General features: G+C 46.4%; 2 protein-coding genes and 1 long non-coding RNA gene across 12 annotated transcripts; all 3 read right to left on the bottom strand.

Annotated features, from left to right (window-relative positions):
• Positions 1 to 269: 269 nt before the first annotated feature.
• On the bottom strand, positions 270 to 9,719 carry TCEANC (transcription elongation factor A N-terminal and central domain containing). Of its 5 annotated transcripts, none has more exons than XM_047716440.1 (3): positions 9,673 to 9,719; positions 7,229 to 7,355; positions 270 to 1,512 (listed from the first exon to the last, which is right to left on the bottom strand). In XM_047716440.1, exons 2-3 carry the CDS (start codon positions 7,284 to 7,286, stop codon positions 491 to 493), a joined length of 1,080 nt encoding a protein of 359 aa, XP_047572396.1. In that variant the 5' UTR covers positions 7,287 to 7,355; positions 9,673 to 9,719; the 3' UTR covers positions 270 to 490. The 5 variants fall into 5 exon arrangements, with proteins under 5 accessions (XP_047572396.1, XP_047572397.1, XP_047572399.1 ...); XM_047716441.1 differs by having other exon boundaries at positions 9,592 to 9,710; XM_047716443.1 differs by lacking the exon at positions 9,673 to 9,719 and adding an exon at positions 9,581 to 9,664.
• A 7,718-nt stretch (positions 9,720 to 17,437) lies between these two features.
• On the bottom strand, positions 17,438 to 75,827 carry EGFL6 (EGF like domain multiple 6). 5 transcript variants are annotated; one of them, XM_047716436.1, is made up of 12 exons: positions 75,570 to 75,827; positions 55,241 to 55,353; positions 51,135 to 51,227; positions 46,705 to 46,824; positions 43,633 to 43,752; positions 40,815 to 40,949; positions 38,940 to 39,062; positions 29,444 to 29,770; positions 28,278 to 28,355; positions 26,365 to 26,466; positions 24,111 to 24,373; positions 17,438 to 18,073 (listed from the first exon to the last, which is right to left on the bottom strand). In XM_047716436.1, the coding sequence occupies exons 1-12, from the start codon at positions 75,641 to 75,643 to the stop codon at positions 17,963 to 17,965; spliced, it is 1,659 nt and encodes a 552-aa protein (XP_047572392.1). In that variant the 5' UTR covers positions 75,644 to 75,827; the 3' UTR covers positions 17,438 to 17,962. The 5 variants fall into 5 exon arrangements, with proteins under 5 accessions (XP_047572392.1, XP_047572391.1, XP_047572394.1 ...); XM_047716435.1 differs by having other exon boundaries at positions 26,365 to 26,469; XM_047716438.1 differs by lacking the exon at positions 46,705 to 46,824 and having other exon boundaries at positions 26,365 to 26,469.
• A 1,288-nt stretch (positions 75,828 to 77,115) lies between these two features.
• LOC125092115 (uncharacterized) lies at positions 77,116 to 117,779 on the bottom strand. Of its 2 annotated transcripts, none has more exons than XR_007124825.1 (4): positions 117,649 to 117,779; positions 106,093 to 106,236; positions 97,495 to 97,652; positions 77,116 to 77,309 (listed from the first exon to the last, which is right to left on the bottom strand). It is a non-coding gene; the product is annotated as an uncharacterized LOC125092115 (long non-coding RNA). The 2 variants fall into 2 exon arrangements; XR_007124824.1 differs by lacking the exon at positions 77,116 to 77,309 and adding an exon at positions 78,011 to 78,239.
• Between the last annotated feature and the right edge of the window lie 25,657 nt (positions 117,780 to 143,436).

A 143,436-nucleotide genomic window follows, 5' to 3' on the forward strand; every position in this document is an offset into this window, starting at 1 on the left:
TTCAATGAATGACTTTCCCTCCTTAAGAATACAGTGTTGGAAGGGCACCTGGATGGCAGTTGGGTAAGCGTCTGTGGGAAGCCTGCTTCTCCTTCTCCCCACCTTCTGCTCGTGTTCTCTCTTGCTATCTTCCTCTCTCTCCAATAAATACATTAAAATCTTTTTTTTTAAAGATTTTAATGTATTTATTGGAGAGAGAGCAAAAGTTAGAGAGACTACAGAGGCAGAGGGAGAAGCAGACTCCCCGCCAAGCAGGAAGCCTGATCTGGGGCTCCATCCCAGGACCCTGGGACCGCGACCTGAGCCGAAGGCAGACGCTTCACTGACTGAGCGATCCAAGGTGCCCCTCAAATAAACTTAAAAAAAAAAAAAAAAGATTACACACAAAAGACTATAGTGCGTGTAAGATTTTAAAGACCAAGCATAAAAGGGTGGTGCCCAGAGAAAGGGACCCGCTCCGGTTCTTGGTTACGAGAACACTCGTTGGCAGTCACAGGCACACCCACTTGCTATGGTACCACTGCTCCCCGCATTCGTTACAGATCACGTAGGTCATCATCTCTTCATCTGGATTTGAATTCCGCACCCAGCTTGGCAGGAAGAGCGTTCCTCGGGCGATTACGGTGACCTCGCAGTTGAACTTCTCACAGCGCCTGCACTTTATTTTCCCGGTCGGCGTGCCCCCGGCAGCTTGGGGAAGGTGGTGCTCCCGTATGCCAGACTTCGTGTAGGAGGCTCTCAACTGCTTCAGCTCCTCGCTTGCCATCTCCATCGCCGTCATTTCAGCAAATTCTCTCGGAGACGTGGTCCCAGAGAGCAAGTTCTGTTGCAGGTGAGAATTCTGGGGGTTCTTCAGGTTGGCAACTTTGCTTCGAACGCAAGTTTTGTACTTTCTGAGGTTCTTCGAGTGAAGGGTAAAAAGGTGCCCTTCAATTTCTCTCGCCAAGTCTTGCCACACATCAGCCTTGGGCCGATCCGTGCAAGCACTTGTTAGGGCTTCATAGAGGAGCTCTGTGCATCTGGCTCTCACAGGAGCGGCGGGATCCGGCGGCTCCCCGAGATGCTCGTCCCTGGGCTCCATGTGACTCGTGCTATTTTCAGGCACAAGCATTTCCAGGGCTCCCGCCACACTGTGGGACGATGAATTAGAACTGGAGCCGCCTGACAGCTCATCCTGACTTGGGTCACGAGGAAGTCCGGGCTTTTCTTCCATTCTGCCCGGAGGGAGAGATGGAGGGCTGTCCCTCGGTGAGAAGCGGAGGTCCTTATGAAGCGCTCTCCATTCTGACAGCAAACGCTTGGCTTTCTTTTTCAACGCCACCGTAGGGCAGTTTCTGAGGACGCTGTACACCGCCCTGACCACGGCCGTCTCCTGGAGATGCTCTTTGGTCACCGGAAGAGCCTCCAGCTCGGCAAGGTGGTTGCCAAGATCCTCAAAATTCCTCTTAGACATCAGTTGCTCAATAAGGGAGGCTCTGGCAGCCACCTGCCTCGGCTCAGACATCCTTGCAGCTGCAAAGAAAAGAGAAAAGACGTTTCTGGGTTTCTGGTTTTTTTTAAGCTTGGGCTTGCCAACTGCAGCCTCCTGATGGGAGCAGAGCGCTTTCTGCCCATCACCTACGTGGCATTTTCTGCAAGAGTTATGTAACACAAGCGGGAGGGACCTGTTAGCAAATGGAATCTGCGCTGTGGTCTGGTTCAGTTTCAAAAGGCTGAGTCTGGGTCATTGGAAAAAAGAAAAAAAAAAGGCAGAACCGCCACCAGGTTCTGCATTAACGGTTGCTTGTGAGAAGCTCACGGGAAGAGCCCTAGAACTTCTTCCGTCCCAAATTTTACAAATCAATGATCTTTCCGGATCCGGATCGGTCGGTTGCTTTGGATCGACTCTGGTGGTCATGCTGAGCATGCTATCATACCAGGGTCAGCAACAATGGGGTAAGTCAGAGCAAGGCTGTACTGTTCCCCCCACACTCAGCTATAGAGCTGAACTCCTTGCTGATTTTATCATCTTTAAGTGGTACTTTTTTGAATAACAGATTGAGAAACAGGGCAGTAAGGGGATGCTGTTTAATGTCCCAAGGAATGTGAAGAAATTGTAAGGCAGTAAGGTGGCAAGGCGGCCGGAAGCAGACCTGATGGGCCCCAGGAGTCCACGGGCACTGTGCTGACATCGGAGCCTTCTGAAAAGCAGGATGAGGGTTCAGACTAAGTGACAAGTTATGGACAAGTTATGACTTTGGACCAGCTGGTCGCTAGGCCAGTTTGGTTCCATTAACTTTTTTGTTTAATTTTGAGATGCAAAACGTTGCTTGATGATTATATCTGTGGGAATCCCATCCTGGACAGGTAAATGTTTACTTTATCTAACCAGGCTATTTTTCTCCCCACATAATGTACACAACCTTGCTACCTAATACCCCTGGATCTACACCTGCCCATCTCGCCTAAATATGGACTTATGCATCTTTTTTTTTTTAAACATTTTATTTATTTATTTGACACAGAGAGAGAGAGATCACAAGTAGGCAGAGAGGCAGGAAGAGAGAGAGGGGGAAGCAGGCTCCCTGCTGGGCAGAAAGCCGGATGTGGGGCTCGATCTCAGGACCCTGAGATCATAACCTGAGCTGAAGGCAGAGGCTTAACCCACTGAGCCACCCAGGTGCCCCTGGACTTATGCATCTTAATGGCAGGGACCCTGTCTTTTCAAAAACTCACGGGCTTCCATTTCATAGCATTTGATATTAAATGCTCATCGCTGGGGTGCCTAGGTGGCTCAGTAGGTTGAGTGTCTGACTCTTGGTTTTGGCTCAGGTCCTAACCTCAGGGTCCTGGGATCGAGCCCCCCGTGACAGGCTCTGCACTCAGCAGGGAGTCAGCTTGAGAGTCTCCCTCTCCCTCCCCCACTGCCCCACCCCCTGCTCATATTCTCTCTCTCTAAATAAGTAAAAGCTTAAAAAATGTCCACCACTGAGCACACAGTCTAATAACACCAAAGCGAGCACAGAGAGGATCAATGCAGTCTCCCTAGAAACCATCTGACAAGTTCCACAAAATGCAGTGTGCTTTTCTTTTAGTGGGTGACTCGACTTTTATAAATTTACTTTAGGGAAACGAGAGATGTAGAAGCTGTCTGGGTAAGAATCTTCTTCCAACTCCGAAGAAACTGTGAGGTCCCAAATGGTTAAACTTGCACAGAAATGTTCAGAGAAGCATTATTCTTAATAGCCAAAAAGTGGAAACAACCCAAATGCCAGTCAACTGATGGAGAAACATGTAGCTTACCCACGCGATCGGACAGTATTTAGCAAAACAGAAAGGACCCAGGAGATTCTGATATATACGACAGGGATGAATCTTGAAAGCAGGAAGCTAGTTAAAAACACAGAAGACCCCCTATTGTAAGATTCCATTCGTATGAAATGTCCAGAATAGGCAAATTTACAGGGACAGGGAACAGACTGGTGGTTGACTAGGGTTGGGGTGGAGGGATGGGGGGAACCAGTGGTGTGGAATGAAAGGGGGGCGGCTGCCCACGGGTGCGGAGTTTTTCTTGGGGAAAGTGAACAACGTTCGCTAAAGCTGACTGTGGTCATGAACTGCACAACTGTTTTTTTCAAACTAAACATCACTGAAGTGTACGCTTTGAGGATGTGAGTTGGTATGGTATATAAATTGTATCTGAATAAAGTTGTTATTTAAAAACAGCATATAGAGTCTGATCCAAATTTCATTTAAGAATCCCACGTGAAGAGAAAAGGTCAAAAACAAATATGCAAAATTTTAGACAGTGACGTTTTCTGAATGGCAAGATTTTAAAGATTATTTATTTATTTATTTGAGAGAGAGAGAGAGAGCGAGCAAGCATGAGAGGGGAGAAGCTCAGAGGAAGAAGCAGACTTCCCGTGGAGCTGGGAGCCCGATGTGGGACTCGATCCTGGGACTCCAGGATCATGACCTGAGCCGAAGGCAGCGGCTTAACCAACTGAGCCACCCAGGCGCCCCTGAATGGCAAGATTTTAGATGGTTTTTTGTTTGTTCTTTTATTCCTCCCCATATTTTGCGTAATGAGCATGTGTTATTTTCCTAACCAGAAAAGTGATTCGTCCGATATCATTTCCCAATAAACTCCGGATATTTACAACGTTTGCCTATTGGAAAATGGCACGGTAAATGCTCTTCTACTTTCCCTCTGGAATCAGAGCATCATTAACGGTGCTACGTGACCTGTGGCTTCACCTCCAGATTAGCATCAACAATTTCCTACCAGGTCTACTGCTGAATCTAAACCAGCTGATTCTCCCCTGGGACAGACACACCCTCGGTCACAACTGTGAGGTTCCTACCCATGTTTCCCTGCTGGACCAGCTCAAGGATGACCAAGATTGCGAGTCTGGCATTTTTGCCACCAGAGGGAGCTGGCATGTAGACAACCTGGGCAGTCCGTCGGTGAGCCAGCAATTCAGGATCGGAAGAGGCTTTTTGTTGTTGCTGTTAAGATTTTACTTATTTATTTGAGAGAGAGAGGGCGAGCGAGCTTGAGAACGGGCTGAGGGGTGGAGGGAGAAGCAGACTCCCCGCTGAGCAGGGAGCCGGAAGCAGGCCCCGATCCCAGGACCCTGGGATCATGACCGGAGCCGAAGGCAGACGCTTAACTGCCCGAGCCGCCCAGGCGCCCTTAAGAGGCTATTTTTATCATTATCAAGTATCAGTACTTCAAGATCATTGTTTTAGCTTTTTACAATTCCAGACTGCAAACAGTGAAGGAGGTCTTCCTAAGACTCAAAGGCTCAGCAAACAAAGAACAGGCAAGGTAAAAATGCTGAAAAATTAAAAATACACGGCCTCGGGGCTGCCTGGGTGGCTCAGTGGGTTAGGCCTCTGCCTTCGGCTCAGGTCCTGATCTCAGGGTTCTGGGATCGAGTCCCACATCAGGCTCTCTGCTAGGCAGGGAGCCTGCTTCCTCCTCTCTCTCTCTCTCTCTCTGCTTGTGATCTCTCTCTCTGTTAAATAAATCAAAATAAAAAAAAAATACACGGCCTCCCTTACTGAACATTTCTCTCACAACTGTCTGCCTGACATCCCGGGATCTGGAAGTCAGGCAGCCAAGTCATCGTGATAAGGTTTCAAGCTGCTTAATACGCTTGAACCCTGCCCAGCTTGCTGTGAAGTTTCCTAACGAAGAAAAAACAGTCCTCTCGCCTGCACTCTGTATTCATTCTAGAGTTATCACTACCGAAGAAATCAGGCTGGAAGTTTGCCAGGTGTTGGCAAGGTGGTTAATAAGAGACAGGTCTCGAGTGCCCACAAAGAGGTTAGGCAATATTTAACTCAGGTCAGAATTTCCCACCAAATGGGCAGAGTCTCAAGGAGATCCTGAAGGGGACCCTGTAGCTTCGGGGCTTCAGTGCAGTGAGCACGGCAGTCTGTCTCACCAGCGAAACTTCTCCTTCACGTCTGTAAATCTACAGACATTCACGTATGCAGGCATAAGCACTCTGCTCTTTATTTCCTATGTCCTTTTAGTTACCTCTCCTTCGTATTCCTTTTTCATTTCTAGTTGTGGTAAAACACACGTACCATAAGACTTAGCATCTTAAACATTTGTAAGCATATGGTTCAGTAGTGTTCAGTACATTCGCGTTGTCGTGCCACCAACTCCCAGAACTCCTCTCCTCTTGCAAACCAAACTTTGTACCCATTAAACAGCGGCTCCCCACTCCTTTCTCCCCCACAACCCCTGGCAACCGTCATTCCACCTTCTGCCTTGAAACTGACTACGTGCTGCACGTGAGTGGACTCATACAGCATTTGGACTTCTGGGTCTAGCTTATGTCACTCAGCATAACGCCCTCAAAGGTCACCCGTGTTGGAGCCTGTGTCCTGGATCATTTATATTCCACTGTAGGTACAGACCACGTGTTCCTTATCCATTCATAATAAACGTGTGGGTTCCTTCCACCTTTTGGCCACTGTGACTAATGCTGCTATGAACATGGGTACACAAATATTTCTTCAGGACCCTCCTTTTCAACGCTTCTGGGTAAATATCCAGGAGTGGCATTGCTGGGTCACACGGTAGTTCTATTTGTAATTTTCTGAGGAACCGCCATACTGTTTTCCATCCTCCTCCATACGTTTAACAGCATTTAACTGCTGTCAAACTTTCTGCTCCCCCTGTGGAAGAATGATGTGGATATAAAGCATTTATTGCTCTAGGAGGGTATACTGTAAAAGCAACTGAGATACAAAATTTTGAGCATTGCCATAAGAAGACTAAGTTGCATCTCCAGTTTATAGCTCTACAGAGTTCATTCAATAAACATTTATCATGTATGTAGGACGTATGAATAGCTGAGCCTAAAGAGACCCTCTCTGCCTTGAGGGAGCTGACAGCCCAGTGGAAGGAATACGGACAAAAAACGGGCCGTGTCTCCGAAGGACAGACACGGCTGCTAGAGGCCACTCGGGGGGAATCCAGAAGCTAGGCTGGGCTCCTTATCATCTGGCAGGTGCTAACTGCTTCTTCCCTGCATTTGCCCTGACTCACGCCTCTTTTTTGGAGGGATCATCCTCTAGTACAGACCTCAGCAAGACATCCCCTCATCTTCCCACTTAAAGCCCTTCGGAGGCTCCCTCTGCTCTCAGGATGGAGTCCCGAGACCCTCGGCCAAGTGATAAAAAGCCACCTTCCAGCCTCCTCCGTGACCTCGCTGATCCGCGACAGGCACTGCCCACTTTGAGGCTCTCCCTCTGTGTCAGCAACTCCCTGGGCCAAGCCTACTTCTCGCCGCCAGCGGCTGTCAGTCCTGACTCTAAGCCTCAATCAGCTGGAGAAATTAAACAGCAAACACAGAAACAATGCCAGCGCCTCGTCCGAGACAGGGATCAGAATCCCTGATGGGAGGCCTGGGTATTGTCCCAGCTGTTGAGGTGACTGATTTTAACCAGAATTGCCATCACTGCCCTGTACACACAGGCACGAGGCCTTCCCATGGCAGGACTGTCTCAGTTACACTGCCATCAGCCCAAAGATGGCTCTGGACCTGCTCCTAGACTGAATGTATGGAACTTCTGTTTTTGGATTTCTCTGATGAGCTCCATTGGGAGAGATTAAAACCACCTGCTATGCACAGCTCACCTGAGAAGCTTCTCTACAATTACAGCCGGTGGGTGCAGTGTTTTAAGTGTCATGAGGCACCCAATTCCCTGTACCCACGCTCTCCCTTACCTCTTAACAGCAGGAGACAACGTGCATTTCTTGAACTCCACTTGCCATCCACATTCATGTCCTCTTCATCCTTACCATGAGCCCAAGTCAGGTAGATGACTTATCTCCATCTTACAGATGAGGAAACCTGTTTTAAAAAAAAAAAAAAATCAAATATTTGCAGTGGCTTTTTTCATGGCATGTATCAGATTAAAATTTTTTTATTGTCTGCCTTCCCCACAAGACCACAGAAGAATGGTGTGTTTCTTTTGCCTGGCAAACACCTGGTCAGTGCTTCCTATTATTCAACAAGTAGGTTTTTTTGTTGTTGTTGTTAAATGAGAAAAGAGTGCTCCCTCTCCTCTCTGCTCGTGGGCTTCATTCTTTTCACTCCATACCAGCTTGCTTGTACCCCGAAGCCCAGTGTCCCTCAGCTTCTTCCACGGGAGCCAACCTCATCTTAATTCTAGTTCAAAAAGTCATTCAAAAGGAGGGAGGGGCACCTGGGTGGCTCAGTGGGTTAACCCTCTGCCTTCGGCTCAGGTCATGATCTCAGGGTCCTGGGATCGAGCCCCACATCGGGCTCTCTGCTCAGCGGGGGAGCCTGCTTCCTCCTCTCTCTCTGCCTGCCTCTCTGCCTACTTGTGATCTCTGTCAAATAAATAAATAAAAATCTTTAAAAAAAAAAAAAGGAGGGAAAAAAGGGAAGCAGCAGCCGCATGGTGCCCACTGCGGGCTAACCGAGCAGACTCCAGAAATCAAGCGTTCGGGGGGATAAGGAGGGTCAAGGCGGTATAGCTCACGGAAGTGAGGGGTGTTAAGCATGTTTGGTAAGTTTCTTGCCCATTCTGTGCCTCAATTTCCTCATCTACAAAATCAGGGAAATTCCACATCCTCGAATTCATACGGGAAATAAATGAGATAGTCCTTATAAACTCCTTAGAGCCATGCCTGTCACACAGTTGAGTCTGACCGACAATGACACAGGGCTATCATTAAAAGATTTACGTGACGTGTATCCACCATTCCAGGCACTGTTCTAGAGCAAGGCGCCAGCAAACTTTTTGCGTAAAAGGGCAGACAGTAAATATTTTCAGCTGTTGCAGGCCATCGGACCCCTGCACGGACTGTTCAGCTCTACTGCTCTTGCAGCAGGAACAGCGGCCATAGACGATACATGAAAGAATGGGGATGGCTTTGCTCCAGTGAATCTTTTTTCAAAGACAGGCAGTCTGGATTTGGCGCAGGCCCTCATCTGATGATCCCTTTCTAAAGCAGTGCTATCCAAAAGAAATATTACACAAGCCACAGGTACAATTTAAAGTTTTCTAGTAACCACATTAAAAAATAAACAGGGGAAATTCATGACACTTTACCTAAACAGTGTGTCCCAAATCCTGCCATTACAACATGGAATCGATAAGAACAAATTAGTGATCTCTTACATTCTCTTTTTCATACTAATTCTCCAAAATTCCCTGTTTGACACTACCACACATCTCAGGACTAGGCACACTTCCAATGTTCGCTAGCCTGTGTAGCTTGTGGCTACCTATTGGACAACACAGTTCTAGAGCATCTGCTAATACGGGTAATGTTTACATACACACTTGTACCCCTAGGTTCTAAATGCATATCAAAAAGAGTTTACACGGGGGCACTGGGTGGCTCAGTGGTTAAAGCCTCTGCCTTCGGCTCAGGTCATGATCTCAGGGTCCTGGGATCGAGCCCCGCATCGGGCTCTCTGCTCACAGCAGGGAGCCTGCCTCCTCCTCCTCTCTCTCTCTGCCTGCCTCTCTGCCTGCTCATGATCTGTCAAATAAAATAAAAAAAAAAAATCTTAAAAAAAAAAAAAGAGTTTACACGTGGCAAGAGCAGGTCGTATGGATCTGTTGACTGAATGCATATAAAAGCTTGTAAATATTAACTAAGACGGGTAGGTTGCACCCATCTGCCCACACCTGGCTTAAACCCCGGGGAGAGGGGAGATCAAAGAGAAATTCTGTTTCTAGTCATAAGTCACGTACACCTCTCCAGCCACACAGGGAGGCCCTTCCCCAAATGGAGAACTGATGCCAAATGTTGGGACGCCGCCGTTTCAGAACAGCCCCTCAACACTGCGCTACTGCCCTTTCAGGTTGGAATGATCCCTGGCACAGGTGCATTGAGTGGAAGGAACCAGCCCAAGGGCCCGCTGTGGCCCGGGTTCGGGTTCCGGAGGGTGGGGCGCGGCGACAAGCGAAGCCTGCTGCATGCCGTCCCGGGGTGCCAGCCTGGCACCCAGCACAGAAGCGGCGGCGGTCCCAAGACAGCTGCCCACCCAGCGACTTCAGGGGGAGAAGAGGGGCGAGGGCACGATCGGGCCTACCCGACCCAGGACGCACCGAGGGCACCCCCCGGGGCAGCGGTGGGCTTTCCCGAGCACCGGTGGTCTGAGACAACGGAGAACCCGCGGCGCCGCTAACCGAGAAGCGCAGAAGCCCGGGAGTCTCGGGAGACCTCGGCGTCGGGGGCGAGTTTCCGGTACGCGGGGCGGGACCACCAAGGTTCAACCAATCCAAGCCCGCAGACTAGAGAAGGCGGGCCTCGGGCGCTAGCGCATGCGTACTAGGTAAATGGTGTCTGCGCACAGCTACTATCTGCGGTGAATCCTCTCGCAACGGTGGCTGTTGGTGGCCCCCGGGGCCTCGCTGACAATCTGGGCGCAGGGCGTGCGTGGGAAGAAAGTACCCCCAGTAATGCCTTTCAGCTGCAGAGTTTGTTGAACTACTCTACGACATACGCGTTCTGCTTTCATTCAAGACATTGCTTAGCGAAATGTTGACAAAACCTTGGCCAAAAATGCCATTTAATGTAGCAATTAATCCGACAAGTATTTCTTGCACTCCTAGCACACATCAATTGATATGGAAGTAGTAATCATTCATTAAGTAGCCACGTACGTCCTGCACTTCTCACCTGTACGCATTCTTTCCCTGCAAGGGTCCAATAAAATCAAAGCGATGGTAAAACTAGAGACTTTATTTTCGAAAGGCTATTGTTTTAAGACTGTTTCTAACACAAGAACGAGAGGTGAGACACCTATAAATCTAATTTATTGAATAGGCTCTTGGGGGCCCTTGGGTAGCCTCAGCGGTTAAGCAAAGGCTTTGGGCTGGGGTCCTGATCTCTGGGTCCTGGAATCAAAGCTCTTGTCCGGCTTCCTGGTCTGCGGGGAGTCTGTTTCTCCTCTCCCTCTGCCCCTCCTCACTGCTCATTCTCTCTCTCTTAAATAAATAACATCTTTGGGGGACAAAAAGTAAATTTAATTGAATTGGTAGGCGGGCTGGAGCAATTACATGTACTCGAGACCAGCTTTTATGAAATGGGGTCCAAGTGGCGGACTTTGGTGGGTTTGGGCCGCCCAGCTTTCAGCCTACCTTCTGAACAGCCATTTGGGCCTGCCATTTACCCTAGCCAGGTAATACCCCTAGCCGCTGCATACCCCTCCCTGGAATATGAATTTTGAGCAGAGTAATGTGGAGACTAGTATGGTAAGAGATCATTCTAGTAACATTGGCATGCTGATCAGCAATGGCTTCTTTCCACAGCTCGGCTTCCAGCCCTGGAGCCCATTTCCAAGGCTGGATTGCTGGTCTTCCCATGCATCTGCACGCTCCTGTTTCCTTACCATAACCTCCCTTTGCTGTAAGTTAGCGGAGGTCTGGTTCTGGTGCTTGCTACCAGCAAGCGCTGCCACGGTCCGCATCTTAATGTAGCTGTGTGATTTGACAGCCATCCGAAGAGCATCCCTGATCATAGATGGTGCTGAAACTGCCTTCTTACTTGTTCCTTCGTAGTAAAGCATTGGAAGCTACTATTCTAAAAGAACAAATATCTGAAATATTACACTTGGAACTCTTTATCCCCTACACCCACGTTATCTTAGAAGGGTAGCCTCTCTTCACTTGATGGAGACCAGCAGAATGGGACAGAGGACAAGTAAATGTTGACGGGGGGACATGGGAAAGAAAGAAAGGTCCACAAGATTAGATTCTTCGAGATCTCAGGGGTCACTGAATTGGAAGGTTCTAGGTATCCAGAAAGAGGCATGAGTTCACAAGACATGGGGAAGGGAGAAATGGAGGAAAGCAGGAGCAGGAGATGCTGCAGACAGCCATCTCTGCTGTTTGCCAGGTGGCAGCCACACATGGGCACACAGGCCATCACAAGAGGGCACCGTTGGAACTCTGAGAAGGATCCAGAAACTGAATGCGAGCACCCAGTGCCTCACCTTCCGGAGGAGAGCTGTGTTACTGCAGCTTGGACCCATGAGGAAAAAGATTTTTTTTTTAAATTAACACATAATGTATTATTTGCCCCAGGGGTACAGGTCTGTGAATCATCACGCTTACACACTTCACAGCGCTCACCATAGCACATACCCTCCCAATGTCCATAACCCCACCCCCTTCTCCCTACCTCCCCACTCCCCAGCAACCCTGTTTGTTTCATGAAATTAAGAGTCTCTAATGGTTTGTCTCCCTCCTGATCCCATGAGGAAAAAGATTTTTAAAGGGAAAGTGACAGGGATAAGAAAGGGGGATGTAGAAGTTTCTGTGGGTCTCCAGGAAGACTAATGGATGTGGGCAAGTTGAGGGTTCCAGGTTTTCTGAGCAGCAGGCACATTTCCTCAGGCCTCAGCCCCATCAAAATTCCAATGCTGTTGACCTCCCGCAACCCACTTGATGTCCAGAGTCCTTTGGTATCCTGGAGGGCAAGCCAGGGGACATCCCCAGTGTCGGAGTCATTGGTGGCTGGGTTATACATGAGTCTATGCAACTTTAGTTCCAACTTGCCTGGTATTTATTGAGAGCTGAATTCACTCAAGGTGTCCCAAGTTAATTGGCACAGTCAGATAGATGAAGCTCAGCTTTGGGGGGGTGGGGAGTAATACTCTTACTTTCTAAATTTTCATTGAGGTATAGCCCATATGTAGAAATGCTGGTGCACAAATTGTAAGCATATTGCTCAATGATTCTCATAAAGTGAACACGTCCATCCAAAAAGCATCGAGAAACAGAATGACCACAACCCCACGTCCCCACTCGTGCTTCCTCCTAGCACCCCCTTAGAGGGTAAACACAACCCTGACTTCTCCAGCACAGATTAATCCTGCCTCATCTTGAAACTTAGGTAAGCAGAGCCACACAGTATGTCCTTTCTAGTTTCTTTTGATCAATGCCATATTTTAAAATTCACCCGCGATGTTGTGGGCAACGTTGGTTTCTTCATGCTCACTGCCTGATAGTATTTCATTGGATGGATATACCACGGTTTATTTTTCTATTCTACTCACGAGGGACATCATGGATTTTTGAGTGGTCCCACTGTGACTATTATAAATCGTGCTTCCGGACATTTCTATTGAGGGTATAACTGGGAGTGGAATTCTGGGTCGGTCATACTGTTTGAGGCCATAAATGACTGATACAAAGTCTCTTGCATGATTTTTCTACCTGAAAAAGGCAATTCCAAATGTGTTTCAAGCAACATCGTCAGCAAAATAAATATATAGGCTTTGAAAAAAAAAATACTAGGACAGAAAGAGGAATTAGTTCTTACCTAATTTCATTGGCTCCAGCATTCTTCATGCTGTAGAAGGTGGCCACAGGGTGGGGGAAACCGTGACCCCCAGGGCCCACCTCTGCACTGCACCCCTGCTCTGAGGCCTGTGGCAGAGAGGTTGGGGCAGCCGTGTGGACATGAGGCTCAGGCTGCCTGCTATCCCGTGAGTAATAAAGCCCAGCTCTCTGATCCAGGAGTCTTGTGTTTTGTACTGGTCCGTATGAAACCAGAATAGGCCAACTTGTTAGCTTTCAAGAACAGTTCTTAACATCTGAAAACGACCTCAGGTGAAACCATTCCATAGTCATCCCTCGAGCATTCTGTGCCTCCAAGGAGAAGAGTACAAAACCTATAGGCTACCTCAGGTCTGGCTGAAGATTGGTGGAGTCGCCGAGAGATATCGAATGCCCAAGCAGAAGGGCTCTGGGTGTTGCCCAAGTCCCAACTGCCATCTTAGAGACGAGGGAAATGGTACACTTCCCACAGGGGACCTGAAGTCTCCCGAGGTCAGTAAGGGAGGGACACATCTTCCTGGCCACAAGGAGGCTTTTCCCACACCTGAGAGCAGAAAACTCCAGTGTCATTCAGTACCCCTCCCTGCTTATGACAAAGGCCCAGATGTGCTCTGAAAGTCAGCTTGGTGCTTTAGTCAGCCGCTGACATTCAGCCCCAGAGGGGAGGCAAAAATGGGGACTCGTGTCATTGTTATTTCAATGTGTTCATGTAAACTCATGAGGCCAAAGGATGTGGGACATCCTGGTGAATGTTGCTAGTCTGTGCCAGTGAAGAGGCAAGCACCATTCAGTGGTAATTTGGGCAGCACGTGGGGTCTGTGAAAGGTTGAAGATCATGGTTTTGTTGAAGAATCTATCTGCACAATGTATCATTTTCTGTAACGCTGCTTGGCAGTCTGGTGATGGGAGAGGGAAAGAAGTCAGTGGGGTGATCAAGATTGGGGCTCTGTATGGTGGCCTTGGTGGAAGAACACAAGGGCATGGGTCTTGGGGGGCAATGGCAAGAGTGTCTTTGAAGGGATGGGGGCCTTAGACTCTATGTTGTTTTATTATAGAGTCAAGATAGGAAGCCAAGAGATGGGAAGAAAATGAAAATGTCAAGGGAATGGGGCTTCAAAAAGTCCAAAGGAGAAGTATGAGGTTAAGAGAAAGCCAGATAAACTAGGTAGTTTGATGTTGGAGTTCACGTTCAGAGCTGATGATTAAGTCCAAGGTGGTGGCCATGGTGCAGGGACCAGGAAGATGATGGTAACTGGAACAGAGGTCAAAGAACAGTGAAGCTAGGATGTCAGATGGGTCATTTGCATAGATGTCACCACACTGGTTGATGACAATGGAAAGGAAGGGCCAAGAGGACTATGGAGCTGTTTCACTGTACCCTCAAGGAACAGTGGCCTTTACAGGGAGAGAGAAATAGGAGATTGTGAACAAGAGTGGAGCAACAAGGGTGTCCCCTTCAAGTGGACCCGGCATGTGCGCAGGGAGGAAGGACAAGCAGCTTTCATTTGCTAAGGCCGCAAGGACAGAGGTTGCCCAGGAGAGAGCTCAGCTAAACTGAGGGAGATGTCATTGGCAGAATTAAGATGGAGGAGAGTTTTTTGGTTGTTTTTTTTACCAGTGTCGTGTGTGTGATGGAGGGCAGAAACAGTGGAAGTTAGTATCCAGAGGAAGCAGTGCGTAACAGTGTGGGCAGGACAGTTGAAGGGGGTGAATGACAAGGGGGTTTCAAGTTGGGCGGTGGCCAGGGACAACAGATATGGATCCTGGCTAAATTATCTGCCCTTAGGTTCCCCAAAGGAACCCAAGTATGACTCAGGGCTAGTGCAGGCTAGGGCTCCATGACATGATAGCCCATTGACTAGAGTTCAAAACAATATGTTGGTATTTAAGGGCCCAAAGAGTTAGTCCCCCAAGACTATGGTCTTGTGGTATCATTGGTAGGGGAAGCCCCCGGGGTCAGGGAAGAGTAGTCACTTGAGTCTGGATTGTGATTTGTTTGAAATCCTACATAGGCCAAGAGAGGGTTTATTTTTATCTCACTTAACAAAACGTTGAACAGTGAATGATTTGGAACAGGGACAGAGATACCAAAATGTCATCAGGCACCCAGGTTTCTTCCAGCTATGCACCCCTCCATAAGGTATGGTCTTTGACCTCATGATCACAAGGTAGCTCAAAGAGCTCCTGCCTTCACAACCAACTACATTGCAGGAAGGAAGAAGGAGGAAGAGAAATGGGAAGAGAGGCTGCTAACTGACAACCCTCTTTAATGATCCTTCCTGGAAGCCCCACCAATGACTTCAGTAGGCTCTCCATCTGAAAGAGGGGTTGGGAAATGCAGCCTTCTAATTCAGCACATTCCACTCCCTGCCCACAAAAAACCAAAACAAAACAAGTAACACACACACATTTATATGGTTATACTAGTAAGGAAAAAATCTAAGAGACCATGGAAAATCGTCTCTTGATGTATCAGTTAACTGATAACTAACTGATACCACCTGTATCAGTTAGTCCTTGCTGCATAACAAGGCAACTAGAAATCTCTGCTACAGATATTAGAGAAACATGAAATACTATTATTCAACTTGACTCAGCCTTGAGCAATAATTCTTTACCCATGTATAACATGATTTCCAGGCTTCCCTATTTCATTTCTGGTTCAACATCTCTTTCTTTAACCTGGATCACTGGGGCACTGGTCCTTCATTGCAAGTTCTCCCTTCTATCTTCCTTTATTCTTTTTTTTTTTTAAGATTTTATTTATTTATTTGACAGAGAGAGATCACAAGCAGGCAGAGAGGCAGGTAGAGAGAGAGGAGGAAGCAGGCTCCCTGCTGAGCAGAGAGCCCGATGCGGGGCTCGATCCCAGGACCCTGAGATCATGACCTGAGCCGAAGGCAGCGGCTTAACCCACTGAGCCACCCAGGCGCCCCTATCTTCCTTTATTCTAAGCCATAACTGAGCTCCCAAATTTCCTTGGTCACTGAAGAAACAGAGGGTTCTTCTTCAAGTTCTGTCACAGTCTTAGAAACCACCTGTATCGGGGTGCCTGGGTGGCTCAGTGTGTTAAAGCTGCTGCCTTCGGCTCAGGTCATGGTCTCAGGGTCCTGGGATCAAACCCCGCATCAGGCTCTCTGCTCAGCAGGGAACCTGCTTCCTCCTCTCTCTCTGCCTGCTTCTCTGACTACTTGTAATCTCTGTCTATCAAATAAATAAGTAAAATCTTAAAAAAAAAAAAAAGAAAGAAAGAAACCACCTGTATCAGTTAGTCCTTGCTGCATAACAAACCGCTCCAAAGCTTAGTGTCTTAAAATGACCATTTTATTCTCTCTCACAATTCTGCAGGCCGATTGGACTTAACTAGGTACCTCTTCATCTAGTCTCACTAGAAACACTATTTTTCGGGTTTCTGTAACTGGCAGTTTTCCTAACAGATACAACTACAGCCATTGAAGACAAGGCACTGTATGCCAAAGTTACTTTACACTAAAGGAAAACAATGTTTTTGCCCTACCATCATAAAACATTGTATGTGTTGGTTGTATTAAAGAGAACATTGATAGAAAAAAGGTTACTAAATTTTTTTTTAAAAGGATTATTAAGAGTTTCAGTTTAAAAAAAAACTTTAAGAGTGCGGTTACACATATGAAAGGTTAGTAAGTGGACTACCTTCTCTCCTTCCTTCCACCTACAGCTCAAGGCCTTTGTTGCTTCAAGGGACAACAGGAAAATACTTGGGGAACCTTCTCTTTATGACCCAGAATCTTAAAACATAATATATGTTTATCCACAGGGAATATACTCAAGATTCATTACCATACAAAGCTGTTGCTGAATTTGAAAGAGAGAAACAGAGAAAAGAAGGCGTTGGTCTTTCTTCTGAACCCTATACTTGCCTGATTTAGTTTTAGATATTTCTCTGAGGCCTTAAGCTCAACAACTTAAGCTAATTTGCATTGCACTTATGAGGCCTAATAAAGCAGTCCTATGCTCCCGTAAAAGGAAGTAATTTTACGAAGTTTTAAGTATATAGAGTGTTTCCAAAGAAAAAGAAGAAAACCCATATTTTCCAGTAGAGCAAATAATTCTACATATAATGAAACAGAGCATTAACAACACATTTTCTTACTTAGAAAAACTTAAACCATGACACAAGGTGATAAGTTGAATATTATTACAAAGAATTTAAATATACAACTTTGGCTATAAAAGATCAGGCTCAGCCGCTTAGATAAAAATCTATCTGCTATGTCAGTTTCCAAGAAGTGCCAGAAAAGTTAGAGAAACAATTCCCTGTGGGGTTTTGTTGTTGTTGTTTATTTTTAGTTTTTTTTTTTTTTTAAGATTTTATTTATTTATTTGTCATAGAGAGAGAAGTGAGAGTGAGCACAGGCAGACAGAGTGGCAGGCAGAGGCAGAGGGAGAAGCAGGCTCCCCACCAAGCAAGGAGCCCGATGTGGGACTCGATCCCAGGACGCTGGGATCATGACCTGAGCCGAAGGCAGCTGCCTAACCAACTGAGCCACCCAGGCGTCCCTATTTTTAGTTTTTTTTGAAATTTTAAACTTTTTAAAGTTTTTATTTATTTATTTGACAGAGACAGAGAGAGTCAGCAACAGAGGGAACATAAGCAGGGGGAGTGGGAGAGGGAGAAGGCTTCCTGCTGAGCAGGGAGCCCAATGCTGGGCTTGATCCCAGGACCCCGGGATCATGACCTGAGCTGAAGATCACTTCGGCTTAACGGCTTAACGACTAAGTCACCCAGGTGCCCGTATTTGTTTTTTTTTTTTTTTTTTATAATTCTAAAAATGTTTTATAGAGGTCCATCAATTCATGGAGACAAATCAGATACACTGGAGGATGGGGTGCTGGGGAGAGAGGGGAGGAAAGCTGAGCTTTTTCCACACTTCCACATTTTATAAATTCAGAAATGAATGAGTGCTACTACACTGAAAGGCACCTATTGGCATATCTTCCACAAGAAAGACATCTTACAATAATGTTTCTGTTGGTAGGTTATGATTTTTCATTTTGTTATTTCTACAGTGGGGCGATCTATGATGTTGTATCAGAAAACAGAGAACGGACATTAAGAAGCCAAACATAAAGACACAGAAGACCAGAGTAACATTCAGCCAGTCGCAGATAAAAGGTCATCTGGACACAAGCCTGAGAGCAGCACAACGCCGTCCACTGCAATTTCTCCGCGTTTGCCCTTGCCACGTTCTGCTTCAAAAATGATCTAATAATGGAGAAGATAAAAAAAAATTACTTCAAACCATTCAAGTCAATGATATAATCAAACTCTTTAATAGCAATTAAACAGAACTGAACTCAGGGCACCTGGCCAACTCAGTGGAGCATGAGACTCTTGAACTTGGGTGGTGAGTTTGAGCCCCATGATGCATAAAGATTACTTAAAAAAAAAAAAAAAAGGAACTGAACTTATCAGCCCCTATGGCGAAGGGACAGGCATTGACATTGCATATATAATAATGTATTTTCCAGATGTCAGTATCTGCACTGAGAGGACTATATTCAGAGAAAACAGGGTCACTGCCACTCCTAAAAGCATCTGCACAGCTCCAAAAGGCTAAGAAAGGTGTGGCAGAAGGAGGATAGAGCCCGATGTGGGGCTCGATCCCAGGACCCTGAGATCATGACTTGAGCTGAAGGCAGAGGCTTAACCCACTAAGCCACCCAGGCACCCCATAAGTACTTTTTTAAAGATTTTATTTGACACACAGAGAGAGGGCACAAGTAGGAGTAGTAACCAAGGGAGAGGAAGTAGTAGAGCAGGGAGCCCAATGTGGGGCTTAATCCTAGGACCCTGGGATTGTAACCTGAGCCAAAGGCAGAAGGTTAACCGACTGAGCCACCTAGGTGCCCCAAGTTGCATAAGTTCTTTATTTATTTTGGATGCTAACACTGTATCAGTTGTCATTTGCAAATATTTTCTCCCACTCAGTAGGTTGTCTTTTAACTTTTTGTTAATTGTTTCTTTTGCTATGCAGAAGCTTTTTATTCTGATGTAGCCCCAACAGTTTTTTATTTTGTTTCCTTTGCCTTAGAAGACATCTAGAAAACTGTTGCTGGGACCGATGTCAGAGAAATTACTGCTTTTCTCTCTTCTAGGATTTTTATGTTTTCAGGTCTAACATTTAGGTCTTTCTTTAATCCAATTCGGGTTTATTTTTGTGTGCGGTATAAGGAAGGGGTCTAGTTTAATTCTTTTACATGTAGCTGTCCAGTTTTCCCAACACCATTTGTTGAAGAGACTGTCTTTTCCCCATTGTGTATTTTTGCCTCTGTAGTAAATGAACTGACCATATAAGTGTGGGTTTATTTCTGGTTCTCTATTCTGTTTCATTGATATATTTGTCTATTTTCTGGACAGTTCCATACTGTTTTGATTCCTATAGCTTTGTAGTATATCTTGAAATCTGGGATTATAATACCACCAGCTTTGTTCTTTTTTCTCAAGATTGCTTAGGCTATTTGGGGTGTTCTGTGGTTCCATACAAATTTTAAGATTATTTGTTCTTGGGGCGCCTGGGTGGTTCAGTGGGTTAAGCCCCTGCCTTTGGCTCAGGTCATGATCTCAGGGTCCTGGGATCGAGCCCTGCATCAGGCTTTCTGCTCCACGGGGAGCCTGCTTCCCCCCCCCCCCACAACCTGCCTCTCTGCCTACTTGTGATCTCTCTCTCTCTGTCAAATAAATAAAATCTTAAAAAATATTATTTGTTCTAGTTCTGTGGAAAATGTTGATGGTATTTTGGTAAGGATTGCATTAAATCTGTAGATTGTTTTGGGTAGTATGGATATTTTAACAATATTTGTTTTCCAAATCCATGAGAATGGAATATCGTTCCATCTGTTTATATCATTTTCCATTTATTTCATCAGTATTTTATAGTTTTCAGAGTAGTTTTTCACCTCTTTGGTTACGTTTCTTTCTGGTATTTTATTATTATTATTATTTTTTTTTTTTTGAGATTTTTATTTATTTGACAGAGAGAGATCACAAGTAGACAGAGAGGCAGGCAGAGAGAGAGAGGGAAGCAGGCTCCCTGCTGAGCAGAGAGCCCGATGCGGGACTCAATCCCAGGACCCTGAGATCATGACCTGAGCCGAAGGCAGAGGCTTAACCCACTGAGCCACCCAGGCGCCCTGGTATTTTATTATTTTTGATGCAATTATAAATGGGTCAGTTTTCTTAATTTCTCTTTCTGCTCCCTCATTAGTGTAGAGAAATACAATAGATTTCTGCACATTGATTTTGTATCCTGTGAACTCACTGAATTCATTTGTCAGTTTTAATAGATTTTTGGTGGAATCTTTATGGTTTTCTACATGTAGTATCATGTCATCTGCCAATACTGAAAGTTTAACTTCCTCCTTACCAATTTGGGTGCCTTTTATTTTTCTTGTCTGATTGCTGTGGCTAGGACTTCCAGTACTATGTTGAATAGAAGTGGTGAGAGTGGACATCCTTGTCTTGTTCCCAACTTTAGGGGAAAGGCTCTTCCCCACTGAGGATGATGTTAGCTGTGGGTTTCCATATATGGCCTTTATTATGTTGAGGTCTTCTCTCTAAACCTACTGTGTTGATCATTTTTATCATGAATGGATCTTGTACCTTGTCAAATACATCCGTTGAAATTATCCTATGGTTTTTATCCTTTCTCTTTTTGATATGGTGGATCCTGTTGACTGATCTGTGAATACTGAACCACTCTTGCATCATGAATCACACTTGATCATAGTAAATGATTTTTTAAAGGTATTGTTGGATTTGGTTTGCTAATATTTTATTGAGGATTTTTGCATCTATGTTCATCAGAGATATTGGGCTGAAGTTTTCTTTTTTTTGTGGTATCTTCATCTGGTTTTGGTGTCAGGGCAATGTTGGCCTCATAGAATGAATTTGGATGTTTTCCTTTCTCTTCTTTTTTTTTTGAAATAGTTTGAGAAGAAGAGGTATTAACTCTTCTTTGAATGTTTGGTAGAATTCACCTGTCGAGCTGTCTGATCCTGGACTTGTGTTTCTTGAGAGATTCTTGATTACTGATTCAATTTCATCATGGGTAATCAGTTTCTTCCAATAGTTGTCTGAGGTATCTATTGACGCTAGATTCTTAGCAACAAGACTCCAGCCTTAGTAAAGATTTCTGTGTCCTGGCCAGGCATGGAAGTTGAAGAGATGGGTGACTTTACACACTGGATGGGTACAAAGAATATTCATGGCCCCCAGGATGAAGTGAAAATGTGCTGTCCTCTCTTAATATCCGGGCTGCTTTTAGCCCTTCAGGAGTGCAGGGCACCCTAGGGAGGGGCACCCTCCCTCAAGCCTGCGTGAGCAAATAACCGAGAATGAATCCCATCCCGCTCCCCCCTTATTCAGCATCCCCATCCTCCAGTACGCCCCAGTAAGGGTGCCCTTCATACTGGAAGAGTTCAGGGCATAGGTGCCTGCGTCAGGGCCTGGCTGGGCCCGAGCGTCCCTCTTGACAGAGCAGTGTTGTGTTACAGTGTCCCTGCTCGCTGGGCTCTTTGGCAGCATATTTGCAAAAATGTGTACTAAAAAAAAAAAAACAACAAACCACTGTTTTGATGGCACATGCTACTACTCGCCCCCAAGCTACCGTGTTCTAGAAAGCATTTCTCAGTATAAAAATTCGGTCATGGAAGTCATGATGAATGCTATGTGGAGGCGTATTTCAATTCTCCAACAGGATGTCAACTATGCATAGCACAGCCCAGTGTCACAGTCCCCAAACCACGCTATAGCCACAACTACGTAAATATGTGGGTTGGGTTTGTATCAATGCAAATATGTTGCATAAACTAGAACCAATGTGTGCATCAGCACTAAGCAAGCATGGGAAAGAGGGAAAGAATGGTGAGAAAATTCACCTATAGCCCAACGTGTATTTTATCTATAGTCAGATCTCAGGACGTATTTTATTTTATTTTATTTTATTTTTTTTAAAGATTTTATTTATTTATTTGACAGACAGAGATCACAAGCAGGCAGAGAGGCAGGCAGAGAGAGAGGAGGAAGCAGGCTCCCTGCTGAGCAGAGAGCCCGATGCGGGGCTCGATCCCAGGACCCTGAGATCATGACCTGAGCCGAAGGCAGCGGCTCAACCCACGGAGCCACCCAGGCGCCTCTCAGGACGTATTTTAAATAAGATGCTCTGCTTCAGTGTGACACATAGATAAAAAGATATTGAATATAACGTCTGACCCTAGACCCCAGGTTTCCTACTACTGTGTATTATCAAAAAACAGGATTTTCCTTATATTTATGAATCATTCTTCTTTCACAAGCAAAGTGTCAATAGAATCCCGATTCATGGATCCACTAATCGCTCTTCTTCTGCAAACCCTTAGTTGGTACTCAGCTGTTCGTGTATCTCCTTCTAGCTTCCACCCTACCTCTTCCCTTCTCACCTCAACCGAGCCTTACACAAGGGTCCACAGTGGCTGCCTCCCAAGCTCTACTCCCTTCCTTCCTCATGTCTCTGTAGGGTGGCCTCCTGCTCCCCTCCAGACAAGCCCTGCAAGAGGCACCAGCCACCTCCTGATAGTCCAACCTGATAGACACTTGTCATTTTTACCCTATGTTCTTCCTGTTTCAACTCACTGACCAACTTCCTCTCGCATGCTGTTCCCATTTCCTTTCTTAAACCCACTGGACAGTAAAGGATTGATCCGGGAGGTCTGGGTTGTCTAAACTGTCTAAACCCTGAACATTCTAAAGAAAGGGTTGGCTCTTGACTGGTTCCTGGGAGATAACCTCTATGTCCTTGGAATATCTTGTCCCTTAAGAGTGTTTTTGGGGGTGCCTGGGTGGCTCAGTTGTTAAGCATCTGCCTTCGGCTTGGGTCATGATCCCAGGATCTTGGGATCAAGCCCCGCATTTGGCTCCCTGCTCTGCCGGGAGCCTGCTTCTCCCTCTCCCACTCCCTCTGCTTGTGTTCCCTCTCTCACTATCTGTCAAATAAATAAATAAATAAAATCTTAAAAAAAAAAAAAGAGTGCTTTTGCCCGTGCCAGATAATGTACGCTAACAGTATGACTTCTAGCAGGGGCCCTGGGTCACAAAGAAAAAATCTGACCTTCGGAGAGGCTGCAGACTGAGTAACAAAGGTCAGCTGTGCAGGCTGTCACGTGGGCAGACTGACTCCCCCCCCCCAACAAAAACCCAGAACACCAAGGCTTGGGTGAGCTTTGCTGGTGGGCCACATTTTGAGAGTGTTGTCACACATCACTGCTGGGAGAACCAAGGACTGTACGTACAATTCTCCTAAAGGAGGATTACCACGAGCTTGTGCCCACTCTCTCCTGGACTCTGCCTTAAGCACCTTTTCCCTCTGCTGACTTTATTTCACTATAATAAACTGTAATCATGAATACAGCAGGTTCTCTGAATTCTGTGAGTCCTTCTAGGGAACCACAGAACCTGAATGGTCCTGGGACCCCAGACAACAGCCACAATCTCAGTTTAATCTAAAAAACATTTTAAAAATGACCTTCTAGGGGCGCCTGGGTGGCTCAGTGGGTTAAAGCCTCTGCCTTCGGCTCAGGTCATGATCCCGGGGTCCTGGGATCGAGCCCCACATCAGGCTCTCTCCTCGGCGGGGAGTCTGCTTCCCCCTCTCTCTGCCTGCCTCTCTGCCTACTTGTGATCTCTCTCTGTCAAATGAATAAATAAAATCTTTAAAAAAAAATGACTTTCTAGGGCGCCTGGGTGGCTAAGTCGGTTGGGTGCCTGTCTTCGGCTCAGGTCATAGACTCAGGGTTTTGGGATCGAGTCCTACATCAGGTTTCCTGCTCAGCAGGGAGCCTGCTTCTCCCTCTCCCTCTATCTCCTACTCCAGCGTTCTCTCAGATCAATAAATAAAATCTTAGCAAAGAAATGACCTTCTAGCTTCCATTCATTGGGGTAAGTGCTGGGCACTGAATAAATGAGCAAGACATTCTTTTACGTATTAAGGATTTTGCAGTCTGGAGTGAGAGGCTGCTGGGGAGGAGCCAGACTCCCGGACAGACCTTGTCTCTAGGGCACGCGATGCGCATGCGCCTGACACGCCAGCAGGGCTTACCCACTGTCTTGCTCATTTTGCTCCAGAATGCAAACTCTTGTAACTGTAGGGAAAAAGTCTTATCTTTGTGGCCCCAGTGCCTGGGTACTTGAGTGTTTTGCTTTGTTTGCTGAATCATGGAAAAACAACGTTAGTATCTCATTTAACACTGGCTTTCTTTCCGCTTACACTCTTGGTAGTGCCGATCCCTTGATACAACGGAACTGTCCCAGTCTTCCACCTCTCGTCCTCACTTCCACTCTCCTCCCAGGCCAGGATATTGTTACTGTTTTTCACAAACACTCGAAGCTTCCCGACTTTTTCTCCGGCCAGCCGGTAATCGAAGAGCAAACAGAAGATGCTTTGGGGCTGCAGGTCTCGGAGGAGGAGTTGCAAGCGGCCGATATCCCTCCGGCCCGCCACGGCCGGAACTGCCATATAGTAGCCAACAGCTGCGAGAGGAAAAGCACCCAGTTAATGGATCCATTGTATAGGGTCTGCCTGTAGTGTCTAAACAGCATAGAAAAGGAATGATAATTGGAATTAAAAATTTTAAAAACCGTTAAAAAAAAAAAAAAAGAACATGAATGATAGTGCCCTCGAAGGGAAGCTGAAATCCTTTTCATTTCAAACACAGGAACAAAGTTCACATGCGAAAATGGCTCTTAGGGATCACAAAGATGAAATCCTTTATGGTACAGAAAAGGAAACAGGGTCAGAGAAACTGAGGAATTTGTCTGCATTCACAAAGTGTGGTGGTAGCAGATACGCAGTAGGAATCTAATGAAATAGTCTTTTAGCACTGCAGGTAATTTGCAGCTGATGGAGAACTTGTGTTCCAGAACTTTCCACCTTGGTTGCGGGAATGTACTTTCCCCCAGAGTCAATGATATGTATGACGGCCAGCTCATTAGGTAGTGTGGCATTTAGTCCACAACATACATGAATTTGTCCTAATGGTTTCATGGAGCTCAACCACTTGTAGCGTACCAGTCTGAGTTCTGACTTAGGATGACAGGAGCACATCTATTTCTACAATCCATCTCCTAAGTATCTCTTAACCCATGGTAGCAGTCATGGCTCATCTCTGATACTCGGGTTGTGGCTTTGATGAAACTGGGCAAAAATTCTCATAGAATGGGGTCTCACAGAATGGGGTCTCAATGAAAAGAAGGAATTCCTGCGGAAGCCAGGACTGTCCAGTCTTCTCTCCCAGCTGGTCAAGTTGCCAGATTCAGCAACTAAAGATAAGCACACTCAGGAGAGTCTGCATTTCAGTTAAGGAGCATGTCTGAGATATACTGAAAAATATTTCCTGCTTATCTGAAATGTAGGCATCGTGCATTTACCTAGCCACTCTGCCAGTGACACCCTCTCTTCGGTGACCCATGGTGGCAGATTTCCCCTTCTCTCTCAGCTAAAGCCCATGTTGACCTGTCCTTGAGATTTCATCCTTCTAAAAATGCTGATTCATCCTGTGTTTCTTCTATTTAACTATGTAGGGAAAGGCAAGCCCACTTAGAGATCTGAAGGGGACACAGGAGGGAAGAAAGTACGTTTTGAGTGACACAAAGGCTGAGAACTTTGGGGCCATTTGTGAATTGTCTTTGTAAACAGGGGACTTCCCATTGTTATCTCTAACACGTCGTTAGCCTCAGGAGACAGGTATTCCATTTATGCTCCAAATGGGAGCTGCGAGCTAAATGCTCTACCCAAGGGAAAAGACAGGGCCCATCAGTAGCGTTCAATCAAGTGGAAAGGTCTGGGATGCCACAGCTCAGAGCTGAAGTTGAGAAAAATCCAAGTGGCCAGCAAGAAATCTGTAAGCAGTTGCTCCTTATGGTATTGATACTTTGAGGGGTGACTCTGCTAAAACTTCAGGTACAGGTAGAGGTCATATTTCCTTTCCAGATTTTTCCCACAAAAAGCAAAAATAGAAGCTACAGCACACCATTAGCTGGCAAACTGGGGAAAAGGAACAATTTCTTTTTATCTTTCCCACAATACTCTTAAAATGCACATGAACTTGGGGCTCCTGGCTGGCCCAGTTGGTAGAGTATGCGACTCTGGACCTTGGGGTCAGGAGTTTGAGCCCCACATTGGCATAGAGATTACTTTAAAAAAATAGTTTTCCTTTAAAAATCTTTAAAAAAAAAATGTACATGAATTCCAGCATCTCTCTCTCTCAGCAGCAGGAACTACTATGGAAGTTTTGCTGGAACATCCTGGGTGTGGGTGGGTGGGGGTAGGAGGGATAAGGCAGAGTATTCCTGCTGAACCAACTTAGCCACTCCTCAGGGGCGATTTCAGGAAGGTCTAAAAGTTTCCAAACATGACAAACAACCCTGACCTAACGAGAGATAAGAGTAATAACCCTACATCACTGGAGAGCCTTCTTTACCTGTGTCCTACCACAGAGCACAAAAGAGTAAAATCTAAATACCATTATCTCGGTCAGCAGGATTCCAGTCAAAGTCATCCTCTACATCCTGTTTCCAGTCACAAACCCCATGGTCAAAGCTGCAGTCAACTGAGATATTTAAATCTGCTAAGAAAAAGGGTACATTTCATAATCATTAAGAATATTAGAAACATGTCTAACATTTGGAGCTTGGGAAGGCCACGCCACGTTTTCAGTTGCTGTGGAGCACTGAGCTAAGCTACTCCATGGTGCTGCTGCCTTGGTAGCCATTTTGTTTGGCCAAACAGCCTACAGGAGTCTAAAACTGACCTTCGCCCCTCTTGCTAGTGCAAGCCCTAGGGGCAGCCTGCTGAGTCACAAGGAAATGTAAGTTCTTGAGATGACTTCCCAACAGTTCTTGTGATCAACAGTCCGCCCTGTCTCCCAGGGCCATCCTCTCAGGGGACCCTAAGGGTGAACTCCTTTGATAAGACTCCCTTGGAGCTCAACAAGATCCTGATCTTTCTGGTTTGAACTGACCAATCCAGCTTTAGCTCGGGAACCCCAAAGCACTCCATACATGAACACTAATAAGGGCATGTGCCCCAGGTCCTGTCTCTCTTTCTTTAAGCACCCTGCCTCGGCTTCCCCGTGTGGCCCTCGAGATGTGTCATGATCCTCCAGGGCCGGTGACTAATACATTTCTCCATTTCAATTTCCCTAGTGGCCTTTTATTGAACCATCTGGCATTCGGGGGCTCTACTTAACAAATATTAATTTAAAAAAGTCACCACAATTGCATGGAGCACAGATCATGGCAAATGAAATGGCCTTAAGGACAGTGTCAAATCAGATACTCTTTTTCAGTTTAAATATGTGCGGTCCTTCTGGACAAATTGTTGTTATCTTAAAGAAAAAAAAGGGGGGGGGACGCCTGGGTGGCTCAGTGGGTTAAAGCCTCTGCCTTCAGCTCGGGTCATGATCTGGGGGTCCTGGGATCAAGCCCTACATCGGGCTTTCTGCTCAGTGGGGAGCCTGCTTCCCCCTCCCCCTGCCTACTTGTGATCTCTCTCTGTCAAATAAATAAATAAAAATCTTAAAAAAAAAAAAAAAAGGACTCCTGGTAGCCATGTTCTTCACAATTTAACTTTGTAGCACCATTCCCAATGCTTAAGTCTGGCCCAGCCTCCTGACTTGCCTTGGCTTACAGAATACGGAAGCGATGCTGAGCCAGTCCTGAGCCTAGACCTCAAAAGGCCTGTGTGCTTCCACTCGCTTCCTTGGAACCTTGCCACTGCTTCACGAGAACAAGCTTGGCTGGCCTGCTGGAGGATGAGACATCACCTGGAGCAGAGGTGAGTCAGCCATGGTATCCCAGTTGAGGCCCCAGGCATGCAAGAGGCACAGCCAAGATCGGCCAAGTCACTGAATTGGCCCACGCTGACTGCAGACATAGGTAAGCCCCATCCAGGCCAGCTCAGATCAGCAGAACTACCCAGCTGATCCAGACTCCTAAGCAAAAAGAAATTTCTATCACCGTAGGCCACTGAGGGTCTGTGGTTGTTTGTTACGCAGCACTACTGTGGCAATGGGTAAGGGACACTGTTGCTTGGGCCCGGAATGTGGTACTTTTCATGTTGTGGGCCCTCAGGTGTTGGAAGTTAAGGCAACTGAGTCATTTTCTTCCATCTTCAAATATAAACTATCTGCCTCGACCCATCACTCTAGGTGTCAGGCAGGAGGGGTGGAGAGAAGACAGCCTTCCAATATTGTCACCACGGGTACTAATCACATAAAGGTCTACTATTTTCATACTTGCACTGTGTGTCAGGATGTTCTGATTCTTCCCTTGGGTGTTTAGGAATGGAGCAGTGATTCATACCTCATCGTACAAAGACATTAAATGACATGCGACATTGTCAAAGAGCAGACGCTTGGGAAAAAGTATTATTTACCTTTGTGTTCGAGTCTGGATGTAAGTTTTCCATGGACCAGAACCGGACCCAATCCACCTGCTTCATTCACCTTAGGGGCTAATAAAGAACACTTGGTCAGTTAAGAAAAACCCTGAACCCTCACACGCTAAGAAGGAAATGAATGGACGACTGAACAAGGAGACTTTTCTCATGTATTCTAATTATAGAGTATGTTAGAACAGAGTTTCCTTAACATCCCCAAAGCATTCACATTGGTTTCACTTCCCTTGTCTAGAACATCGTTTTCCAAAGATGTCCTAAGCATCTACACTAGTAACACACCCCTTCTCAGCAGGGTTTGGAAATATACATTCTTGAGATTTTCACTCTCTATTAGAGACGATAATGCCATTGGTATGGTAGCTCTTGGATAGGTGTGCCTGGGTCTACTTTTCATTTGGTTAAATCTAACAGCCATGGAGCCAAGGACACACAAGGCAAAAAACAGGCAGCAACAAACGCCTGGCGAGAAAGAAATGCAAAGTCTCAGCCTGGGAACGTGTGCGCGCGCACACGCGCGCACAGTGGTTGGTTATCTAGAAACTGCCCTGGAGGGGCGAGACTCCTGGTGGGGTCCCACAGAGCAACCAGTGAGAAGGGCAGTCATCCAGTTCATGGGAAAACTTAAGCTCATCTACAGAATGTTTCTCCCTACAACTGTCATTTGGGCCTTTAAATTGTAGCCACACCACTGTGATAGGACCCTTGCAATGAGCGGGCTGATTCAAAGTGTCTTCAAGGAGTAAAAAGGCAGAGCTCGGGAGATCTGCTTGGATCCGGGGTCTCTCTGGTTTGGGGGTGCACTGTGTGGACAGCTAGGTAGCCAGACAACTATGCTTGTAGAGTAAGCATGTGTGCTTGGTGGGGGGCAGAAAGAGAATCTGTATCGAATAGGAACCCACTCCCCACCCTACCCCCGAAAGGGGAAAAGACCGATCCTCCCTTGTTTCCCACAGCAGCAAATTTGATTTGGGATTTGCTGAAGATATTGCTATCCAGAGCTTACAAAGAACCCTGCTTCTTAAGGATCAGCACGAAACCTAATTTTACTTCAGGCACAAAGCTGTCTTTTCTTCTTTCACTTGCCAGGAGAAGTCACAACTCATTTTTCATAAAATGTGTAAAATAACAAAAATGTTACTCACAGAACACATCTCCTCGAAGGCTTTGCTCCCATTCTATGTGGTTCTTCAGGGCTTTCTCATTTTTTTTCTCGTCCTCAAGCCCCTCTTTCTTTCTCCCTTCCTTCTGTTTTTTTCCTCCATTAGAGTTCCTAGCTCTGGAATCAGTCTCTTCAGAGTTGAGGGGTCGCAAGTTAACCTTAGGGGCAGGAGTTCCAGAAGGTTCTGTGATGACATTTTTAATTTTTGCCTTCTTTTTCATGCTGTTTTTGTGAGCTAGCAATTTCTTGATTCTGTCTTTGATGGTACCAGGTGCTCTGAGGACTTCCTTCACAGAATTTTCAGGGATAACTAAAATAAACAATCAAGGTGGGACATTTCACATTGGCTGTTAATTGGGTCCCTCACGAAAAATGTAACATTTAAAGTGTGGTAAATGAATGTTTCCAGAATCAACCCACATAAGGCTCTACCTCTCAATGTTTCTGAAGTAGGCTCCATGCCCAACATGGGGCTTGAACTCAACGACCCTCAGATCAAGAGTCGCATGGTTTACCAACTGAGCCAGCCAAGTGCCCCACTAGCACTTGCTATTCTAGGAAGAACTATATTTGCATCTATTTAAAGCAGTTCCAACGTTATGGTAGTATCTTAGCTACCTTTCATTAGCGGACATGCTTTTGTTTTGCTTCAGAAGTTACTGCAGTGAAATACTTTCTCCTCCCAAGGTGGGCTACAGATCCCACAGTGAAGGGTTTTCCAGGTCCTCTACTCTTTCTGCATTCATACTGATGTTCTTCAAAGCTGTTGTTCGGGCAACCTACTGATTTGTCCAAATTTGATGTTCTATGATTACAGCGATAGCGATAGCTTGAACCATATAAACTGCCAATAATGGACCACTTACAACCTCTAAAAGTGGTGATTTATGGCTCAATGTATACAGACCCAATTTTTCTTCTCTGTTCTCTCTCCCCATTTGAATCTCTTCACTTCAATCAACTACTATCTAAAACTAAATGATATTACTTATTGAATATTTAGAGAGGCTTCTGTATCTACTATCTTACACTCATTTTCTATTTCTCACTAGTAAATTAAGTTGCTTTTAGAAATGCACTTCTAAAAAATATAAAATAGGGCAACTGGGTGGCTCAGTTGGTTAAGCGTCTGCTTTCAGCTCAGGTCATGATCCTGGGGTCCTGGGATCGAGCCCTGTGTCAGGCTCCCTGCTCAGTGGGAACTCTGCTTCTCCCTCTTCCACTCCCCCTGCCTGTGTTCCCTCTCTCGCTCTGTCAAATAAGTAAATAAAATCCTTATATATATACATATATATATATATATATACACACACACACACACACACACACACATACACACACATACATATACATATATATAACATATATTTAAAATATGAATAAAATAAAAATAAAAAATATATATATACAATCTCAACACTTCCAGGTTGATTCTTCTTACTGCCCCCCCCTTAACCAATGTCCCTGGTGGGGGCAGAATATGTTTGTGTGGAAGAACACAAGAGGTAGAACGGTCATTTAGCCCAATACCTCTATTCTGTAGATGACACAACTGGGTGATGCTGAGTCACTTGCTTAAAATCACTCAGCTACCGGGGCAAAGTTAGAATTTGAGGGTCAAGAAGATGAGTGACTCCTTTTCCAGTCCTATGTACATGGCAGGTTTATTCCTGTTTTAGGGTTATGGATTACTTTTTTCTAGACTGGTTCAAATTCCTTGAGATCTAAGGTCCAAAGATACATGCTCCTTTTCCAGGGAGCTACTCATGATAATTAAGAATACCCAACCGATATTAAAAAAAAAAAGGTAATTTTGTTTTTAAAGATTTTACTTATTTATTTGACAGAGAGAGAGCACAAGAAGGGGGGAGCAGCAGGCAAAGGGAGAGGGAGAAGCAGACTCCCCACTGAGCAGGAAGCCTAATGTGGGGCTCCACCCCAGGACCCTGGGATCATGACCTGAGCTGAAGGCAGATGCCTAACCAACTGAGTCACCCAGGTACCCCCAAAAAGGTAATTTTTAAAGAATTAAAAACAGTGATCTCTAAAATCAGATATATTGTCCTTTTATAAAATACCTTGGCATGTGCCAGTCTAAGACTAGGCAAGAAAGGGTCTGATAACGCCTGAACCAATTCACTCAATGCTACTACTTGGACATAATTTAGAGGAAAATGAAATAAGGGAGTAGACATTAAGTCCAGTGCCTATAAAGAATTCTAGAAAAAGAAACTGGATTGGGATTTTATTAGAATATCTGTCTTAGAAATCTTCTAATCTCTTCTCCCACTCAGTTTCTTGTCCACCATTTGGCTGATTTGATCTGTACCAAAGAATAGAAGAATAAATGTGAAGTCTACAATATTTGGGATAATCGAAAGAAGGAGGAACGATGCTTTGAACATATATATGCTCTTAATTAACACATCACTTTCAGTTTGAAATCAGTCTAAAGGGCACCTGGGTGGCTCAGTGGGTTAAGCCTCTGCCTTGGGCTCAGGTCATGATCTCAGGGTCCTGGGATCGAGTCCTGTGTTGGGCTCTCTGCTCAGTGGAGAGCCTGCTTCCTCCTCCCTCTCTCTCTGCCTGCCTCTCTGCCTACTCGTGATCTCTCTCTGTGAAATAAATAAAATCTTAAAAAAAAAAAGAAATCAATCTAAAGCTGTATGGCAAGAGCTGCATTTCCCTTTTCAATGAAATGTTCGAGCCGCTTATCAGCGTGACAGTCCGTACTTACGGGCTGGAAACCAGCGACTAGTAATACAAGTAATGTATCATTACTCCTTTTCCCGATCTTCAGATCCGCTCTGCAAGAGACTGCATGTTAAGCTTTGATTGGAAGGCGCTGATCATATGGCCCTTCCTCTGGAGGTCCCACTGTGTAATTTTGTCAACGGTTCTCTGAGTCTTTTCCCAAGACCTCACAGGAAACACTCATTCCCTGGAAATTTTCTTCATGCAATCAGTAACATAAAACTAAGGACCTTTACTAAATAATGGGGAAGAGGATTTTAATCCACATCAGGCAAACCTAATCATCTACTTTTAATTTCTGCTTTGAAGTTTCAATTTTTTCCTATTGGAAAAAAAAAAAAAATCAAACCATCACAACCTTTGTGGTGTCAACAATCTCACCGCTTTAGTATGTAAAAAGAGCTGGGGCAAGGGAAAAAAGCTAGGCATATGCATGACTATGAATGGATAGATGTGGCTTTTTTTTTTTTTTAAGATTTTATTTATTCATTTGACAGACAGAGATCACAAGTAGGCAGAAAGGCAGCAGAGAGAGAGGAAGGGAAGCAGGCTCCCCGCTGAGCAGAGAGCCCGATGTGGGACTCGATCCCAGGAATCTGGGATCATGACCCGAGCCAAAGGCAGAGGCTTTAACCTACTGAGCCACCAGGTGCCCTGATAGATGTGGCTTTATCTAGATATTGCTGTTTCAAACTTGACTTAACCGGTTAAGTTTTATTAAGTTTTATTCCATCTTCTTGGGAATATAAACACGTGGGAGGAGAAGTTACAGTAGGAGGGTCACGGGCATGTGTGGGGATCGTGGACCTAAAAACAGGGAATTTCAGAGTTTTCAGAATCACAGTCCCGTCTTCTACTGACATTTTCTCTTCGGAGAGATTGGAGAGTTCTCTAAATATCCACTTTGTCAAAAACTTCTACCTACCTGAAAATCTTAACTTTAGAGAAGATCACTATGATGTGAGAACATCTTTGCCAAGAGGAACAGGACTCTGACACTCCTTCACCTGGGCTTGGTTCATCAGATGATCTCAAACCACCCGGCAGGAGAAAGGTTCCTCTCATCTGAACTCTGCGCACGGCGCTGGGAGGAGAGGCTACATCACAGGTGAGGACAGTACTGTGACATGGGGCCCAGCAGACAGGGCAGGGCTGGGATGGCAGAAAGGCTGAGCCACGGCAGCTTGCTGTGGAGTGGCCCACGAGCGCTCTCCGTCCCCGAGTAGCCGCCAAAGGTCACAGACACACCTAACCTGTGCTTAAGCACATAGCCCCGTAGCCCACTTCCCTGCATCCTCTGGGCATTTGTCCTCAAACCAATACTGGACTCCTCTTTGCCTCAGTTTACCCATTTATAAAGTTGGGGGAAGAATAGGGTTTTTGTGAGGTTTAAATGGGCAAATACATGTCCATTACTAAGATTAGTGCGGAACATATATTTGGCCTGTTTGCTGTTCTGTTTATTTATAAAAAGGTTTTGTTTATTTCTTTATTTATTTGAGAGAGGGAGGGAGATGGGGAGAGAGAGAGAGAGTCTGAGGCAGACTGCATGCTGAGCAGAGAACTCGGTGCGGGACTCGATCCCACAACCGAGATCATCACCTGAACCGAAACCAAGAGTTGGATATTGAACCGACTGAGCCACCCAGGTGCCCCTGTTTGCTATTATTTTTAAAATTCATCACCAGAATGTTGAAAATCTTTTACTGAGTTAAAAAGGTATTTTTCCAGGCCATCCCTCCAAATGTCTAAGGTTTCCATTATAATCGAAAGAAGAAAGTTGGAATGGCCCATTGTAGCCACGCCTGTGATCTTAACTATGTGGTATATAAATTGAATTAGATCAAGAGCACATTTCTAACGACCAAGGAAATGCTTTTGATGGGAACAATTGTTGAATTCTGCTAAAGAAGCCATTGCCGGGGCGCCTGGGTGGCTCAGTGGGTTAAAGCCTCTGCCTTCGGCTCAGGTCATGATCCCAGGGTCCTGGGATGGAGCCCCGCATCGGGCTCTCTGCTCGGCAGGGAGCCTGGCTTCCTCCTCTCTCTCTGCCTGCCTCTCTGCCTACTTGTGATCTCTATCTGTCAAATAAATAAATAAAAATCTTAAAAAAAAAAAAAAGAAGCCATTGCCATGATCACTCCTACTACTAGTGCACAATTATTGAGCATTTGATATTCTGGGCTGGAACCAAGCCCTTTATATGGGCATTTTTTTTAATATGGATTATTTCATGTAATCATCAAAAGAATATTAAGGGCCAGATATCATTATCTGTATTTTTTAGATGTGGAAACTGGAGCCCTAAAGGTGAAATTGCTTGTTTACAACCCACAGATAGTAGGCCAAGGTAATGTGGCTCCAGAAGCCACGCCCCTGGTAACAAAGTGACATCGTTTCCTTTCCTAAATTGACTCACTACCCAAGTCAGGTAATATTGAAGTTTTGATTTGCTTAGAATGAGTAGAGCTACTGTCAAATTAAGACCAAATTATCTATGGGGCACCTGGGTGGCTCAGTGGGTTAAAGCCTCTGCCTTCGGCTCAGGTCATGATCCCGGGGTCCTGGGATCGAGCCCCGCATCAGGCTTTCTGCTCAGCTGGGAGCCTGCTTCTCCTCTCTCTCTGCCTGTCTCTCTGCCTACTTGTGATCTCTGTCAAATAAATAAATAAATAAATAAAATCTCTAAAAAAAAAAAAGACCAAATTATCTAACAGTATAGTATTAATACTCACATATATTAGACCAGGAAGAAACCATACACGTCTGCATAAAAGGTACTCCATCCCCTGGGCACATATGTGCACAAGGACAGTCTACTAACTCCTCTTGTTTTTTTTTTTCCCTCTTGTGGGCGGGGGAGGAGGAGAGGGAGAGAGAATCTGAAGCAGGTTCCATGGAGCCTGACTCCAGGCTGGATCTCACGACCCCGAGATCATGAAATCTAGAATCCGACGCTTAACTGACCAAACCACCTGGACGCCCCCTAACTCCTCTTCCGTACTGCAACACAGAGTCTGGACTTTTGCAAAAACAATGAACCCATAATAGAAGTTGCTATATCAGTGCTGTATGTTATGTGACAGCAATTCATGTGCACACAAATGCATTTTACAATATAATGTTTTGTAATGCGGCAAGCTAACTGAACGGGATTCTCAATTTTGTTTGCATGACTTTCCTACGCACGTTAGAGTGAATCTGGGGCCATCCTTTCGGCAGTGTGGTTAAGAGTCTGTTAAGATCAATTTTCAACAGAGACACAGCTATTTATTTTACAAACGATCAAAGCAGAATGGAAAGGGCTGGGCATGTAATACGGTGAATGACCCAAAGACGGTTTTCTCTTTTAAATAAACATTCTGGCGAGAGATGAAGAAAAAATCCAGCTGCAGAATGGGCAGGGATGAAACGAATGGTTTCAAGGTACCAAACAGAACATTGTGAGGAATCTGAGGTTCCACAGAATACAGAAACATTTGCTTTATCCAAGAATACGCCTAAAGCTGGATGGTCAAAGAAAAACGGGAGTCTTAACATAAGAAATGTTTGTGTTGATGTGGGATTTATCATTTCAAAACGCTAGGGGACAACATAGAAAATGTGGGCAGCAAACAGCTATCCGGCTGCAGGCTTTGGGACACTGCCTTCATTTGGACACGAGTAACACATTGTGCGGGCGCCTAGGGGGGGCTCAGTCAGTTAAGTGTCCGACTCTTGATTGTGGCTCGAATCATGAGCTCAGGGTCAGGAGACTGAGCCCCACACTGGGCTCCATGCTCAGCGGGGGAGTCTGCTTCAGATCCCTTTTCTCCCTCTGCCCATCCACTCGCTCACATGCTCCCTCTCTAAAATAAATAAAATCTTAAAAAAAAAAACAGTTTCAAGGGGGTTCACTGAGCAGGAAGGAAGGTGACCCCAGGTTTATTCTGGGCAGTTTTTGCTTTGATTCTTAGGCCTGGGGCTGGGCGTGGGTATGCGGAGGTGAGTTGTCCGGTTCCTGCAACAAGTGTTTTCCTGAGGCATCTCTTCTGCATGCACAGCATGTGTGCATTTGCCATTACAGAATTTCAGATCGAGGAGTAGCTGGCCCTTGGCACGAACAGCAATAACCACAGCTAACTTTACTGAGCATCTACTATGTGCTCGGCAGAACGAAGCTCTCTACTTAGATTACCTCAATGCGAACCTCACAATGCGCTTGAGAGGTACCTGTCTGAATGAGAGTTCCCCAAAGCAGAACCGGAAAACCAGAAACAGTTACCAAGGATTTGGGTGCGAGGGGTTTATGGGAGGTGATCCTAGGAGGCAGACGTGGGGGAAAGCTAAAGACAGTACCTCAATGGGCGGGAAATCGCTGTGGGTAAGGGGCTTAGTCCTGCTGGGGACATCTGGGAACCAATGTAGAACACATCTCAGAACTGTCCCATCCTGCGACCACTCGGGGTATTTGTCCAGACTCCTGGGGCGCACTGGTTGAGGGCTGTCCTTGCAAAGGGGCTGAGCAGTGCTCTAGAGAAAGCGCATGGCCACGTGCAGGGAGCCCGGGCCTGGGGGCTAAGATCTGCATGAACTGTCCACCCTGCCTTGCTGAAGTCAGGGGGCGCCCGCGGACCGGCTCATCACAAGGTGTGCAGGAGAAAGCGGAGTTTAGAGAGGTTAAGACAACTTACTAAATGTCGCGGGGGTGGGGGTGTGTGTGTGGGGGGGGACAAGGCTCTGTAACCCCACCTCCAGCCCAAGGCCGGAATCCTGCCGAGAGAGCCTAGAGACCGGCCTGGGAGGCTGCGCTGTAGAATGTGTCCCTCGGCCGGGGTCCAGCGTCCACTCTCAGACACCTGGCCAGCCTTCGTAAGAGAGAATAGGCTCCACCTATTGGTCCCAGTCTGCTTTGGGAAGTCACCTTTTTAAAAAATATTTTAAGATTTTATTTATTTATTTGAGAGACACAGAAAGTAAGAGAGATCACAGAGGGTGAGGGAGAAGCAGACTCCCCGCTGAGCAGGGAGTCCCACTCGGGATTCGATCCCACCACCCCGGGATCAGGACCTGAGGCAAAGGCAGACGCTCCACCGAATGAGGCACCCAGGCGCCTCTGGGCAGTCGCATTTATTCCACATCGCTTGAAATATGCGCGGGCACCATTTATACTCCTCCACGCTGTTTCTTCCAGACGAGAAGCGTCCCGGTTCTTCCAAGCATTCCTCAGAGGATGTGACTTCCCGCCCCCCCTTCCTTCTGCACACACTCCTGTCCGGCCGCTCTCAGCCACAGCCCCCGGGGCACCGGGAGCCTTACACCTCCATTGCTCAGAGTCGGTCACAGCGCGGACACTGTGTTTGCCATCGGAGCGGCCTCTCTGCTGTGTCATCTGGACCACTGGCCACCCGAGGGCACAGGACAGGTCAAGGCCCAGCCTGCAAACACACGTGTCGGAAGATGTGGGGAGTCTGCGAAGGGCGCACAGGGGAGCAGAGTCGGGGCAGTCAACAGACCCAGGCACACCATAAGCCGGCGCTAAAAGTGACAAGGGCAGCCGGATAGACCCGTGTGACTCTCAACGCTGTGAGGCACTTGCCAGGACAGCAACCACACCGTCGTCCCTGCCAGCCTGCCTTGGTACACATTCTGGTCCTCTTCGGGACTTCCAGTTTCCTTTTTGGGCACAAGGTGGGGAATGACGTATTTTTCGTCCCTACTTCCAAGTTGAGTGAACCGAGAGCGACTGTGTGGTTGTCGGTGCTCCTTTCCCCGCTGTGACAAATGGCAAGGCCTCAGACTGACACTGTGGTGCCGTAGGATGATGCCTCTGCCGGCGTGGCTCCCTAAGTGACCACACTGAGAAGAAACCCCAGACAACTCTCCCTGGACACAGTATGAGTGAGCAGCAACCCACTACTGTCGTCCTAGCTGTTCACAGCAGGGACATTTTCTGGTTATACATTTGGTTTATCAATGTAAGATTTTGGCACCTAAGCATTAAGGAATTCACGAACATGGAAAATGGGACTCTTTGCTAAAAATGTGAATCAGGGACGCCTGGGTGGCTCAGTCGGTTAAGTGTCTGCCTTCGGCCTAGGTCATGATCCCAGGGTCCTGGGATCGAGCCCTGCGTGGGGCTCCCTGCTCAGTGGGGAATCTGCTTCTCCCTCTTTCTCTGCCCCTCCTCCGCTAGTCCTCTCTCTCTAATAAAGAAATCTTTTTTTTTTTTTAAGAAATAAAACCTTTAAAAAAATGTGAATGTAGGTTTGAGGACGACTGATAAAATGACGTCAGCTTCATCATACTTTTGGTTGTGTGTTCTGGAAGAAGTTTGGACTCATGTGGTTCAAAAGTGTGTGGTCCTGAGGCATTGCTGTTTTAGGATGGCTTGTTACCGCACCAAAACCTCCCCCATCCTGCCGGATAACATTCACATGGCGCCATTTGTCCTTAAAGCTTATTTTCAGTATTTGAAAGTAAGTTGTGACCAGAGAAATATCCAGGACCTTTGCTGGTCTTTAAGTTCGGTGCCCACAACTTCAGTGAGTGATGAAGGTGTGGTCTGATCAGCAGAGAAGACTGAGGCAGAGTGAAAATTTTCAAATAGGGCACGCACAAGCTATCACACGTGCACAGAGAGACAGAGACACACACGCAGAGACAAATGAAGGGAGGAAGGAAGGAGATTTGGCAAGAACACTTTACTATGGATAGCTAAGATGCCACGAGCAAGCGCTACTTACCAGAACACTGAAGTCCATTGCCTTTATACCCCTGCTTGCATTTACACTTGAAGGACCCTTGGGTATTGAGGCAATTGGCGTAGAGGCTGCACATATGGCTATTCACGGCGCACTCGTTTATATCTAAAAATGAGAACGTTCCCATGAACAACTCTGTGGCAGCAGGGCTTGCTAGAAGACGACCCCGTACCTACTCTAAGATCGTCACTTGAGCAACCCCAGGGCCAACCAGCCAGCACTGCCAAACGAACCGAGTGGGGCCTGAGAACTGAGAGGTGTTCAGAACCTCCGACGCCTTGGCGCAGAGCCTGGCCTCAGCCTGACACCAGCACACGGCGGGGAGCTGGGGGGAGCTCCTCGCAGTCCACCGCCCCCGTGGCAACCTGGACTGCTTATCAACTCCACTGAAATCTGTAAGATGTTCAAGTTTTTTTGTTAACTTTTTCATCCATCTAATTTAGAAGTAACAGTATTAGAAAATAAATTCTACGTGTGGAAGGGCTTGGGACGCCTAACCAACAAAGGATAAGGGGGCTCTGAACCGCTGTCATCATCTGAACTCATAGGCATTTTGTTCAAAGCTTCCAGAAGCCGGGTCAGGCTGGTCCGAGCTCGTCTGCTGGATGGAGACCAGGAAAGTTGGCCGAATCCTACCTGATTGTGCAGCTCATTAGCCCTCTTCTCCATCTCACCTGCTCTCCACGCTTTGGGAGATGTGTGCCCACAAAGTAGTCCATTGTTTCGAATTTAGCCACCAAAGGAGCTCAGATGCTTATCTTAATCACTTAGAATCACAAGATGCATTTCCCTTGGAAGCTTCCCGTGTGCTTTCCCACCCCGTCCAGACGAACCCCCTAGGTATCAGCAAACAGGCTTCTTTGTGATGCAGCTTTGTGGCACTATGGAGTGGAGTCGGGTGTCTGCAGCAGGGTCTGGGGGCCAAGCCCCCAAGAAACATGGATTTTATGAGCCTGTGTATGCCAGCCTCTGTGTTTCAAAGGATTTGAGTGCAGACGGATGTGGAGGCTTCAGGATGCTCTGGATGGGGGGTTGAATGAAATCCTACTTTCCCTCCAACCTGCCAGTGTTCCCATTATACACACAATTGCTCCACATGCTACACAAAGAGGCATCTACAGGGAGCCCGGATCTCCCTTCACCGTAGGGCAGGCCCCATCCTGCGTTGTAGCAAGGGTGATGTGAGTGTGTCCAAGGCCTCCCAGACACTCCCCTTCACTTGCACACTCAGGCTTGGAATCCCTTCACTAAAGGCCAAGATATTTTATTTCACACAGAACAGGCCAAGAGCTGACTGAGACCAGAATCTTATCAGAGAGTGCCTTCGGTGACCCACCGAACGTTTTAGGGGATTTGGAGCTTGAACCACGACAGGGCCAAAGAAGGAAAGAGACTGTGCCTTCAGCCCCCTCACATATTTTTCTAAAGCCACCTGCAAAGGAAACTATTACGAACAGATCACTGAGATCAAGACCAAACGGGCCTTTTTATTCTTCCTTTCGTGCTTTCTAGTTCCCTTTTTTAGATATGTATCCGGGGAATCCAAAATTAAAAAGAAAACTAACCTAATTTTCAAAAAATCCACAAAAATAATCTCAAGATATTTGCCCACAAAGCAGAACTAGAAACAAGGCAGTCCCTTACTTTAGACCTTTACTGACCTGGCTTCACCTAATTCATCTCACCAGAGTTCCGTAAAAGCCAGAAACAAACAACCAAAGTGACTTCTTTTGTATTGTTCAACTGGTCAGTACAGTAGATTGTTCAAGTATAGACTGAACTGACATCCGAACACCTGTACACAAAGCCGACAGGTCTGCTGGGGAGACGGCAGCAGAAAAAGACCCCGACTCTTACCTACACAGTCATACCGGCCCCTGGTGTATTTCAGTTCGAAACCAACATGACATTTGCAGTAGTAGCTTCCGAATGTGTTCACACATCTTCGATTGTAAGGGCACACGGCCTTACCGGAGGCACACTCGTCAATGTCTAGGATGGAGAACCAGAAGGTGTCAGTGATGGCAAGGAAAGCACTCTCCCTTTAAGACACACACGCATGCATGCTCACACCGATACACACGCAGTGTGTTTCTGTCACGTTGCACATCTCGTTTTTGAGACATCATCTCTCTGTCACATGGCTACTCACATCCCCATCTCTCCTGGGGCAGGGAGCGTATGGCTGGCACTTGGCACAGAGACATGATGTGCTCGTTGACGGAATTATTTTTCCAGCTATTATAGCGTATACAACTTTTGAAAACCGAGTCAGGTAACTACACGTTAAGCAAACTGGATACAAACCTTCAAGGCTGTCTTCTATGGAAGAATGATTTCATTGGCCAGTTCCCCCAGGGCTCCTATGATACTGACCCAAATACCAGAGCCATGGTTTGCTACAACTACCTTTAAACATAAATTGTGGGTCAAGTGTAATGATGTCGTGATGGAACTTGAGCAGACAATAGGCTTCCCTGCTTTCCTTGAGTTAGGCTACTGAGGGGCACGTGGCTATGCTGACCCAAATATCCAGACTCAGGCTTTGCTTTCGCTTTAAGCTGTCAAATCGAATAGATGTTTTATGTTAATTTGGACCTGTGGGTAAACATGCAAGTTAGTGCTGGCTTACTGTTCTCTTTGCATTCTTAAAAGACTAAATACATGTTGGATTGACCAAAATAATTTTTCAGGGACCACTTTTGTTTAGATTATCTTTCCCTTCAATAAAAATGACACCCGTCAAATCAAAGGTGGGGAAAAATTGGCTTCAGTTTGGTCAAGAATGAGTCTTGTATATATCTTATTTTACCGAGGAATGCCAAACCCTATGAATCTAGTGAAATCAGATTATTCTCGAAGAGCAGGGCCAAAATTTTAATTTTACAGGGCTTTTTAAATTTTTATTTATTTATTTTTAAAGATTTTATTTATTTATTTGACAGGGAAAAATCACAAGTAGGCAGAGAGGCAGGCAGAGAGAGAGAGGAGGAAGCAGGCTCCCTGCCAAGCAGAGCGCCCGATGTGGGGCTCGATCCCAGGACCCTGAGATCATGACCTGAGCCGAAGGCAGAGGCTTTAACCCACTGAGCTAGACAGGTGCCCCTACAGGGCTTTTTGTAAAAAACTATTTCACTGATTCAGGACCTATTTGGCTGAACTTTCTAAATGCAGCTTATCAAGGTACGTACATTTGGGATAAATAAACATCCAGCACTGAGAAATATTTCTATTGCAGTAAACAAGGAAGAACATTAAATTGCACAGGTATTTGCTTATTTAAATAAAAAAGATTAAAAACTCTTCCAGCACTGATTGAGTGTGATAGCCCCTCTTAATGCTATGTGCTCACTTGCATGTAAGTACAGAATGATGAGAATATACAGTTCGGTTACTGAACATAGTTCAGATCCACAAGGGAAGTAAGGCAAAAAGTGTTTCATCAGCCATGAGGGTACCCTGTGACTGCCCCACCCATCGCCCCTGGCACACAGCCTTTCTCTATCTAAGGCGGCACCTGCGACCTTGTGCAGTGACACTCACCCAGGCTGGGCTGGGCATGCTGGGGAGTCAAGGTTCCAGAGCAGCACGTGTCCAGTTAATAAAGAACAGGAGTTGGTGCATAAATCCCCAGTGCCCTTGACCCAGGAGGAAAACCTGGAGGCAGCTTCCCCTATCTCTTAGAGGGGCACAGATGTTTAATTTGCTCCTTTTTTTTTTTAAGATTCTATTTATTTATTTGACAGAGAGAGAGATAACAAGTAGGGAGAGAGGCAGGAAGAGAGAAAGGGGGAAGCAGGCTCCCCGCTGAGCAGAGAGCCCGATGCGGGGCTTGATCCCAGGACCCTGAGATCATGACCTGAGCCGAAGGCAGAGGCCTAACCCACTGAGCCACCCAGGCACCCATGCTTAATCTGCTCCTTAAACTTGCCCAGGGCTTTCCCTCACCTCCTCCTCAAGCAGCGTTCCCTGGGGTCACCTCCTCAGTCAACTACCTGCTCAGGGTCAGCTTCTGCGGGGCCCAAAACTAAGACGCAAAATAAGACAGGGGAGAGCAAGAAACCGAAGTTCTAGTCCATTGGTTTGACTGAACTCCAAGCTAGAAAGGAGGGCTCTGTCTCCTCCTTTAACATCGTGGATCCAGTTTGCTCATCCCTCCAAGAGAAATGATTTTGGAATACTTAGTTCAGCTCATTTAGAGCAACCTTTAAAGACAAGGGGAAGTTGGTTACTTGCTGACTCAAACAACGCAGAAAGGACATACTGTTCTCAACAGTCTTAGATCTAAAAACGAAAAAGAAGTAACTGCATTTTTGTAGGAACATATAAGCTGGAACCCAAAATGGAGACCAATGGCCCTTGGGGTTTTATTCACTGAATGACAGTAAGTAGCAGGTTTCTATGCTAAGTGAAACACGCAAGGTAAATATACTAAAATAAAATGACCTCTATCCCTTTTCCACTGGGGCCTTAGACAATCCCCAAGGAATAGAGGAGTGTTCTGTCTAGCATCCCAAAGCGTGTCTAGAGCCTATGTGGCCAACTGGATCAGAAATGGGCAGAAATCCGTACTTTCAGGAGCTTTCAGTCTAGTCAACAAGCAGATCGTGCCGAACGACAGAGAAGGAACGCAGTAGGGGGGAAGGAGGCGCGGAGGTGAGCCAGGCAGCTCTACCTGTACAAACTCTTCCATTGGGGGCCAGGCGGAGGCCCAGGGACGGACACAGGCAGCGCGGCCCCTCCTCCGTGTCCTCACAGGCATACTGGCAGCTCACCATGGCACACGTCCTGGAGTCTGAAAACGGACATAAGTGTTAGCCTTCCCCTCCTGAGCCGGTAAAAAGCTCTCACTGAGAAAGGATCTCTGCATTCTAGGACATTCGGGGTCATACACAGAATGCATTACAGAATGAGTGTCACGGTCCGAGACCCCCATGGCATCCGGGCAAGGGTGGCATCTTGGTGACGCCACGGTCTGTTCTGTAGGCAGGCACCCCTCGGTCACCAAAGGCTGCATCCTTCTCTCGTACATTCTCTTATCACGCCTTTCTGTCACCCGCGGGCCTCTCTAGGCAGAAATGCAACCTCGGATGGGGATGACAGATCTGAGTTATTGGGGGAAAGAAAATCCCTTCTACAGATCTCTCCATACATACCTAGCCTCAATGAGAGCCACTCAAGTCATGAGACCTGGTCATTTCCACGCCTGTGTGAAAACATGTGGCGAATATGACTGACTGGCTGCCCCAATCCATCCAGGAGCCCTTTTTCTCTCACCACTCCCATCATTGAGGCAGGAAAGCCAGTTACTTATCTTCATCCCAGCTTCCCTTGGAGCGACAGTGGGTGGCCATAGGACCCAGCTATGGCCAAAAGAGATACAAAGATGAGCCTGCTGGCAGGAGCAGGGCTTCTGGAAAAGATGCTGCTGCATGATGAAAGGGGCAAGCATGAACGAGTCATTCATTCACTGGCATCATTCCTCTCCCCTTTATCAGGGCCCCTTAAATGTACATGTGATATCTGGAGCTGGGGCAGCCATCTTATGACTATGAGGTCACAAGTGTGAGGATAAAATCAGCACCCTGAGGATGGCAGAGAGTGAGTCCTTACTGAGCTGTTCTGGAACTGCCTGCCTCCGGCTTTTTTAGTAAATGAGATAATTTAGGTGGATTTTTCTGTTACTTGTTGCTAAACACAACTTATCCCACAAAAATGTATTTCCTTAGCAAAAGTCTACTATATATGGATCACGGGTGTCTCCTACAGGGAAGTGTAGTGAATACGCCCCCTTTATCCAGCACCATCCGTAACATACCAAATCATCCAGCAGGACAAAAGAAACTGGCAGGAGTCAGGTGAAATAAAATCAGGAGAGGTCCAGGTTTGACCTGGACACACTGAGTTCTAAACTGGGAGTCTGAGCAACCCTTCCACATCCAGAAATAGACAAAGAAGGTACAAAGATGGATACACGTGTCAAGGTAATGTAACGAATACCTACCGATGGCAACATTTCTCATTCATTCTCTTTTCTCTTTAGTTGTCTTCTTTTATTTTATTATTATTATTTTTAAAGATTTTATTTATTTGACAGACAGAGATCACAAGTAGGCAGAGAGGCAGGTAGAGAGAGAGAGAGGGAGAAGCAGGCCTCCCGCTGAGCAGAGAGCCCGATGCGGGGCTCGATCCCAGGACCCCGGGATCATGACCTGAGCCGAAGGCAGAGGTTTTAACCCACTGAGCCACCCAGGTGCCCCAGTTGTCTTCTTTTAGTTTTCAATATTTCTCTAATTCCGTCCTTCCATTTGGGAAAACATACCTTTTTTGGCACCAGTTAAGCCTTCATGGAACGTTTCAAAACATCCATTAGCATAGATCTTCTTAAAAATGTTAAGTGGGGACGCCTGGGTGGCTCACTTGGTTAAGTGGCTGCCTTCGGCTCAGGTCATGATCCCAGCGTCCTGGGATGGAGTCCCATATCGGGCTCCTTGCTCGGCAGGAAGCCTGCTTCTCCCTCTGCCTCTGCCTGCCACTCTGTCTGCCTGTGCTCTCTCTCTCTCTCTGACAAATAAATAAATAAAATCTTAAAAAAAAAATAAAAATGTTAAGTGATCAGTATAAACGCCTAGCCAGTGGTTCCTATGATGCGGTAGGGAGGGGGGTTCTGGCAAAGTTCTCTTTGGTAGTGGTTACACAGTCGCTCGCCTTACAAGATTTTATTCAAGTACATAATATTTATATATAATATCATATATATTATAAACATATTTGTGTCTTCTGGGTTTCTGTTTCATTTAGTACAATAAGGATTTTTTTTTTTTTACCACATTCATATAACTTTTCTTTAACAATAAGGATTTTTTTCAAAGACTTTGAATGTCTGCCTTCTCTCCTAAGCCTCCTTGCCAACAGAGGATCTAGGTGACTGGTGGTGTTGGGGCCCTTTACCAAGGGCGGAAAACACAAGGACAAGCCAGGGGAGCGGCAAACCATGCACTAGCCAAGACTGTGTAACTGTGGCAAAGCCCCAGATGGGCAAGAAGCTAGCAGAAGCCCTAAGAGATTGGGGGCGGGCGTGAAGAGGAGGGGGGAAGAGACGAGGGAGGGAGACAGGCAGGGAGGGCGGGTCTGCCTTTCAGCTGCAACCGTAAACCCGATTCCCTTTGGATAAACGAATGTCTTTATCACAGAAAGGCTTTTCTTTTCAGGAATGTGAATTGGAATGTATTTCCAACAAGAGTCACTAATCTGTGAGCACAGGGCAAGGGGCGTGAGAAAGGCAGTTGGGAAGAAGTGATGTCCCCAAATGGGATTTAAATCTGTCACCTCCCTAAATCAATATGCTTATGCTCATGAAGAAACCCAACTGCCCTACATATACAGAGACATGAAATTTATTTTTCTCCCCAGTTCGCCTCTTTATTTAAAAAGCAGGTGTCCCGAATAGGCAAATGCAGAGAGACAGAAAGCAGATTAGTGGGTGTGGCGGTGGCGGGGGCAGGGTGCTGGGGAGGAGGAATGGGGAATGATCGCTAATGGGCACAGGGTTTTCTTTTGGGGTGAGGAGGATGTTCTAGAATGTACAACATCGTAAATGTACTAAATGCCACTGAAATGTATGGTTTAAAATGGTGACTTTCATGTTACATTTATTTTACCATGATTTTTAAAAGAAATTGTTCCTATGGTTGCGAACATCTGGTCTTGAAGGATGACTGCAGGCCGCCTGGCCGCTGGAACTTACTCGCACATGTGGCGTCTGGCATGAGCGTGTGGCCGCTGAGGCAAAAGCACTTGTAGCTGCCGTGCGTATTCACACATCGGTGTTGGCATGGCCGGGGCTTTACTCCACACTCGTTCACATCTGCAGGGGGCAGGCAGAACACGAAGAGAGGCTAACTACATCGGGAAACATCAAGACGAAGGGTTGGGCTGGCTTCCCTGGACCCTGCCGGTGGCGGGGGTGGGGGTGGTTACGTGGGGCAATGACTCGCCTCTTCTCTAATTATCAGTAAAACTCCGTTCTGAAGGACTAATGAGGATGTGGGGCAAACAGGACGATCGTACAGTGATGGAGGGAAGGCAAAGGGGCAGAAGCACTTTGGAAAGCTGTTTGGCAGAATCTGTTGTAGCTAGAGACACGGATATGCATGACCTAGCGATGCCACTCCCAGGCGGACCCCCAACAGCAACGTGGATGTGCGCCCGCCAAGAAGATGCGTACTGAGATGATCGCAGCAGCACTATTCTCAATAGCCCCAGGCTGCAGAGAACCCGACCGCTCCCAACAGAGGGCAGGAGAGGAGAGAGGACCTGTATCCTCGTGTGAAGGAATACTATACAGCAATGAGGCCGGATCAACTATAGCTCCACGCCACAACAGGTGAAGCTCACGACCCAGAGAGTGAGAGGAAGAAGCTGGAGACAAAGGAGTACATTAGAAATCGGGCGAGGGACGTCTGGCTGGCTCAGTTAGTAGAGCACGTGACTGTTGATCTCGGGGTTGAGTTGGAGCGCCACTTAAAAACAAAATCTTTTGGGATGCCTGGGTGGCTCAGTGGGTTAAGCCTCTGCCTCTGGCTCAGGTCACGATCTCGGGGTCCTGGGATGGAGTCCCACATCGGGCTCTCTGCTCGGCAGGGAGCCTGGCTCCCCCCACCCCACCCCCCGCCTGCCATTCTGCCTACTTGTAATCTCTTTCTCTGTCAAATAAATAAAATCTTTAAAAAAAAAAATCTTTTTAAAGAAGTCAGGCACAGGGGCACCTGGGTGATTTGGTTAAGCGTCTGCGTTCAGCTCAGGTCACGATCTCCGGGTCCTGGGATGGAGCACCACATCAGGCTCTCTGCTCAGCGGGGAGGCTGCTTCTCCCTCTGTCCTTCCCCCACTCATGCTTTCTCTTGCTCTCTCGCCAATAAATAAAATTAAATCTTAAAAAAAAAGTCAAGCACAACTAATCTGTGGTGTAGAAGGTCAAGACAGAGTTCCTTCTTGGGGGTGGGGGGGCAAGGCACTGGAGGAGAGCAGGTGGGGTTCTCAGGAAGGCTGTTAAGTTTCCGTTTCTTGGTTATGTGGATGAATCTGAAAGTTCACTCTGTAGTATATTGTTGATGTGTGCACAATTCTGTGTGTATAACATTTGAATAAAAAGCTAGAAATACAATTTAGATACTTTAGCCTTTAATACTGTCCCAGACAGCCTATGACAGGTGCCCACAGCAATGCCTCCTTCCGGTTGTTCCTGTTTTGGGCAGCCCATGCTGACTAACTTGTGTTGGCTCACAGCCTTCCAGAAGGAGCCCTGACAGGCAGCTATCGGTGGGGAGGCTGTAGGACACCATTTAAGCCTCAGAGGCTATACTCTAAATGCCGACAATGGTTATCTCTAGGGTAAGACTGAGGGTGACTTTCTTCTCTGTGCTTCTCAGTATTTCCTAAAAAAGAACTTAAATACTAAGAATGAATGACTTTTGGGGGCATCTGGTGGCTCAGTGGGTTAAGTGTCTGCCTTCGGCTCAAGTCATGATCCCAGGGTTCTGGGATCGAGCCCCACATCCAGTTCCCACTTGGGTGGAGCCTGCTTCTCCCTCTCCTTCTGCCCCTCCCCCATGTCCTCTGTATCTCACTCAAATTAATAAATAAAATCTCGTAATTTAATTAATTTATTTGACAGAGAGCACACAAGCAGGGGGAGGGGCAGAGGGAGAGCGAGAAGCAGGCTCCCTGCTGAGAGATGGGAGCATAATGAGGGACTCGATCTCAGGACCCTAGGATCTTGACCTAAGCCAAAGGCAGATGCCCAACTGACTGAGCCACCGAGGTGCCCAAATAAATAAAATCTTTAAAAAAAAGTGATCAGGGGCTCCTGGGTGGCTCAGTGGGTTAAAGCCTCTGCCTTCGGCTCAGGTCATGATCCCAGGATTCTGGGATCGAGCCCCACATTGGGCTCTCTGCTCGGCAGGGAGCCTGCTTCCTCCTCTCTCTCTGCCTGCCTCTCTGCCTACTTGTGATCTCTGTCTGTCAGATAAATAAATAAAATCTTTAAAAAAAAAAAAGCAATCATGGGTAGAGGAACTTATCTTTGGAGATGTAGTCATGTGGGTGCCTCCTGGCTTAAGTCCTTCAAGGAAAAAAGAACCAAATTCTGCATAAGACCAAAATTCAGCAGGGCAACAGGCAAAGCCTATTGTGGAAAATAAAGAAGTGGTTGCTTTCCCCTGTTAAAAGAACCTTCGGAGTTTCCTGATGTCTTAGTGGAACATCTGAAAGCTCCTCCATTGCTTATCTATTCCGCCTTCTCCTGCATGGGTTCTGACCCCTTTAAAAGGGGACTGGAAAAACATAATTGGAGAAAAACACAATTGGACATTAAGGGGAAATCCAGAAATACCCCATCGCTTGGCCCTAACTCAAGAGGTGACTCCCTCCTTGCTTGGGAGAAGCTTTTGGGGGAAAGACACCGCCGTGGAGGGCGGAGGCCTGTCACCATTAATGGCTCTAGAAGGACTTTGATCGGGCCACCGTGGGGCCAGGAAAGCTGCAGGAGGAGACAAGACAGTCCCGAACCTGAGCCGGCTAGACCACTCCCTCAACACTAATATTTTATGGGGAATGGAAAACCAGTATGAAAAATATCTTCTCTCTTCCAAACTTCTGCAGACGATATCTTGGTACAGAATCCAGGATGAATGGACGAACAGGTTTTCTGGTGTGAACTGTCCCACTGCTAGTGGTGGGACAGTGGAGACTCAAGAGGTTCCCCTCTGAGCAGCAGGCCTAGTGGCCCCCTTGGTGCATGGGTGTACACGGCTAACCTTGGGGCTTGGCAGCGAGGCCTGGGGGTGGCACAGTGGAGTGGCTGCCTGCCCATCTCTGAGATTCCGTCCTTCCCTCCAGAAGCCCGGCAGCCCCGAGGACAGCTGAACTTGATGTGCTGTTCTTTGCCAACTGTATTATAGACTGCGGGCACTTGCTTAATTATGCCAGGCTTCTGCCCACCCGGGTCTCTGGGCCTCAGCCCTGCTGACATTTGGGCCAGAACATTCTCTGCAGTGGGGGCCGCCCCACACACTATATGACGCAGAGCAACCCCCTCCCCCGGGCTCTACCCACCAGATGCCAGGAGTGACCCCCTCACCCCCACAGCATCTTCAGACATTGCCAGAGGTCTCCTGGGGTAAGGTTTCCAGATCGAGCAAACAGAAAGCAGGATGCCCAGTTAAATTTGAATTTTGGATAACTAATAATTTTTTAGCAGACTATGTCTCATGCAGTATTTAAGACCTACGTCCTCTATAAAATTATCTATTGTTTACCTTCAATTTAAATCTGATTTGAAATTTATTATTTTATCTGGCAACTCTTTCTGGGGAATAAAACTGCCCAAGTTGAGAACCACTGTGGTTAACAGTATAAACACAGTTTTTAATATCTTCAGATAAACAGTTTATGAGAAGTCCTAAAGTACCTCTTAAGATATGTCAATTATAATAAAAACATGCATGTCATTCAAGCCAACAATTCTATTTTCAGACGTCTGCCCTATAAAACCAGGGTGCAAGGCTACGTGTAGTATGGCGTGTGGCTTAGCACTGGGTGTAATGGCAAGAAATCGGAGACAATGTAGATGAGAGTGGTTAAACGATGTCCTTTTTATACAAATGATAAAAATGTTTGTTTCAGGACCGAGGCTACAGCCTTAAGAAGCATGAGCCAGCTCTGTCTATGCTGACCGCACATGCAGTAAGAATGCACTGACCCAGAGGAGAGCCCTTCAGGGCCTGAGGGTAAACTCAAGGGGTTGGGGGAGCAGATGAGACGCTCCCACTTTTTACCTTACATCCTTTTGCATCACTGTGTTGTGTTTTCCCAGTAAAAAATATGCATGACTTTGGTAGTGTAGAAACACAATGAAAATTACTTTTTGGAAAAAAAAGTTATTTGAGAGGAGGAAAAAGGGCCTTTTGTCTGGCATCGTAACAAAAACTTCAGAGGGATTTTTGTGTTTTTCTAGAAGAAATGGATTGAAAGATCTAGTTCGGAAACCCCTTTCATTCGAAGAGTCAACTTACAACCCACCCAGGGGCGGGCCCAGGAGTGTCTATCACAATGACTGCATGGCTTCAGAAAGCTCTGGGGTACGTCTGTACTTGGACCCCGGCCTGTAGTACTGACCTTGACTGCAGGTTTTCCCGGTGTATCCTGGGAAGCATCTACATTTGTTTGGTCCCACGCACTCACCGAACTTGCACCCACGTTCACACGTAGCTGTGGAAGGGAAAGGTGTTTTGAGGATAAAAGAACAGGAGTACTTAGCACAGAGAAATGGACGCAGGTCGAACTCTGCAGCCTTCTATCCGGTGGAGAAAGCCATGGGGGGGATGGAGACGGTGATCTGCTTCCTCTCTAGCTGTTTTTTCCCCTTCTGGATACTGTAGAGCGATTTTTTGTGAGCTAGCTCACTCTCCCCGACCCCTCCACCCCAATGGAGTGCGAGTTTAGCCAAGTTTATCATAACCTTGCTTAGCACTGCCAATGCCTCAAGAGGCACTCAAAGGAAAACAAAGCCTCCCAGACCACAGTCGGCTAGTTTTGCATACAAACACAAACATTTAATAAAAGCTGTGCGATGTGGGAACTGGAAGGGACCCACTCCAGAGCAATCCTGGTCAAGCGCCAAGGTCGTCCTTCTTTCTGTCACTGACCTCTTTTTTGTCTTCCATATTTTCTCTATTTTGCTTTTGAATGATCAAACTCTATCTTTAAAGCTCTGTATGATCAGTCAAAATGACGGAACCACAGAAGGAAGGCAGGGAGGCCTGACTTCCAGCCCTAAGGATGAGAACTAGAAGAATCGTGAGGAGGATTTGTTTTTTTTTCACTTCTATATCCAGACACCTGGCACAAATTGGGCACTCCATAAACACTTGTTTGATGAAGGAAGTGATGGGAGAAACACCAAGAAAAGAAAGTTTCACTAGATTGGGGGCAAGAAAAAAGAGTCAAAGATAATGGCAAGTTTGAGTCTGGCTCATACGGAGGAGGTAGGGAGAAGAGGCGGCGGATGGGACAAAAGGAAGGTGGAAAAACCCAAAGAGAAGGAGGGGAGAGAACAAAGGAAAAGTAAACGAGAGAGAAAGGAGTCTATGGGGAGTTGGGAGCCCCGAGCAGTTTCCGTGTCCGGATCCAGTAGGAGCTCAGGAACTAGCCAGCACCTGAAAGGATGACTTGGCAATGGCCCAGGAATGCTGCCTACTTCCCTTCCCCTTGAGTCTCTGGCTTGACCCCAGCATCTCCTCCCTCGACCCCAAACCCTATTCTTTGTTAATGTCAACATTTATCTTCCAGTCACCTGGACCCAAAATGACCCGGTGACCCGGTGTTTAACCGATACGAGGTCTAACGGCTTAGCCCTTGCTTTTGGGGCAGGACAAAGTCTGTGGTGTAGAGCTCCCTGTGGGATCAGGCTGATCAAGATCAGGATCTTGAAACCATATCTTTGCCTGGCTCCTTCCCCCGCTTCCGCGGTCCCTCACTTTCACAGGCTCCTGGGAAATCTGGTATCACATACGATATCAAACTGATGTTTTACTCCAAGAGCACGGCTCTGGTCATGCTGTGCCTTGCACAGACGTCACCAAATAATCTTTACTGCCTTTTGAACTCCGCACAGGTATCATCACTATGACCCGGCTTCGGTCTTAGTTTGTACCCTTGGCCTACCCTGTTCCCGACACACGGGCAACACTATGCTCAAACGAGATTGCCTGCTCTTCTCTAAACCGGACCCTTTCTGCCTCTTCCTGTGTTGTTACCCTCACCCTGGGGCACCCCTTCCCCACCCTCCAGTGGTTAATATCCTGCTGCTCCTTCAAGAGCTACTTGGCATGAGCCCTCCTTCTGGAAGCCTTCACTGATTTCTCCGGCCATGACAGAATTCCACTTAGCTATGAGAATTCCATAGACCTTGGGTGGGCCTCGCCCGTGAAATTGATCAGGCTCCATCTCTGAAATAATTAGACCTACACTTGGCTTCTATCCTTCACTTAGATCTGCTACCCGATTCCCAGCACCTTCAGAACAGGGACTTAAACATTCATCTTTGTTTTTCCTGATGCATTTACTAGTGCTATGGACACATCAGACACTCAAACAGTTTCAAACAGTAAATGAAGGAATCGGTGTAGACCTTTTAACAGGGAACCATTTTATGGCTCTGAATAAATCGTAAGTGAGAAGGCAAGGCAAAAATGCTTCTCGGCAAAATTCTTTCCCTCCTGGAGACAAAAGAAAATTTTGCTTTCCAGTGTCTATTTTGTTATGGATATGCTCTTAGAGATGTAGCTTTAAGTTTAGATGTTAGGAAAATACATTTTTTTTTTTTACTTTTTAAAGACTTGAATACCTCTGATTGCTCCCTGGAAAGTTATTTTCAATGTGGGCCAGACAGGAAAGCCAGGATCAATGCCAAACCGAACTTAAGAGAAATGGTGGAGGTTACCCTCGCTGCTATAGGTCAAATCTCCAGCAAGATGTTTTCCATTTCCAGCGGCTTTGGATCTGGGACTTGAACAGCCAATCTACAGGGAAATTTAGTTTATGTCTAAACTGGCCTGGGATTGAAGTGTACGTTAGCTACAGTTCCTGTTCATTCCTCCCTCCAACTCCCTCATGTGCGGCTTTTCACTGGGATTTGTTGGGGGATGACTCTTTACCCCATTTTGCTAAGTGACATACGCTGGAAGGTTAAGGGTACCGAGCTGAGCCATCCGGCCCTTGGAGCAGATTTAGGCGGGGCAGGAGCCAAGATCCAGAAAGCTGCAGCCTGGAGTCAGGGCGTCTGGAGGAGCAAAGGGTGAACAGATGGACGGAAGTGGAGTCCGGGCGCACTGGGACCTCCCAGGCTGGGGTGCGACTCCGCCCATTCGGGCAGGTGGACACGTCTTCTCTTGTCATTACCACGCAGCCCGTGCTCTGGCTTAGGAGCCCTGTTATTTGGTGCTTCAAGGAACACACAACTTTACCGTCAGGAAGGACCATGCAAATTGGATAGAATAGACTTGAGATACAAAAACCGTTGCAATTTAATACTTCAACATTTCACTGGGGTGGCAGGGGTGCCAATGAGCTCTTGGGCTTGCCAAATGTGCACACTGGGCCTTGTGCTTGAACCTTCTGCACGTGCTCTTTCAACAGCTCACTTTACATCCTTCCACACCAGTGCTATTACATTGTCTACAGAAGCATTGAGAATGTGACCAGCTGGCTGTGACGTGGCCAGACTGCTCTGATTTAGTTACAGAGTAGACCTTACAGAAAGCCAAAGATCACCCTCATTTATTCACCAGAGACTTTAAGTTTTATGGCAGGAGGGGCTGAGGCTCGAGGCTCGTGCAGCTCTAAGACTCCAAATCATGCGATCCTTGCCACCTGACTGCTTTCACATAAAAATGCGCTGTGTCTAGAAAAAGAACACAGCAACATTTAATGCCTGCACCACATGGGCTTCAAAGAAACAGGAGAGTCATGGGTCCTTTCTGAGTCAAGGGTGATTTAGGTGACATTTTCTATGCACGCTGGGTCATGAGCATAGCCTTCAATGCTTACACTCCTTCCCTTCTGAAGCAGGTATTAATCTCTCCAAGCTGCAGAGGAAGTGGAGCCTCAGCTGGCTTACCCTGACCTTGACATTCTGACATTCCCAAGACAATGCGCGTGACCATGACACTATAGACCCAGTGTAAGGACCCACCCTCTTTTTGAACTGACAAAGTCCCAGGGGGATGTTCTAACTTTCTTTATCTAGGGAGGCAACAATGCTCTTCAAATATTTTTCCTAGTATCTTGATACTGTTGTCATCATGTCACCAGGAAACTGATGGTGGGTGACATGTGGGAGTGTCATCAGTGTTTTTCAGTGGTTTCTAGATTCTGGATATTATCAAGTTCTGTCTTCACCTGTGGTCTATCCAGATATTTCTGAACCAGCTAGAGAGAAGGAGCTTGGGGCAGAGACAGAAAGAAGGTAGTACTGTTACTCTTTAAAAAAAAAAAAAAGAAGCTAACATTTTTGTCCTTTACCATGTTTAATCCAGCACAATCCACACCAACAGCTAAAGTGTATGGGACATGCAGGTAAGAGTTTATCCTTTTTAACCGATTAAGGGATTTGGTGACAAGTAGTGGACCATCTGGTGACAGTTTATGGTGTCCCAGATAAAAACTCAAGGACACTGGCCCACGACTCGAGCCCAGGGTGGTTTGAGTTTTCCCACAACTACCTTCACAGACTTCCTTGCTGTTCCTTCTCCAGCCATAGCAGCAGGCCAGCTTGGTCCCGTAGCGACAGACCCCGGGCTGCAGCGCCGACGGGGACAGCCCATGATCCTTTGGACTGGGGATAAAGAGTCGCATGTTAGTATGGAAAACACAGAAAAGAGCAACAGAGACTCACTCATTCCTGCCAGTAAGTTAACAGAGGAGGGGACAATCACCTGGTGAAATTCGATAAACCTGCCCTAAGGGCTCGATTAGATTCTGAAAGCCTGAATTTGGGGCTGCCCGCCTTCCCCAGTCATGAGTGCTGTCCATTTCTTTCTTTGCTGGGTTAAAAGAATCTGGTTACATAATCTACAAAACTAGGGCGCGTGAAAGGGGCCAAAAGTTTGTCTCCGAACCATGTGGGGTGCCAATTTTCCAATCTGCTCTGTTCAGACACAGGGGCGGTCTACGTCTGTGTCTGCTCTGGAGCTGAGTGTGGTCACGTGACACCATGGCCCTGTGGCTTTGTCCTGACAAGAATGCTGTGCGTGTACCTCATCGGCTACCTGGGAACCACTACCCAAAACTGGACTCTCCACACACCCCCCCCCCCGACAGTTCAGAGGTGGAAGGGCTCTAGAGAGTCTAAGAGTTTGTCTAAGTCCCCAGCTGGGCCACGCATCAGGGATTCTGGCCCAGGGTGGGATCTCATTCCTCACTGCCTCCAAGGAAAACCATTTGCTAAACTCTTTAACCGTAGAGAAGAGGTTGGTAAATGCTTTTCAGAAAGGGTCGGATGGTAAATATTTCAGGCTTCGCCATCAATAGGCTTGAACGATCTCTGTCCAAGGCCAAGAACAGCCAGATGGGCAGTAGTGGGCGAGAGCAAACAGATGGGCATAATTGGGCTCAATAAAACTTCTATTTATGGACACTGAAATTGAATTTAATATACTTTCCATGTGTCATGTAACAGCATTCTTTTTTGGCTTAACTTTAACCAGTTGAAAAGGTTACACCAGGGGCACCTGGGTGGCTCAGTGGGTTAAGTGTCTGCCTTTGGCTCAGGTCATGATCTCAAGGTCCTGGGATCGAGCCCCACATTGGGCTCCTTGCTCAGGAGGGAGCCTGCTTCTCCCTCTCCCTCTGCCAGCGCTCCCCCTGCTTGTGCTCTCTCTGTGTCAAATAAATGGTTAGAATCTTAGACACACACACACAAAAAGGGTAAAACCAGGCTTAGCTCACAGGTCATGTAAGAACAGATGGCCACCAGCCTTGGCTTTCAGGCTTTAGCTTGCTGAGCCCTGATCTGGAGACCTGAAGGAGTGATCCCAGCCACCAAGTAGCCTTCTGGGCCCTGACTGAAGCCTACTGCTCCTTTACGTACTTTCTGACCTGGTGGTGGGTGTGACTGCCACCAGCTTTGGGAAGGAAAGACTTGAGTCATATTTTTGTGGAGGGCTGGGATTGTTTCCTTGGGCATATGAAATACAATGTAAAATGGTTCCTGGTTTCTTTAACAGACAAGGAATGCACATGTGACCATGGGCTTTCTGTTGCAGGACTGAATTCTCCGCAAGTTAATAATCCTTAGTCAAGGTCAGCAAGTGCCCCAGCTCTGCCTCTCCCACCCACGTGCTTCTTCGGTTCAGAGCCACAAAGATACGGTCGGGGACATTTCATTAACTGAGAGCACCAAATGCAGGGATGATTTTATGATTTAATTTTCCTTAAGGGGACCTTTTTTTTCATCTTCTGATGAAACTAATTTGGGGGACTTGTAAGTCATTTGCTCATTTTTTTATTTTTAAAAAGATTTTATTTATTTATTTGAGGGGGGTACAGGCAGGGCAAGCAGGAGAGGGAGAAGGTGGCTTCCTGCTGAGCAGAGAGCCCAAAGCAGGGCTCGATCCCAGGACCCTGGGGACTACGATCTGAGCCGAAGGCAGATGCTTAACCCACTGAGCCACCCAGGCACTCTACTCAACCATTTAGAACAGGGTTTTTTTTAATGTCTACACGACTGGCATTTGGGGCCAGAGAAATCTTTGCCTTCGGGGGCTGTCCTGCGCATCACAGGACAGGTCCCAGCATCCCTGGTCTCCACCTATAGATGCCAGAAGCACCCACTCTCCAGGTGGGGCAGGTGGAAATGTCTCTGGGCGCTGCCAACTGTGCCTTGTTAAGTCCCGCTGTAAGCGAAACATGTATTCAGCTCTCACAATATCCCAAGTACCGTCTTAGGCATGTAGAGTGATGAAAATGACCCAATCTTGACTCTCTTAAATTCCCAAACCATTGAAAGTAGATACTCTGCAGTGGAAGACAGCATAGTAAGTGTCATAAGAATACAGTCACCTGTCGTAATCTAATCTGACATTACTAACCATTCTGCAGGGCATATGGCCATCTTGACCCCGTCTGCATGCAACTAACAACTCCCAAACAAGAAACCACAGACTGAGCATAAAGTGTGTCGAATAAGTGCATGCTAGCACACACAGAATGACGTACTTAGGAATCTTTGTTTAGCATTTTTAAAATGGATATAACTCATAATAAAATGCAGTGGTTTTTAGCACATTCACTATGTTATGCAACTGCTACCACTATCTAATTCCAGAACATTTCCATCCCACTGAAAAGAAACACCATATCCATGCGCAGTTAGTCCCAATTTCCCGCCCCACAATCCTCCAATCCCGGCCACCACAAATCTGCTTTTTGTCTCTGGATTTGCCTTCTCCGGACATTTCACAGAAATGTAATCATACGCTATGTGATCTTTTCTGTTTCTCTTCTTTCACTTAATATGCCTTCAAGGCTCGTCCATGCTGTGGCTGGTAATAGTGCTCCATTGCTTTCTATGCCTGAATAACCTTCCTTTGTATGGATGGACCACTTCCGTTCGCTCAGCCATCAGTTGATGGACATCTGGGTGGTTTCCATGTTTTGGGTTTAATGAATAATGCTGTTATGAACACTGGTGTACAAATTTTGGTGTGGACATATGTTTTCATTTCTCTTTTGGTATATACCTAGGAGTGGAATTGCTAGGTCATATGGTAACCATGTTTAACTTTCTGAGGAACTGCCAGACTGTTTTCCAAGATGGCTACTCCATTTTCCATTCCCACCAGCAGCCTACGAGGGTTCCAATTACTCTATCATCACCAGCACTTGTTATCGTTGATTTTTTTTTAATTACAGCAATTCTAGTTGATGCGAAATGGTATCTTACTGCAGTTTTTTAAAAGATTTTATTTATAGGGGCACCTGGGTGGCTCAGTGGGTTAAGTGGCTGCCTTCAGCTCAGGTCATGATCTCCAGGGTCCTGGGATTGAGCCCCACATCGGGCTTCCTGCTCAAGTGGGAGCCTCCTTCTCTCTCTCTCTCTCCTCCCCCCAACTAATGCTCACTCTCTCTCTCCAGTAAATAAATAAAATCTTTAATTTTTTTTTTTTTTAGATCTATGTATTTGAGAGAGAGAACAAGTGGTGAGGAGGGACAGAGGGAGAGAGAGAGAAGCAGACTCCCACCTGAGCAGGGAGCCTGACACGGGGCTCGATCCCAAAACACTGAGATGAAGACCTGAGCCGAAGGCAGATGCTTAATGACTGAGCCACCCAGGTGCCCCCTTAATTTCATATTTTTTAAGTAATGGAGGATTCATTTAGTTAGATTTCAATCTATCAAAACCTTCCTGCCAACTTCTTGACTATAGGTTTACAAGTGAGGATGTTACCTATTTTCCTGATGCCCCAATCCCCAGCTTATTCAATAGGACATGAATATGTATTTAGCACTGTGCTAGGTACTGGGAATACAGAGATGAACAATAGGGTCCCTGACATGAGCTTCTAGACAAGAGGATTAGAGTAATAGAGGCACTACACTTATTCAGTCAGCGAGAAAGGCTTAAAGCAAAGAAATATACTCTGGTTGAAGGGATCCAAGATCTTCTCTCTGCAGGTGCACCTTTCAGTGAAATGGAAGATGAACAGAAGACGACCACATGAAATGATGGCAAGTGTATTACAAGCCGAAGTCATGGAATGAGTGCAGGGGGAGAGGTAAGAGACAATGGTGTCTCTTGTGCTTGAGGGACCTATAGACCAGAGGAGTGGAGCAAAGGGAAGGAGAGGAGCGGGTTACAGCACTGGGCGCCATGTTAGTCAAGATAGGGCTGTGAGGCCTGCTAGCGGAATGGTAATAGGGCAGCACAGAGGGATTTTGAGCAGGGAGGTTATTTGATACCGTTTGCCCTTAGAAAAATATTATCATGGCAGTAATCTGGAAAATGAAAGAGATAGAGGCAGATGGAAGCAGGGATACCAGTTGGCTTGGAAGAGTCTGGTCTTTTGGCCTAGAACAGTAGCAGAAGCAGTGAGGAAAACTGGATAGATTCATGGTGGAACCAAAAGACTTGGTAATGGCTTAGAGCAGTCTTTCATTCTGTACTGAAACCCTACAATGTATCATGCATTGTGTTAGTCTCCAGAGGGTCAACAGCAACCACAAGGAACATACGATCTTTGCCTTCATAGGGGTCATATTCTGGTCAGTTGGATCTGGAGTGTGACAGGGATCATGGAGGACCATGATCAGGAATAGGCCAAATGAGGAGCTCTCTTAGGGACATGCTAATTTTGAGGGCTCATGAGACCGACAACCAAGAGAAGATATTGAGTTGGGAGTTGGCTATCTGGGCCAGAAGTCCAGGAAGCAGGACTGGGTTTGGGATTCATCTGTAGGTCTTCGGTTACTGAACCTATGGGAACGAAGTAGTGTAAGAAGAAAAGGTGGCTTAGGGCACAGCCCCAAGGAAGCTAGTGTGTAAGAGGGGGGCCACGGAGGAGAAAGGTCCAGAAAGAGACCCAGGCAATGACCAGAAAGGTAAAAGGAACACCAGGTTAAGCCAAATGCAGAATGTTTCTAGAAAAAGCAGGACGAGCTCTGATGTTGAGCGGCTATAAACTATGATGGTTAGGACGACAGTCTTCTTCCTGAAAACTAAACCATCATAGTAACCAGTCACTGATTTCTTTTTTGTCAGAGGTAATGGCTAAAATGTCATTATTCTGATGCCTGGGTGGCTCAGCTGGTTAAGCGTCTGCCTGTGGCTCATGTCATGATCCTGGGGTCCTGGGATCGAGCCCCACCACACATGAACCTGTGCCCTGCCTCAACTATCTCATTTGTAAAATGGGGATAAAAAGGGGGATTTACTTTAAGAGTTTCTGTGACAACGGAATGATGTGATATATATAAACTAACACAGTGAGTGACACAGGAAATGTTCTAGTGGTACGAGTAGTAGGATTAAGATTGCTATTGGAGGGCGCCTGGGTGGCTCAGTTGGTTGGACGACTGCCTTCGGCTCAGGTCATGATCCTGGAGTCCCGGGATCGAGTCCCGCATCGGGCTCCCAGCTCCACGGGGAGTCTGCTTCTCCCTCTGACCTTCTCCTCGCTCATGCTCTCTCTCACTGTCTCTCTCTCTCTCAAATAAATAAATAAAATGTTTAAAAAAGATTGCTATTAGATGTGCCGAATAAGGCATAAGGTTTAAAGCTGCTGTAGGCTCAGAATCACTGAAATGAACCGCAGCATGAACTAGGTTTCTGCTTTAGTCTGAGTCCTCCGAGAAGCAGAAGCCATGAGAATGAATGTGCCAGGATGTTATTACAGGAAACACCTGTGAGAGAAAATGGCAAGAGAGCTGGGGAAGCCTGGGAGGGCCATGGGATCACCATGGGAGGCTGACCCCAAGAGAAGCAAAGATGGAAGGAAGGTTGGGTGGAGGCGTCCGAGGCTGCTGTGTAGTCAAAGGAGGGTTTGGCAAAACTGAGGGGGAGTCCAGGGGCCAAAACTGGCCCAGAGAGTGGTATTTCCTACAAAAGGTCCTGCTGTGTATCCCTGCCATGCTCCTTCTGGAAGGTGGCCTGGCGGGAGCAGCCTGTGGGAGGCAGGGCCTTGCCCAAACGTGGTGATGGCTTTCCAAGAGCAGAGTAGTGGGGGCCCTGAGTCAGCCACACTCCCAGCAGCTGGAAGTCTGCAAGGCACATCCTCGCGGCTGCCACAATCTCCATGTGACTTCACATGTTAACATATGTAGGAATCCGTTTTCACTGCAAGGGGAGCTTATCGTAGAATTTCACCTGAGAGAAAGTGACCTTAGACGTCAGCCGGTTCTAACCTATCATTTTACACATGAAGAAACCAGGGCCAAGAAAAAGACCAGGTGACCTTACATTGGTATTAGAAGTCAGACAGGAAGGAATACAGGGTCCTGGAATCGAGCCCCACATTGAGCTCCATATCGGGCTCACTGCTTCTCCCTCTGCCCATCCCCCTCCTTGTGCTTTCTCTCTTTCAAATAAATAAATAAAATCTTAAAAAAAAAAAAAAGCTGTTATCAATGGAGAAGGCTGGGACTTCAATCCGTGGAACAACCTCACACTTATTTACTGTGCTTTGCTGGGTCACATCCCGTAACCTGCTCTCCCAGCCTCCAGCAACATCTTTTACCTTCAGCTGGAGATGGTGTGAAGGTGGTGGCTTGTGCTGTTTTGAGTCACTCGGTTTTCCTGGGTATATCCCAGGTACAGCAGGTATATAAGCTATGTACTTCCGTTTGGTTTTCTCCTATTCATCTGTTTTTTATTAGAGGGGGCTCTCAGCCCAGAACCTAGAAGGGTGGAGGGAAGAGAATCTTTCCTCCCCTGCACCATTCATGCGTCCGTCTATCCATCTGTTCACTCAAAATGCTTTAGGGAACTACACGTGTCAGGCACTAGAGTGGGCACTGAGAGCAGCCCCTGTCCACAAAGAACTTACAGTCTAGGGATGCAGCTGGGCAAGCGAACAGATAATTATTTACTCCAACGTGACAAATCTCATGAAAGGAGTAAGTTCTCACGCGCTAGGGGAAGACAGAGGAGTCGTTAGGTTGGGGGTGGGTGGGTCAGGGGTTTTCTGGGGGAAATGGGGCCTGATATGAATCCTGCGGACCAGTGGGACCTACCTGGTAAAATTAAAGGAGGCCGTTTGGCGGGAAGGTGTTCCAGGCAGAGAAAACAGCCTGTGCCAAGGTGGGAGCCACCAAGAACCTGAGGAGTTGATGGCCTATAAGCTAGAGCGTAGAAGGTGCTGTGTGTTTAGAGCAGGGGAGCGGGAAGGGAAGGGGAAAGGGAAGCGGAGAAAATAGAGGGGTAGAGGAAGTAGCAGGGGCTGCTACCTTACTGTGACCATGTAAAACATTCTGTCCATCCTGAAGGCTCTGTGGAGTTACAGAAGAATTTCAAGCAGGTGGAATTTTATCAGGGATTTTGCAAAACAAAGCAGTCTCCATAGGAGTAGAGGTACTCAATAAGCAACATTATTACTGAAACTTGACACCAAAAGCAAAAGCAAAAATTGACAAAGGGAACAGCAAACTAAAAAAAACCTCTGCACAGCAAAGGGAATCATCAACAAAATGAAAAGGCAAACTACTAAATGGGAGAAAATATTTGCTAATCATATATCTGGCAAGAGGTTAATACCCCACATATAGAAAGAACTCATACAACTCAGTAACAAAAAGACCAATCTGATTAAAAATTTGGAAGAGGATCTGAATAAACATTTCCCCAAAGACATCCAGATGCCATCAGACACATGACAAGATGCTCAACATCGCTCAACGTCAGGGAAATGCAAATCAAAACCACAATGAGGTATCACCTCACACCTGTCAGAATGGCTAATATCAAAAAGACAAGAAATAACAAGTGTTGGTGAAGATGTAGAAAAAAGGGAACCTCTGTGCACTGCTGATGGGAGTGTAAATTGGTGCGAGCACTATGGAAAACGGTATGGAGGTTTCTCACAAAACTACTACCATTTGCCAACAATCCCACTTCTGGATATTTAGCCAAAGAAAATGAAGCCACTAAGTTGAAAAGATACCTGCACATCCCATGTTCACTGTAGCATTATATACAATAGCCAAGATCTGGAAACAACCCAAGGGCCCAATGATGGATGAATGGATAAAGACAATGTGGCATATACACAATGGAATACTATTCAGTCATTAAAAAAAAAAAAAAAAGTGAAATCTTGCCATTTGTGAAAACATGGATAGAACTTGAGGACATTATGCTAAGTGAAGTAAGTTAGAGAAAGACAAATACCACATGAGCTCACTTTTATGTAGAATCTGAAAAACAAAGAACAATAAAAAAACAAGCTCACATATATAGAGAGGCAGAGGCAGAGAGGTGGGGGGTTGCGGTAAAATGGGTGAAGTGGGACAAAAGGTATAAACTTCTAGTTATAAGTCAAGGAATGTAACGTACAGATGGTAACTACAGTTAACAATACTATTTTGCATACTTGAAAGGTGCTAAGAGAATAAATCTTAAAGGTTCTTATTACAAGAAAAAAATTTATAACTATATATGGTGACAGACAGTAAGTTGACCTATTGTGATCATTTTGCAATAAATACAAATATGGAATCATTATTTTGTACACCTGTAACTAATACGTTACATGTCAGTTACACTTAAAAAAAAAAAGATCATCAAAACTGTTAGATGTGAAATCCCAACAAAAAAATAATTGAAACTGGTTGAAATATGGTATTTTTAAAAAATCCTAATTAAAAACTTTAGTGAAGGAGTCCAGGGTCCTCTGTAGAGATGGGCAAACCCATTCCATATGTATTGGTCAAAGTGAATTACTTTTGATTGCAAAGAACACTGGTTGGGGTTAACTAACAGGAGATGAAATTCATATACTGTTTGCACATTACCACTACTCTCCAGAGAAATCCTCTTTCTCAAGTTTTATTGCTTTCACATGCTTGTCTTTAGGTGAAAAGGTGAAACTGAGAAATCCAAAGTGTATCAATTCCTCCCAAGTCATCATTTCAACATTGTATCACTTATAAAGTATCTCGACAAAGTATCACTTATAAAGCTCTCCAAAACGTTCATGACTAACACTTGGGCCATCAAAATTTTGTTAATCAAGTAAGGTTTCTTAATCACTGTAAAGAAGACTCTCCTGGGGCTTCTGGGTGGCTCAGTTGGTTAAAGCCTCTGCCTTTGGCTCGGGTCATGATCCCAGGTCCTGGGATCGAGCCCTGCATGGGGCTCTCTGCTCAGCGGGGAGCCTGCTTCCTCCTCTCTCTCTGCCTGCCTCTCTGCCTACTTGTGATCTCTGTCTGTCAAATAAATAAATAAAATCTTAAAAAAAAAGAAATTAAAAAAGAAAAGAATCCTTTCCTCAGTCACTAATGCATTTTAGCATTACAGCTTTGTTAGAAGATAACAGAAATTTGTTGTTGAATCTAACCTTATTTTCACCTGTTTAAAAAAAAGGAAACCATCATTAGAAATTGACTCATGAACACAAACCAGAAAGCACCGGCCGAGCTCACAGCTGCGGTGTAGATGCAGCAACACGTCCTGCGCATATGTCCTAGAGAAGAGCAAGGAGCTTACAACAACATCGTAGGAAAAACCATCAGAGAACCACGCAAGTCCACAAATGAGCAACATGCCTTTTGGTTGATGGATGTGCCATCCCTGTATTCACCCAGTTCTGAGAGATGCCTCAAAGGGACAACCACAAATGGGATTTTCGTGGTTTAATCATCAAATTCTACACCTGGCCATGAAAATGGAAAAAAAATTTAAAGGAGGGGGGGGAAAATCTCTGGTGGATAAAATGGCTAATAATCACTTGCTGATTTGTAGATGCCGGAGGAAATTGATTTATTCTACCAAGCATCCAGCCCTGCATTCTAAGCCCACCAGGTTTTTTTTTTTTTTTTAATGCACATATGCAGTCACTTAAAATTATGGATAAAAAAGAAAAGTAAATATTAAAATATTTCTGCTTAAGTTAAAACAATATTATTGAGGGGAAGAAAGGAATCCAGCACAGGCAAGCAAGACATTGACAATAACAGCATGGCACACTATCTCATAAAAGTTTTTAAAAACGGCTTACGAAGCTGTGATCTATGGTCCCATACATATTCGTGCATGGCACTGTAAGTTAATCATAACCAATTATTCAGATTCCTTCCTCAGCATCCTCTCCTTCTACCTGTTCTTTGCTCTAATTCCTGCCCCAACATTACTAACTTTCCCATCATCAATTCAATTATTCTTTTACTTTAATATCTGGTTGTGAGTATTCTGGATAAGGGACATAAATGATTAGGTTAAACTACACAAAACTTTTGTAAGTTAAAAATCGCCAAATAGGGGTACCTGGGTGGCTCAGTGGGTTAAAGCCTCTGCCTTCGGCTTGGGTCGTGATCTCAGGGTCCTGGGATTGAGCCCCGCATTGGGCTCTCTGCTCAGGGGGGAGCCTGCTTCCCCCCTCTCTCTGCCCACTTCTCTGCCTACTTGTGATCTCTCTCTGTCAAATAAATAAATAAAATCTTTTAAAAAAATCGCCAAATATCTGTGATTTCATAATTTCATGTTACAATTTACTGTGTTCAGCCACTGGGATTCTGAGATGGTTTGATGTAGAAATTAGCCTACCCTGCTCAACAGAGTAGAATTTTAAGAATCATTTCTTTTCCTCGAGTCTAGGGCACATGATCTTTTCCCTCATATGCGAATCTATTCATAAAAAAAAAAATCTTATAAGGGGCTTAGGTGGCTCAGTCAGTTAGGCGTCATGCTCTTGATTTGGGCTCAGGTCATGATCGTGGGGTTGTGAGACTGAGCCCTGCATGGAGCTCTGCACTGGACGTAGAGCCTGCTCAGGATTCTGTCTTTCCCTCTCCTCTGCACTCCCTGCTCTCTACCTCTCTTAAAAACAACAACAACAACAACACTTAAAAACTATCAATATGAATTGCATTTAGTTCCATATTTAGTAAAGCACATATTTTTAAAAATGTATAAAATTGGAGCAGTGCATTCCAACGTACCAAGGAGGCACGGTCTGGCCAAGAACCAGTCACTGGCATGTCATACATGTCTGAGTATGATGAGCTGCTGTGCATTTGGCTGGACTGGCCCAACTTCATGGGACCCGATAAACATGGGGTAATCAATCAAAAGGACTTTAGGAACCTAGAAAGAGAACTCTTGATCTTGGACTGAAGTGATCCCAGCAACACCCTTTGCCATCTCAGAAGGTCTGGTTGGGCAGGCCAACAGCATTCCCTCTTTCCCAGAGCTTTCTTGCTGAACACCATTTGGCGTACAGAAGGCCCGGGGAGCCTGGTCCCAAGGCAGGGAAGTGTCGGTGCAGGCGAGCGAGTCTCTGTGCAGTGGCGGCCCGAGCTGTGGGAGTCTGAGCTGAATGTTCGCTTGTCCCAGTTCCTTTAACGCATTACACAGCTTGCTGTCTACACTGATCAAATTAATCACGAATCGCCATCTCCACAGCTGAAGTTAATTTAAAAACATTCCAGGGATTGTGTAAGTAGTGTAGTGTTTCTTCATGGGATTCTTTATTTTCTGCGAAAATCTACCGTGCCAGGATTCCTAGTGTGCTTGCTTCTGGCCGGGTTCCAGGAAACTGTATGATAGTCTTTCTCCAAGACAAATTGAGAAGTTAGAACTTCTTTTGCTGATGTTTAAATATGTTTAAATGTGGCCAAACAACTGAAATACATTTTTTTCTAAATAGGGACCATAAGGTCCAGCCATGAGAGTTCTTTGTTTCCTTTTGTTTTCATCAGAGTTTCCAGTACGGCAAGTCCAGTGCACCTTACTGGTTAAGGTTAATTCTGGTTCCCACCATCTTCAACATAGAGTGTCCGGGTCCAACAGGCCCAGGAATGCCCCAAAGCATCTCAGCTGCTCACCAACAAATGCCTGGCTACTGGGGTGCCTGGGTGGCTCAGTTGGTTATGTGACTGCCTTGGGCTCAGGTCATGATCCTGGAGTGCTGGGATCGAGTCCTGCAGCGGGCTCTCTGCTCAGTGGGGAGTCTGCTTCTCCCTCTGACTCTCCCTGCTCTCGTGCTCTCTTATTCTCTCTCTTTCAAATAAATAAAATCTTAAAAAAAAAAAAAAGATAAACACCTTGCTATCAAGTGCGTACCAGTGTGTGTTTCCACCTTCAAATTTCCCATGTCATCAACAGTAGAGCAAAACTCAGCACCCTCCCTTGCTTCCTGTTTCTCTCGCTTACCCTCCACACTAAGGAGTTGGGTGGAAATCTGGCATGGCGAGGTCTTAGTGTGGGCTCCCCCAGAAGCAGACTGAGACAAGGAGGTGAACGTGAGTGGTTTGTCTATGAGGTAAAGGCACATGGGTGGGGGGGTGGGGAAGTGAGATGAGGGAGAAGGTAGTCAATAAAGCAAGTGTCCTCCAGGCTGCTCCTTTAGTGTCCATCCACAGTGAGCATGGTGGGGAATGACAGAAAATGGGGAGTTAGAGAAATGGGCAATGCCAGACCCACACGGCCTTTTATGCCATCTTAAATAGAACAGATCTTATTTGGAACCCAATACAAAGTCACTGAGAGGCTTTGAGGAGATGGCTAACATGATGTGATTTAAGTTTTAAGAGGAACCCCTCTGGAACGTGAACTAGAGGGGGCAAAAGCAGCAGCTAGGGAGCTATCTTGGGGGTTCAGGTGAGGGATGGTGGTGCACGGTCGGCTGGTGGCAGGCAGAAGAGAGAGGAGCAGACGGGCTTGAGGCTCGGTCTGCAATAGGATTTAGTGCCAGAGTGAATACGAGCGGGGAGAAGAGTGAGTTGCCAGGAAGGATGCCCAGGTTTTTGACTTGAACCAGTCTGGACACTGTTTGTCCTGGAACAGGGAGGACAGGTGAGATGGGGGCAGTGAGCTCTGGAGAGCTGATCCGGAGTGCAGTTCGGGATGTCCGAAGCTGGGTGGGACATTCCAATGGCCAGATGAAGAATGCAGCGGGCAGAGTGTGGGGCTGGAGAGTCACACTTTGAAGCTACCTACATGTAGGACGGCAGGGAAAAAAATAGGAAATGGGGTCAGAGACAGCACTCTGTGGAAATGGAGCCTGGGAAAAGAGGCTGAGAAGGAAAACCAGAAGGTGTGATGTGGTTTTAAAATATGCATGTAAATTCTTTGATAATCCACCTTGCACGGGCACCTGGGTGGCTCACTGGGTTAAAGCCTCTGCCTTCAGCTCAGGTCATGATCCCAGGGTCCTGGGATCAAGCCCCGCATCGGGGGGAGCCTGCTTCCTCCTCTCTCTCTGCCTGCCTCTCTGCCTACCTGTGATCTCTGTCAAATGAATAAATAAAATCTTTAAAAAAAAAAATCCACCTTGCAAGGGCTGAAGCCTAATTCCCCTCTCCGGACATGGGACTGGACTGATTGCCTGGCTTCACGGGAAGCGGCCGCGGTGGGGGTGGATGGAGGGTAACTCCCAAGATCAGGGCACAGATGGCAGAGCTACTCTCACCTTCTCTGTCCCCGAGTTCTTGCGATGTGAAGTCTGCTGCCGGGCCACGAGGACACTCAAGCAGTCCCACGGGGCGCTCCATGAGACGAGGAGCTGAGGCTTCCTGCCAGGAGCCAGCGAGGGGCTGAGGTCTCCTGCCCGAGCCAGTGAGCATGCCGCCTTGCAGGTAGAGCCCCCAGGTCAGGCCTTTGGCAGACTACAGCTTTGGCCAACAACTTGGCCGCAGCCTCGTGAAAAACCCCAAGCTCCCTGTCCAGCTAAAGTGCTCGGGAATTCCGGGTGCACAGAAACGGTGAGGGGTAGTGAGTAAACGTTGTTTTAAATCTCTGAGCTTTGGAATATTTTGTTGAATGGCCACATGCGGTGCCCAGAAATGGAGCAAAGGGAATGGTCTTCATAAGGATGGGTGCTGCTGTGGTGTGCTGAGTTTTAATTCTGCATTTGTGTTCATCCAGTCTGAGCTACCGTGGATTCTAAGTACACGGACAGTGTCTACCTTCGGAATGGAAAAAGGCTGCCAATTTCACTAAACTCCGGTGCGGTACCTTAAAGATAATTTGGTGCGACTGCGGGATCATTGCGAGCGTGAATTGGTCACCATGGGGTTATCTCTATACAACACCGCCTGCAACGCCCTGCTCTATTCTCCACTCTCAGAACAAAGCCCCAGCTCCTTGGTTCAACACACAGGGCTCATCGCAGCCTGCTTCCAGCTCGCCTTCTTGGCTGTCACTGGGTTGGTGTCCCCAGATGCCGGCCAGTGCACTTCCTGTCTGGAGCCAAAGCCTTCCTTTTGCGTCCCTTTTGCAGCTGTGTATCGACCCAGCCAGCCGTATATTTATTCCTATGCAGTAGCTGCTTGAAAGTAAGCACTGTAACACTTGACACTTGCCTTCTCCCCTCTGTTTTGTATCGGGTGGGTTCATGTTCATTCCACAAGGACAGTTTCAACATCATCTCCTGTCCTCCACTTTCCCTGACTGACCCATGCAGACTCAATTTCTCTTCTCTAATTGCTATGGAATGGTTCATATGATCTATATGTTCTCTCTGTACACACACACACAGTTTTACATGCATATATACATGTGGACATAGACAGTGGATCAGTGAACAACATGGGAGTTAGGGCAGCCGACCCCTGGCACAGTCAAAGGTCCTTGTGTAACTTTTGACTCCCCCGCATGTTAACTACCAAAAGCTTACTGTTGACTGGAAGCTGTACCAGTAACATAAAACACCTGATTCACCCATATTTTGTATATGTATTATATATGGCATTCTTCCAATAAAGTAAGGTACAGAAAGGGAAATGTTATTAAGGAAATCAGAAGGAAGAGAAAATACATTCACAGAGCTGTACTATAAAAAAAAAAAACATGCATAAGTGGACCCATGTAGTTCACACCTGTTATAGGTCAAGTGTAGTATGTAAAAACATAAATATACATATTTATTCCTTTGAATGCTTATATACAGAGGTATAAACACACATTATTTATATGTAACTAACATTATTTGCCTCTCCACCAGAGGAGGAAGCCTTCATTAATGCACCAAGTTTTTTGTTCAACACCTACTATGTGCCAGGAACTGCGCTAGGAGCTAGAGTTACAACCCTTGCCCTACACCTCACTTACCAAAAAAGACCGATATGTTGCCCGCCCTCCCAAGTTGCTTAGCAGGGGCAGCACATAGATATGAATCTCCAGAATCCAGGAGACTGTCTGGGCATGTCATTTGTTCAATTAATATTGAACCTGAAGTGATTTAATTTTTTTTTTTAAAAGATTTTATTTATTTATTTGACAGAGAGAGATCACAAGCAGGCAGAGAGGCAGGCAGAGAGACAGGAGGAAGCAGGCTCCCTGCTGAGCAGAGAGCCCGATGCGGGACTCGATCCCAGGACTCCGAGATCATGACCTGAGCCGAAGGCAGCGGCTTAACCCACTGAGCCACCGAGGCGCCCTGAAGTGATTTAATTTTAACTAGGTTTAGAATATTGGTTCTTTTGCCTTTTGTTTGTTTTCATAAGCAAGACCTTCAGATTTAAAACAGGTTATTGGAACCAGTATATTGAGACCCAGCAAATTAACGGACAAAACCGGAAGTACTGCTGATTAATCTGGACAAACCACCCCATGGGAAGTAATCTAATTGTCCTTGGGAGATAGCCATGGCTTTTGAATCTGCCACTTGTTCACTGTGATACTTTAGGCAAATCACTTAATTGCTTAATCTTTTGAAACTTAGTTTATTTATCTGTAAATGGGATCTGATCCATAATTTACACACGGCTGACAATGCAAGTGGTACCTCAGTATCTGTTTGCTCCTTCTAAGTCCTAAGACCTCTATTACGTTGTCCCTCCTTAGAAGCCTTCAAGCAATGACTGATGGGAGTATAAATACCTCAGCTCCCTTGCCTTCAGGGGTGGTTAGCTCTGAGGCTTGTATCTTACTGTCTTCTAGAATTCCCCAGCAGGACTGAATCACAGTGACAACTTTTAATTTCCATAGTACTTCTTTCCCTACTAGAACTTTCTGGGGTCACCTCACAAATAAACCACGTACACTCAAATCCTGACCTCAGAGTCTACTTCTGAGAGAATGTAAACTTAGAGGAAGGAGGTGGTTCTGGGAAGGGTGGCGCCTCAGAAACCCCTCACTTCTTCTATACACATCCCTGGGTCATACTGGGCAGGAGTCAAGCAAAACAAGATCATGGGTGATAACATAGGAGAAAGCATTTTGCAAAAACGTCAACTTTTATGTATCCAATGTTTTTGGAGAAAAAACTGTGGAACGTTGGAATGGCACTGCCTTTTTTTTTTTTTTTTTTTTTTTTTTTTTTAAAAGAACTTCGCATGAACTGGATCCAGTGGACCAGGGTTCCAGTCCCAGCCTGGCCATTTACCAGCTGTGGGCTTTTTGGCAAGTGACTTAGCTTCTCTCTCTCTCTCTTTTTTTTTTTTTTTTAAAGATTTTATTTATTTGTCAGAGAGAGAGGAGAGCAAGTGAGCACAGGCAGACAGAATGGCAGGCAGAGGCAGAGGGAGAAGCAGGCTCCCCGCCAAACAAGGAGCCCGATGTGGGACTCGATCCCAGGACGCTGGGATCATGACCTGAGCCGAAGGCAGCTGCTTAACCAACTGAGCCACCCAGGCGTCCCGGAATGGCACTGCTCTTAAAGCAGAAAATCAAATCAAATAAAGTTCTTGGAAATTCATCAAACTTCTTCAAGTTTCTCCATTCCAACGTCTGTCAAAGAGGCACAATATCTATTTTGTAGGTTTGATGAGATAAGTCATTGAAATCACACTGAAAAGTGTTTACACATAGTAGAATCTCACCAATATTTGCTGAATGGCAATCTGATTTATGAAGACTAAGTAATATGCTTATCTTCATTTTAATGTTTATGCAGCCTTGGCTATATGCACATAAATCACATATAAACAGGATTGTAGTATCTTCTAAACCAATGAAACTATTGAAATAAGGTTGTTCAGAAGTGATTTCTATGTTGTAATTGAATATTTCATGGTCAGTATTTCCTAGAAAAACTCAGCTCTTGAGTTTTGGGGATAGTCCCACAAATTCTAGTTTCAAGAATAAGAGACAAATGATACCTCAACTGCTCACAAATCACTAAAATCATGTTTTCAAAATAAGATCCAACCCATAAAACTAAATCAAACGACTCACAGTTCTCACTTCCTGTGTAAGGCTGAATAATAGATGTCCAGATCCTACCTAATCCTTAGAACCTATAAATGTTACCATATATGGCAAAAGGGACTTTGTGGATGTGATCAAATTAAGGATTCTATGATAAGGAGACCATACTGGATTATCTGGGTGGGTCTGGTATAATCACAGGTTTCTTGTAGTAGATAAGGGAGGAAGGAGACCAAGAGAAAAAAAAAAGGCAAGGTGACAAAGAAGAGATTGAAGTGATGTGGCCGCAAGCCTAGGATTGCTGGAAGGCTCTAGAAGCTATAAGAGACAAGGAATGGATTCCCCCCTGGAACCTCCAGAAAGAACAGCCCTGCCAACACCTTAATTTTAGCCCCTTAAGACTCACTTTGGATTTCTGATCTCCAGAACTATAAGAGAATAATAAACCTGTGTTTTGTTTTTTTAAAGCCATAAAGTTTGTGGGAAATTATTACAATGGCACTTCCTTAGTGGGGCTCTGAGAGGAATCAGTTCTCAAAGCAGGTGTGATTTACAGAAAGCAGGCATCTCTCCCTGAGTGCAGAACCTCAGCACAAACCCAGTCATTCCTTCATCTCATGTTACTTTTATTTGAATAGAGGAAAAAAATGTATAACAGAAATACGTTATAAATAGGGAGTTGCTCCAAACGTGAAAAAAATAGCAAAATTACTATTTATCTTATGTGCTCAAGACCAAAAGATGCCAATGTTAGGTCCTGGAACCCTGTGGACAGGGAATTCAGGTCAATAAATATTCTAGACTGGCCAATGGACCCCACGCCCAAACAGCACTGAAAAAGTCTAGGGTTCCACCTAATCTCTGCTGCCCCCCCCACACCCCCTGAGCGCCAAACCCTCCCCTGCAAGGTCGCATTTCTGCTCCTACAAGATGAAAGGAACTATCCAGAACCAGGAGAAATGCCCCAAACTGCAAGCACGAGTGCGCAGTGGCGGGAAAGTGACCGCTGGCAGAAAGAAGGTGGTTCAGGGTGGTATTAAAATTTCACGGAGGGGGGGTGCGGGGGGGTGCCTGGGTGGCTCAGTGGGTTAAAGCCTCTGCCTTTGGCTCAGGTCATGATCTCAGGGTCCTGGGATCGAGCCCCGCATCGGGCTCTCTGCTCAGCAGGAAGCCTGCTTCCCCCTCTCTCTCTCTCTCTAACCTCCAGTGCTTTTCCACCCACAGATCCTGCGGGCGCCCCTTTAAAGATTTTTAAAAATTTATTTGTCAGAGAGAGAGAGAGAGTGAGAGCAAACTAGATCTCTGTCAAATAAATAAATAAAATCTTTTTTAAAAATCTAAAAAAAATTTTTTTTAAACAAAAATTTTAAACCCCCAGTGCTTATGTTAGAAATCTCTACACAGCAGTCACAGCTTCACTGTAAGCTGTGGAGCCCCAGGAAACAAACAGTGAGCACCTTGCCTTTTCTGTAAAAGTACCAGCCCTCATGGAACACAGGGTCCGGGCAGCTCCCGAAGACCCTACCTCGTCATAAACACACCAGCTTGGGAAGCGGACTCTGTGTCAAGAAAGCACATTTCACATCCTGGAAACCACAGAACTGCAGAAGCCTCACACGGAGTCTTCATGTTAGTATTTCTTGCTTTATCGGGGGCTTTCTGGCTTTTCGTTTAATTTGGTGCTACGTTGAAAGCGAAGCTCCTGGAGGTCCGTTTGCTGGCTGCTAGGAAACTGCTAATCTCGTCTCCCAAAAGCAGTTGGTCTTTCTTAAGGGGGCTTTCTAACAATTCAAGAGCCTCCAATGTTCAAGGACAATGTGACTATGAGCAAATTGCATCTGCTTACATTTTTATTGTGGAAAGGAAATTGAAACTTACGATCCTACATTCTAAGAACCTGGTTTGAGGTTTGTTCTGTTTGAACTTCAAAATCCCTTAATACTGTGGCTGGCTGATGAAAGATTTTTTTTCCTGTAGAACAAAGTCAAACAAAGATAGTCAGGCTCACCTTTCAGAAGCCTGTTCCAAACCAAGGCTCTCTGCCCGCTCTCCCCAGTGACTGTTGACTAAATAAAGCTCTGCAGGGCACTGAGTCAGTGCCCCCCACCCGCACCTTGGGCAAGGGCCGGAGACAGCTTTGGTGGAGAGGGCGCTTCGGGAAACTAGAGGGTGGAGGCCACAGGCAGTGCTCCAAATCCTACCATGCACAGGACAGCTTTCGGACGGTCTCCAACCAGTAACCATCCAGCCCAGTGCAAAAGGTCCACAGTGCCCCACAGGAAAAACGCTTCTCGAGCCGACACCTCAGAAGGCAAGAGATCACAGCCAGAGAACCAGGAAAGCCTTTCCCGCGACTGATTCCTAAAGGCTGCCCTCATGCCCTGGAGAAGAGCAGGCACGGAGGCCAGGCTGCCCTGTTTGAACGCCCACTTCATCACTTACTACTGGCCATGCTGCCTTGCGCAAGTTATTCAACTTCTCCGAGACTCATTTTTCTTCTCCGCCACGCGGGGATTATAATACCAGTACTTATCACACAGAACTTACGGGCGCTCAAATGGGTTAATAGCCCTAAAGTGTTTAGAACAGTGCCAGGCACCAGTATACCTGTGCTTACCAAGTGGCTTTGCTGATCTCACGGCTCGGACCAGTTTATCAACAGTAGAGAAACAGCTTCAGATTCTAAATTGCCAGAGTAAGAAAAAGGACTCGATTTCATCTGACAACCACATCCTCTTTCCAGTTCATTAACCTTAATCAGAAAGGCACTGAGTAGAGCCCCCTTCCCAGCGGGCTCAGCCCCAGCCCAGCAAAGGCTAGTTCTGCTGCCCTGTTTCTGCCCCTGCTCCACCGGCACAACCAGCGACCGACAATCAGTGGGTGCCCTTCAGCTAGAACGGAAAACACAAAACTACGCAGGCACAGAACCCACCCGCCCACCGCCACTCGCACCCCCGCCGGCCCAGTAGATGCGCGCCCACCACCCAGCCAGAAGGCACCCACCCCGCTGCGCGCAGAGCCTCCCTCCCCCAGAAACCGCCCGACGCCGCCAGGTGGGGCGCAGCTGGTGCGGAGGGGCTGGGAACAAGCCTCGCCAACGGGGCGCGGGGAGGAAAGCCCGTGCGCGCCCGGGGCCTGGCACCTGATGAAATCCCGTCTCAGCGCGCACATCCCCGCGGGGTGCCTGGAGGGACCAAGGAGAGTGGCCGCCCCGACGAGGAGCTCAGGCCAGGCGAGAAGCAGACACGCACCTGGCCGCGTTCCCTAATCCACCTGCCACCCAGGGGAAGAGCAGCGGGAGCGCCAGGGCCCAGTGCGGCGGCATCTTCGCGCGGGGCCTCCCTCCGTCGCCTCCCGCCGCTCCTCCTGAGCCCCCTCTCGGGAGGTCGCGGGCCCCGGGGCGCTGCGGGCCGGCCTCCTCCGCTCTCCCTCGGCCGCTCGGGGCCTCGGCTCCTCCCGGGCGCGGTCGCAGCGGGCGGCGGGGCGCCCTGGTGAGGCGCGCGGCAGCTCCTCTCCGGGCGCAGCGGGGCCGGCGCGCGAGGGGAGGCGGGGCGGGCCGCGCACATCTGGCTGGGACCCGCCTCCAGCAGGACCCGCTCATCCTCCTCCGCGCCCTCTGCTCACACAGAAACTTCCCGCAGACTCCGAGCACTTCCCTCTGGTCGGTCACCAGGTCGCGCCATCTGTTGCAGACCGCTGCTTTGCCGCAGGTTTCCGTGATACCTGCGCTCGGATTTCAGAATCTGGGTGAGTCCAAGCAGGAAACAAGGGTGCTAGTTCAGAACACTTCCATACTCCTTTCGTTTCGGTTCTCATCGTACTCTGCTAGGTGTTCTTCCACAAACTGCAAATCACGGGCTGGGCTGCTGGAGTTGGAAGCTCACCAAGTCCTGGGCAACCCCTGCATCGGACGTGACCTTCCGTGCTCGTTTGCAACAGCTCACTCACAGAGGACCACCGGACGACAGTGAAATGTAATTCCCAGGGCAGAAACTAGTGGCGGACACGTGTCTGGTGCCTCCTCCACCCCTTCCCTGCATCCATACCCTTTCGTTTCACAGTGGGAAGAGCCTAGGTCCCCACACTGTTCTTCGGACTTGGATGTGACTTGCTTTGACCAATGGCAGAAGTGCAGAAGTTAACCAAGTTGCCAGTTCCAAGTGTAGGTTGTAAGACACCTGAGCGTTTCTCCGGGATGCAGAAGACGGTGCCCCCAGCCAGCATTGTAGCCCAAGGAGAACGAGGAACAGGTGGAACGGAGCCGTCCAACCCACAGATACATGAATGAGCTCAGCCAAGGTCAGAGGCGCCCGCCAAGCTCCTGAGGTTTATTGTGACAATCCATTACACGGCAATAGTTCTCCAACACCCCTATGACTAGGGTTAGATATAAAATGATGAGTATGAAGAAAGAGGAAGTTTGTCTTGAGAGCTTGATTCGTGGTTATATAATGGGTATACGCCTTAATTCTAGCCAGGAAAATGTAAGAAGTTCAGATGGAGAAGAGGCTTGCTGGAGAGTCTTCATTTACACCATAATGGATCTCCTTACTGGCCTAAGTCATGTGTAATTGGATCTTTGGTTTTATGGTTGAAGGTATCCTAATGGATTCAGTGTCCTTGGTTAGAAACCAGTTAGGCGGTTGAGCTGTTGCTAGAGAAGAGTGACAGGCCCTGTCCTAACCATCTACATGCATCATCTGACCCAACACCCACGACTCTAGGTAGTGATCATTGGTTCCCCCATTTTTGAAGTGTCAAGGAACGGAGTCAGAGAGGTTAAGCGACTTACCCAAGGTCATACAACGGACAAGTGTAGAACTGAGATTGGAAAGGAGGGCCCTTCTCCGCTGCGTTCTGCTGTTCTAGAAATCCTTTTCCTCATCTTCTCACTCCTCCGCGGCCTCGGATGTCAAATGAGTCTGACGAATAAGGTAATACAATGACCTCTTCCGGGCCATTATTCTTCACACCAAAACGGGTTTGATTTACTGAAAATATGAAAAGTGAAAGGAAAGAATATGAAGGATGAACCGCGTACCTGCAAATATCTTGAAGCAAATGGAATCTAAAATGTGTTCTCGTGTGGCTTTCCCCACAGGCACACCGCGAGGCAAGGGGCCGAGGGGAAGTGATTTTCTCCTCAGCTCCCAAGGACACCGGCAGGGGGTGGGGACTCAGGAAGGGAGGGAAACCCGCAAGTATATATCACGTCATCCCAGAGCCAGCCTAGCACATGGCTCTGCACTTGAGTTCCTCCAGAACAGCCCTCCAGTCACTGCGGGAAGGCTTCCACCAGAGTACCGATCCTGGGACTTGTGCCTGCCGTGCTGACAGCCAAAGGCAGGCCCCGGCCTTGTCGATGCTGACTGTTGAAGTCCTACTAGAATGGGAAGGCCCTGGGGAGTTTGGGCAGGGCACCACAGACGCAGCTTCCTCATGTCTAGAAACGGCATTAAATTGGCAATTAGGAGTTTTTCTCCCTAAACATGCTGATCCAGACCACTCCCTCTTCCACAGAAACCATTACTCCAAAGAGTCCTAATAAAACAGAAGTAGCCTAACACAGGTGGCCTTCTGGCTTCTTAGCCCTGGGTTATCAAGTAGATGCCGTTTCTGCTTTTTGCTTTTATCAGAGCAGACTTCTCTTCTAGGCTTAACGGAGGGGATGAGCATTACGACTGGAAACTTCCAGAGTGGTCAAACTCTCCTAGGCCAACTCACTTAATATCTCCCGAGGGGAGCTGTGCACAAAGACGCCGTCAGGGAGCATGAGGAACAGAGAAGGAGCCTGGAAGCGATGTGTGGCCAGGTGAGAAGACACCGGATACAAACGGCCATGGACAGGCAGGTGTTTTTAATAATCACACTGGCGTTGCCGACTTTGAAGAGCACGGCTCTTCAGGAGGCCGCGCTGCATTCTACAAAGGAAAAGCAATCTTTGACCAGAATCTCATAAAATCATCCGCACCTTTTACGGCGCTACTTTTGTTTTCAATCTATTTTCATGGAGCTCCCTGCGTGGTACAGCTGTGACGGGGTATTTTTGTGCCTTTGGAGTATATAGGCCCGTCACACGCATGTAGACCTTTCCATACTTACATTGTGCCTGCCACTGAGATCCAAAATTATGTTAAAATAGCAGCGCTGGAAGCAAAGCATGATCAGATGAAAGACTTTAAGGTCGGTACAAATGAGCTGGCGGGGGTGGGGGGGTCTTGTTAAAATGCATATTCTGATTGGGTAGCTCTGGAGTAAGGCCTGTGTCTTGATTACTAAAAACATCCCAAGTGATGCCTGTGCTGGTTGTCTGAGAACCTCTTACGGTAATGAGAGTCTAGAGATCACCTGGACGAGTAGCTGTCAAGTTCAGCTGCACACTGACATCATCCGGGAAGCTTTGAAACTGCTGGTGCCCCAACCCCACCTCCAGAGTTTCTAATGTATGAACAATGGCTTGAGCTTAGGGACGCAGAGAAACTTCGAGGGTGGTTCTAATGGCGAACCAAGATTGAGAACCATTGGTTTGGACGGGCTCCAACGTTTTACTAATGGAAAAACAGCTCCAGTGTGTGAAGCGCTTTGCCCAAAGCCCCACATAGAATGAGTTCATGTCTCTGTTTCCATCACATGGCCCTCTCCTCAAACTTCACGTTTTTCTTTTCTTTTTTTTTCCTTAAGAGAGAGAGCACGAGCATGTGTGAATGGGGCGAGGGTCAGAGGGACAGAATCTTCAGGCAGACTCCCCACTGAGTGCGGAGGCCACCCCATCACAGGGCTTGACCCCAGGAACCTGAGACACTTCACATTTTCTTCTTTTCTTTTTTCTTTTTAGATTTTTATTTATTTATTTGACAGAGAGAGAGAGATCACAAGTAGGCAGAGAGACAGGCAGAGAGAGGGAGGGAAGCAGCCTCCCTGCTGAGCAGAGAGCCCGACTCGGGGCTCAATCCCAGGACCTGAGATCATGACCTGAGCTGAAGGCAGAGGCTTAACCCACTGAGCCCCCCAGGTGACCGACCTGAACTTCACGTTTTCTTGATCACCATTCCTGCTGAAGAGGAAGATGGCACCTCTTAATTCATCATCGTCTATGTTGATTGTAGTGACATGTTCAAGAAATGGATGGGTTTTCCCAGTCTATTTTTCTTTCCATTTCTTTCTTTTTTTTTTTTTTTTTTATTTATTTGACAGAGAGAGATCACAAGCAGGCAGAGAGGCAGGCAGAGAGAGAGGAGGAAGCAGGCTCCCCGCTGAGCAGAGAGCCCGATGCGGGGCTCGATCCCAGGACCCGGGATCATGACCTGAGCCGAAGGCAGCGGCTTAACCCACTGAGCCACCCAGGAGCCCCTTCTTTCCATTTCTTATTCCATGAAACAAGTCAATGAAGACATGTAAGATTCTCAATGCAGACACAGCTATATTCTGTATGGGAAGGTGTGTCTTCAGGTATACACTGCTTTTTTTCATCCTGTGCCTGTCAAGGATCCTGTCCGTGGATCCCGATGGCAGAAGAAAAACCCCAACCACTGTCAGTGTTCCCTTCCATTTCACCACCTCTTGACTTCCTTCCTTCTTTGTCCTCTCCCTCCATTCTTGCTCAGACATTTATCTGGAAGCTACAAAGTGCCAGGCCCTATGGGGGCCACTTGGCAGAAATGTGTCCACTGGACAGTCTGTAGCTTATTTTTCCCTGGAGACCGGGGCTGGCCAGCTAACACAAGGTCCTTAGAACGCCTGGACTTCAACACAATGGGCCACACCTCTTGCAGAGCAGAAAAAAAATGAAGGTGGGATTAAAAGAGAAAAAAGTGGGGCGCCTGGGCGGCTCAGTGGGTTAAGCCTCTGCCTTCAGCTCAGGTCATGATCTCAGGTCCTGGGATCGAGCCCCACGTCGGGCTCTCTGCTCAGCAATGAGCCTGCTTCCCTCCCTCTCTCTGCCTACTTGTGATCTCTCTCTGTCAAATAAATAAATAGAATCTTAAAAAAAGAGAGAGAGAGAAAAAAGTAACACTGGGGTTCATTTTTCTTCAAATTTTGCCAACTCATAGCACCTCCCATTTGATGATTGAAGAGAAATTGCTATTTGTGGGATTATTATTATTATTATATCAGGGTAAGTATTTACTCTCGACAACGAGGTAGAGGTTACTATGCCATTTTACAGATGAGGCACGTGAAGTTTAGAGCAGTTACGTCTCATCTGTGGTCATGTATCCACATAGGAAAGAACATGGATTTGGGGTCAGAATTCACCAGTGGTTAATGTTGCTGCCAGACTTCATTCTTCAGCACGGTAAGGTCAGTTCACCACCAGAAACAACAAATATTTTATAGGTTGGTGAGGATCAGCATGGCTTTTGTTGATTTTTAGGTGACCGAACCTATGATCTAGGACTCTTTAAATGTCACGACTATATAGAAAAATCTCTTGCCTGTGAATGCAATTTCACTGTGTGAATGTTAGCACCCCTGGCTTTGACTAAATTCATGTTTGCAACTTAAGGCACTCAGTCATCGAGGGCTTTTCTTTTTGTCTTTCTTGGGGGGAAATGCAGTAACTTGGGATACCCCTGCCAGGCTTGTCTGTCTCTTCTGTCCTACGGAAATCTGACACAATGATTTCTGACAATGAAAGCCGAGGACCTCCATTGATGTGGGCCTTAAAAGTACAGACGCTGACTCAAAGCTGATACTACTGGAAAATTGGAACTACATTTGTGATTTTGGGGGATGTAAAGATGAATAAGAGATAATCCCTTGCCCTGGGTGACAGACATGTAAATATATTAGAATTACTGGTGTAAGTGTTAACAGAAGTACTTCGGGGAGCTGCGGAAACAAGGAAGGGAGAAGATAAATTCTTTGAGTTCTGTATGTATAAATGCTGCTCCTGGATTATCCCCTACTTTCATGAACTGTTTTCTAGGACAATTTTGAGATGGCAAGATTTTGACAAAACAGGAAATCTTGAAAATTGTCTTGGCTTGGAGCACTGAGTAATGTATAGGAGTGCTGAATCACTATATTGTACACCTGAAACTAGTATCACACTGTATGTTAGCTATACTGGAATGAAAATCGAATCATTGGTTGCTCAGGTGTCCTCATACTCTTTTTTTTTTTTTAAAGATTTTTTTGGACAGAGAGAAAGAGAGATCACAAGTAGGCAAAGAGTCAGGCAGAGGGGGAGGGGGAAGCAGGCTCCCTGCCGAGCAGAGAGCCCGATGCAGGACCCAATCCCAGCACCCTGAGATCACCACCTGAGCCGAAGGCAGAGGCTAAACTACTAAGCCACCCAGGCGTCCCTCTTATAGTGCAGGGCTACACCTCCAGCACTCTTAGGAGTAATAAGTAGGCATATTTTTGGGTGCTTGGACATCTTATGATTCACTCCCTAACTTTTATCTTTTAAAAGAGTTTATTTAGGGGTGCCTGGGAGGCTCAGTCATTAAGCGTCTGCCTTTAGCTCAGGGCACGATCCCAGGGTCCTACGATCGAGCCCCACATCGGGTTCCCTGCTTGGCGGGAAGCCTGCTTCTCCTCTCCCACTGCCCCTGCTTGTGTTCCCTCACTTGCTGTGATCTCTCTGTGTCAAATAAATAGATAAAATCTAAAAAAAAAAAAAAAGAGAAGAAAATGAGATTAATTTATTAAAAAAAGATATAAAAATTCTTGTAGAATAAAATATTTCAAATAAAATCAGATGGGCACAGGTTTTCAAATGTGATGAAATAGTAACAACAGCTAAAACAAAATAAATAAATAAAATCTTAAAAAAATATATTCATTTCATTTTAGAAAGAGCAAGCCAGCAGGAGAAGGGGCCGAGGCAGAGGGAGACAAAATCTCAAGCAGACTCCCCGCTGAGTGTGGCGCCCAACATGGGACTCGTTCCCACAACCTGGAGATCATGACCTGAGCCGAAATCCAGAGTCACGTGAGTGGCTGACTGAGCCACTCAGGTGCCCCACCCTCCCCCAGTTTTAAAACTAGATCCTACAATTCTACTAACGTGGTAGGCTTAGTAGTCGTTTGTGCCCTGTGACTCACCACTCCTTGGCCATAGCTGACTGGACAGGGGTGGATATAAAAGCCATGCTTTTCCTCTCCAGGACTGTGGATTAAGGCCACTGAGGTCATTAGTCAGTGAGCAGTGAGGGTCGGAGAGTGGCAGTGGGACAAGTCAAGCCATGTCGAAGCTTAAGTTATGGCAGGGGGCTGATCGGGGAGCAGGAGCGGAAGCAACAAGGCTACGGAGTGGAAAGGGAGCAGATGCTCAAGGAGTAGGTGGTCCCGTATCAATGTTTACCTGCATCTGTATCTGCAGTCAAATGCTCTACCACTGAGCTATACCCCCTCTGCATCTGTATCCACATCTGTATCTGTACATATACACAATCTGTGTATCTAGCTACATATATGTAACCCAGTATCACAGTATCTTTATCTCTACAACTGTAACTATATTCATGTCTGCCTGTATCCATACATCTCTAACTACATGTGTATCACTCTCTGTGTAGATCTAATTATTTCTCTCTATATATCCACAATGATGTAATACTGTATATACACGTCTGGAACTACATTACTAGACCTCTATCACTATATGTATAATTAGATCTGTCTCTATAGATCACAATATCACTATATATTTACATCTCTATTTCTATGACTATATCATTTATGTATCTATCTGTTTCTCTACCCCTGTATATATCATACCACTATCTCTCTAGCTCTATTTCTAGTTTGACGACTCCTCTGTTCCTTTGAGGACTGTATCTATATGCTGCTCTCCATCTCTAGGAGTCCCTGGATTCTTCTAATATACTTCCTTTGAACTTGAGATAGTCAGTGTTTATCTCCTGCACCCTATGTGGACCTATCCAGAGGAGTCCTGACTCAAACACTATTACATTCCACCTCCTGCATTTTGCTCAGTCTGGCCAGCCCGCACTGACCCTTTCAAGCAAAGAAGAGTTCCATTTTCATCAAACAGAGAACCTTAAGATGGATGAGATGCTCAAGATCACGTGGTCCAGGCCTCTCTTTTACGGGTGAGAAAACAGGTATAGAGAGTTCCAGCCTGAGGTTGGCCTTAAGATGGTAGCGGGACTAAGACATAAAGATGGAGCAAGAATGAAGGCACCTGATCGGCATCCTTCCCGTCACCCAAGCTGATTTTCATCAGTTGAACTTTCCAAATCTTTTCTAGCAGATGCCATCAGGACATCCCCCTCCCCTGCCCCAGTTTTCCAGTGCTCTCCACTGATCGTCAAGGCTGTTGACCTTGAATACTTGCCACTCTTTGTCAGAGGGTTTTAGAGTCATTGAGGACAGCTCACCCAGTGATGGACAGGGATCTGGTGACTCAACACCCGGGCACCTGATCTCTTGTTTGGGAGAACTCTTTATGGTCTCCCAGGGCTCCCCAGGGGGATACAGCTCCAGACGCCCAGAATGGAAACTGGCCTGATTATTTACTCTTTACCGGCTTCCTTCTCCTCCCTATCTCACTTCCCCATTCCCTTGCTAATATTTCCTGGGATCACCTTCCAGATAACCTACCTGCATTCACCCCCAGCCCTCTGGGAAAATCCCCAAAAGACACCTATGTGCATTCTAATAGAAACAGCTTCCACCTGAAGATCTCCTTTTCAGTCCATTTAACATAAATTCTACAGTATATATGAGCTCCGAGGTTCCCCATGGTCGATTTCAAAACCAGTGAGGTACTTTGGTGTTCCTTAGATGGTAAGCAGCCATTTTGGTACAATCCTTATTTATTCTCATCTGACTATAACCAAGGGGATAAAACCCATAAATCTAATCCTAAATTCATTGCTTGGCCCCACACCTTTCATTTTAAGGAACTTACAAACATGGTGTTTTGGGTGTGGTATAATATTTGTATGGTGTGAAAATGAAGAAAATGCATCTTTTAAAATTTGTTCTCACTATAACAAAGTGCACTATAAATCCCCTAAATGACATATTGATGATGTGTGTAAATTCTAGTATTTCCTTCTTTTGCCAAACTCCTGATACTGCTTGGATGCCACAGACAAGAATTTATACCTGGACGCTTAGGGTAGAAACACAATATGATACTTACAATATATTTCACAGGTATCTCTGCTAAATAGAAAAATATGTATTAAAATTTTATTGATGTTAAATCATCTTCCCCCATGTTAAATAATATACTTTATGTCTGCTATCTGCTATCAGGCTCTATTAAGACAAGTTAATTACTAAAACATTGTAGATGATTGCTCAGGACTTAATATGTTCAGGACTTAATAATACAACATGGGTCTGATGGAAATGTTTGTGTTTGAAGCTTACTCTTAAAAAGTTGATGTTAGGGGCACCTGGGTGGCTCAGTGGGTTAAGCCTCTGTCTTTGGCTCAGGTCATGATCCCAGGGTCCTAGGATCGAGCCCCACATGGGGCTCTCTGCTCAGCGGGGAGCCTGCTTCCCTCTCTCTCTCTGTGCCTGCCTCTTTGCCTACTTGTGATCTCTGTCTGTCAAATAAATAAAAATCTTAAAAAAAAAAAAAGTTGATGTTAGGGTACCTGGGTGGCTCAGTGGGTTAAGCCTCTGCCTTCGGCTCAGGTCACGATCTCAGGGTCCTGGGGTCGAGTCCCGCATTGGGCTCTCTGCTCAGCAGGGAGCCTGCTTCCTTCTCTCTCTCTCTCTCTGCCTGCCTTTCTGCCTACTTGTGATCTCTGTCAAATAAATAAATAAAATCTTAAAAAAAAAAAGTTGATGTTATTTGCTCTTTTGTTCAAAGGGTTTCCCCAGCACCTATCTATAGAACACAGCAGACATGGGACACCTGGGGGGCTTAGTCAGTTAAGTGTCCGACTTAGGCTCAGCTTATGATCCCAGAGATCCTGCTCAGTGGGGAGTGCGGAGTCTGCTTCTCCCTCTCCCACTTGTGCTCTCCTTCTCTTGCGCAAATAAATTTTAAAAATCTTAAAAAAAGAGTAGGTGTGGTTTAAAAAAATGGTATATAGAGTTAAACATGGACCACTGACTTCACTAGACTCTCCAATTTTGTTGGAGACTTTTAAACTGCACCTACTTTCTAAAACTTTTTTTTGGAAGATTTTATTTATTCCTTTGCCAGAGAGAGAGATCGACAGCAAGAGACAGAACACAAGCAGGGAGAGCAGGAGAGGGAGAAGCAGGCTCCCTGGAGCCCAATGAGGGACACGATCCCAGGACCCTGGGGTCATGACCTGAGCCGAAGGCAGATGCTCAATGACTGAGCCACCTAGGTGCCCCTAAAACATATTTTTTAAAGCAACATTTAAAAATAGTTTTTAAAGATTTTATTTTTTTATTTACTTATTTATTCACTTGAGAGAGAGAGTGAGTGAGCGGGTGAGCATGAGAAGGGGAAGGGTCACAGGGAGAAGCAGACTGAGCAGGGATTCCAATGCCGGACTCAATCCCAGAACTCCAGGATCACGACCTGAGCCGAAGGTAGATGCTTAACCCACTGAGCCAGCCACCCAGGCGCCCTAAAAATCTTTTTAAATAGCAAAACATTCTGCATCTTTTGGATAAATGGTGAGGGGTGTCGATTATAGTATGTGTGCCTTTCGAATGTGTCATTGGAGCTCATGCACGATAGCCGTCTAAAGCTTCGCATTACTAAGTCCTGAGGGATAAAGGATCACTCAACATGAGGAAATGCACAAAAGTACAAGTTTAAGTTTCAGCCGTACAGCGGCAGAAGATCTCCTCCTCTTCAAAGGAGGAAAAACGCCTTTACAGGTGTTGCAGTGTATTGCTGAGTTCTGCTTCCAGTCCGGGAGCGAAGCTAAGAATATTTTCTTCCCGATTCACGAGTTGAACCAGAGCCCTGAGCTGAGCCTGCTGACGGGTGTCACCCAAACATCAGCACTATTGCCGAAGCGCAGCCTCGCTCTGGCCTCACCTGGAATGTAGCGTCCTCTCTTTTCCTGTACCAGGAGAGTTGCACGTCTGTACTTGCGACATCAAATCGAGCCGGACTTCTAAGACTCAGAAATCAAATGATCGATCTGAAACTGCTAATTCTTGGTGAAGCTGAATCTTCTCTTTCAATGACGGGGTCTCCTCACCAGTCTAAAAGGACTAATGGGAATCCTTTGGGGATATGAGCAGTTTTGAAGGTTCCTGTTCTGACCTGAGTGTCAGTACAACAGATCTAAGATGGCACTTCTGAACGAAGTGGGTCAAAGCCCACCACCCATGGTTTATGCAAAGATTCCTTTTTGGTGCCTTTCCCCTTCTGTCCAGCTCAAATTGATTCCAGGCCAACTGAGAATTCCAGTTCCCATTCTTAGTCATAAAGGTACGGACATGAGGGGCACCTGGGGGGCTCAGTCAGTTAGGCATCTGCCTTCGGCTCAGGTCGTGATCCCAGGGTCCTGGGGTTGAGGCCCGAGTCTGGTTCCCTACTCAGTGGGGAGCCTGCCTCTCCCTCTCCCTCTGCCTGATGCTTCCCCTACTTTTGCTGTCAAATATATAAATTAAAAAAAAAAATAAAATAAAGGTATGGACATAAGAAATGGGGAATTGTAAAGATAAGTTTTGGAAAACAAACTTCTAATGAACTCGATCCCATTTTATCTGGTATCATCTACCTTTATTTTTTTGACTTTATGATGTAAAAATCAGAGCTAGATAGGACCTTGTGAATGCCCTGGGTTAAAGAACTGAGTTTAAAAACCCACCTCTTACTGGCTATATCACTGCGGGTGGGGTGGGGGAGGTGTTGGGAGTTTTGGGGGGGGGCAGCAGTTAAATTTGCTTCTTCATTTCCTCAGCTGTGAAATATGAAGAAGATACTTCCCAGGTCATCGTGAAATTGAGGGTTAACACAAACCCAGGCCTTTGAACCGTGCCCAGTACAAGGTAAGAACCCATCAAGTGTTAGATGTCCTCAAGGTCAGAATGGTTTTATCGGAGATGTGTCCAAAGCCCACAGCTGGGCTGGCAGCCAGCTCCTTCCAAACCACCACACTATGGCCTGCCTTCAAAACCAACACTGGTGGGGCACTGGGTGTCTCAGTGGGTTAAGCCTCTACCTTCAGCTCAGGTCATGATCTCAGGGTCCTGGGATCGAGTCCCGTATTGGGCTTTCCGCTTAGCGGGGAGCCTGCTTCCCCCCCTCTCTCTACCTGCCTCTCTGCCTACTTGTGTTCTCTTTCTGTCAAATAAATAAATAAAATCTTGAAGAAAAAAAAAAAAGCCAACACTGGTGCTGGAGTCTGGAGTCAAACAGGAGTTAATCTCTCCGTTATAGTATCGGTTAGCATACCAAAGTGGTATGCATTTCGGGAGACCTCATTTTATGAATCATGACAACTGGGAAGCCAGTGCTGATTTCAAGAATTCTACCAATGTTTTCCAATAGCAAAAGTTTATTAAAAGCCTCCTGTGTTCCCAAAGAAACCCACTAAGGTTTTATCCTTCAGCTACATAAGATCTCCCACACTCACGACCATGCCAGTGGGAGAACTCAGTCAAAACCGTGTTTTTCGTATGATGGTGTCAAGAAATGTTTGTCTTTCAATGGCAAGCACCATGCTGTTTCCATCGCACTCTTCCTGGTTTTCTGCTTCGAGCACGTCACAGTCTTTGAGCTCATTCACTGCATGTTGTAGATGACTGGTAAGGATGCAGAATCATTTATATCTATAGACATGTACATCCTGTGCCCTGGAGGGTCAAGTGACTCCCTTCCCCCATGGTGGAAGAGGCCAGTTCGTCTCCATTTACAAGTTCATTTCAACTTTCCTGATCTCTATGTGTCTGTTCTTGGTTTCTCCTTCGAACTAGTTGTACTATCTTAATAGTTCCCACAGGGATGAGTTAAATCAAATCTTTAATCATGTGTTCATCTTACATTTTTATCAGAGTCATGATTTTACCTTTTTTGAAAAAGGTCCCTTAATTAATCTTAATGTCTAATCACAGTTAACTGATAATAGAGCTTAAATATTTGAAAGAAAAAAATACTTTTAAAACATTGGTTCTCCTTATTTGTGGGACACTAGTTTGATAATTAAAACATTCCTGGGTGCTGTTGTTCTGGTCTTCATTACATCAGCTGGGAAGTCCAAACAAATTTGTTTGTTTTTTTTTCTTTCAAATCACAATTTATTTCCTCTTATCTCTGAAGAAGATCTTAAATTTGAACAAAACGAAGTATCTCTGGCAACCAAATCCACTCAAATTATGGAAAGCCAGGGGGACTGTGGGAGACGAGGAGGGAGATGGTGGGAGAGGAGAGGGGATGGTGAGGGATGAGGGGGAACTTTGGGAGAGGAGGGGGGATTGCGGGAGAGCAGGGGGATTATGAGATTGTGGGAGACGAGGGGATTGTAGGAGAGGAGGGGGGATTGTGGGAGACAGGGGGATGGTGGGAGAGCAGGGGATTATGGGTTTATGGGAGAGGGGAGCTGGATTGTGGGAGAGCAGGTGGATTATGGGAGAGGAGGGGGATTGTGGGAGACAAGGGGACTGTGGGAGATGAGGGGGATTGTGGGATCATGGGAAAGGAAAGTGGGATTATGGGAGATGAGGGCAATTATGGGATTATGGAGAGAGGACCGTGGGAGAGGAAGGATATTGTGGGAGGATGGGGGGATTGTGGGAGACGGGGGGATTGTGGGAAATGAGGAGGATTGTGGGAAAGCAAGGGTACTGTGGGAGGATGGGGGATTGTGGGAGATGGGAGGATTGTGGGAGACGAGCGGGATTGTGGAGACAAGAGGGATTGTGGGAGAGCAGAGGGATTGTGGGACAAGACAGGGATTGTGGGACAATAGGGGGAATTGTGGGAGAGGAGGAAGACTGTGGGAGAGAAGGAGGATTGTGGGAGGAGAATAGGGTGATGGTGGGAGAGTGGGGGATTGTGGGAGAGAGGGATTGTGGGAGAGGAGGGGGGGTTGGGGGAGGTGAGGGAAATTGTGTAATTATGTGAGAGGAGAGCAGGATTATGGGAGATGGGGGCAATTATCAGAGAGAAGGGTGGAATTGTGGGAGAGGAGGGGGGACTGTGGGAGAGGAGGGGAGACTGAAAGAGGACAGGGATTATGAGAGAGAATGAGGATTGTGGGAGGGGAATTGTGGGATGGTGGGGGATTATGGGATTGTGGGACATTATGTGGGAGATGAGGGCAGATTATAGCATTATGGGAGTGGAGCAGGTGATTATGGGAAATTAGGGGTATTATGGGACAGGAGGATTATGGGAGAATAAGGGGGATTGTGGGAGAGTAGGGGAAGAGTGGGACTGTGGGAGAGGAGGGCAATTATGGGATTATAGAATAGGAGGGGGAATTATGGGAGAGGAGGGGTATTATATTATGCGAGAGGAGGGGTATTATATTATGGGAGATGAGGGGTTTGTGGGAGAGCAGGGGGATTATGGGATTATGGGACAGGAGGGTGGGATTGTGGGAGAGGAGGAGGATTGTGGGAATCAAGCGGGATTGTGGGAGAGCAGGGGAATTGTGGGAAAGCAGGTGGATTATGGGAGACTAGGGTGGGATTATGGGAGACCAGGGGGCATTATGGGAGATGAAGGGGATTGTGGGCGAGCTGGAGGATTATGGGAGACGAGGAGGATTGTGGTAGAGCAGGGGGATTGTGGGAGATGAAGGGGATTATGGGAGATGAAGGGGATTGTGGGTGAGCTGGTGGATTATGGGAGAGGGGATTGAAGGAGAGGAGGATTATGGGAGATGAGGGGGATTGTGGGAGATGAGGGGGGTTATGGGAGAATGGGGGATTGTGGGAAACGAAGGGGATTGTGGGACAGCAGTGGAATTATGGGAGAAGGGGGGATTGTGGTCAACAAGGGGGGCTTGTGAGAGACGAAGGGGTATTGTGGGAAAGAATGGGGATTGTGGGAGGAGAATGGGGGGATTGTGGGAGAGGAGGGTGGATTATGAGAGACAGGGGGTAGGTGTGTGTATGAGAGAGATGTAAGAGTGGAGAATTATGAGAACCAAAATAAAATTGACAGGCAATGGAGTGCGAGGGAGATGACTATTATAAAAGATGCATATAATTACGGGAGCACCCGAGGCTGCTGGGAGCACCCAATTATGAAAGAATTGCTAAAGAGAATGTACAATTATTTTAGCAAAAAATGTCAGACTGTAGATGAGGCAGATGGACATTACAATACCGAAACCTGTGGGAGTGGCAGGGAGACCTGTGGGAAGAACTGACAGAATAGAAACTTAGAGGGAAAAATTCCTGGGGAGGGGGTAAGATTTGAGGGAGCCGATGAGAATTGTGGGAGAAAACGAGAACAGAGACCAGAACTGTAAAGGCAAACAAACTGTAGGAGAGCCCGGGCATCCCGGGAGCGCAGGGCATTGTGGGAGAGGATGAATTGTGAGAAGAGAATGTGAGACGGAGAATTGTGGGCAAGAATGAACGTGAGACACTGGGCAGTGTGGAGGCTGAACTGTAAGAGCAGCTCCGAAAAACAATGAGGAATGGCAGGTTTGGAAAGTGACTCATTCTGCCAGGACCCATAGTAAATTCAGCTTCAACTCCGACAGCTGCTGCTTTTAACTCTGCTAAACCCTCGCGTCTGCCCGCCGCAGTTCCTATTCCACTACCCTGGACTGGTGACCCCCTCCGCCCTGCTTCCTCGGGTCAAAGGGCTACTAGGTTCCTGTTCCAGCCCGTCTCCATGCTGTGCTCACAGGACTTGCTCCCTGCCTCAGTTCGGAAAGTTCAACAGTAACTTAGTGCCTCTGTGCTTTGCTTTATCTCAGCACCTATGTTTGGGAGCCCTGAGAGGAGGTCTAATTTATTTTTTTTTAATTAAAAAAAAAAAACTTCTTTTTTAAGATTTTATATATTTATTTGACAGACAGAGATCACAAGTAGGCAGAGAGAGAGGAGGAAGCAGGCCTCCTGCTGAGCAGAGAGCCCAATCTGGGGCTGGATCCCTGGACGCTGGGATCATGACCTGAGCCTAAGGCAGAGGCTTTAACCGACTGAGCCACCCAGGTGCCCCAGGAGGTCTAATTTAAACAGTCACAAGCCACTCATTTTTCATGTCATTTTCAGTGGTCCAGAAAGAAAAGGAATACAGATACCTTGCTAAGTGACATTTTCCCCCTTTTGTACTATATTTTCCAATGAATGGCAGGAAATCTGCTCATTCATCAGGAAATGGGCCATTTATCATTTTCATGAATAAATGTAATGAGAATGCGAGTTTCTGCTTGTAAGTGTCATACATATAAATCACTGGCTTCAGAATTTAAAAAAAAAAAATAAATAAAGTCTCTGCCCGCCTCTGGCCAAGAGCAGAGGGCCTCATCTTGCTGCATTTATACATCAGTGATTTCCTAAGGGTTTATAATTATAACCAGGGAGATCTCCTGGATGTAATTCAGGACTCTTTCACTTCTTAGTCTCTAATATTTTCCGTATGTTGGATTAGCAATGTTGTACCTCTGTTAGCAGCCTCCCCCCTCCCTTTAAAAAGCCATTAGCTTCAGAAAGGTAAAATATCCCTTACATTTTTTTTCCCCTTATATTTTTAAGTGGAACAGTGTCATGTTACAGAGTTACTTTCTCTTTGAGCTACTTCTGTGCCTACACATACATATGGGCGCTTTAAAGACTAGCTTTGCGGTGCCTGGGTGGCTCAGTCTGTTAACCATTGCACCCTTGATTTTGGCTCAGGTCATGATCTTGGGGTCCTGGGATCGAGCCCAGCAGGGAGTCTGCTTGTCCCTCTCCTCCTGCCCCTCCCCCAGTTTCTCCCAACTATTAAACAAAACAAAACACTAACTGAAAGCTGACCATCACTGGTAACCAAGCTGGGGGTGGGGGGCATGCTTCCAATTACTCCCTCCTCCCAGCAGCAAATGAGTGAAGGCAAGATGAAAATCAGATTCTACGTTACAGAAAGAATGGCAGTGGAGGAGACAAGCCGTCAGGACCGGTCACCATCCAGCGTTGATGGCACCAGGCCAAGCATAGCGTTAGCTCATTGATTAAATGCTAAATGTCTACACAGTCCAAGGAGTATCTCATTTGCATGGTTTAGTGGCTATTCCAGAGTTCATTTTTTGTTGTTTTAAAACTTAGAAAAAGTGTAATACTTCCTCAGTGCAAAGTAATTGGAAACATTTGTGAGCGTCGAGAAGTCAGCCTCTGTGTGGCCGCGTGGCCACGTGGCCCTGTCCTCTAGTCCCTCAGTATCCCTCACTGGAGATAATACGGTCACCATTTCCTATGTAGAGAGGATTCATTTTTAAAATAAACAGCAGGGTTGAGCTCCAACTGTTTTCCACTACTATTATTCAGTATTTGATGTGGCAAAATTCCATTTCAACAAAATAACTTGTCGTGAACTGAAATGATAGGACCCGTGTTTGTGTAGCCCCACAAGGAGTGCTAAGAGATTTAGTGAGAGTCCGTGGGTCTACTTGAATGAGAGATGCCTGAATTATCATGGAGTCAGTGACTTCTGTGCCTAGGGAAACTTTTGGGGTCATTTTTAATGTAGAAGTTGCTTTCCTGTCCCAACAGCCCTGTGTCTTTACCCCTCAACCTCAGTGCAACTTAGAGGGACAAAGCCCAGAATGTCCCTAAATTCGGGAGTTCGAGACCAAAGACATGCCCAGGTCCACAGGGAATTCCAGACTAGCAAAGAAGAAGTGCAATTTGCTGGAATTTCTTAAATCTGTGCTGTCACAATTAGAGATATCAGAATCTAAATCTTTTTTTTTTTTTTCAGAATCTAAATCTTAAAAACACCATCATCAAAGACTATGTACTCCACAGACATCAGAGAAGACCAAGACTTATTATAAACGGAAAGACAGAGCACCTGAATAGGACAAAGTGACCTTCCTGATAAGACCGGCAGGAGAGGTCCAGTGGTGCAGGGCCATGAGACAAGCATGCCCAAGGTCAACCATCAGGCTAGCCAACAGAAGAAGCACGAATCTTGATAGGACCCCGGGTTAGTGTAGGTCCTCCACAGACCATTGACAAAGAGGAGGTTAGATGTGCCAGATCTGACCAGGGGAAATCCCGCAGGAGAACTGGGGTAGATGCTGGGGGGAAGGCTGTAGCTTCAGACCTCACTGCATGCCTGACCCCAGGAAAGCAGAGCAGGAAGGCATGGCAGAAGGATCCTTGCTACTGGGCAGACTAGTTTGGCAAAGGTGCTGGGAAGTGTTGGAGCCTAAGTCCACCATTAGAGGAAAGTGGTGTCTCCCACCTACAGGCGGCCTCAGTTTCCCCTCAATTTGGGTAGTTGGCAGGCAGGGGCAGCACAAAGGAGGGCGGGCCTCGGCCCCAGCGCAGTGATGCATTTCAGGGCGCACGTGCTAGGCGCTAGGCCCTAGGTCTCCGAGGGTTGGCGGGGACATCTCCACTGTGCAGGGGACATGCAGGCGGCCGGCCGAGAGCGCCGCGGGGGCTTCTCTCAGGCCCTTCTGTCTGAGAATCCACCGTGTCCATCCGAGGTGGAGTCGCGAGTGGAGGTCCCCAGCTGTCCTGCTCCAGCCTCGTCCTCGCCCCCCGCCCCTTCCTGCAGCCAGCTGTTTCGGGAGCTACAGAGTTGCTTCCTGAGAGAGGATTTAATTTGGACTCACTCTTCTGTGGTCATTTTCTCCTCCATAAAAGAAATGAGCTTATAGCTCAGCTTTTAGCCATGACGAGAAATGAACGGTGGAACGTAGCCCCTGCCATGGGGCCGCCGGCGCTCGGAAGACGGAGATCCAGGGAGCGCGCCCTGTGCTCCGGGAGCCCCGCTCGGGCCAACACCCCGGGGCACGGACAGCCAAGGCCACGGCCCAGGGAGGACGGAGCAGAAGGTCCTGGCTGAAGCCGCAAGGGTCTAGGCGAGAAAGAGCAGGCCCTAGCGGTGGAGACAAGCCACAGCGCCGCATGCGATCCCTTGAGCCGAATATGAATGCCACCCCCCCTCTTCTTGCATGTACTCGGGCCACAGTCCACATCCCATTTCGTGATCTGTTCAAGTTTGTAGAAGCGCGGGCTTGAGAGCAGCACTTCAGTGGGAACTGAACACAGGGCCTGCCTGGGACGTGAAAGCTGGAGACGCAGGGGCGGGTTCTGCAGTGTAGCCGGCTGGAGCCATGCGGCACCCTGCCTGTCGGCATGACTCAAACTCAGAACCGAGCCATCAAAACCCTGGGAACATTTCTGGCCTCTCAGCACTCCCACCCAAGTTTCTGTCAACACAGCCAAGACGTCCTTCTCCATCCAGAACCATTTTGGAAGAACTCTAAACTATAGGAAGAAAAAGAGTTTCTGAAATTCATGGTCTTCTGTTTAAAAATTTTTAAATTTTAAATGAAGATTTTGAGAGAGAGAAAGAGAAGGCACACAAACAGGAGGGAAGGAGGGAGAGGGAATCTCCGGCAGACTCCCCGCTGAGCGCAGAGCCCAATGTGGGCCTTGATCCCAGGACCCTGAGATCCTGACCTGAGCTCAAACCAAGAGTTGGATGCTTAATTGACTGAGCCACCCAGGAGCCCCTAAAAACTTTCTATTTAAGTTTATTTTGGAGTATAATTCAAAAGGACAAAAGGATTTGCCATGAAAAATATATCCCGTTCCTTCTCTCCAACAACAATATTGAACTGTACCTGAGCCCCGTGCTCCTGGAAGACAGCAGAAAGCAGTCTCCCCAGGCTCTTGTGTTCCAGGAAGCAGCTTATGGCTAAGAACCACCTTTCTCCACAAGAACTTTGAGAAACTTGTGGAGAAACCCTTTGTTGACCCCAAAGCCAGACACAAACTCTCCTATTTGCCATTTTTTGCCTTAAAAGTGTTCGGTCCCCACCAACCCATCGGAACAAAATGCTGATTAACAGAAGTTTGACTAAGCTCCTTGCCTTCCTCCAGATCTTGAACTCCGGCTTACCCTCAGCCCGAGCCTGCAGACCGCGCTCCTTAGGGCAGGCTGGCCTTAGGGGGAACCTTTCCTGCAAGAGTCCTTTCTTTTTTTTTTTTTTTTTTAAGATTTTATTTATTTCTTTGACAGAGAGAGATCACAAGTAGGCAGAGAGGCAGGCAGAGAGAGAGAGAGGAGGAAGCAGGCTCCCCGCTGAGCAGAGAGCCCGATGCGGGGCTTAATCCCAGGACCCTGAGATCATGACCTGAGCCGAAGGCAGAGGCTTTAACACACTGAGCCACCCAGGCGCCCCGCAAGAGTCCTTTCTAATGAAGTCTGTCGAGTCTGGGTTTTTTGTTTGACCTCCAACTCCCACTTCTCTCTGAAGGCAACCCCTGTTCCTGGCTTCTTACACATTCTTCCCTAGATGTTTCTGTGACTACAGACTAGGTTTGTAAACATTTGCATCATTCCTGCCACTGTTTCCATCTAACAGTGTAATGTACAGACTATTCCTGGTTAGCATCCGTGGATGGCCTCACTGTGCTTTGAGCTAGAGTCTTCCAAGGCCTTCCCTGGACACCCTATCATTTATCTACACGGTCCCCCGCCGGTGGGGGTTTAGGCTGTTGCACAAACTCTAACGTGAGGAATTTTGCATCCGTTTGTCATCTCTCACCTAGGTGCCCATGTCCGTAAGGAGAATCCCTCTAGTTGGGGAATTCTGAGTTGATAGTGCTGGATTGTTCTAAGTTGGTGTCCCAATTTACACCCGCACTGGACAATATTTTTTTTTAAATGCAGAATCTTGGGGGCGCCTGGGTGGCTCAGTCGGTTAAGTGTCTGCTTTGGGCTCAAGTCATGTTCCCGGGGTCCTGGGACCCAGCCCCATGTTGGGCTCCCTGCTCAGCGGGGAATCTGCTTCTCCTCCTCGCCCCACTCATGTTCTGTCATTCTTGCTCTCTCTCTCTCTCACTCAGTAAATAAAGATCCTTAAAAAAATGCAGAATCTCAGAAGCCCAGTGAGATTTAGTAAATCAATCTGCATTTCACTAAAGCCCCAGGTGATTTGCAAGTACAATTCAAGTTTGAGAAGCTGCTAATCCCTGGCCCCTTACTAGAAACCCCTGGGGAGAAGTCATGAATTCTGATGCCTAGGCCACACCAGCCCAATAAAATCAGAATGGGAGGATTTTTTTAAAGCTCCCCCCAATGATTTCAATGTGCAAGGCAATTACCTTAGAAAGTGGAGGTTACAAATGACTGGTTTTATCATTACCTGCCTCTTTCAAAGTGAAAAAGTGGAATGTAGCACAACAGTGATGATTGAAGGGTTCTGATGTAACTTTGGACTTCTGTGCCTTCATACTGGGGCAAATAGAGCAGGCATACTTGGGGCCATTTAATGTTGGGGAGCAATGAGAGTTCCTTTACCCTACTGAAACTTGTTTTAACCCCATCTGCGTCCATTTCTTAAGAGCCACCTGCTGGGGGCGGGGGCAGTCCCCAGGCTCTCCTCCGTTTCCCTCCTACCCTATTTCATCATAAAGCTGGTCCCACATGGCTTGCAGAGAAACTTCTGAGCTGCTTTAACTGGAGCATTCCACTTGGTATGCATAAAGGGAGATGGGCAGTCCCCCTTTTCAGGGTTACGAGATCCTACAGTGGCTTTTATCCTGTCGGCAAGGCCGGCTGCTCCTTCAGGAAGGACCGCCTCTGTGTCTGGCTCTCGCAAAGCCATCTCTGACAGTTCCGCGGGGCGCTGTGGGTTCTGTACCAACCCTAACACACCCTTCCGCCCTGCAGCGTGCAAAACCCAAGCCATCATCATCCAGGTCAGCAAAGGCCGCTTCGGAAACGGATCTGCAAGGCGAGGATACCCATCCACAGACTCAAAACAACTTCACACTCCACCCCCGGGTTCCTCAGCTTTGCCCTTCCATCCCGTTGACTACCTTCTTGGTGACCACGGGTCTCAGAGGCACTTTCTGCTGTCCCTGCAGAATTTTCCCCTTTCTGGGTGCCTTCGAGGCTCGTGGCCAAACAAAGCTCAGACTCACTTTGACTGAAAGCTCAGTTTGGTCTAGCATCGAAGCCTGAGTCAGCAGTCTTAAAATTTCATTTTAACTATTACTGATAAGCAACCCAGGGATAAAAAAATTTGCCTTTTTCTTAGTAGCCTGCATTTCCTTATGCATCTGGAGAACCAACTCCCCAGCAGTTGGATCCGTCTCTAGATTCCAACGGTAAAGTCTTACCTCTCATGACTCGGGCATGGGCCCGACGGGAGAGACACATGGGGCGAGTGCGCGGAGCTTCCCAGTCCTCTCCGGGCACACACTCAGCTCGTCTGAACATCCGCGCATTCAGCACGGGGCGTCCCCGGTCCTTTGGGGTTTTTATGGAGCTTCATTACCTAGGCATGATTAAATACATCACTGGCCATTGATGAATCATTGGCGACTAGACCCCCCCCCCCCGCTCCTTCTGTGCTTTCCAACAGTACTCCATTAATGTAACAAAATGCATCTTTCCTGCTCTCCTGGCATAGGCAATCCTAAGGGTTTTAGGAGCTCTGTGCCAGGAAAGGAGGCCATAGTCCAAATACAGATTTATTATAAACCACAATATCACACTCAGGCAGAATCTGTCTGAAAACACAGCCTAAATCCTGTTACTACTATCCTGGGAACTTGAAATGGTTTTCCACCCTCTTCTGCAAATTTGAGCTGTCAGTAGGTTCCTGGACCCACTGCCCTGAGCTACGGAAGCAGAATCTCTGGGATAAAGTCCGAAAGGGCCAGCAGAGCATCTGCCGGCTCATAAGACCTCCATACATATGTGTTGAAAGAATGAATGGATCACACATTTATACGCTTAAGCTGAACTGTATTAACAGAATTACTGGGTGATGACTGTTAACAATACTCATGATTCCAGGCTCCCACTGGGCCAATTAAATCAAAATGCATGGGGATGGGAGCCGGCCCCCTCAAGGGACCAATTCTTGCAGAGTTTATCCAAGCCCTCTCATCCTCCAGCTCGGGGTCACCTGGGAGTTCTTTGGGACAAACTGATTTGTCCTTAAGTTTTATTTTGCCAGCCTTGTAGACTGGCTCATCTCATTCTTTTTCACCATCTGTGCTGTCCAACATGGTAGCTACTCACCCCACAGGGCCATTAAAACTTAAATTAAAATTTAAAAAATTCAGTTCAGTTACACTAGCTATTTCAAGTGCTCAAAGGCAAATGGTTATTTAAAATGAAAATAAAGGGGCGCCTGGGTGGCTCAGTGGGTTAAGCCGCTGCCTTCGGCTCAGGTCATGATCCCAGGTCCTGGGTTCAAGCCCCACATTGGACTTTCTGCTCAGCAGGGAGCCTGCTTCCTCCTCTCTCTCTGCCTGCCTCTCTGCTTACTTGTGATTTCTCTCTGTCAAATAAATAAATAAAATCTTTAAAAAAAATAAATAAAATGAAAATAAAATTCCTTCGCCTCAAATTTCTGGTGTTTAACCGGCATAGGTAGTTGGTGATTACCATATTAAACAAAGCAGACCAAATGCCAGCCAACAGGACGGAGGGATGGTTACTTATAGGGAGAGGCAGGGAAGGGCCAGAAATGGGTACCTAGAAGGGGTTCTGGGGTGGCTAGCAACATTCTCTTGACCTGGTGATGGTTACGAGGGCGCTCAAGTTCGAATCCTTCACTAAGTGTTCACTTTATATGATTTCCTGTATCTACTTCCCTTTACAATGAAAATACTTAAGAATTGATTAGACATCTTATCCCTGAGGTACACTGTTAAATCCTCTTGAGGATATTTGTTGGACTTTTGTGCCCAAGTCACAGTTCCTTGAACACTATAGATTAGGAGGTCAGAACATGGGTCTTTTTAAAGATCTTTTTCAAAAGCATGAAATGAAATGAAAGGCAAGCATGCCAACACAGTTACAACATTCCTACTCTTTTTTCCTCCCACACCTCTTCAAGGTAGTAAAAATAAGGAATTTCAAGTGACTTCTCATGCACTGTAGAGGCACAGATACTCTCTCTGTCTGCAAATCCAGGTTATTGTCTTTGGAAGGGGAATAGGAAATTGAATGTGACGGAATGAAAGGAATTTCTATTGCAAGTAGCACCAGTATCCCAGCTGTGCCTTTTGAATGAAAGAATAAAGTCCACCTCTTCCTACCTCCTCTGTCAATAAGCTTGAGTTATCCCAAACATTAACAGAGGTAACTTCCCAGCAAAAGATGTAGTTCTCATGTTTCCTCACAAAGCCCTAGAGGAAGAGAAAAGAAAACACACCAGCCTAATCCCAAGTAATTTCTTAGCTATGCAGCTAAAACGGAAAGTCAAATCAAATTGAAAATCATCTTTTTTCTTAAGTGAAAACTATGTTGCACTAGAAATCAGAGTTATTTTTACTGGGAGGTGGTTGAGTGAATAGGTCCCATGGGGTATCTTTGAATTTTCTAAAAGCTGTTACAAGTTGGAGGCCACTCATTTTTGGTGGAGAAAAACCAGTTCTTGATCTTCTTTCCTTCAACCAATCCCCTAAAGTCAGCGGAATTTCCTTCTGTACTTATTTTTCTGTTATGCCTCACTCTCATTTCCAAGAATAACCTTTTACTTTTTTATTTAATTTTTTTGAGAGAAAGACAGCAAACGCGCACGCATGCTCATGTTCAGTGGTGGGCAGGTGGCCATGAGGGGCAGAGGGAGCGGGAGAGAATCTCAAGCAGACTCTGTGCCGAGCACTGAGCCTGACGCGGGGCTCGATCTCATGACCCTGAGAACATAAACTGAGCCAAAATCAAGAGTCAGACACTTAACTGACAGCCACCAGGTACCCTAGGAATAATCGTTAAAAACTGGTAGACAACAAGGGAAGAAAAACCCCAATGAAAGTGTGTTTGGAACACTTGGGGGCTAGGCTAGATTTAAAAGTAGATGAAGTTTCTGGAGCTTTCTCATGCATCTGTCAGGAGTAGTCCAAGCCTATGTATTGCTTTCACAACAACCTGGGGCTCTGCCTTTTCTCCCCCTACCCCCTTCCTTTTCTTCCTCTTCTCTCTCTTTTTTTTTTAATGTTAGAAATTATATTTTATGATTTGGGGTTGGGGTTGGTTCAGCAATCTTGAGGAATGCCAAATTACCTGGGCCGGGTGGGTAGTTTGTCTATATTGTTTAACGAGAGGAAGTGTCATTCATATCACTGTTATTATCTATGACCTTAAGTCAAATCAATTCAGTAAACACTGAGAATATTTGGCATCAGAATTTTTTTTTTATTAACATATAATGTATTATTAGCCCCAGGGGTACAGGTCTGTGAATCATCAGGCTCACACAATTCACAGCACTCACCATAGCACATACCCACCCCCCAGTGTCCATCACCCAGCCACCCTCTCCATAGCCCCCAACCCCCAGCAACCCTCAGTTTGTTTTGAGAGATTAAGAGTCTCTTATGGTTTGTCTCATCAGAATTTTTTAAGCAAAAAGTATACAACAGCAACAGGATATTTTTCTATCAACAGCATTGTTAGGCTTAGATGTACAGCAGCACATTCTCAAACCACAAGGCACCTCATAAAGCCAAGCATTTAAGGAAACAGAGTCTGGACTCAGACCAATAGAATGTGTCGTCTGTGTCCAGAGACACATAAGTAGGCAGAGGAGGAAGACTGTCTCCTTGTCAGTTTCCCCCGCTTTAATCAGGGGTCGCCTGTGCCCTGGTGGGGTGAGATTACCTGATAAATTCATTGTAGAACTGATCGACCCGAATGACAGAGGAGTGGTGTTCCAGCTGTGCTCACCGGGGAATAGACTTTGGAATTCACCCCTTTAAAAAAATTTTCTTTAAAAGTATTCAGGGAAGCCCACCCAAACAGTACATGTTCTGTCCATCAATCTAGTTAGCCCTTCTCAAAGAACTTTGGTACCAGAAGCATGTGGTAAGGGAGTTCAGAATACACGCACATGACTCCAGCCAAGACTCCCTGATTCTTAGGTCTAGGGAGGTCTAGGCAGATCATGGTGAAAGCTCCCGAGGCGGTCTTTATGCCGACACCTGGTTACCCTCTCACCACGGCCTCCTCCATGTACTTCCCACCCTAACACACATGAGGGAGTGCCTCCAGGCTCACTCTTGATAAATTTGGGGACAAACCTTCTGAATTCTCATCAAATCCTGAGGGAAGATGGCAACTGGGGAACATTAGACATTAGATGTCATTTTAAAAAAATCTCCACAGTGGGGTGCCTGGGTGGCTCAGTGGGTTAAGCCTCTGCCTTTGGCCTGGGTCGTGATCCCAGGGTCCTGGGATCAAGCCCCACGTCCGGCTCTCTGCTCAGCGGGGAGCCTGCTTCCCTTCCTCTCTCTCTGCCTGCCTCTCTGCCTACTTGTGATTTCTGTCAGGTAAATGAATAAAATCTTTAAAAAAAAAAAATCTCCACAGTTGATTCAAATAGGACTCCTCATTTTCCCACTTACACCAAGAATCACAGCTCTACAATTTATCCTTGGATTAAACAATACATCGGAAAGCAGTTTCCCTGGACAAAAACATTTTGATCCCAAGTCCTTGTTTAAGAATTGGTTTTTGAAGTTCTCAGAGACATCACTTCTCGGACTTCTGGCTAAGATCAAGTGTGAAACTCTCAGAGATGCACATTTCCATATTGCTCACTCTCTCTGGCTTGGCTGTGTGAAAGCCCAGAACCAAATTTGTGGCCACAGCACGGATGCTGATCCTTTCACTCTGTTTTCTTTTGCCTAATTTCTTCACATTTTTAAAATTAAACTTATCTCTGTTTAAACATGCTCCAGTTGATACATTTGAACTTACTTATAATCGGTACACTTGACACAATGTGTAAGTGTACATGTAGCAGTAGAAATGCTTATAAATGACTGATAAATTTGCAATAACTGATGAGTTTATTTATTTATTTTAGATTCTTATTCTCACTGATGTCTGATTCATCAGTGTCCCTAGTATCTTCCTGGTATTAACAGGGAACTCAGAAACAGAAACTTCCCATTTTGGCATATACATGTGCACACCCCCCCCACACTGTATAAACTGTATTTTCTTCTATGCCTTCTTACTCCTATTTCCTGACTATGGTAGTATATACTTTATACAGTACATTCATTTCCTTTAAAAATAAGAGAATGGCATTCTATGAATTTCTGCTTTGAATCTGGACTTATTTTCTTCCCCTTGCTGAGATCCTTTATAATATACTGTAAAATTTCCTCAGCCTATAAAACATCCAGAGGTATTCAAAGCCTCTCTCAAAATGCTGGAAACCACACCATCTGAGACAGCTCCCAGAGGAATGGCCTCGGTCTCACATCTGGGGAGGAAGCTGTTAAAATCCCGTCCCGCAGTGTTCAGTTTTCCTTCACTCTGGAAATCTGGTTTCATTTGTGTGCAATGTGTCCAGGTGGAAAGAGCACGTGCGAGGCTGGCTGGGGGCTGCTTAGGCCCTGTGAGTGGGTGCCAAGGGCAGAGGGGGGTCGGCTGGAAATCACGGAACTTGAATGTGAAGAGCTTGCCCTTGACAGGGTTTGCTTGCTCTGTGGTTCCTGGTTCCCCTGCAGCTCAATCAGAGATCTGGCCTTAATAAGCAAGGCACCCTCAGAAGTTTTGGAAAACGACCAGAAAGAAGGCTCTAGGGCACATTTCATGGTGAGAACAGCACACTGCTTTGCGGCACCCTTAGACGCACACTGGGCACTGGAACTCAGCAAGGATGCAAACGGCCTGTCCCACAGGGTCGCTGCTAGCCACAGAGGGCCACTGAGCACAGGAAGTGAGGCTAGTGCAACCCGGGAACGGAATATTTTATTTCATTTCATTGTAACTAATTTAAATTTAAATTAGCACATACGGGCAGTGGCTACTGTATTGGACGGCGCAGCCTTTGACAATTTCTTTCATGAGGATAATGAAGTCTGATTTGGCTTGCAGACATGCTTAACGCGAGGCCCGCTCCCTAGGTGTTTCTCAGCTACTTTCTGTGTTTCTGCGGCCGTGGTCCCTGAGGATTTGTATCACTCAAAATAAGCACGTCTGCACTCCAGCTTGTCAGTCCGTGTCAGCTTTCCAATGGGCTCCTCCTTTGCAAATAAACGTGCTTTTTTTCTTCCTAACCCGCTTCTTGGAGAGAGAGCCAGAAGACAGGGCCCGCCCGCGCTCTACCCCAGGGCTTATTAACTCAAGAGGCTGAGAGCGAGTCCCTCGGGCGGGATTTGCTGGGACAGACCTCTCCAGCAGAGGCCAGGGGCCTTCTGCCTTGACACGCCACTGCTCCCTTCTTTAAACAAAATGCCAGGTGAATTTAAATGACTTACAGATGAGGAATGTAGGTTTACGACAAGGCAAGAGCCTGAACAAATCGTGAGCTGGACAACAGCTACTTCCCGTTTAACCCGAGCCGGGGCTGTGTGGGGGTTGGAAATCAACACAGGACCCGAAACTGGAGACTTGGTGAGCAAACCCCAGAACACGAGCTGTAGTCAAGCATGGTGACCAGGCTGTACAGTCTTCATCGGGGTCACTGCGGGGCCCCCAAATCCCCAAATCTGATGGTAGCAACTAAAAACTGGCCCCAAAGCACATGAAAACACAGTTAGCGTATCTATCAATACACAACTGATTTTCAAAAAACATGGGTTAGTGATTACTAAATGCCAGGCCCCAAACTGGGAGCTGGAAAGACGGAAGAGAAGGAAACAAACTCCCTGTCTTCCAGTTGCTCACCGGTCAGTGGCAGGAAGAGCAGGAAGGACCCAGATATCGTTAACAGGCTACAGTAAGGACTCTCAGGAAAGAGTGGATGGGAGACCGTGATGGCACAGCGAAGAGCCCAGATTCAGCCCAGGACTTCACAAAGGGGGCTTCCTGGAGGAGGTGGCATGGGAGTTGGACCTGAAAGCACAGCAGGAATTTGCCAAGTGCGCAAGAACACCGTGGACAGAGGCATCTGTTCTGAGGCACAGAAGCAGGTGCAGCTTGGTATATTTGGAGGAGGGGAGATGCTATATTCTGCCCCTCAGTATGCAAAATTTGAATATTATAATAATTGGGACCACACAGAACTGGTGAAAGCAGAAAGTCATATGAACTCTTTTGCTCCAAATTCCATGCCCCAGGGACAGCCACCATGAATTCTGTGATGAATCTGTATAGACTGTACACACGGCTTTGAAAAATAGTGCTTTGCACACAGTAATTACTCAATAAAATTCCTTCAGTAAATGCTGACCCTGTGTGTACGCACAAATGGCCACAAAACCCAGAGGCAAGCTCCCTCATTTTCTCCCAGACATGAATCTGTCCACATCCCTCTCTATGTCTCCTTCCATGTCCATGCCCGGAAATCATCACAGCAAGCTCCGACGGCAAGCTCGAGGGCTTTGTTGTTGGCCCGTGGTCTGGGGCATAGAACTTTGAGGCCCCCGAGGGTCCTGTTTTGCTGGAAGCTTGTTTTAGAACCTCTCACCCAAGAATTTCACCTCGCTGAAGGCTATTCCCCTTTTGACCCCTGGAGGGACTCCCCAGAGAAATCGGTCCATTTCTGCACTGTGTGTTGTGGCATTTTCCTCTGGCTCTAGCTAGGGGCCCTTTATCCTCTTCCCCACCCTCTCTACACCCCCAGTAATCCTCAAAATTGCCACTCTGAGCCTTGGTCCTCTGCAGGTCCTTCTTGGTGGCTTCCGGCCCTCTGGCCTCAACCCTCACCCTTTATCTAGGCAGAAACAGCACAGTAGTCTTAGAGCACACGACCTATGTCGCTGCCTTCCGTGGGTTCAAATCCCAAGCAATTGTATGACCTTGGGCGAGTTATGTCACCTCTCTGGGCCTCTTGGTGGCTCCCAAATTCAATTGCAGAAACATGTCCCCAATGGGGTGTAAATCCTACCTCCTGTCATCGTTGCATGCTGGCCGTCTCTACGTTCTCTAAGTGAACTCGTGCCAATGGGTAGCTCAGAGGACTTACCATTTTCCTGATCACGATTTACATAGACTGGCTGGTGGGTGGCCCTACCCGTGGGATAACACAAGGGTAACCAAAGTAGGTTTTAAGTAGGTTCTTCAGCAGTTTCCCTCTCAGACAATCACAGGCTTCGACAGCGCCCATGATTGTTGACGCACACTTTCCGAACATTTTGTTTATCCAAGTAGTGAGAAGCTGCAAAAAAGCTGGGTCTGGATACACTAATTACTCAGGTTGGCCACTTCACTGGTTTATAAAAGGTATAGCTATATAAGGAGGATTTTAATTTAAAAAAAAAAGTTCTTTAAAAAGTAAAATAAACTGGGCACCTGGGTGGCTCAGTCGATTAAGCGGCTGCCTTTAGCTCAGGTCATGATCCTGGGGTCCTGGGATCGAGCCCCACATCAGGCTCCCTGCTCAGTGGGGAGACTGCTTCTCCCTCTCCCTCTGCTGCGTGTGCTCTCTCTCTCAAATAAATACAATCTTTAAAATAAAATTTAAAAACTGTATATACTTAAAATAAGTTGGCCTACCCTAAAGTAGACACCTAGCTCCCAGCTTAACCAGGTTGACAAGAGAAGAATGTAGTGTGGGGGAGGACCCAAGAGAGGAGGCTGGGATGGCCACAACGACAGAAAAGTGAAACAGTCACAGAGCCAGGCGTGTGTGTGTGTGTGTGTGTGTGTGTGTAAGGGGAAAGCATTATTTGTCCATGTAAATGATTCTGAAATCCAGTATGATTCACACTACTATTTATCCTGAAGTAGGAATTCAATCCCAACTAAAAAGAAATCAGAGAACAGTGGTCCCTAGTTGATGATACCTTGACACCCATTCTTACTGTAGTCTCCCCTGGGATGAAAATGCGTCTGTGTCAGTCACTCAGTGGCCCTCTTAGATGATCATGCCAAGTCTGTAATAAAATCCTAGAACTTTAGGTCTCGACAAGTTCTCCATGGTTTTTGAGCCATTATGGAATGTGATCCTAATAAATATAAAGCAAAAAAAAAAGCAAAAGGTTAGGGAAATAACCCAAATTCTCCTTCTTAGGTGTGTGGCCTGTGGCTTAATTTTATTATGAAACTTATTGATTGGAGCGCCTGGGTGGCTCAGTCAGTTAAGCATCTGCCTTCGGCTCAGGACGTGATCCCAGGGTCTTGGGATCAAGCCCCACATCCTCCCTCTCCCTCTGTTTCTCCCCCTTCTTGTGCTCTCTCTCTCTCTGTCAAATAAATAAATAAAATACCTTTAGAAAAAAGAGACCCTATTAATTAGATATAAAATTCCTTGTAGCAAAATGTTGCATTGCCATGGGTGAACCTTAACATCATTATGCTAGAAGCAGCCAGACACAGAGACCACATACTGCACAATTCCGTTTATGCAAACTGTCCAGAAAAGGTCAACCTTGAGAGTCAGAGAGTAGATCAGTGGTTGCCAGGGGCTGGGGGCGGGTGTGGGGGTGCGCATTTGGGTAGCAGGGATCTTTTGGGGATGACAGAAATGTTCTTCGTCTGGATTGTGGGGATGGTGGCACAACTCAGTAGATTTATGAAAAAGCATTGTACCGTTCATTTCAAGTGGGATCATTTTATGATACGAAAGTGTATGTCAGTCAAGCTGCTGAAAGTTCATTGCCACACTTGACCATCAGCAGTTTCATGGCAACTTTCTTTTGGGGCTCAGTGGCTTTTTGTGGCTCACCCCAGCCCTCTTAGCTGTACACCTTTTGTTCTCTGATCACCACCTTTGGTTTGTGAAATGGACACAGTAAACGCGAAGTGACCTGGGGTATTCTGGGGAATGAGGTGGCGGGAGAAACGTCTCTGTTGCCACTTAATGTCTGTGAATTTCCAGTACCCTGGTACTCCCCTAATTGCTGTTACCAGCTTGCTGAGCAATGAGATGGGGCCTGGAAAATCTGGCAGTTGCAAGCTGATCTGGGTTCTCTTTGAGTCTTACATTCAAAGTTGCACAGATAACTGCCCACTTACTCTAGCCCTTCTCCCTGTGGGGCTGGAGTTTTTTTTAAAGACATCACATTTTTCAGAGAGATTTTAGGTTCATGGCCAAACCGAGAGGAGGGTACGGAGGTTTCCTGTACACCCCCCCACCGCCGCCGGCCCTATCCCCATGCACAGCCTCCCCCCGAGTCCGCCATCCCAGCAGAGGGCACATCTGTTACAGTCAACGAGCCTGCACTGACATCATCACTGGACTCCACAGTTGACAGGAGGGTTCGCTGTTGGTGTGCTACATTCTGTGGGTTTGGACAAGGGTGTCATGATGCGTATGCATCATTACTGGGGCTGGATGTGTGAGTTTAAAGCTACAGGGAAATGCTGGGCATTCCTGGAGAGAGAGCACAGGATCTATACAGTCATAATATATCTGAGGTTTGTCAGGTAGATACAGGTGAACCTGTTATGAATCAATCTATCTATCATCTAATAAAAGATTTATTTATTTGAGAGAAAGAGTGCATGTGCGAGCAAGGTAGGGGCAGAGAGAGAAAGAGAGAGAGAATGCTCAAGCAGGCTGGGCACAGCCCCACTGGGGCTGGGACTCGATCCCAGGACCCTGAGATCGGGACCTGAGCCGAAGCCAAGAGTTGAATGCTCAACCGACTGAGCCACCCAGGTGACCCGTTACAAATTTAGAAAGACTTGGGGTAAATTCTGATGGCCAAATCCCGCTACATTGTTCCACTGTTGTTAAAAACTGTTGCTTGGAGACTAAATTCGATCTATGGAAACGATTTTGTTCTTCCTCACGTTGATGTGATTTGTTAAGGAGCTTGGCTGCCAAACTGATTTCCTATTATTCTATATAATTGTCCAGCATGGAAAAATAAAGAGATTTCTTAAAAAGTCTGCCTGGCTTGCTGCTAGTACCCAATGCCGCCAAAACCCCCTTCACTGCCAAAGAAAGTGTTAGATAAGCTAAGCATTTTCAAGCCTCCAGTGGGACTTCTCTGCAAGTCCTTGATTCAGTCCTGCAGATGTGCAGACGATGCCTGAAGCTTATCTTTTCTTCATGATCTCAAATGTTTAGCAATAGCCGGAAGAATTTTTCTTTCTTTGACTAAGCCGGTCCTGTTTCAAAACATTCTTGATTTTAATCTAATCAGGAAGGCAATCTTGAGCCGTTACTGCAATAACGGTTTTGTTGGCGCTCCTGATAACCCAAGGCCTCCTGCTTCTGTCTCGGAGACCCAGCCAATTGTCCAAAGTGGCTGAGACCGCACTGTCTGAGATGTGCCCAGTTCCGTGCGGGCAGACACACTGCAGAGCCTCCTGGGACAGAGCCGAGCACAACCGGCAGCATGAGTCCCCAAGTCCCACGGGCTGATGTGGAGGTGGGCCCTGGGTGCCCGCTGAGCTGCGCCACGGTTTGGAACCCCCTAATGGGCCAAGGGGGCAGCAAGCAAACCTGCCCACCTTTGCCCCGAAGGGACCCATTGTCTTCATTATCCTGATCTTAAAGGAAGTCTGCCCTTTGTCCCAGAGTGACACGCTATCTCTGGATTCCAAAGCTGGGTGGTCTCCCGACATCCTAGGAAGAAAGATAACCCAGAACAAAGGCTGTCCATGCCTTTGCTGAAATGGGCAGAAATGCAGGAGAACTGCCTCTAGACACCACTAGCTTGGCGCAGATGTCTGCCTAGATGTCCCCTCTCTGAAATAGGCCCCCATGTCACTTGCTACCCCGTGTCTGTTTTCTGTTTGTGCAGTTACTTGTCTGTTGTAAATTTCTTCTGCTAGAAGGCAAACGCCATGAGAGCAGGATGTCATCTGTCACTGCTGTACCATCAAGGTTTAAAATAGTGCTTAGCACCTAAGTGTCCAATAAAGACTTACTAAATTCGTGAATGAATCAACAGGCAGACAGGGAGTACTTCCCTGTACCCTAGGCGGTCAGTGTTGGATGAGAGCACTAGGTACATCGGTACTTACCAACTTATCCCAAACGAATTACTCCACAAAGTGCCCAGGATTCCATGACCGCCTGTTTGGGATCCAAGCTCATGGTTCAAAGCAGAAGCCTCTTTTCAGTCTTCAACACAGAAAGGAAAGGGGCAGACGAGGACTTGTCTCTTCTGGGAAAGTTCAAGTTCCCACCAAAGACATGGCCAGGGCTCCTAAGCTATTAAGAGATCTGAGGATGGGGGCGCCTGGGTGGCTCAGTGGCTTAAAGCCTCTGCCTTTGGCTCAGGTCGTGAACCCAGGGTCCTGGGATCGAGCCCCACATTGGGCTCTCTGCTCAGCGGGGAGCCTGCTTCTCCCCCTCTCTCTCTGCCTGCCTCTCTGCCTACTTGTCATCTCTCTCTCTGTCAAATAAATAAATAAAATCTTAAAAAAAAAAAAAAAGCGCGATCCGAGGATGGGCACTAAAGGCCTCGGGAACCAGTCCATGATGGTGTGGCCCACAGACCACAGGCTCAAGAATTTTACACGAGACTGGCACGTGTAAGAACTTTTTTCCAGAGGAAGAGCAGAACGCTCACCAGCCAGGTACTGGGAAATCCCAAGTCCCGGTTACCGGACACACTGAAACCAGGAGTGCTCTTTAAGAGCTGGGTGTAGCCAAAACATGCATCACAGCCCATAACCCCTTGTGGGAGAACAACTTTGGATTCATAAACAAGCTTCAGAAGACCAAGTTGACCCTTTTCACAGTGAACAAGGGCAACCAGCGACATCTAGCATAGAAGAACGAAGGGAAGTGTGCCGACTGTGAAGCTGTTGTCTCTGCCCCAATTTCACACCCCCACATTTCTGCTTTGCCAGTTGCTCCCTGCTAGACTTTTCTTCGAGGGGACATGGGAGGGACACCGGAGGAGGGAGAAGGCTGCTCCTTGTTTATTGTGGTTTCTGTGAGCGTCTCCCCCATGAATGGTCCCTCCCCTTGGCCCTAGCAGCTGGGTCCAGTTCAAGCTGTTTTTTCCCTACATCAGAAGACCTGATGTCACACTGGGACACAGAAGGCTGTTACACCTGCTCAGCCCCATCGGAGCCCTGAGATCAGACAGGAACCCCGCCCAGAGAGCTGGGTGACAGCCCAATGGGGACATTCCTACAATCTTCCCCGTTCAGATAACCCCAGTCTCCTCCACTGAGCCCTAAGGGGAGTAGCTGCTTCAGAAAACAATCAAGTACTTTATGTGTCGCGGGCACAGGATCCTATGTTCTAGTTCACTGGCTCCCATGCCTACGTCTCACTTTGTTAACAGCCAGACGTTTGTCATCTTATCATAAAAAAAGTGTGATCTATGCCAGATGTTGCCACGCTCTATTTTAAGGTTTTCTGAATGACAGGCATTTCCCCATTACATGTACAACTGGTGAGAAAGGGAAATTATTCACAGAAATGTAAGGGAAGGAGACATTTAGTATAATCCCAGGATCTGCTTCTGACCCTCTGTGCTCCACGGAGCCTTCCTTGGCAACGTTCTCCGGGTTTCCAGCTGGCCTCCTTGGGGGGTGGGGGAATGGCTGTTTAAGTCAGTATCTCACACCTGAAGACAGACAGCATACATTTTTCTTATAAAATAACTCAAGGGACAATGAGATGAAACATGCCTCCCGAGGAAAGAACAGAACATTGCCTGTGCACTTGCCAAAGACACTGAACTTGAGTCCATTCAGACCTCTGGATCCAGATGACAGCGGAGGGAAATAAAGAAGATAGAGGTCAGGGTCAGACTGCCCTAAAATAGAAAATAGCAGAATCCAGACAGTGGGAAATGTTATAGGTTGAATGGCCTTGATATTTCAACAGATAAATCATAAGACAACAAAGGGACAGAGAAGAAACCCATGGATTCAAAAAGATTCAACTAAGATTTTGGGGGCCCCCGGCTGGCTCAGTCCACAGAACATGTGACTCTTGATTTTGGGGTCATGAATTTAAGCCCCCTGTTGGGCACGGAGCCTACTTAAAAAAAAATTTTTTTTTTTTTTCAGAAAAAGAGTCAAAAGATACATCAAGTTTTTAAAAATAAAATAAGACCAACCAACAATGTCTAGGGAGAGATACTGTGTGACAGAATGGTAAAGACACACCAGGAGGTGATTGCTGTGAAAGTCTGATGGCTCCTTTTGGGGCTGTGACTGAGACCAGGGAGCCGCCGGCCTTCCGGGCTGGCTGGCAGGGCTCCGTCTCTTGGAGCACGGTGGTTACAAAGGTGTTTCTCTTGTAAAAATTCACTAAGCCCTGCTTCTGTTGTGTGTAGGGATTTGTACTCGCCCTCGATTTCATGACAAAGAGTTAGGAAAAAGAAAAGTACCCCTGAGAGCCTGACGCTGTCAGTGAGCCTTCGATGTTGCTGGAATGGCCTGGTACACAGAGCTGGGTCTTGGCACGGTCCTGTTCAACATGAACATGTTCTGGAGCAGCAATGTCACACAGGGCCACCCACTCTGTGACCAGGGTGGAGCCACATGAAAAATAAGACTGCCCCATAGTCACGTGTGGATACAGAAGACAAAACCTGACCCTTGTAAGGTCCCCAAAATGACCACACATGTCCCTCTCCCGGCAAATATGAGTGACTATTGCTTCTACCAAGTATAGCTTTGGCTTTGATTTAGTCCTTCTGCTTTATACATAAGATCGGATCTAAGATACCTAATCACAGAACTGTCCTCACTTCTTCACAGCAACTATTCGAAAGCAAGACCCCACTTTTTGCAACTCTCCAAGTCACCTAACACAAGCCCAAATTCTCAAGTAAGGCCTTCTGGAAAGCCTCTTCATGAGCTGCCCAGTGGCGCCCCAGTGTGGGCAGTCTCTCTTGTTGTAAAGCCCAGTAAGCCCAACATGTCCAACCAGGTTCATGTCAACTACAGGTGTCCCTTGTGGTCTTTGCCAGGAAGTCTTTGGACAAGGGAAAGAAACAAAGAAAGGAAAAAAAAATTGCTCAGAGGTAACAGCTCCAGTTTGTCTGGGAAAGAACATTCCAAGCATCCAGAAACCTCTCCCGGTCGAGGTTCATGTTTGCTGTGGCCGAGTATACAATGCTGTACGTGGAAACATTTCTATTTCCTAGTTCATTTGGGAAATGGAAAAATACCATTGCAGTTAAGTATAAACTGGAAAGCGTGATGAACACATCTGGATGTAAATTCCAGAACTATCTGGTTTCTCTACTGGCCTCGTCCAGAGGGAGGAAGCCATGCTGCTTTGGCATAATTAGCAAGTCACTGAGATTACTTGGCAGTGACCAAACTGAGGAATCTGAATTAGTCGGAGACCCAACACAGAAATCTCCAGAAATATTCACATTCACTTCAGGATGGAAAAGATGTATTACTAGGCATTATTTTACCTTCAGAGCAACCCTGAGAAAAGCAGAAAACACATTTTCTTCCCTCTTCTACAGACAGGGAAAACAGAAAAGTGAGGTGACAGTCTCAAGGACATCTAGCAGCCTCACTAGAAGGGCAGGAGCCAGGCCTCCCAAGCTCCTTTAATTTCTCACTTTTGAAAATGCTTCTCCCTTTTGTGGAAAACCTGAATTCTTCCGGGGTTGATCTGATTCTTTGAAAGAGTCGCATTTTGTTTCAACAAAGTCTGGTGGAGGAGATGCGTAAAACTATGTTTCAAGAAATGTAAAAGGTCTTAATCCTTAAGAATAAGGCTGATGTTTTTGGTCTGATGTTTCCTAGCTCCTTGGCCAATTCTCCTTCCAAAATATCCCATGGTCTCCAGGGGGACCATTTAAACTTTGTGCTATGGGGGTTGTGTCTTCGCAGTTTAAGGGAAAGGAGGGTTCACGAGAAACACGTCTCATACCATCACTCCATTGCCCTTCAGAGACTGGTGAACATGAACCAAAAGGGTAAATGCTTTGGAAACAATATGATGGTACAATTTCTGCTTCCAGAACTTTCTGTTCACTCATTCCAGGCGCATCTCTGCTGGTGGGCAGCCTAGGCCATCACTCTCCCATTGAGCAGAGTCACACTACTGCATAGTGGCTCGCCACCTGACTGGACCTGTCACCTCTCTTAGGACACATGGTTTATAGCCACTTTCCTGTCCTTCAGTGAAACTCAGGACAGTGCAATCACATACCTTTTTCTTACCGTCAACAGATGGCATGCTGCTTTAGTAGTAACATAAGGAGTAAGATGAGAGTAACTCATAACGAAGTGTATTTCAACACGTCAACAGTCAAGCATGATGACAGCGGAAGCATCCTGCCTTCTCCTCATCAGAAATCTTGGTAAAAGTGTCCATGATCAACTAAATTTGGAAAGTTCTGGATTAAACAAAGCACAGCATCTCCCAGGACTTCTCAAGAGACTTGAACATACTCCCATCTACTGTCAAGTTAAGAGGGAGAAGCTGATACATAGCATTTTCCCAAATCATTGGACGGTGCAAGCCATGCTCTAGGGGTGTCTCGCTCAACTAGTGATCTCCGGACATGCTTGGAGAGACATTTTCCTACATCAGTCATGGGTTATGTCTGACCCCAAGTGACGTCACAGCCCCATGAACTGTTCATTCTCAAGGCTGAGTGTTACGGAGTCTAGGGGACACAGAAATAGAACCCACTGGATTTCAGCAGCGACCTCCTCCCAACTTCTGAGTGTGAAAAACGTTTTCGGACAGGGCCAAAATGTCCCGTGGGGGGCAAGAGTACTTTCAGTTGAGAACCACTAACCCTATTAAATACGCGTGTAACGTAAAACATGACTTTAGAATGCTGTCCTGTTCACATTTTACAGAAGATATTTTCTTCAGATTCTCCACTTGCATCTTCTAACAGTGAGGTCTTCGTCATTCTGGGAGGTGCTTTTGAGTCAGCTAAAGGAATCTTCCAGATTTCTATTCACTTCCTTTCTATCTTACTTTTTTTTTTTTTAAAGATTTTATTTGTTTGAAAGACAGAGAGAGATCACAAGTAGGCAGAGAGACAGGCAGGGGGGTGGGAAGCAGGCTCCCTGCACAGAAGAGAGCCCAATGCGGGGCTCGATCCCAGGACCCAGGGATTATGACCTGAGCCTAAGGCAGAGGCTTAACCCACTGAGCCACCCAGGTGGCCCTTTATTTATTTATTTTTAAAGATTTTATTTATTGATTTGAGAGAGAGAGCACGAACTGGGGGAGGGAGAGGGAGAAGCAGACTCCCCGCTGAGTGTGGGGCCCCGGCATGGGACTCGATCCTAAGACCTCGAGATCATGACCTGAGCCAAAATCAAGAGTCAGACGCTTAACCAACTGAGCCACTCAGGCGCGCCTCCTCCATTGCTTTTAAAGAGCTGCTGCCAGGGCTCATTCACACTCACATGCACTGACCAAGGCTGTGAGAGGCGGCTGGTGCAGGGGCCGGAGCGTGGACCTCACAGTCAGCCTGCCTGTGGCTCTTCCCTGGCTCTCCCGCTCCACGGTCTATGACCACGGCAAGGTACTTAGCCTTTCTGTGCCTCAGTTTTCTCCTCTGCAAAATGGGGGTATTAGCACCAACCTCAGAGGTGTTTTGGGAGGATTAATGAGCAAATATGAGCAGATATACGGGCCTGGCCAGTGCTTGGCCCCCATGAACAGTCAAAACATGTTAGATATTACCATATGCACGGGAATCACGGCCCATCTGCATCAGCAGCTGTTCTACTCCTTCTCACTAGGGACCTCTTTCATTGACTTTTATAGGTCTCCAAGATTAATACTGAGTAAGTCATTCTGAGTAAGGAGAGGGTTAAGGTACAGGCGGGGAGACACGGGGGCCCATGACTAGGCTCTGAAAGAGTGAACAAGAGATGAGGGAGGAGACCAGGCCACCTGGTCCCGGATGTGAGGGAGTATTTGCCTCTGGCGGCTACAGTGTGATTGCAGAAATGGACCAAACCTCACAGAAGTCAGTCATTAAGGGTGTTTTGTGTTGTCCCTGCTCAGACCAAGACGGCCCAGGAGTCTCAAGGCCACAAGCTCCCTGGTCAAGTTTTCAATAAAAGACCGACCTAACCCCCCCCCCCGCAGTGGCAACCCACTGGGGACCCCTCTCCCCCCAGAGAGCTTTTTCTTTCCTTTCTGCTCTCACCTTCACTTCAGAAACTTTCACTTCACTTCACCCCTTTGTGTCTGAGAGGGTCATTGTTTGACTCTGTGAGACGAGAACCCTGCGATCCTGTAAAAATATCAGGCTAATTTGCCTTTCATTCAAAATACTTCATTTTTAAAATAATTCAGGGAGGACCTTGTGATATGAAAGACTTTATATAAACTCAAATATGAGATGACGCCTTTCTTTTTCCCCCAGGGATGCTTTTGAGAATTACTCTCCTTAAACTCAGGAAGCCATGGTAAATTAATTCTCAACTTAGACAAGAATGACCAGAGTGACGTATACTGGTTGGTTTGGGAGTTTACAACATCTGCTGAGAGCTGACTCTGGGTAAGCGGAGTTCTGGGCCTGAGCTAAGTGCAAAGTACCAGTTCGTGCACTTGAACATGAGGTCTCACGTAGGCCTGCCTTTGAGATGGCCAGCCCCTCCCTGACTCTCACAGGTCCGGAGAAGGTAACCACACGTCCTAGTACCTCCTCCACTAAGTACTCCCTCACCTAAATAACCTAGCTCTTCCATCGCGGAAATGCAGGCTGAGTTCAAAATAATCAGGTCCTGAAGGTCCACGCGCCCTTGACCCCCTGCTTCCTCCCTTTCCTGTTCTTCCACTGCCTTTTTGCTCCCATGTCTGGGACCCACCAAGCAGTGTACTTCACCCTCAGTGTCCCTTTCTTCCTTCTGCACGTCCTGTGTTTTTCCTTCCCCTTCTGCTTGCTGTGGCTCGTTCATCCTCAGAACTGACTTCATGGCCCTGCTGAAGAGAGCACAGCTCACTTTGCTGGGAAACCAGAGACAGGCACACCTCGGAGATACTGCAGGAGTGATTCCAGACCATCGCGACAAGGCGAATATCATAATGAAGCCAGTCAAGTGAATGTTTTGCTTCCCACTGCATAGAAAGTTCTGTTTACACCGTACCATAGTCAATAAAGTGTGCAATAGCGTTATGCCTTAAAAAACAACAACAACAAAAAAACCCCAATGTATGTACCTTAATCAAATAATACTTTCTGGTTTAAAAAAAATGCTAACCATCATCTGAACTTTCAGCAAGGCATAATCACATCACAGATCACCATAACACAGAGAATAATAAAGAAAAAGTTTAAAATATTGTGAGAATCACCAAAATGTGACAGAGAGACAGGAAGCGAGCAGACGCTGTTGGAAAAAGGGCGCCCACAGAATTGCTCAACGCAGGGTTGCCACAGACCTTCATTATGCAAAAATAAAACCTCAGTATCTGAGGCACAGGACAGGAAAGCACAATAGAACAAAGCATGCCTGTATTTGTAGATTTCTGCTGGGAATCTTAGCCCCTGAATAAAATGCAAGTAACAGAATCTAACGTCCTTTGGGTCCTTTCTCCTGGAGGATGGAAGGTCGGCCTGCTATCTCGGGCTCCTTCCGCAGAGGGATAGGACCCAACCCCCACCACTGGGGCTCTTTGTCCTGGTGCCCACTGAGCGCCCTTATTCTCCTCCGCTCTTTGGTGCCTGGGCATTCCTGTCACCATTGTCTCCCTATGTTTCCAACTTTAAGACTTCCTGAGGTTCAGGGCGCCTGGGTGGCTCAGTCATTTAAGCATCTGCCTTCAGCTCACTCAGGTCATGATCCCAGGATCCTGGGATCGAGTCCCACACTGGGCTCCTGGCTCAATGGAGAGTCTCCTTCTCCCTCTACCCTTTCCCCTTGTTCGTGATCTCTCTCTTTCTCTCTCTCACTCAGATAAATAAATAAAATCTTAAAAAAAAAGACTTGAGAGGTTCACTGGCTTATGGTACCATGACCATACACCTCCCTGGCTTGGAGGAACATTCTGTGATTCTCGGCCATCTCAGGGCTCTGAGAAACTCTTGGAGGCTGCCTTACCCTTCCTATATACCCCACAAATGGATGTGTCTTCCTCTTCCTCAGCAAGCTAAAACAGGGAACCCTGGGGCCTTCCCACCCACTACAAGTTTTTTTTTTTTTAAATTTTTATTTTTTATTAATTTTTTTTAAGATTTTATTTATTTATTTGACAGAGAGATCACAAGTAGGCAGAGAGGCAGGCAGAGAGAGAGGAGGAAGCAGGCTCCCTGCTGAGCAGAGAGCTTGATGCGGGGCTCGATCCCAGGACCCTGGGATCATGACCTGAGCCGAAGGCAGAGGCTCAACCCACTGAGCCACCTAGGCTCCCCCCCACTACAGTTTTAACCACGGACAGGGCACAGGCACCCTTTGCATCTGGATCTCCGAACCGGGCTGGCCCCATGTGACGCCCTCCGGTCTGCCCTGACTCGGCCTGCTGGAGGGCCCAGGCCTCGTCAGGGACTCACCGGCATCGAACCGATTCTTAGCCGCCTTCGGGCTCTCCTGCCCCACATCCCAGGGCGTCTTCTCCAGGCTTGAGTGTGGGGCAACAGGGGCCCTTCTCTGCCACGCATTCTGCCGGGTCTTCGTGTCATGCCCAGACCTCGGCTCTGGGGTAGTCACAGCTACCGGGTTCATGCATTTGCCCGCGTCATCACTCCCCTGAAGGAACCGAGGCTACCCGCCTAGAGGAGAGCAAGGGTAGGCCACGGAGAAAGCAGAAAAAGCAGCAGAGGCTCATCGCTTGACATCTCACGCCATCACGTGGTCAGGAGTGTTCCCGATCACAGTGGGAGGAAGAAAGCACAGGACAGACGTATTTGAGCTTCCTGGCTACGCTCACGGAACAGAAACTTGATTAAGAGATGGGGAGGAAGTGGGGCTGGTTTAACAGCTGTGATTCACTGTCACATGCTCATATTGTTTAAGCAATATATTTTTTTAAGATTTTTTTATTTGACAGGCAGAGATCACAAGTAGGCAGAGAGGTAGGCAGAGAGAGAGGGGGAAGCAGGCTCCTCGCTGAGCAGAGAGCCTGATGCAGGCCTCGATTCCAGGACCCTGAGATCATGACTTGAGCCGAAGGTATATGCTTAAGCCACTAAGCCACCCAGGCGCCCCTGTTTTATCAATATTTAACAAGCATTTAAAATTCTGTGACAGTACCAGTAAAAGTCAACACGTCTGCCTTCGAATGAAGCTGCAGGTGACAGCACAATAGATAAATGCCATCGAAAACGGACCAGAAATTTTCTGCAGTGGTAGGCTGAGTATTTGCTCATTCATTATTTACCTGGCCGTGGAGGATGGGAACTGCATTTTGGGGCCAAAATATAATGGCATTAAAAAAAAAAAAAAAGAGGGGTGCCTGGGTGGCTCAGTGGGATGAGCCTCCGCCTTCAGCTCAGGTCATGGTCTCGGGGTCCTGGGATCGAGCCCCACATCGGGCTCTCTGCTCAGCGGGGAGCTTGCTCCCACCCCCCGCACCTGCTGCTCTGCTTACTTGTGGTATCTCTCTCTCTCTCTCTGTGTCAAATAAATAAATAAATAAAATCTTAAAAAAAAAAAAGAAAGAAAGATTTTATTTGTGAGAGAGCACACATGAGAGAGCATGAGCAGCAGGTAGAGGGAGAAGCAAGACTCCCCACGGAGCAGGGAGCCTGATGCAGGGATCCATCCCAGGACTCTGGGATCATGACCTGAGCTGAAGGCAGATGCCTCACCGACAGAGCCACCCAGGCATCCGTGTAATGGCATTTTTTGGTCTGCAATTGTGACTAGGCATATCAGGGGTCCCACTGGCCCGGGAAGGCCCTCTTTCATGTCTCTGGCCCTGGGGTGGGACAAAAAGACTTTTGGGGTCTCCTTTGTTTATAACACAAGCATATTTCAGGTTCCTCTCCCCAAGTTTGCAGCTTCTAGAACAGGAGCTCAGTCAGGAGTGGTTCTATGGAATGTGATACTGAAGTGAGTCACTCTGTCTTTCTGTGAAAGTTTCAAAGGACCAGACGGCCATCAGTTTCTTTTCCTGACCTGGAAGGTTCTCTGAGTAAACAAATCATCTGGGGGTCCTGAACTAGTCATGCTCCTGAACTTGGGTCCAGGATCAGGGTCAGGATATGGAAGGCATGGAATCCACGCTTTGTGTTTCCAGGGCCTATAATAGCAAGAAGTAACCGAGGTGAACTCAGTCAGCTCATCTCCCCAAATGCCCACGTGATTGAACAAGGGGACACGCGTTACATGTCCTGAGAATGGCATCACCTGAACGAGGCCAGGACAGTGGCTGCTCCTGAAAGCTCAAAGAAACAATTTTCAGATCACGAATCACGGGAACTTCCAAAACTAAGGAAAAAAATGAATGCGAATATCCTCTGAAGAATGATAATTCTGTATCTGAAAAGCCGGACCCCAGCGATTCTCACATACCTCACATACGTGGTGGTCTCCTTGTGAGCAGCTAGCAATCAAAGCTTTGGTTCTTTAACACATGTGAGATTATTTTGAACCAGGAGGGACTGGAACTCTTCTGCATTTCCCACAGGAAGCAGCATGCTGGTGAGAGCCAAGAACACACCAGGGCCCCCAGACTCGGATCTGAGGCTCACTTATCAGACACTACAATTAATAGGTATCTGTAAGAAGAAAAATTTTTCCTGAGGTTTGCCTTTCTTTTAATTGCCTAATTTCCTGAGTTAGATGCAAAATCATTCTAATTCATATGGATCTGGGTTTGACCCTCATGTGGCCAACAGATGGGTCGGGGGTTACAAAATCTAGTTTTCTAAAATGAAACCATGCAATGGTAAAAGAAATGAAGAACCACACTCCCTACCGCAGCGGCCCAATTCCCACCCCTAGCAAACCATTCTCCACGCAATCTTTGTCAGGCCTCAAATATTAGGTAGGTCCTGCATGAATTGAAACAGACACTGGCAAGACTTAGAAATTTAAACAATCTTCTAGTGACTTAAGTAAATGGTTCTCATGGGACTGCTCCAGCCCTCCTTGGAGGCACCGCTTTCAGAACTTGGAAAAATCTGGACCAGTCTTTGAACTCGTAGAAATGGGGTTTTGATAAGCTGGGGCTCTAGAGGCTGACTGGTTCTATGTTTGCTAAGTAGCAGACCGGCCTTGGTGTGAAAACCATTTGATAAAAGAACACAACTGGCTTCTTTCTCTTGTCAGGGCCCACCCAGGCAAGCTTTAGTAGGTAGCATGTAATCCAAATTCTAGAAGCTCGGACAGTGTCAGGGAAACTGCTTTATTTTGGAACACAGACTCTATTTTTTAAAAATTTAAATTCAATTAACATACAGTGTATTAGTTGTTTCAGAGGTAGAGTTCAGTGATTCATCAGTTGTATAATCACACCAATGCTCACTCCATCCCCGCGCCATCCTCAATGCCCATCCCCCAGTTACCCCATCCCCCACCAGACTCCACTATTGACAACTGCGTAAGGAAGGCTGTTTCTGTTTTGACGCACAGTCAAATTTCTTAATAAACATAATTTTTATCTTCTTTGTTCTTTTTGTGGTCATTCTCCTTCTTTCTCATGGGCTTGTTTTCAGGTTCTTTGCTTTCAATCTAGGTGACCTCACTGGATGAAACAAACGGTATTGTGTTTTTCACTTAAAATCCATCCATATTTTATCAGTGTGCATACAGTAAAATCTGAAGTCCGTGAACTTGATACAGTCATGTGAAATTGGTAAATTTTTTTTAAAAGATTTTATTTATTTATTTGACAGAGAGAGATCACAAGCAGGCAGAGAGGCAGGCAGAGAGAGAGGAGGAAGCAGGCTCCCTGCTGAGCAGAGAGCCGGATGCGGGGCTCGATCCCAGAACTCTGGGACCATGACCTGAGCCGAAGGCAGAGGCTTTAACCCACTGAGCCACCCAGGCGCCCCGAAATTGGTAAATTTAAAGTTATATATTATAGAATACTAGAATACATATAGAATATATACATAAAATGGACTATATGTTTAGAATAGTATTGAGGAGGAAAATCTTCCTCCGCCCTATGGCTCTTCTAGCTGGACTTAGAATCAAACTGACATGGGGCAGATTCACGGGAGAAAATCAAATTTAACAGATGTACAAACGAGGAAGCCACGAAGACACGGAATTCCAAAGACAGTGAGGCACCAAGAAGCTTCTGTGAGCAAAGGAAAAAAGAAGGGGCCTGCTGACACAAAGGGGAGAAAACTCATTAGCAAGAGGTGAAAGGAGATGTTTGGAAAAACAAGACGGTTCTATCACGCAGATGAGTTCCTTCCTAAAGGGGCCTCTGTTCCAACTTCCCCTCCTGCGGGCAGGCTCTCCTTTCCTATGTAAATGTAGGCAGTCACGGGGCAGCGGAGCACCTTTCCGGCCCTGCTGGCTTTTTATTACTTTTAACTTGAAATAATCTTTACGGCAAATGGCCCATTTTGGGGTGTTTCATCCCGCAGCCCTTCAGTAGCTAAAGATTTAAAACAGTCTAAATGTTGATTAGTGATTAGTTAACTAGCTGATTGGTGATTAGTTAACTAGTGATTAATAAAGTACTGTATATTCACACAGTGGAATGCGAGGCATCTGTGAACAAGAATAAGGAAGCTCGTGGGTCGCCTGGGTGGCTCAGTGGGTTAAGCCGCTGCCTTCGGCTCAGGTCATGATCCTAGGGTCCTGGGATCGAGTCCCACAGCGGGCTCCTTGCTCAGTGGGGAGCCTGCTTCTCCTTCTCCCTCTGCCTGCCACTCCCCCTGCTTGTGTACTCTTACTTTCTCTCTCTCTGACAAATAAATAAAATCTTAAAAATAAAAAAAAAGAATAAGGAAGCTCTTTACAGATGGATACAATGCTCGAGGCTCAGCCAGAACCTCCATTTCACTCCCTCAAAACCAAAAAAGCGCTCATCCATTCCCACTTCAACCGGAAATGTTGACAAATGACACATCTTGCTGGAGATCGTCCAGATTGCCCTCACTTGCTTGTCCCTTCCTTCTTCCCTTTAAGTTCCACGCTGGATGCTTTGCTGTCTGCCCGCCAAAAAACCCGCCAGGCAGTAAAGGATTGTGTAGAAAGTTTCCCAACTAGGGGCGCCTGAGGGGCTCAGTCTAAGTGTCTGCCTTCAGCTCAGGTCATGATCCTAGGGTCCTAGGATCGAGCCCCGCATCGGGCTCCCTGCTCGGCGGGGAGCCTACTTCTTTCTCCCTCTGCCCCTCTCCCTGCTTGTGTGCTCGCTGACAGATAAATAAAATATAAAAAAAAAAAAAAAGTTTCCTGACTAGGCATACATCACGTCCTCCCACATCCCAGCGGTCAGCAACCTTAGTCACAAGGCCTCAACAGAACTGCGCAGAAGTCTGGGAATGCAGACCTTTTGTGTGCCCTGGAAATGGGACCAGGGAGCCTTTGGATGGAACCTTCCACAAGAAGGGTGGTGACCTCCTCACTGCCACCCAGTGGCTACTTTTCAGCTGTCCTTTGCCCTGACCTGCCTGTGGCACTGCTGACAGTTGAGGACTGCTTCCTGGCCTCGCCTGCTCTCTGGGCTTCCCCACCTGCCTCCGGCTGGCTGTCTGCCCCTTCAGCTTCTCGTTCTCATGCCCTTCACAGGCTCCTCTTCTCTGCTGCTTTCATTGTACCTACATTTCTCTTCTACACAAAACACTGAGGATAGGGGCCTTTTCTTACTTTTTGTATCCCCATTTTTTTTTCTTTTGCATTCCAGTTCTTTTTTTTTTTTAATAAAGATTTTATTTATTTATTTGACAGAGATCACAAGTAGGCAGAGAGGCAGGCAGAGAGAGAGAGAGGGAAGCAGGCTCCCTGCCGAGCAGAGAGCCCGATGCGGGACTCTATCCCAGGACCCTGAGATCATGACCTGAGCTGAAGGCAGAGGCTTAACCCACTGAGCCACCCAGGCGCCCCTGCATTCCAATTCTTAACAAGTGCCCCATGGATGGTGTGAGTTGAATCAGATTGGTGAATGATTCTTTGCTGTCAATGTACATATAGTCCACGCACACGTCATTAATCCCAGAGGCAATATAAGCCAAGTGTAAATGAGGGGTCTCCAGGTACTGTGCGGGTTCATGAAGAACAGAGTCTCCTCTTGCTGAAAGGAGATGCGGAAATTAGCAGGGACGAGGCAAGAGCAGGACGGGCAGGTCAGAGTCTCCTGCGCCAAGACAGCCATGGAAGTATTCTGATAGCTACCAGGGCAGAGATGGTGTGCAGGTGAACTTGGCAGAAAGGGAGGGTATGTATAGGAAGGAAACAAGAGGCAAGAGATAGGTCAGAAGAAGGAGAAGGCGTGTTGGTAAGGATCTTGAGAATTATGTACCCTTGACTTTATTCTACAGGCCCTGGAAAGCACTGAAGATTTTTTTGATCAGAGTGATATCAAGCATTTCTCAAGCACTTAGTATGTGTCAGACACTCTGCTAGGTGCTTGGGCTCCATCAATGGTTAGGACACAGAAAGAGCCCTGCTTCCAAGTGAGTTCTATTATATGCGAGGGACTAGACAAATAAGAAAAAACACAATACGTACGTAAATTACATATTATTTTGGAAGGTGGTAAGTACTATGGGAAAAAGAAAATTAGAGCAGGGTAAAAAGGAACTGTGGTTTGGCTGGTAGGGCAAGAGAGTGGGCACAGATTAAAATACTGAATAGAATGCTGAGGAAATGGGCACCTGGGTGGTTCCGTTGGTTAAGCTACTACCTTCTGCTCAGGTCAGGATCTCAGGGTCCTGGGATAGAGCCCTGCATCAGGCCCTCTGCCCAGCGGGGGGTCTGCCCCTCTACCTGCTTGTACTCTCTCTCAAATAAAGAAATAAATAGAATGCTGAGGGTACACATCATTGGATAAGTGTGATTTGAGAAAGGATTTGAAGGAGGTGAAGGTGTTAACCAAGTCAGCATTGGGGGGGGGGAGCACGGTTGTATAAACTACCCCTGGTAAACAAATCACCCCAGAACTTAGAAGCTTTAAACAAGAATAAGCATCTGTTTTCTCATAATTCCTGTGGGTCAGGAATTCAGAAGCAGCCTAACTGATTCAGAAAGTCTCCCAAGACTGTAGTCAAGATGTTGGCTGGGGCTGCAGTCAGAGGAAGGTGTGACTAGAGAAGGAGCATCTACTGTGAAGGGGGCTCACCCGCATGGCAGGCTGGCTAATGTGTCTGTCAGTGGGTGGTCTTTGTTCCTCTCCGCCTGGGCCTCTCCACTGGGCTGTGTGAGTATTCTCATGACAGGGTGGTTGGCTTTCCCACAGAGCCAGTGATCCAAGAAAGAGCAAGACAGAAATCATAATGCTTTTTATGACCTAGCCTCAGAAGTCGCAGCCATCACTGCTGGCATCCTACTGGTTACACTGGTTGGCTCTGTTCAGCCTGAATACCAGCGGGTGAGACTCACTGGGGCCCATCTTGGAGGATGGTTACCACAGGACTATTCCAACCAGAGGAAACAACTAGAACAAAGGTTCTATGGTGGGAATGTATGTGGAACAGCAAAGTCGGTGTGCTGGAGAAGATTGAGCTGTGGGCACTGTAGATGATGAGCCCAGAGAGGTACCATAGGGCTTTGTAAGCTGTTGTGAAGACTGACTAAAAGTGAAGGGATGGAAAATATTCCGTGTAAATGGAAACCAAGAGAAAGCCGGGGTAGCTGTATTTCTGTCAGACAAAATAGACTTTAGGACTATAAAAAAGAGATAAAGAAGGTCATTATATAATGATAAAGGGGTCGATCCAACAAGAGGATATAACATTTGTAAATATTTATGCACTCCACATAGAAACACTTAAATACATAAAGCAAAATTTTTTTTTTAAAGATTTTATTTATTTATTTGACAGAGAGAGATCACAAGCAGATGGAGAGGCAGGCAGAGAGAGAGAGAGAGGGAAGCAGGATCTCTGCCGAGCAGAGAACCCGATGCGGGACTCGATCCCAGGACCCTGAGATCATGACCTGAGCCGAAGGCAGCGGCTTAACCCACTGAGCCACCCAGGCGCCCCATAAAGCAAAATTTAATAGACCTAAAGGAGAAACAGACAGCAAAAATGATAGGGTCTTTTAATACCCACTTACGTCAATGGAGAGATCATTCAGACAGGTCAATAAGGGAACACTGACCTTGAACGACACGTTAGACAAGATGAACTTAACAGGTGTATTTAGACATAAGAGATTCTTAATCATAGGAAACAAACTAAGGGTTGCTGAGGGGGGCGAGGAATGGGATAATGGATGATAGACCTGAAGGAAGGCATGTGATGTAATGAGCACTGGGTATTATTTAAGACTGATGAATCACTGAACGCTACCTCTGAAACTAATAATATGTTATATGTCAATTAACTGAATTTAAATTTTTAAAATGTTAAAAAAAAAAAAAAAAGGACCCTGGGAGGGAAAAACAGGCACATTTAGAATACTCCATCCAAAAGTAACAGAATACATTCTTCTCAAGTGCACATGATCATTCTCCAGTATCCATTTAGGAAGACTGAAATCATACCAAGTACCTTTTCTGACCACAGTAGTCTAAAATCAATTACAAAAAGAAGCCTGGAAAATTCACAGACATATGGAGATTGAACGACATTCTTTTTTTTTTTTTTAAAGATTTTATTTATTTGTCAGAGAGAGAGAGGAGAGCGAGCGAGCACAGGCAGACAGAATGGCAGGCAGAGGCAGAGGGAGAAGCAGGCTCCCCGCCAAGCAAGGAGCCCGATGTGGGACTCGATCCCAGGACGCTGGGATCATGACCTGAGCCGAAGGCAGCTGCTTAACCAACTGAGCCACCCAGGCGTCCCGATTGAACGACATTCTTAAACAATCAATGGATCAAAGAAGGAATCAAAAGAGAAATTAAAAAAATACCTTAGGACAAGTGAAAATGGAAATGCAGCACACCAAAACTTACTGGATACAGCAAAAGCAGTTCTAAGGGGAAAGTTCATAGCAATAAATGCCCACCTCAGCCAGCCCACCTGGCTGGCTCAGTTGGTAGAGCATGTGACTTTTTTTTTTTTTTTAAAGATTTTATTTATTTATTTGACAGAGAGAAATCACAAGTAAGCAGAGAGGCAGGCAGAGAGAGAGGAGGAAGCAGGCTCCCTGCTGAGCAGAAAGCCCGATGCGGGGCTCGAACCCAGGACCTGGGATCATGACCTGAGCCAAAGGCAGCGGCTTAACCTACTGAGCCACCCAGGCGCCCCAGCATGTGACTCTTGATCTTGGGGTTGTGAGTTTGGGCCCCACACTGGGCACAGAGCTTACTTAAAGAATAAACAAATTGTTTAAAAAAAAAAAAAAGAAAAGAAAGAAGAAAGATCTCAAATATACAACTTTACATGTCAAGGAACTAGAAAACGAACAAATGAGGCCCAAAGTTAGTAGAAGGAAGGAAATAACAAAGATCAGAGGGAAAATAAATGAAATAGAGACTAAAAAGGCAACAGAAAAGATCAAACTAAGAAGTTGGTGTTTTTGAAACCAAGAGCTGGTTTTTTGAAAAGATAAAACTGATAATGTTTAGTTGGACTCAGCAAGAGAAAAAAGAGGACCCAAATAAAATAAAAAAATGAAAGATAAGACATTATAACAGATACCATATAAATACAAAATCATATGAGACTATTATGAACAGTTATACACCAAAAAATTGGGAGAACCTAGAAGAAATGAACAAATTCCAAGAAACATAGTCTACCAAGATTGAATCATGCAAAAATAGAAAATATGAAGAGACCAATTACTAGTCATAAGATTGAATCCATAATCAAAAACTTCCCCTGGGGTGCCTGGGTGGCTCAGTGGCTTGAAGCCTCTACTACCTTCAGCTCAGGTCATGATCCCAGAGTCCTGGGATCGAGCCCCGCATCGGGCTCTCTGCTCAGCAGGGAGCCTGCTTCCTCCTCTCTCTCTGCCTGCCTCTCCACCTACTTGTGATCTCTGTCTGTCAAGTAAATAATCTTTAAAACAAAACAAAAAACCTCCCAACAAACAAAAATCCAGGACAGGTAGCTTCATTGGTGAATACTACCAAACATTTAGAAGAAGAATTAACATCAATCCTTCTCAAACTTTTCCAAAAAACAGAGGAGGGAATACTTCCAAATGCATTTTATGAGCCTGGAATTACCCTATCAAAACTAGACAAGGACACAACAAGAAAATTACAGGCCAATATCCCTGATGAACACAGACACAAAAATCCTCAACAGAATATTAGCAAACCAAATTCAACAATATATTAAAAGGATTATACACTGTGATCAAATGGGATTTATTCCAGGGATGAAGTATGGTTCAACGTCCGCAAATCAGTCACTAACAAAATGAAGGATACAAGTCAGATGATCATCTCGGTATATGTGGAGAAAACATTTGACAAAATTCAACATCCATTAAGGATCACTTTCAGCAAAGTGGGTATGGAGGGAATGTAAGTCAACTTAATAAAGGTCATACACGACAAGCACACAGCTAACATCATAGTCAATGGTAAAAAGCTGAATGTTTTTCCTCCAAGATCAGGAACAAAGAAAGTGAAGAAGACACAAAAGGAAGGATATTCCATGCTTGTGGATGGGTAGAATTAATAATTAAAATGTTCATACTACCCAATGTGATGTATAGATTCCATGCAATTCCTATCAAAATTCCAATGGCATTTTTTACAGAAATACAACAATCTTAAAATGTGTATGGAACCACAAAAGATCCCAAATAAACAAAATAATCTTGAGAAAGACGAACAGAGCTGGAAGCATTATACTTCCTGATTTTAAACTATATTACAAAGTTATAGGAATTAAAACAGTACGGTATTGGCATAGAAACACACACATAGATCAATAGAGCTGAGTAAGAGAGCCCAGAAATAAACCCACACAAATGCGGTCAATTAATTTCTAACCACATAAATGTTTGGTGCCAAGAATATATAATGGGAATTTATAACATTGCTGGAATAACTGCACAGCCTCATACGAAAAATGAAACTCGACCACTATTTTAACCATACACAAAAACTAACTCAAGATGGACAAAAGACTTAAGCATAAGACCTGAAACCACAAAGTCCTAGAAAAAAACTTGGGTGGCAAACTCCTTGATATCAGCCTTGGCAACATTTTTTTTTTTAAAACAATTTTACCCCAGAAGGAAAGGCAACAAAACCAAAAATAAATAAATGGGAGTGCATCAAACTAAAAGGCTTTCACACAGCAAAAAGCAAACCCTCAACAAAATGGAAAGGAAACTTACTGAAAGGGAGAAAATAACGGCAAATCATCTAGTTGATCAGGGGTTAATATCCAAAATACATAAAAAACTCATACACCTCAATAGCAAATGGACATTTAAAAAAAAAAAAAACAAAAAACCATACACATAGCCAATGGGTATACGGAAAGACTCGCAACATCGCTCAACGTCAGGGAAATGCAAATCAAAACCACAATGAGCTATCCCCTCACACCTGTCAGAATGGCGAGCACCAAAAAATAAGAAAACAGGTGTTGGTGAGAATGTGGAGAAAAGAGAACCCTGTGCACTGCTGATGGGAATGTGAACTGGTGCCCCCAAGAAGGAAAACAAAAGGGAGGTGCCTCAAAAAATTAAAAACAGAAATACTATATGATCCAGCAATCCCACTTCTGGGTATTTATCCAAAGGAAATGAAAATGCTGGCTTGAAAACACGTATGCGCCCCCATGTTCACTGCGGCATCACTGACAATAGCCAAGCCATCACGGTAGCAACCTATGTGTCCAATGATGGATGAATGGATGAATAAAATGTGGTACATACAGCTGATCCTTAAAAAAAAAAAAAAGATTTTATTTATTTGACAAAGAGAGAACAAGCAGGGGGAGCAGCAGAGGAAGAGGGAGAAGCAGGCGCCCTCTAGGCTGGGAGCCTGATTCGGGGCTAGATGCCAGGACCCTGGAATCATGACTCCAGCGGAAGGCAGACACTTAAGTGACTTAGCCACCGGGGGGCCCTGTTGGTTGACTCTTGAACTACATGGGTTTGAACTCCGTGGGTCCACTTATATGTGGATTTTTTTCTATAAACATAGTACAGTACTATAAATGTATTTTCTCTTCCTTATGATTTTCTCAGCATTTCCTTTTGCTTATTATAAGAACATAGTATATAATATATATAATATATATAATATACAAAATACATGTTTAATTGACTCTTCATGCTATTGGTAAGGCTTCCAATTAGTAGTTAAGTTTTGGGGAAGTAAAAAAATTTATGCTGATTTCTGCCTGCACAGGGGGTCAGCACCTTTAACCTTGGCATCATTCAAGGGTCAGCTGTATAATGCAATGTGACTATTATTCAGCCATTTAAAAAAAGGAAATCTTGGGGTGCCTGGACCGCTCAGTGGGTTAAGCCTCTACCTTCGGCTCAGGTCGTGATCTCAGGGTCCTGGCATGGAGCCCCGCGTCGGGCTCTCTGCTCAGCGGGGAGCCTGCTCCCCACCCCCTTGCCTTTCTACCTACTTGTGATCTCTGTCAAATAAATAAATAAAATCTTAAAAGAGAAAAAAATTTTTTTAAAAATAAAATAAATTAAAAAAGGAAATCTTGGGGCACCTGGGTGGCTCAGTTAAGTGTCTGCCTTTGGCTCAGGTCATGATCTCAGGGTCCTGGGACTGAGCCCCATCTGGGCTCCTTTCTCAGTGGGGAGTCTGCTTCTCCCTCTCCCTCTGCCCCTCCACTCCCAACTCGTGCTGTCTCTCATGCTCTCTCTCAAATAAATACATGAAATCTTTAAAAAACAAAAAGAAGGAAATCTTGCTGTTTGTGACATGGATGGACCTTGAGGGCTGTATGAAAGACACATACTGTGTGATCTCATTTATATGTGGAATCTCAAAAAAACCCTAAAAGCAAAACCTGAACTCAAACACAGAGAACAGATTGGTGGTTGCCAAAGGCAAGGTTGGGGAGGCGGGTGGTGGTGGGCCAAATAGGTAAAGGGGGTCAAAAGGTACAAACTTCCATATAATGTACAGATGGTGACTACAGTTAATAATAAAGTTTGGCATATTTTAAAGGTGCATAGAGAGTAAACCTTAAAAGTTCTCCTCACAAGAAAAAACATTGTAACTCTGTGCTGACGGATGTTAACAGACTTGTGATCATTTCCCAATATATCCAAATGTTGAATCCTTATATCACGCAGCTGAAACTAATAGTATTTTTTTTTAAAGATTTTATTTATTTATTTGACAGAGATCACAAGTAGGCAGAAAGGCAGGCAGAGAGAGAGGAGGAAGCAGGCTCCCTGAGCAGAGAGCCCCACGCAGGGCTTGAGACCATGACCCCAGCCGAAGGCAGAGGCTTCAACCCACTGAGCCACCCACGTGCCCCTGAAACTAATAGTGTTTTATGTCAATTACATATCAGTTAAAAGACTGCATATAAAAAAGACTTTTATACTATGAACCGAATGGGGAGTCCCTGGAAGGTTTTGAGCAGACGAATGACGGGAGCCGACTTAGGTTTTAGAGTCTTGCTCTTGCCGCTGTGCCACGTCATTATCAGCATTTTTGAAGACTAATAAGCCCCTGCCCTTGAGGAAGTGCTCGAACTCCACTAAGGGAATCCATTAGGATACCAGAGTAAGAATCTAGGTAATAAGCCTAGGTAATAAGTCGTCTTGTTAACGAAGACCTGCCCCCCCGCAAAGGCAGCAGAAAGGGAAAAGGAAATACGATTTAGAAAGGTGCCATAAAGGACAAATGTCCCCATTAGTGACTGATTTGATACGTTAGGTGAGACATTGACCAAAAAGATAAAAAATACCGAAAAGTCCTGGAGCCTTTGAGACCTGAGAAGTCTACGTAAAAGCAAAATGTGAGGTCAGTAGAGGGAGCTCTCCGTAGAAAGCAACAACCCCATTACTCTGAATGGAGATGAGCCAGAGCTGCTGGGACAGCCCTGAGAGAAAATTCCAGGCTTAGAGTAGTGCAGAAGTATTAATACAGGAGAGCACAGTTAGTGGGATTAAAGGCAGGGCTGTACACACGGGGGATCACAGGAAACAGCCTTGGGCGCGCAGAGGAGGGCGGAGAGCATGCGCAGTAGCTGCCTGGGCCATAAGCCGGCCGCGAGGCCCCCGGGCGCACCTGCTGTCCGGTCCCGCTCACTAGCAGGTGCTCTCCTCCTCGCTCTGGAAAAGCATCATCCAGAGCCCGTGGCCTACCTCCGCCTGCGCGCAAACGCACTGGAAATACAAACATGTTCTCTCGACTCCTACAGATCCGGGCCCCAAGCTTAGGTCTGCGGCTCATAACCGGAATGACTCCAGGAAATTGTTTAACTTGTCGGAATCATCCGTGAAAACAGAAAATAATACATAGCTTGCAAGCCGAGGCAAAGTTCTATGGCTACATTATTACTGTTTTGTTAGTTGTCCCCTCCTCAGTCTTGCTCGGATTTCATGAGAGTCCTCAAAATCTGGGTTGTCGGGATTGGAATCGATTTAGCCATTGCGTAGCCCAGACCTCTCCCTTGACCCCTAAGGAGCAGAAGGCCCACAAAGTGAAGGACTGATGGGCAGACACGAACCTAGGTCTCACACAGTCTCTTTTTTTCTGACTAGAAGAACAATGCAGATCCACTGGAGAAAAATTAGAAAACGCAGAAAAACGTGTAAGGCAAATATGAAAGGATCTATTTTAGCCGAGCCTTGGCTTTATGTGACTCATATCGGAGTTTTCATACACCTCACACTCCATCCGGGCTCTGTTAAAAGCTGATTATTTACCGACTCGTTTCAAATGGGTCTCGGATCTGTCTGAGAAGGCGGGAGAACAGCTAATGAAGTTCAACCACCAAGGTAATCTCATTGCTCGTGGAGCCGTTCATGGCAGTGTAGACAGATGAAAATACTTTCTGGAGGAACCACTTTTCTGGAAGCCCCCAGCAGATCTGCTTTCAGACCTCATTGCACCAAATTCGGTTTGAGGCTCATGTCCTATGGGAGGCTGGATGTCAGGACAGCACCCCTATTTCTGTGAAAAGACATTTTTGCTGCCTGAAGTTTATAAAACTTGGCTACTTATACATTCTCTTCATGTTTTTGGCACAAGGCCCTGGCTCTGGCCTGCCACCATGCCCATCCCAGGACCAATCTCTTTAGCCATGGGACATCCACGCTCAGCCTGGCTGAGGCTGAATCTCAAGGGAGGTGATCCTGATGCGGTTACAACAGTTCAGGCTGGGAGCAATGAGGAATAAACGCTTCCTGCATATGCGGTCTCCTTTGGAGGTGATGAAAATGTTTTGGAACTAACTGGAGGTGATGATGGCACCACATCATGAAGGTACTCAATCCTGCCCAATTGTACACTTTAAAATAGTTAACTGCATGTTATGTGAATTTCACCTCAATACAAATGGATAACAATTACAGCCATACTTGGGATTGTGAGAGAGGAGTCAACCCCGCCCCCCCCAACTGCATGGCTGATAACAGAACGGGGAATGGAAGGGTTGGTTATTGGGTAGATAACTCGGTGGCTACCACACCACTCCTATTAAGAGAACAGCCAGTGGTGGAGCAGGAGAGGACAGGGTTTGAGGTCACAGCAGTCTTGGGATCTAATACTGGCTTCGCTTTTATCACGTATTTGCTACGTGACTTTGAGAAAATTACTCCACTGCTTTGAGTCTTGCCTGTTAAATGGGGATAATACCGAATGGTGTATGCGTGGCCTGGGGATTAGCTGGGGCAACCCTAAAAACCATGGGCTCCCATAATACATACGAAACAGGAAACTAAGTTAGGAATGAAGTCTGTGGGTTGTGTCACCTGACAATGAGAAGAAGGTCAGGGATGACTCTCAAATGGCCAGCTCAGGGACTGGTGGGTGATGTAAAGATGGAGACTGGACAGAGCGGTACTAGTGGGAAGTTGAGGAGGCTGGTTTTGGTCATGTTAAGCTTGAGCTGGCCAAAGAAAGTCCACATGAAGCTTTCTAAGCACACAGTGGGATATGTACATCTGAAAGAGTTAGTTAAGGCTGGAGATGCATAGTTCATAGGCTACAGTGGAGGTCCTAAGAGTAGATAAAAATATGCTGTAAATGTATGTAGTGAGCAGGGCAGTGGGCCATGGATAACCGAGATTTAGAGTGGATTTAGGAGGTCATAAAGGAAACATGCAGAGAATCAGATAGAAGGGAATGCACGTGAGAGTAATACCATGGAAATGAAGTGAGTCTAGAGTGTAAAGACAGAGAAAAGTGAATGGGTGACTGATGACGTTTCCAGAGAAGAAATCAGAGAAGAAAGTCAGAATCCAGAGACTGAGGGGTTAGCCTTGGGAAAAGATGTCTCGTCCTTGGGGACTGATGGGAAGAAGTAAGAACAGGATCCAATGCTAATTAATTCATCGGTTGGAAGGGAGCAGACAAGAAGAAATACCCCATGGCCTTATTATTCTGGAACAAGAGTCAGGAAATTTTTCTAATACAGGACCAGAGAGTAAATATTTTAGGCTTTACCAGCCACGCCGTCTCTGTCACAAACACTCAGCCTTACCACTGTAGAGTAAAACCGGCCATAGACAGTATGTGAAGAAATGGGTGTGGCTATGTCTCAATAAAACTCTATCTATTAAAAAAATGCGGTAAACTGGGTTTGGCCTGTGGAGTTTGGAGTTTGCCAACCTGTTCCTAGAGATGTGGGAAAAGTGAGCCATCTGTTAAAAGTGACAAGGTGTGGGGACTGAGAAGCCTATTAAACATCTTGTAGTCTCGAGGAAGGTTTTCATCAGCCCTGAGGGATAAGACGTAGCTGGAGTCTAGAATTTTGTGATTGCACCAACCTGTCCCACTGTGGGTAGTGGAATCACCTACAGCAAAAGAAGAAAAATTAAATGTCCTTACTACCTACAGCCCACTGACAAGTCCTTGAAACAGGCAGAGTGACCTTCCTCTAGGGACTCAGCTGTCTCAATGTTAATGCATTGCTAAGGACAAAAGGCAATCTTAGCCTGACCACCAGGACCCTGTAAGTCTACTCTAACATATAAAAATTCCCTGGGAAACGTCCTTTATCTCCCCCCTGCCCCGATACATGTTGGCAATCACCCCCCCAAGTATATGACCCACCAATATACATCCGAAGGGTCTCATTGAGTAAGGGACAGGCGGGGCTAGGCAGGGAGAGAGAGGTAGGGGCTTACATGATCAGGCTCGCAGAAATCCCAGAAGTGCTGAGGCGTAATGAAACCAGAGATAAGGGAACACACCAGACCACCCTGCCCTGGGTGTCAGAGGTGGGTCTTCTTATGGCCATCACGTTGTGACGAACAAAGAATAACCCTAACCCCAAAGAAGAAGTGAGCCATTGAAGATATTCTCATCGGTCCTCACTCAAACCAAGACGTCACAGGAATGTCAAGGCCACAAACTCCCTGGTTGGTTCTAAATAAAAGACTTGTCAGTGGGGACTCCTTTTTCTGTATCCTTGCTTAATAAAATTCTATCACTCTGCTCACCCTCCTTTGTCCGTGAGATGCATCCTTCGACTCCGTGAGACAAGAACCTCCCGCTCCGGCTTCATAATTAGTTGGTTTCACTTTGCCAAAACAACATATGATGAATTACATATTCCTGGCATGTACAACCTGGATAACTGGTCCGGGTCCAGAAACTTGGAGGGTGGCTGGCGTAGGGACTGCTGGATCCTGATGGACTAACCAAGACCACTTTCTTTAATGAAACCCAGGCACTATTTTCCTTTTCTTTGCGTGCTACTGTTTGCAGGGATATTTGCTTTATGGACCACAATTTTGTGGGTCTTGCCGTGTTACACACACTAATGAATTCCAGTGAAAGTTGAAAAAAATGCTTTCTAATCTTTCACCACATAAAATAACTCGCCTGAGAGACTGTGAGAGCTATTTGAATGTCTTTCTGTGATGAATTTTTACCTTAGTGTCAGTGACGTTTTAATGCTGAGCAGACCGATCCCATTATCTAAGAATGGAGCGTGGTCTTAGTCATTGACAGGTTTTCTAGCGACTGAATCATTTCACTCCATCACTCTTTATTTACATGGGGATGACGTACCTCGAGAACAGGGGATATATATTTATCTGGAACCTTCCAGCAAATTAGGAAACCCATCCAAGATTCCTTCTGCCATTTTTGCTGTGAGCCCTGGAATGAAAACCATGGATTCTTTGCTCAACTTTAGCCTCTGACACATTTTTGGGGCAGCAAATCCAACCCTTGAAGGCGACAGGGAACACGTTAGGAAAATGTCTTTACTACGCTCTTTTGTTATTCTGAGGCCCAATTTCATTGTGGGGAGGGGGGGTTCTCCGCTCATTCAAGAAGCAATTCCTCAGACACCAGCTGGGTATCCTACAATTCAACTCAACTCTGACACTTACCTACCCAGAGATAGGGTCATATTCCACACAGGTCAAGGGCTCAGTCCTGCAAGACTGCCCCCCCCAACACTTCAGATGCCCACTGAAAGCCCAGGTTGTTACCTGAGTTTCAGACCAGCTAGCTGACCGCCTACACATCAGAAGTTCCAAAGACCCCTCCTTGGGTTCAATTAATTTGCTAGATTGGCTCACAAAACTCAGAGAAAACACTTTAGTTTGTAGATCACTGGTTGATTATAAAAGGATATAATCCAGGAACAGCCAGCTGGAAGGGAGGCAGGGAGCAGGGTATGGGGGAAGGGCAAAGGATGCCAGGGGCACTTGTCTTCCTGGCCTCTCCACGGGTTCACCAGCACAGACCTTTCAGATATCTATGGAGGCTCCATTACACAGACACTATTGATTAGATCATCGACCCTGGGTGATGGATTCAACCTCCAGCTCCTCTCCTCGCCCCAGAGTTGGGGTAAGGAGGGGTGGGACCCAAAGTTCCAATCCTCTAATCACAAGGTCAGTTCTCTTGGCAACCAGCCCCCACCTTCAGGTGCTTCCCAAAAGCCATCTCATTAACATAACAAAACACACCTTTACACTCTTGTCACTTAGGAAATTCCAAGGGTTTTAGGAGCTCTGTTCAAAAATGGGGATGTAGACCAAATATATATTTCTTATTGTAAATCCTAGTATCACATATGCCCTGTGTTAACCAAGTTTGAAAGGACAAGATAGTGTTGAAAATACATCAACCTCCCTGAAGAAGTTACTTTTGGTTATGTTATTTGTTTTTTATTTAACTGAGTTACTTTGTTACAATCTTCTTTGCAATTCTCCGTTTGAATTTGGTGGATGGTGAATTTCCTGTCTTTGTGGTGGTATCCTTATCAGAAAAGAGGAAGATGTTACAATAAAAGTTCTTAGATAAGCTCCTTTGAGGCCTTGCTTCCCCAAAGGCTCAAAAATCTTTGATCAAGAGCCTGCTTCTTAAAAAATCCTCTTTTGCCATGGACCAAGGGCGACATCTGCTGGCCAGTCTGAGACATCGTTATTTTGCCCTTCTTAAAAATTAAGTCATCTTTGTTGTTGTTGTTTTTTGTTATTTATATTAAAAAAAATCAGATCTCGGGGCTCGTGGGTGGCTCAGTCGTTAAACATCTGTCTTCAGCTCAGGTCATGATTCCAGGGTCCTGCGATCGAGCCCTGCATCGGGCTCCCTGCTCTGCTCAGGCGGGAAGACTGCTTCTTCCTCTCCCACTCCCCCTGCTTGTGTTCCCTGTGTGTCTCTCTCTGTCAAATAAAAAAATAAAATCTTTAGAAAAAAAATTTTTTTTAAAGATTTTTTTTTTTTAAATTTATTTGACTGACAGATCACAAGTAGGCTGAGAGGCAGGCAGAGAGAGACAGGAGGAGGCAGGCTCCCTGCTGAGCAGAGAGCCCAACGCGGGACTTGATCCCAGGACCCTCAGATCATGACCTGAGCCGAAGGCAGAGGCTTTAACCACTGAGCCACCCAGGCACCCTCTAGAAAAAATTTTTAAAAAATCAGAGCTCATGCTCTACAGAGTCCTTAATAGATAGTAAGGCTTGGGCAGGGGGCTTAGGTTAGAATCAGGTTTCTACAAAGGATGAAGGCCAGACTGGCTACATTATTTGCATGGTTCAGTGTAAAATAAAAGTGGGAGGCCCTCTGCTCACAAATTAAGAACTTCAGGATGGTAACCACTGAACATGAAGCCGAGTGTGGGGCCCCTTTGAATGTGGGGCCCCTTTGAATGTGGGCCCTGTGGGACTGCACCTGCACTGGTCACATGCCCTTGAAGTAGGTCTTAAGGTGAAGGGGGCCATGAGAATGAGTCCAGCTCTCAGCTTTAGCCGGTAGAGCATTCAGGGACCCTAATGACCTTGGAACCTACAAATGACACCCACATGTTGCTTCAGCCCCATCGAAGAGGTCAAGTGGTTTAAAGTCAAGTCAGAGAGGGCTGGGTTAGACACTGGGACTTCCTACAGACCTTACATTACCATCCTCCTCTTCCCTGGCAGAGGTTTGGGGAGGTGGAGGAGGACTTGGCTGGGGGTGCAGGGAAGGGGCGGCTATCTGGTTCCTTTAGGTTTAGCTTCATGGAGTGGGGCGGGGGAGCTGGACAGATAAAAGATTTCTTTTTTTCTTTTTTTTTTTTTTAAAGATTTTATTTATTTGAGAGAGAGAGAGCATGAAAGGGGCGAGGGGCAGAGGGAGAAGCCAGCTCCTTAATGAGCAGAGGGCCTGGTGTGGGACTTGATCCTGGGACTCCAGGTTCATGACCTGAGCCGAAGGCAGTTGCTTAACCAACTGAGCCACCCAGGTGCCCGGATAACACATTTCTGATGTCTCTTCAATTTTTTAAGACACCTTGGACCTTCAGATCCTCCCCAATTGTTGAATGATGAAGGAGAAAGCAGAGTTCTGAGGAGAAGCCATCTCTCTTTTTGAAATATCCTTGGAGTATCTTGATATAAGTGTCTTAAGTAATCACAGCCGCTAACATTCACTGCACAGCGATTCTGCCCCAGAAGTGGCATTGTTAACACAGACGGGGGGCCATGTGCCAGCCACTGGTTTAAGAGCTTAGTCCTAGGTGCTCAGTACACGTACCAACTCACTGAACTCAGCCAGTAATCCTATGAGGTAGGTTCTACTGTTACACCCATTCTGAAGCAAAGAAAACTGAAGGCCAGAGGTCTTGAGTAACTCACCCAAGGTCATGAAGCTAGTTAACAACGGGGTCAAGATGAAGACCCAGGCTGTTGGAATTCAAGAGTTAACACTAGTAACCTCATATGTATAGTGCATATCACCTGCTATACTCTTAGCTAACATACGTGTGTGCGCGCGCGTGTGCACGCGTGTGTTGGGGGTGGGCAGAAGGGGAGGAGTTTGGAAACTAAGAACTAATACATTTCAGGATTTATTTCCACAATGATCAAAAGCCTTGCAATTTATTTTTCCAAACACTCTAGATAAGAGGTCAGCACACTTCTATAAAGTTTTAGAGAGTAAACATTTTAGGCTTTGAAGGCCATACAGTCACTCACTTAATGACTCAGCTCTGCCACCCGGGCCTGAAAGCAGCCATAGGCAATATGTAAGGGAATGGGTAGTATGGCTGTGTGCCAATAAAACTTTATTGACAAAAAACAGGCCTCGGGCCTGTAGTTCTAGATCAGTGATTCTTAAACTCTGATATGCATCAGCATCATTGGAGAACTTGTTTAAACACCAGTGGCCGAGCCCCACCCCCAGAGTTTCTGATGATGCTGTAGGTCCAGAGTGGGGCCCGAGAATTAGCATTTCTGACAAGCTTCTAGGTGATGTTGATGCTGCTGGTCTACAGATCACACCTGGAGAACCACTATTCTACACCAAAATGTCTCTAGTCTTCCAGGGGGAGGAGTTTTTAAGTCTCTTTCCTGGATGGGCTCACAAATCAGTCTTCCACAGTTCAACAACAGACAAATCAAGGCCGTTTCTTTGCTCCATTGCTGGGTGTCTGTGCATTTATAAGCTCCCTCGATTCTCAGAATGTCAAGTGCTATCAATCCGGCAGAAGGACTTTGGGGAAAAAACAAAGGCAGAACGACGTTGGGAAGGAAGGTGGGAGGCCTCAATCAAAGCATAATCAGGAATAAAGGGAACCCAATTGGTCCTGAAACACTGTAGAAATCGGCTGCCATTCAAGGCATTGGCCTTGGAGAAGCATCATGAAAGAAGAAAATGATCTCAAGTCTGTTGAGACCCACAGGACCCCTCTTGAGGCACACCAATTCCCACTGCCTTGTCTGTCCAAAGAAAGGCTAGGGCAGTCAGTGGTTGTCAATAAAGCATGATCTGTCCCCAAATGCCAGCAGCGCCAGCACGAAAACCCCTGCGCTAAGTCATGGTGGAGCTCTCCTGCTCCGGCTCTGTAATCCCCAAGAGCCACCCTGATAAACCCTTCCTCCCCCTACTCCCCTAACGCCCATGGGCTTATTCATGGATTCAAATCTGCTCCCGAAATTGCTGGTGCTCTCCTCAATTGGAAATAAGGTAAGGCTTGATTGGTTATTCTGGCGTGGCAGGAAGAGTCTGAACTGGGTCCTAGCTCTGAATTTATGAGCCGTGTAACCTTGGGCAAGGGACCCGATTTCCCTGAGCTGTGTTTTCTCATTTGGAAGACAGAAATAGTTCCTCCAGCCATCATTACTCAGTTGCTATGGGCAGTATCCAGAGGATAGATGATGGTGGTTACTTACACTTCGCAGGTCCCTGTGACCTATTCCTGGAGAGTTAAGATTCTTCTTGTAGGGACTACAGTAAGATAGAACCATTAATAATGATGCAGCTAGGAATAATAGCTCCTGTTTACTGAGCATCTATTATATAAACAGAACAGATATGAGACACTTCAATTACCGTATTTAAATTTTATAACACTCCTATTAAAACGATCATCCTCCTTTTATTTTTTATTTATTTTAGTTAAGTAAACCCTGCGCCCAGTGTGGGGCTCAAACTCAACCTGGAGATCGAGAGTCACATGCTTGACCAACTAAGCCAGTCAGGCGCCCCCGGTCATCCTCTTTTCCTAGCTGAGGATGTGAAGCTCAGAGAATGTAATCATGTGTCAGAGGTTTCTGCGCCGGCGGGGAGATGGAGCAGGATTCAAAGCCAGCTCTGCTTACTCCAAAGCCTGGCCTCATCCTCCTGCCTTCTGCACTGGCCAGCCGTTACTGCTCACAGAAGGCTGGGACCTGATGTCTCAGCAGTGCACTGAGTCAGACGGGAAGCTTTCTTCCCATAATGAGGAGCTTCTGCTGGTATCAGAAAGCAGTCTGGCAGCCGGGGGTGGGTGAGAATGCGCCAGAATGGGGAATGCATGCTGCTAACAGGCTGGGAGGACCTGGGGTCCCAGCCAAGCTGGCTCTGTTGGGAAAAAGTAGGCTGAAGAAGAGCTTAACCCTGAATTTGCCTTCCTCCCCGGCTCTGTCTGCCTCGTTTCTATAGGTAAACTGGCCCCTCTCTGTTTTTAAGCTTCTAAAGAATTGCAGAAGAGAGTGAGTAAGAACTGAGAGTTAAGGCGTATTTTAAAAACAAACCGAAAATCAGAGGCTTCATTATTATTTCCTGAGGAGAGAGAGTAGGGGAGCAGGGCAGAGGGAGAGGAAGAGAGATGTTGACCAGACTGCATACTGAGTGCAGAGGCTGAGTCCCGGCTGCGGCTCGATCTCACCACGCTGAGATCACCGTCTGAGCAGAGGAGACCAAGAGTCGGATGGTTAACCAACACTGCCACCCAGGCGCCCCACCGAGGACACAAGAACAAGAGTACAGCTGTCATTCTGTGATCTGTGATAATCGGGATCCCTTCAAAGCCCAGGACGTTGACTCTCTAAAAAACCACCAGCATTTACTTAGAAAGAAGTTATCCATAGGACCGGTATCTCATCTGGCCACAAACTAGGCTCATTCTTCAGCACTGAAACTCTGCAGGGGCGCCACAGAAATTAACCCGCTCTGACCTTTTGCTGGGTTAGTTCACTCATGCAGTTGAATAACATTTTGACCGGCTGCCGACTTCGTGGCCAGCAGCGATGGGGTCTAGGGCTGTAGAGTATGCAAGATTGCCGGCCTCCGGGAGCTTACAGTGTAGCAGGGGAGACAGATGTAAACTGACAATGAGGACAACGTGCACACAGCGCGGTGATCGCGGAGCCTGCAAGTGAGCCAAGAGCCCCCCCCCCGACCCCGCTCCCCCGGGAGGGCCGTGTAACCCGCAGCTGCGTGAGTCAGGGCTTCTCCGTGGACGGGAGGACCAAAATCTGCTCTAAGGTCAGAGCGATGCGCAGAACTTGTCCCGACGGCTTTCGTTTTCTCTGAGGAGGAGGAGGAGAGCCGTCTGCAGAGAGCCATCGCGGGTGGCAGGTCTGAGGAGAGGGGACAACGTTCTACTCACTGGCCAGCTTGTTTTAAATTTTTAAAGTTGTTTTCTGCTGACTGTTCAACACCGACCCCTGGCTCAGTGATTTACACGCACACTGAGGAGTCTTACTTCTGCTCCCGGCCCCATCTGCCTCTTCTCCCCTGCCCCACGGAAGCAATCATGTTTATAATCTTGCTGTCGGAAGCATTTTCCAAGCAAATACAAGCGAATTTTAATAAATACTCCCTTCTGTCTTCTTTCTTACTTAACTGTAACTGTGGCAGAGACAACGTCAGCTGGTCTCCGAATTGCCCTTTTTCTCCTCTTCTGAGGAACTCAGGCAGACTATCTCCCAGCCTCCTTTGCCGACAGGTTGAGGCCACGTGACTAGGTTCTGGCCAATGGAAGGCGGGCAGAAGGGATTACGTCACCTCTGGACCTGCCTGTACAACTCCCTGAGCCTTGTTTATGCGCTTTCTGGTTATGGCTTGGAAAGCAGCATGTTTAAGACGCCCATGTTTAAGATCTAGATCTCCGAGTCACCCTTCTCCCCGCTGAGTTGTGCCATGAGCACGACATAGATATGTATTACGTTATTATGTGAAGCTGCTGAGATATCATCGTTTACTTGTTACTGCATACAATGTACCCATCGGGACGAAGGGAATGGCAAATACTACTCGTCTTCACTTTATTTTACTTAAAACAATATGTCCTGAAGATTTCCCTCATTTTATTAATAGGTACCTAGTGTTCTGTTTTGCAGCCGTATCACAGTTTATTTCGTTCATCCCTATACAACACACACGGCTTATTTCCAGTTTCTTATTGTTATATACTATGTCGTCATGTAAATATGCAGATGAGAGAATGTCTTAAGTGGAAAAAGGGAGAAAGACCTGACAAGGGAAACAGGATAGAGCTGCAGCAACAGGGGCACCTGGATGGCTTGGTGGGTTAAGCCTCTGCCTTCGGCTCAGGTCATGATCCCGGGGTCCTGGGATAGAGTCCCGCATCGGGCTCTCTGCTCAGCAGGAAGTCTGCTTCTCCCTCTCCCTCTGGTCCTCCCCCTGTTCATGCTCTCTCTCTCTCACTCGCTCTCGCAAATAAATAAATAAAATCTTAAAAAGAAAAAAAAAAAGAGTTGCAGCAACATTGATGGCCCAGTTGATTTTGGATGCCATAAATGTACTGTAGTGCAAATCTTGGAAATTCTCTGCTTCTTCTCTAATGTTACTAGCAAGTTGGGTGCAGCTGGGGAAAAGACAGATGGTTGGGCCCACTGAGGATGGGGTTTTGGCAGGCGGAGCTGAGAGCAGATTAACAAGCAAGAGGAATGAAGACCTTGGCAGGAGAGTAGTTGAAATGTTGGTCCAAGTCATCAGAGCGGGATAGGGAAGGGAGCGAATAAAGGAAGGGGGTGATTGGTAGGGAGAAAGTTTAGGGGCTGATGGGCTAGAGTCTTGAGGAAGCAGGAAAGGCAAAGTACTGGGATTAAGTGGGTGAGAGACACACAGAGAGAGAGAGATGGAAGGAAGTAGTTTGGAGTCAGAGTATCAGATATTTGAGTTTGTGATTTCACCTCTGAAAGACCAGCTCTAGGAAGAGACCATGTGGCCAATATGGAATAGAAGGACATAGTTGATATAGACAATAAGGGAATGAGAGGCAAGATTTTCTAGGCAATATTCATTTGAATGTTAGAGACTTCCAGGAATATGACAAGATTCAGCGCGAAGAGAAAGATTATGACCCAGAAACCAAAATATTTAAAAGCCTTCTGGGTTCTCTTAACTTGGAGCCCATAAACCCCTAAATGGTCTATAAATAAGCTTCAGGGAGCCATAAAAAACCCAAAGTCATATACAAAAG

Source organism: Lutra lutra, chromosome X (genome assembly GCF_902655055.1).
Source record: "Lutra lutra chromosome X, mLutLut1.2, whole genome shotgun sequence".
Classification (NCBI taxonomy): Eukaryota; Metazoa; Chordata; class Mammalia; order Carnivora; family Mustelidae; genus Lutra; species Lutra lutra.

Excerpts from the sequence above, each read along its gene's own strand:
- EGFL6 (XM_047716435.1), bottom strand. The coding sequence starts at position 75,643 with ATGCCGCCGCACTGGGCCCTGGCGCTCCCGCTGCTCTTCCCCTGGGTG. Across the intron at positions 51,228-55,240 it reads CAGCAAGGAAGTCTGTGAAG|CTACGTGTGAACGTGGGTGC; the intron begins GTAGTTGTGGGA and ends TCCCTTCCACAG. Across the intron at positions 39,063-40,814 it reads GGGCCGGTATGACTGTGTAG|ATATAAACGAGTGCGCCGTG; the intron begins GTAAGAGTCGGG and ends TCTCATTTTTAG.
- TCEANC (XM_047716440.1), bottom strand. The coding sequence starts at position 7,286 with ATGAATGTGGATGGCAAGTGGAGTTCAAGAAATGCACGTTGTCTCCTG. Across the intron at positions 1,513-7,228 it reads TTGTCTCCTGCTGTTAAGAG|CTGCAAGGATGTCTGAGCCG; the intron begins GTAAGGGAGAGC and ends TTTTCTTTGCAG.